This window comes from Mastigoproctus giganteus, unplaced genomic scaffold, assembly GCF_048544385.1.
Source record: "Mastigoproctus giganteus isolate SK-2022 unplaced genomic scaffold, ASM4854438v1 scaffold_15, whole genome shotgun sequence".
NCBI classification, from domain to species: Eukaryota; Metazoa; Arthropoda; class Arachnida; order Uropygi; family Thelyphonidae; genus Mastigoproctus; species Mastigoproctus giganteus.
The window spans coordinates 5,456,056-5,593,165 of NW_028328292.1; the positions used below are offsets into that span (position 1 = coordinate 5,456,056).

General features: G+C 34.9%; 1 protein-coding gene across 1 annotated transcript; it reads right to left on the reverse strand.

Moving 5' to 3' along the window:
- Positions 1 to 25,229: 25,229 nt before the first annotated feature.
- LOC150074917 (TBC1 domain family member 10A-like) lies at positions 25,230 to 115,344 on the reverse strand. Its single transcript, XM_090389334.1, has 9 exons — positions 115,179 to 115,344; positions 111,080 to 111,179; positions 105,779 to 105,886; positions 102,527 to 102,633; positions 87,004 to 87,184; positions 71,655 to 71,729; positions 67,663 to 67,777; positions 54,576 to 54,730; positions 25,230 to 25,429 (listed from the first exon to the last, which is right to left on the reverse strand). The coding sequence occupies exons 1-9, from the start codon at positions 115,319 to 115,321 to the stop codon at positions 25,289 to 25,291; spliced, it is 1,125 nt and encodes a 374-aa protein (XP_090245460.1). The 5' UTR covers positions 115,322 to 115,344; the 3' UTR covers positions 25,230 to 25,288.
- Between the last annotated feature and the right edge of the window lie 21,766 nt (positions 115,345 to 137,110).

The following is a 137,110-nucleotide window of genomic DNA, read 5'->3' on the forward strand; positions in this document are numbered from 1 at the left end:
TAAGTATCAGTGGCAGCTCGCGACTCTGATGTATGGGGGTGCTTCTTCTTCAAGTTACATTGCCTTGGTTATAAGACATGTAGACATACCCTTCACGGTCAGATCAAATCAGCATTGCTCGCTCCAGTTTCTTTAACTCATTCTGTCACCTCTAAAAAATGCATATTAACAAGTTGCCAATGGCAACCCACTGACCAGGCATTGACTCAACCACTGGGAGAAAAATGTGGAACTGTCTAGCACACAGTTCCATCTACGGTTAAACTTCAAAGTTGAAACCGATTTCATGTTTTTATTCGTTTATTATTGAATTAATTATTTAAAATAGTTGTTTTCCCATGAACCAAAGGCCTTAGGCCATGTTGGGTCTGGGCTCTGTTTAATACTTGTATTAAATAAAACAATTATTGTTTTATTTTATTTTATTTATTTTTTGATTATTGGAAATAGAGGATGAGTATACTATATGTGGAACCTCTTAATAAAAATATTCATTGCATTGTTCTTCACAAAATTTCATAACTTCATTGACTTATATATTCAGATTTAAAAGGCTGAGGGTGCTGCAGTTCTGCAGTGCCAACCAATGAGCTGCTCCCGCTAAGTATACTAGACTATTTAGTTTTTTGTTTGATTTGTCTATATATAATGCAATTACAATAAAAGGATCAAAATTTCCAAGCATCAAGCTCTACACACTTCTGAACTCTCCCCATCAAATTTCTGTTTACATACATACTAAACAGTATGTAAACAAAGAGGATAAAAATTTAAGATTATATTATGTATTACACATTGCACTGCTGAATAAGAATTCTACCCAGTTTAAACTAGTAAAGAGAAACCATTAGGGTGGGGGGGAGATCATTTCACATTCACACATCTTGTACATTAAACTTTTTTTTTAAGGGCTGGCAATTTAAAAAAGTCAAATATAAATTATAATGACTGTCACTCTGTATACCAATGGATAGCTGATAGTTATGGAGCAACCATCAGCTATCCATTGGTAGCAACCTCTCTCCTACCAGATATAACAGATTTCAATAATGATAATCGTGATGAACAACTGCATCAAAAATTGAAATAACTGACAAAAGTCAATATAAAAAAAATTAAAATAATTATAAGATACTTACTTTGATGTATGTAATAATTTCCTGTTCCTTAATTCTCTCTATCTACCAGATGTGTGATGGAATTAAATAATAAAGATTATGGCTATATTCCTTGCTTGTTTCTGAGCACTTGTAGAAGATGAACAGGTTTAAATAAACTTCATTTCAAAAACCTAACAGTTTAACCCCATTTATTCTTATCAATCTTAATCACTAACTTTTGTTCTAGGTCGTTTTCTAGGTAAGATAATGCATTGCAGTAAAATATATATAAATATTTATTTGTTTTTGCTTTGATAAAAAAAAATCAAATTATGGTTAATTACTAGAGTTTCTATAACACTAAACATGATAAATATAAAAACATGTATAACCAGATTCAATCCTGACAAAAATTTTATTTCAAATTTGTATTAAACATGTCCTGGAATCCTAAATTGCCCTGGAATCCTAAATTGCCCTCGTTTCCACTTTGACTAATAAATTAAAGAGTTATCAGAAATAACGATCTATTATTACTGTAATCCTTAAAAGTAAAATAAGTGTTAATGATAATAGTATTTAATATGTTCATTTCATTTTAAAAAGAATAATGTTGATTTTAGACATTGAAAAAAAAAAGAAAAAAGTCTATAAATATAATTCAGCAAACAAAGTAACAGTGATTTATTAAAAGAAAAAAAATATATATCTTCAGTGTTTCAACTACTGGAGAGTGAAGAAGTCAAAAATATGGCACAAATGATTACTCATTACATTTTTAATACAAGATATATAAGAGTTCCAGTCAGCTTTATGCATATTTTGAAATAAATTATATACACAGTAAAATCATTTTAACCTATCAATTTTTTTTTTTATCATTAAAGTCTAGTTGTTTACATAAAAGACATTTTACACACTATTTGTAAATTTTGTCAGTCCCACAACCACTGAAATCTGATTGTAACAGTCTGCTACAACGGAAGCTGCAAAAAAAAAAAAAAAATAAATAAATCTAAGTACCACAGTACAATAGATGTGAACTTGCCAACAAATGCAATAACAGGGGAGTATATTTACTCCTATTATATTCAGTCAAGGTAAAACAGAATTTTCATAAGTTGCACCTGATGTGGAAATGTTTTTGATTAATCTTCATCATTGCTGTAGATTATAATATTAATCTTTACACTCAGGTCATTTGATTATTTTATCCGCTGCAGACAAGGCGATTTTGTTTTCCACAAATTGCAACCATATAACTTTATTAACGTGTGAGGTAATGAAGAATATAAGCACACCGAAACATCACACTAAAATTGTACAATACATAATTGTAGAGTACTGATTCAAAAAAAAAAAAAAAAAAAAAACTATCCTACTTTCCTTTACATAAGTTGTAGATACAGAAAAAGCCCACTTTCTTAATCCCCTGATATCTTTTGCTAGCTAAAAGTATAACACTGACATTAAACTTTAATATGATCAATACTATTACAAGAACAGCACACATATTGAAAAACTAAAGATAAAATTAACTGGTCCAAGAATAGCACACACATTCATTTCACCCCCTATGTTCATTGAATTCCTGAGATTCCTTAAAACTTTATGATTGACATATTAAACAAAAGTAAAAGTTAGCACCATTTCTTTATTATACTTACGATAAGAGAAAATAAATAATAAGACCACACTTGTAGGATGCATAGAAAAAATTAATGGCAAGTAATAGAAGTTGATGCACTTAAATTATTTATTCTAAAATGGTCCATACAAAAATACATAAAAAAAAAAAAAATTCTGGTGGTCCTTCAAGCCATTATACAATGAACAAAGCAGATATAATGATACGTTAATATATTTATTTGCATATATGTACAGTGAAGACGATGAAATATAAAATGCTAATTACATTCTTATAAAAACAAATTAAATCTTTTCTTGCTGTTAGCATAAAAGATTTTGACCACTTTTTTATTTTATTTATTTTTTATAGGTTAAACCCTAGCAAATACATTTTGTATTCAATGAATAATGAAATAGCTCATTGAATTCTTCATTATTCACATAATGCAAAGTGTATATTATTTTCTATAGTGTTAATGTTTTTTATAATTACAGCATACAGAAGGTTCTTTCCAACTAGCAAATCACAACTAGTTGCATAACAGCTAGCATTCTGTGAATTATGCTCATGGTCTGTTCACTTTTTTTTTTTTTTTTTTAATCAGTTCAATATTTTTCATTTATGTACTTGGTTCATAATTCATCTGATTTTCATATGTAATCAAATACAGACGAGTACTACATATCTAAGTAATTATCTTTACTTATTAAATTAACTTTACACAATGCAAAATGAAGCTTTTAATTTCCATTATACAAATAGGCAGTACTTAGATATAACTCAGTATATTAGTTTCCCAGACTATGTTTGGACAAATGAGAAGGTGTAATATTTTATGTCCCAATCAAGCATATTAGAATTTTATAGTAATGATAATCCATTGAATAGCTGTAGCTCTACAAGGGTAACTTTACTGCTTAAAAAAGTAAAGTAAGCAGCAGCCATTATCAATCCACTGCAGGATGGAAGCCTCTTCAACAATTCATGTTGAGAATGGACCATAATCTACCACGCTGGTCCAATGCAGGTTGCCAGATTGACCGTATTTAGCAATCAGGGGCTTGAACCCCAATCTACTCAAACAGTGTATGCTACTGCACTCCTGACCACTTGGCTGTAAAAAAATGTACTGCTTACTACACCCTAATGGCAGTAATAATCTGTAATCAGCTGCAAGATGTGAATGAAAAGTTTATGAACTGGCTGCCAGATAACACTACCACAGTACAAAATGTATCTGCTAGTTAGCAATAGAATGCAATCTATATGCATGGCATTCAGATTTACAAAATGATAATTAAAGTTTAATGCTTTTAAATTTTGGTTATGCACTTGGGGAAGAGAAATCCTGGAGTCATGTATAAGCTGGGGGGAGAGATTGAGCTAAGTCATTCAGGACAAAAGAGACTTAGGGGTTATGATTCAGTCTGACACGAAATTTTCCATGTGGTGTAAAAAGGGAACTAGGAAGGCACATGATGTAGTGTCCAAATTTTTTTTGGACCTTTTCTAGAGGCAGTGAATTTGGCTAAATTGAAAGTGGGATTGGATCATTACCTAGTGGGATGAGATACTCCAAAAAAAATTTTTTTTTTTTTTTTTCCTGATGAAGAAAAAGTCCTTGTATCATTTGGCTTCAGTGATATTAATCTGCTAAATCATTTGCCATTGGATGAGTCACTCAGAACTGATCTATCATAAATAAGGTCACATGTTGTACTCTCTTGTGTTTTTCAGAGCTTATATTAAACAATGTTATAACTTTTCTTGTTTAATGTAAGTTCTGACAAGACCTGTGAATGGGCGTCCACAGGGGGGAGGGAAAACAGGGACTTGCCCTCCCTGGAATCAAGTAAAAAATTCCACAAATTATAATTGTAAAAGTGATTGAGAAATTTATATACATTATGTATGTGTTCTTGTATTGATGTAATACTGTATTCTATAATCTACTGGTGAAAAAAAAAAAACCCAAAAAAAAAAAAAAAAATTAAATTAATTTATTAATGTAATTATTTGTCTCCAAGTTTTGCCCCCACCCCCCCAGAAAATTTTCTGTGGACACCCATGGACCTGTGTGTTGAGTACTTTCAAGAAACGTTTCAGAGAAACTTATAAATCCTTTCTAAGGTCAACACCCTATCTTCATTGAATTCCTGAAAATAAAGATTTCATAATTCACTGGCAACAAAACAGATTGGTTGGTATAATTCTTAATTAAAATGATAGTTTTCATAATGGAAGAGTCCAAAATAACTATGCTAAGTTTGTTTTTTTACAATGTTAAATAACTAAGCTGACACATGGGATTGGTCATGTTCCTGCCAGTGTCATATGGTTAACACAGCATCATTCTCATTACCATAATCTGACAACATCTGATTTGTTCATTTTCTTCTCTTTCTCCTTTTACTTTTCATTGGACATTTTCACAAATAGCATTAGAGACTCAAAGACAGTGGTATCTGTATACTCAATGCAGCATTGTGACAATGTCCGATTGAAAGTAGTAAGAGGGAAGGGATGAAAAAATCAAGATGGCACCAGATTATGGTAATGAGAGTAATGCTGCATCAGTCATATAACAACAGTGAACACATGACCAACCCTATGTGTCATTTTAGTTATTTAAGCACAATGCCCAGTTGGCTGAAGAAGACTTTAATTGCCAAAGCTTCCACATTGTATTATAGTCTTTTTAAACCATTTCTTCAAACACATTCTGTAGAGTCAATGGGATATGTAACAAAAATGTCTCAAGGAACAGTGCACTATAAATTGGTTTCTCTATTACAAGACTTCTGCTTGCTCTGCTTTCACCTTGCTGAAATTTCTTGCCTAAAACCACATAACTGTAGCCTTTCACCTTCCATATACTTCATATCTAGAACTGTGTGACCTTTTTATTTTTTTGAAACTGAAGTTTACAGTGACATTTGACAGTATTGTTGTAGTCTAAGAACAACTTGTTCCCTTGTATTAAGATCACAAGGTAACATCTCTGAAGGTCACAGTATAGAATATCCAGTAAATGTGGCACATATGAAGAAAACCAAATAAACTTTTTGATAACATCTCATATATGTAAAATCTGATGAATTATGATTCACATAAACTACATAAGACTGCAATTACCTAATTCTTTAACAAGAAAAAGCCATATGTTGTTTTGTTGTAAATCTTATGCAGTATAATGATAGAATGGAATACTTGAGTTGGCAGAATTACAATTAATCCTGCATCTTTCTTTCAATGTAAGGTAGTTAGCAATTCTTCAAACTATTCTGACAGCAAAATATAAAAATTATACTTCCAAAAAAAGTATTACAGAAACACTATAAAAGGAATTTAAAAGAAAAACCCAAAATCAAATTTACATTAGTAATTAAGCAATTTTTAAGTAGAACTGCTAAACAAAAAGTATTATGTTCTTAAATAATATTTCCATACAACAAGCTATTTCAATGAATCAAGAGAGAAGAATACAATTATTTTTAGATTTCAACTGTTTCTGGACGGAATGATTTAAAATTTTTCTATAACCAATTTATATTTAAATCAAAGTTCCATTCCACTTTCTGCAATTTTACTCACATTACTTAATAAAAGACTAACATATATACAAATACACATTTGGAATTTTGATAATAATCTTATAAAATTAAGTTTACACTGAAAGAGATGCCGAACATAGTTTAGAATAAATGGTACTGTTATAACCAGAACTGTGCACCTTCACACAGTTCTATTTATGTGGACTATCACCCACCCACAGTTTTTTATCCAATTTTCATCATACTACTGGTTGATGAAATTAATTTGAAAAAAAATACATGGAAACTCAAAGGCACCTATGGATCATTTTGATCCTATTCAATGCAATTTCTTTACTTTTTCACAGAAAAATTCATGAACTGCTGCTGGACAAAAGCCTGACACAACCATGGTTAATGCAAGTGCAGTGGTACATGCATTTGAATCCTCTGACAACAAAATATGGTTGATAATATTCTCATCAAATAATGAACTGCAAAAGAGTTTACAATTGTTTTAAATGGCTGTGTTTAAAACAGAACAGTGCAAATGCCAGTGGGGAAACATAGTGGATATAAGCATAAAAGATTTAAAATTTGGTGATGGAGGTCAGAATAACTCCCTATATGCCTAGCAACAGGTTAATTAATTTACATCAATCAATTCTAATAACTGTACAAACTTAAAAACACTTATAAGACAAATAAACCCTTTCTATTCTAAAAATCAACATAGAGATAAAAAATATATATATATATGATGAAACAAGAGCATGGTTTAATTAAACTATTTGGAGAGGATTAACAGTTACTAATTATCTTAGCCTGTCTGCTGTCTTCATTTTCTATTAAATTATCTTGATTATGGCTTGAAAATTAAGAAAATTTCTTCCATTATTAATTCTGAATTGTAATGTATGACTCCCTAGCACCATATTTTACTTCCTGCTAAAGGAATGGTCAGATTAAAAAAAAAAAAAAAAAAAAAAGTAAAGCATTTCAAAAGGATTCTATCTTAATGATTACCAAAAAAAAATTACTCCCCTTTGATACATGACCATATCAAGCAACGGCACGACCTCAGATAGCATCAGTACATAACATGGAGAAGAAGGAGAAGGAAAAAAAAACCCGTTCTCTTTTTATAATATTGGATTATTATTTCTAGTTATTCCATGTCACTGAAGGTTAGTTTTATCTCAGATTATTTGGAAATACTGAAATGTTTATTACACAGCCCAAATAAAAGTGCATATATACTACTGAGGGAAGTGAAGGATATTAAGGTACTGTAATCTCAGATTAACATACCAACTGTGTGGTACTACACTCTGGGTAGTGGAAAATGAAAAAGGCCTGGGAGTAATTATGCAGTTAGACATGAAGTTCCCTGAGCAATGCAGACAGGCTGGCAAGGCAGCTCATGGGGTTTTGTCAATGATATACAGGAACTTTTCAGGGATAAGGAGATGATTATCCCATGATCAAGACAATGGTTAAGTGGCATGAACATTGTACACAGATCTAGAGGCCTCATTTTGTTCCCTTCACCTCGTTTCTCTTCTCTTCTCTGCAACTGTGAAGGTACAGGGAAGAGAAACAAGGTTGAAAAGGGTGGTCTTACCAAGAAAGACTTCAGTTCTTCAATTTGCAGCATGTGGGGAGATCTGAGTGAGGTGTGTGAGGCTTTAAATGGATTGAGCAAGCTCAGTGCTAATGGTAGTCTTCCTCTTGCTCAGACTATACATGAGGGAGCATAAATTCAAAGTGAGGAAGGATGGTTGCAGGATAGATGTGCAATGTGCAGAGGTTTGATTTTTGGAACAAACTTTCATTCTGTTGTTGTGGAAGGGTAGAATAAATTCAAGGAAGAACCAGAAAAATTATTGGATGGAATGGACAAGTGACATGGGAAGGTTTTTTTGACTGATGCTTCATAAGCTTGCTTTTTTACATCATTTGCCACTACTAATGCTTAATGAAAAAAAAAAAAATGCACATCAGGTGCTCATTTTTTGCAGAATCATAATTCAATTAATCTGTAACAGAAAATGTCAGAAAAATTAAACCAAGTTTTATGACTTCTAACATACACTAATTACAGTGCAATAAACAGACTGCTTCAAAAAATGAAAGCATATAGCAAAATAACACAACATAAGAACAGATACATGGTTCTCAACTTGATATAAATTTTCTAATCAAAGTGTGTGTTTATCATAAAACTTTGCAATGAATTAATTAATGTAATGTACTCAGGGCTACAAGCTAATTATGCTGCCAAGTAACAGAGGAGAGAGAGAAAAAATATATATATTGACAAAATACCATTGATGTGTGCAAATATTTTAGTAAATTTCGGATGAGTTTCAGGAAGCCATGTATCAGTAATTTGAATTGCAACATGTTATTACTACTTATTTTCATATATCTTAAAGATGCCTGAGAAGGGTTCATTGTTTCAACCTGAACAATACTTCATGGTGTGCAAAGAACTAATCAGGCAGGACATAAACCTCGAGGGTTTCACATTTTTCCACCCTTAAATTGGATCACTAACCAAAAATAAGAGTCAGTCACTGACACTGCTTATCAAAGGCTGAAAGTACTGCATATTTGTTGCATAACAAGGACTTGACCTTAATATATTAGCTCTCTTTTCTTGTATTCTGAAACTAGGTCATGAGTAGTCCCCATCAGTAAAGTACCTAATATGAACAGATACAGTCATGTACATTTGTTCTTAAGATGAATTGTTCCATTTACTGAAAAAAATATGTATAAAATTCAACAGCATTTGTTTTACAAATAAAGAAGGATCAAATCCTAAATATAATTTTTATTATCCTGTTTTGCTCAGGCAGATAGTGCCAGTATATTGTCTGTAAATTACATACATTTTAGTAAGTTTGCTGTTTTATTGGTTGAAATGTCTACTTTCCTAGAGAGAGAAACCATGCAACCCTTGTCAGAAATTAACTTGGCCACAGCATGAAACAAAGCTCATAAAAATTCACCCAGTCTTGAAAGGATTTAAATGCAGGTCTTTCCAACAGGTGTGGAAGAACAGCAATCAAAATCACTGTGCTAGTCATGAGGGCCTATGCTAGTCTCAGCAAGCTTTGCATACTTTAAAAAGGGCTTCCCAAAATAGTCCAAATTCAATGGAATGTAGTGCATAATGCACCCAATTGTATTTGTTTGTCACTGCAATTTTTAAAAGAAAAAAAAAGTAATTTTTTGAAGAAAGGAGTGAATACTTTGACAAACAAAAGTTTTTTACACTATATGAAAATTTTATGCAAAAAAAAAGAAACAAGTTTTAGAAGATTCATTTTTTGGTAATTATTAAAATACATTTATCTATTACATGAAGATTGTAAATTCAGCACAATTTTTAGTACAATGTGTTTTTTTTTTTTTTTTTTTTTCACAAATTCAAAATTAGTATAATTTCCAGCAATTAATAAAGAATACTGTTTAGAAAACAAGCTACTAACCAAATTAGTTTATTAATTGTAAGATGAGTAAACAAAAAAAAAATTACACGTGTATATTATTAATCTGGAATGAAAATGGAATAAAATGCGAGAAAATACTAAGGAAAGACTTAAAATGTCTATAAGCCTCACATAAAGCAGCAACAAAAAAGGAGGGAGAATATAAATTGAGAATAATGGTGTTCTAAAGGGAATACACACTCCTAAAATAATTTAGAAGTTGACTGCCAATTAGAAGTAATTTACCGGCATTCCCTTTGGTGGTGCCTAGGACTGAATTGCATGAAATATCACTTTAAAGGCTGGTTGTGGTCTTCAGATATTGTGTGCAGATGTAAATTAACATATTGCAAGTTCAAGCCCAAACTCTGCCTCAAAAAGTGCACAACCCATTGTTAGCTGCTGTGCTGTTATATTAGCTGCTGTAAACCTAATACAACAACGTGACCAATAATATTAAGCAAAAATAATACGAATAATGTGGGGCTCAATGATTGGCCTTTATTATAACTTATTTTTGCTTCATATTATTGGTAGGTTTCTAATTTCTTTTTATAGTAATATCTTATGCAATTTTTCCATGGGGGGTTGCTAAATTTGTTTTAACTGGCAATCAACTTCTACATTATTTTTGGGGCATATTTCCTCTGCACTCTTATTTTCAATTTATTCTCCCCCACTTTACTTTTGTGATAGCTGGTTTTCTTTGTATTGACTTTTTACATAGTTCTACACCATTCTGTGAATATATTCTTAATTAATAAATTTTAACTGTTACTTGCATATATCTCACCGGTTCACAAACTTTTAAACTTTATGGCCCCCTTAAAATATTTCATAAATTTTACACTCCACTTCCAAAACAAAGTCAAATAAACAAATCTGACATAAAATTTAGCTATGGTTATACACACTTTTATAAATTAATAAAATTCGATACATTTAATCTCAAAGATTTAAATAAAATATGCTTCATACCTTGGTGGGATGGATGTAGCTACCTCTTGAAATATAACTTATCACATGGAGGCTGGAATTTAGAAATGGCCACTAAGGCCAACTTTGAATTTGTTGGTACATCAACAAGCAAAGAATTTAACACAAAATTTTTCTCTGCTCCGCATTTTGTTAAAGAAGTGCTTCATACAAACAACATGGACCCCCCACAGGGGCTTACCCCATACTTGGGCAAACCCCAATATATATATAGAGGCAATATGAAGGGGGGAAAGCAAAAAATGAGCAAAGAAACAAATAAGGACAGAAGTAGGAATGGAAGAAGAGTGGAAGGAATATGTATCTAAAAATTTTGATTAAGTATGGGGCAAATACAGCCAAAGTTATAAGCCAATTAAATAATAAATTTAGACCGGTGCCACCTGACCATGCCGAGGCCAAAAAAGTGTGAAATATCACTAAGATATGATAAACCAACCACAAAGGGAGATATTCACTAAAATGCCAGCCCACTGAAGCAATAAAATCACATCACGGAGGCCCTAGTGCAGTTACTGTAAAAACACAAAATCTTAAGCACCCACTACTAAAAACCAAACTGCTGCTAAAAGGAAAGAAATGAAGTTAATAACAGAAAATAAACAGATTATAGAGGGCAATCATCTCTTTCTTTTTACTATTAAACATTATTTTTAGAGTTTTATATATTTTTATTTTTTTTATATCTTCTAAGACTATCATAGAAGTAGTGAAAACACATTTTTATGCATTACTATAATGGAAAACCAAAGTTTTCTCAGAAAAGCATATCTCATATGGTGAAGCAAATCACAATGAGTTGTTTTGCTCTATAATGGAAACTTATCATATGTTGTTGGTTCCTAAGCTAGGGGTGCAAAGTTACATATCAATGAAGACAAGATAATCCCAGAAATTGTCCATCTGCATAACAATGCTCATTGTATCATTATGCAGATGGACAAACAATAATATAATTTTATCTGTTTAAGAAAGAAGAAAAACTCCAACAGTTTTGCACTGTTACATATGATATGACAGAGTGTCAAAGGTTCTGTAACAATAATACTCACTGAAATTAAGTAACAGTAAATGAACCTATAATCAATTACTCTCTAGTTGAATCTTAATTTACAACCACCTTTATTCAATTCATATCTCTCACAGTGTGTATAATCTGAGAAATCATAAAGATTCCATCGCCTATAGAAAGCACTTATAAGTGCTTACTACCACATCAGCTTTATCTGGATATTAAAATAAATACTTGATTATTCTAACATTCAAACCTTTCATGTCAGATGGATTAAATTCATCTAAATTCGAAAAATAATTTCAATAATTTGAGTGACCAAAGTGGAATAAAGTGGGTAATAATTTATTACTTTTAAAATTAATAAGCTTAAATACCAAAATTCCTAAGGCATTACTTTGTCCTTTCTTTTAGCTAAGTTGCTCATACGGTTCTCAGTATATGTATTTTTAAAAATACACACACACACACAGGGGGAGGGGATATATTATTTGAATTTAAAAATGTGAGAGAAAAGCACCTGGAAAATAGTCTAAGTCTATGATTTAAAGTTTCAAGAAACAGGTGGTTGTGTGCACCAGAAAGGAACAGGCGGATCTGTTGAGGCTGGAACAGTTGAAAGGATTTGTGAAACCTTTCTGTGCAATCCAAGGGAAGTTGATTCATTGTGCTAGCAGAAGTTTCCCCTCCCCCCACACATGTGCATTTGGAGCTGTAAAGCATATGAAATTCAGACTGTGGATGTGTTGAAACTGGACAATAAACCACATCAAAAGTTATTGTGGACACTGTTAGATAGATTGAAAATGACAGTGGACACTTGGGGAGTGTGATTTTTACATCTTTCAGTTTCATATGAGTCATACATGGTAAATAGACACAACCGCAAAATTTTCCACACTGAAAACCCATGTTGTTCGAGAGGAATAAGTTTAATGTATGGAGAGTAATTTTCTATCATAAGGCAACTGGCTCTTTTTGTTTTTCACGAGAAGACTGGCAGTAGTGATAATTATCTGGATAGCTTTCAGCTATTTGCTACCACAGATGGAATATCTAAAACAAAATTACTTTTTTGACAGGATGGTACTGAAACCAGGAAATTTGAAAACTCCTGAACAATGCATTTCCAGGCTGATGGATTGGATAGGGAAGACAGATTTCTTGGCCTGTTCACTCTCCAGACATACGGTTACCTTACGGAACAAGCGTATTGTGCTAAAGTTCAAAGTGTGAATAAACTCTTAGATATCAAAAATGTAGTCGCCTCTCATACTATATATGCTGCACAACTGGCAAAAAAATGAACATCATTTCACTTTTATGCCAGTTCTCTTTTGACCCACAAATGGAGCCAACATGGAAACTGGACCATGTTTAGAGAATTTATGACCCAAATAAACTATTCTATGCTTTTATCTTCTTCAACACACTTTCTACTATCTAATCAGAAATTTTGACACCTATGGCTAAATATCAGAAATGCACCTGTTTTCATTAACATTTAATTATATTAATTAAATTATAATATAAAATATATAATATAATATAAAAGTCTTTTATAAAAAAAAGGCTTTTATAATAATTATATTTTTAAAATATAGTTATAAATATAGCTATTCTAAGTCTATAGCTCCATTTGGCATCTGTGGCCAGAACCACACACTTGTGATAGCCTAGTTATGCTTCTGTATCTAATTATTTTTTTATTACACATACTTAGTGTATACAGTAATACACAGTAATTACATAGTTGGCAAAAACATTTGGTAGCATGGATTGGTAGTTGGGGGGGGGGGTATCAAATCCAGAAGCCTAGGGGCATGTGATGCACTTTCCACATGATATGTGGCATGTTGCAGGAAAAGGTTGGCAATCCTTGTACCTCTTGGCATATCCAACTGAGGTCTTACACATCTCACCAAAACTCTTCCTTTATTTCCACAAAAAAAAAAAAAAAAACCTTCCTTGTAGAAACCTTCCTTTTGCTGAAAGAGGGGGATCTCTTTAGTGGGTCATATATTTCTGTGTTTTGTGCAGCATGGCAGTTTTAATTTGTTAAGATTTGCAGTCCTGAAGAAATGGGCTTCAAGGCAGAAGAGGTTTTCGTACACTACTGACTTCAAACTGAAGGTCTTAAACTAAGAAGAGAGTAAACTTAAACTAACAAGGCAACTAAAAGACATTTCAGTCCTCCTCCAAACTAAGAAAATAATACCTTTACTTGTGAATTTGTATTTCAAATACATGCAATAAAATATTTTTTACAAAAGTCTCTTAAAATCTGAATGTATCTTAATGGTCCAGTGCATCTTATTGCAAGCAAATATGGTACACTGAATATAGCAAATGGAGAACATTACACGAACTCTACTCCAAATCAGAATAATATGGAACACTAAACTAAGACTTTGACGTTAGAGATCGACGTAAAGGCTATTTCATAATTAAAATTTAAAACAGAGAACTTGAAATAACAGGTATAAGCAATTAATCTTATAAAACTAATGAACAAACAATTATGAAAACAAATCATTAATACAAGGGTACCACAAATGACGATTTCCCTTAAAAGCCCTTAATAGCAGGGCAAAGCAATATTCAATAAAATGCAATGAATGGAACTAGTGGACAAAACATCATTAATGGTAGCAAACAGGGTAGCAAACATGTAAAAAAACAAACATGGGAGGCAGCTGGAGAGAACAGAGGGAGCAAGACTAGGTACAGGTTCAAGAACAGTTGAGAGTTAATAGTGCCAGCCAAGAAACAGGCCCAATGAAGGGTAAATTCCACAGCACTACTAACTCCAACATAGAATGAATGCATGAATCCTGATCTCAGCAGTACAGTCCTGAGATCAGGACTTTTATCCATATTATTTTGTTTCAATAGAGTTTTATCCAGTACAGTCAGTGTTCACTGAATTTGGCAAATACTAATAAATAACTATGAAAATTTACTGTAACTAAAAATATTTATGCTGATTCTACACATAATACAAAATGTAGTATAGAGGAACCTTAAACTTAATTTAAGTCCCCTAAAAGTTTACAGTTTATTTCAGTATTGGTACTCCATATCTAACTTTGCTGATAAGTCAAAAGTGAGAAGAGTAGCTAACAAGAGAATATCCTTCTTCAACAAGGCATAATTAAATTATTTGTATGGATTGAAGTGGCACATTCAGTTCAATACTAGAAGATGTAATGTCTTCCATATAGGTCAGCAGTAATAGTAACCATGGTAACATACCAACTGGGTAGCATGAAACTCATGACAATAATGTAGACAGGAAGGTAGGATAGCTCATGGTGGGAAGCAAGCATTGTCAATGATTGCAGGACCTTTGCAAGCAGACAGGAGGTGATTATTCCATTATATAAACCAATGGTAAGACCACATCTTGAATATTGCATACAGGCTTGGCCACCCCCATTTTAGAAACGGTGTGGATCTGCCAAGAGAGTACAGATAACAGCGACAACACTGGTTAAGGGTAAAGGCATATGGTAAAGCTTCATTAAAACCAATACAAGGTTGGTTTATAAAAAATACATATCATTCCCCAGCTAAACAGTATTACAAAAGTTGGCTAATATATATTACAAAGTCCATTTTCATTCCATGAAAAATATTGGTAAATAAAGCTTGGTAAAATCCTAATTAATTGAAGTTTTAATTTATTTCCAAAAAAAAAAAAAATTGCTGTTCAAAATGCAATGGTTAAAAATTAGGAGTAGAGAGCATTATTTTTTGATTATGCTGCAATGCAGATGGCAATACAAAACCAAAAATTGGAAAATTTTCTAAGCCAAGATTTTGTAAAGTAGTTAAACAACTTCCATACAATTACAAAACTAAGAATTTTCTTGGCTTGCAGTCAATATTTTTCAGAGTGGGCAGAAGAATGGCTTCATAAAAAAAAAACACCACTATAGTGCTGAGACACTAAAGCTAAAGATGTTCTTCAGCTTTAGTGTCTCAGTCTACTTTCCAATACCACCAGTTTTATGCAGCAAACGAATCAAGGCACTATTTATATTCTCAAGAGAGCATGTATAGTCTGCCTGATAATGCACTTGATCCTTGACATAAGGGGGGGGGGGACAATTTGCAGCCAAAGCATGTGCTAGATGCTATTTATGATGTTATCTCTTGGAATGGTACTGTATCAAGGGCTTTGGTGACAGTATCATTAAAACACATGTTCCAGCAAACGAATGATAAGATGGAATGTAGAGGGATGAGACTTTGAAAGAACATATGGATTTTGTTAGAGAATTTAAGATGAAGGATGATGATTTTGCTACTACAGAAATGCTAACACCGAAAGAGCTGCTGACCACCAAGAAAAATGAAGTTTTTGTTACCAGTGAGAAAGTGATCTGTACTTAGAAATACATGTAAAATATAAGACACAAATTGTGAAAATGAAATTGGATTTGTTCTTTAAGTTAATTAGTTCATTCAAGAGTTAACTGGTTAATGTTTCTTTTAATATTTCATGTTTCCTTTAATGGTAATACCATAATTCTACTTTTACTAGTTTGTGTTACTAATTATATATTTTAATTTATTTACCCACCCCTTAATTTAAGAACCAATCACCTTAAAGCTAGTCACCTGTTGCCATTCAAACCATAACAATTGCAAATCGATCAAGATGAGTACGAGAAGGCCTCACATAACGCGAATTTCAGTTAACGCTATTTGAAAAATTATACCACTTTTCACTTTACACAATGCAAATTTCCAGTTAACGCGATCTTTTTTTTATGCGATAGTTGAAAAAGCTTTGAATCTCGCGTTAAGCTTACCACGAGTACTACAGTCAATAAACAAACGTTTGTCTGCTGCCTGCCTTGGCATGTTCCATCGGAAGAAGACGTGTTACTTGTTTGTCTCCTGCTAATAAAGTCAATGCACACTTGCATAAAAATTCAAATTTTTAAATGAGCCAGATGAAAATGTTACAGCGAAGGAGATAACAGTAAAAGAATTAGATGAAATCTTTCGTATCGCATAGAAACTCAAACAAAAGGTTTGAGGTTCTCTGCGATATTTATTTCGCCAGGGCCCAGAGAAGACTGTTGTCAGCTATCGGAAATTGATTGATGAAAAGAGAAAGTCAACACTGTTCAAATATTTCCGCAACAGTCATTTCTTCATTGCGTATTTTATGTCAGAGGTTCCCAAACTTTCTTGGTTCACGGCGCTCTAAGTGTCTCAGTAATTTTTTCAAGGCGTACTCAGACCAAAAGAAATACCTAACAGTTCCACTTAGTAGTTAGGTCCAAACAACTTAATAAGAAATGAAACTGTGAACTACCTCGAGCTAGTAGTTCGCACGGTGTCAGACAGATGTCGAGTATCGCTGTGTTTCACTCGAAAATTTAAAATATTCCGTGGCACGCAGTTTGGGAACCACTGTTTTATGCAATAAACATTTAATTCCATAATTATTTTCATTATCTTTTATACTGTATACAGTTAAAAAGTTATTTTTAAAATTCTTTATGGAAATTCCAGAAGGTCAAGGACCAATTATAATTTTTCCTATTGGTTATTATATTCGGTTAAAGTGTTTCCGTTTTGCAGGATGCGCTCGCGGGATGAATTAATCACGTTAATCAAGGCCCTCCTGTACTGAAAAATGAAGCCCTTGCTATTTTTTGAATTTAGTCCAATAAAACAGTACTTTAAGACATACTATAACTTCTTAGTGTCCAATATTTTAATTTATATTGTTTTTCTTTTCTAATGACTTCTCTTATAAATAAAGGAAAATCTAAATATTCTTATTATTGTTAGCCAAAGCTTAAATTAATATTAATAAGTATGTATTGAAAATGATCAAGTTTTGATATTTTTGGCAGACATTATTACAAAACCAGAAAATTTGGGTCCATTGAACTAGATTCTACCGTATTCTTATCAAGAGACTTGAATTTTGTATGTTACAGTATGGAACTCGGATATCTGTGTGGTGACCTAATTGAGGTGTTTAAAGCCTTAAACTGCTTGGAGGATTGAGAAAAGTAAATGCTGACAGCATCTTTACACAGACATGTGACATATACAGGGATAGGGGATTTAAACTGAAAGGGAATAACTGTACATGTCCAAAAATTTCTTTAGACAAAGAAACGATTGACTGACAACTTCAATTTCTTTCATTTGTCCAATGCTAAAATGAAATGAGTAAATAGGCTCCAATTCAGTGTCCGCTTAAACATTCGGGTTCAGAAAATATATCTCATCTCTTGATATTAATATGATGACCTCCATTCTACTGGAGGAAAAAAAAAAAAAAAAAAAGAGCCACAGAAATCTTTGAGCCATCCCACAAAAGGTCTAATAAATATAGTTCAATAATCTCTCAACCATTTAGCCTTAGCACAGGATCCAATCCCTGTAAATTGCATCAATTTTTAACCATAAAAAAAATTCCTTATAACATTGTTTATCAAAAAAGTGCCTGTTCCTGTGTAAGTTTTCCATAGTGTTTTTTTTTTTTTTTTTGCCCATTTTACTACCCTGAGATTTGGCAAATAAAGCAGCCAGAAATTTTTTTTTTTTTTGGATAACAAGGTTGTTGTTTCTAAGGATGCTTTTTGATCTTATAAAATATAATGTCAGAATTAATGATAAAATTTAAGTTTAGCATTTTAAACTGTTTCTAACCTCTATTCTCCAAAAAATCTGATTGTTATACAAAATTCACCAGTGCCTGCTATTAGAATAGCCGAGTGGTCAGGAGCGGGAGTGCAGTGGCACACGCTCTTTGAGTAGACCGGGGTTCAAGCCCCTGACTGCTAAATACGGTGGATCTGCCAACCCGCACTGGACCAGCGTGGCAGATTATGGTCCATTTCCCTCATCATGAATTGTTGAGGAGGCTTCCATCCTGCAGTGGGTTGATAATGGCTGCAATTTACTTTTTTTTTACTTTATGCTTGCTAATGGGTTAATAAATACATTCTGTATACAAATATGAATAGTATTTGCATGATATGTTCTACATTTTTATTAAATGTTTATAAAAGCAATATGATTTTTAAAAAATCTTAATATAATAATAAACGATGGATATCAGTGGAGCTCAAAAATGATAATCTTGTATAAGATTAGAATAACAAGAATACACTTCACTACACAGAGGCAAAATCTTTAATAGCTTTCCTGCACAATTCAGAAGAAATATTTGGAGCTATACATTAAGCACTCCTGTCTTGAGGACTTCAAGTGCAAAATGCACTTGGAAAATAGCAATCCCAAAATAACTTATACATTTGGTAGGGTTGAATTAAAAACAGTGGAGGAAGAGAGATCTGAGTTACAATATGGGCAGATATGAAGATCTCTGTGCAGTGTAAACATGCAGGAAAGCCCATGGTGTCCTATCAATGACTAATTGATATAGGGATATCAATCCTGCAGATATAGGAAGATCATAATCCCACTATATAAGGCAATTGTAATGCTGTGTCTAAGTGTGGAGACCTGACCTCATCTGAAAAGGGATATTGAGCTTCTTGATGGAGTCCACAGACAGGCAACTTACATGGTAAGAGTGGCAAAAGAGCAACCGTACAAGGAGAGACTTCAATTATGTGGGCTACACAACTTGGTAACCAGGTACCTAAATGAGATTTGTCAGCTCTGAGAGGGGTTAGAAAAATTAATGAAGGTGGAATTTTCACTGTTAAAAAGAATTCCAGAACTAGGGCCATAAATTTAAATTATGGGGAGGAGGTTTAGACTAGATTGTAGGAATTTGTTTTTGCAAGTGAGTTGTTGATTACTGGAACAAACTGCTTGTGCAGGTAGTTGAGGCTGACAGGTTGAAAAAAATTCAATGGTTAACAGGGCAGTTCCATAGATGAGGAGGGAAGTACATAATTTACATTTTCTTATATACTTTTTTGTTGGTTGGTGCAGCAAAGGCCTGTGGCTTCCCTGCACTACCAGGGCTAATACTCATACATCTTATTGCTCATTCAAAATAAACTTTTGAAGAGAAAGAAACTGTGTCGGCTTGAAATTCAGGATAGTTCCACTTAGTACATGTTCTAAAATAAAAGCACTGATAATTTCTCCGTCGTTAAATTCATTTTTGTCTCTACAAATAATAAAAAAAGTTTATCATTTTGGAATTGAGCACATATCAATTTCAGTTTATAAAAATAGTGGATGGCACTGGCAACTTTTTTACATTTGTGGCTAAATGATGTGCAAATGTGGAACCAATTTTCTTATTCATGTGGAGCCTTGTTAATGCAGTTATTTTACAAATAAGTTAAAAATACTAATAAGTCTGTATTTAAAATTCATTAAAGGCATGTTTAATTTGGTTTTATAGCATTAATATAAACAAATAAGTTTGTTTATAAAAATATAAACAAACAAGCTGCTTGTTTATATTTTTATTTACTTATATAAAATTTTTTCTTCCTTCACATCAACAATATCTGGTTATGGATGAAAACCAATAATATCACACTTGAAGAATGTAATATGGTAGGCTAATATTTTATGTGAAACACTACCATTTCAAAGGCATTTGACGTATGAGAATAGTCGAATTTTAGTAGTTGTGACAATAATTTTGATTGCTATCCTAAAATCCATTTTTCCCTTTTTCTTAAAAAAAAAATTGCGAAATTCTAGATTTATACAGTTGCAGTGTACCTATATAGTGTGGAATATTATATTAAAATATCTTATTGTAGCAAGCGTATAATATTTTTTACAGGCCAACAATCTCAAATTGATCCAAGATTAAATTTAAAATGTCATCTGTTTTTTCCCTAAAGTTTCTGAAATAATGTTTCTAAATATTTGTATGCCACAACAGTACTTCAATAGTTACTTCAGTTATCTTCGTTATATTTTGTGGAATATATATATATATGACATATAAAAACATTAGATACTCCATTCTACAATCTTGTAAAAATGTATACATTATTACAAAATAATGGATAAATAATGATATTTTAAAACTTATCTTAACACATTCTCTTCATGTTTAGTTATATTCTTATAAGTAATCACTTTTAAAAAAAAAATCAATATTGCAAATGGCATGAAATTTCTTAATTTATAAAAAAAATTCTCTAAATATTAAGGTGAAAATGGTCTGCATATCTTAAGTTATTTACAGCTGATCCTTCTATATGTTTTGGAAAAACATTTTGCAGTATAAATGCACACTATTTTCATGTAACTATCTCTAGTCAAGAGACAGGTTCCATAAGAGCTATAAATTGTCATTATTTATCCTATTTTAAAATTTTTATCAATACAGTACATATTAGTACATAAATATACTTTATAATTGGTAAAAATGACCATCTTCTTTCGATGTTTAGATCCATGTAGGGAAACCATTTGCGCCGAAATTTTAAAACTTCCATTTTTATTTCAATATTTATTTCACTGTTTATATTACAAAAAAATAAGTAAAAACTGTATAAAAAGTTTTATACAAAATATGCAACAGATCAAAACATGCAACACACACTCGTGGACAGCCATAAACTGAACTGATGCTAGTAAGGAAAAGTAACATGGCAACATGTGGGTTTTGTGTGCATAACTCTGAATTTTTGTGCATGTAATAGCAGACAAGTCATCAAATAAATATGAACGTAACTTGAAACAACATAAGATGGCACATTAAAGCAGAATGTGCTGCATTCTATAACTTCAGCACTATTTTAAGTCAAATTCTAAATGTAGGAGGTGTACTCTAACACAGGGCATTGTGACAATTTATTACACAACAGAGTAAACTGTTAAGAAAGCAGTAAGTGCATGCAAGTACAATACTACCTTATGTAAAAGGTCACAAAAACAAAACCAACATTGACATTGTTCTTAATGATGTACATGCAAGGTTTTGATTATGTGATCGAGCCATTCCTTATTATCTGTTTAGTACTATACTGCAAATTGGTTTCTCTGCAAACAGTGCCTCAAGTAAGAAGTGCCTTTGCTATAAGAAATTGATAATTTACTTTTAGACAACTCAAAAGTAAACAAACAACTCCTGACACATTCCATAACTGTTTTCATCCGATGAAGATGAACAAATTCTTGGGTGGCAACAAGTTATGTTTTTGTAAAAATATATGTGTAATAAATTGTAAACGTACTGGTATGAATTCATGTCTTTCAAAACATGTGCCCATACTTGGTATACGAGTTGGCCTTACAATTTGTTTTTTTTTAGTGATTCAAAGGTCGACTTATATACCAGAATATAAGAGTATTTTACCCAGAGCTATGCACAATTCTGTGATCAACTTGTCTGATATTTGTGAAACCAGTAAATTGCAAAATGCATGGAGGTTGGTTTTAAAATTTTCAGTTTAATAATCAATGACTAGTTTATGTAATTAGTAAATTTCCTTCCTGGTGGCATGCTCTTTTTTCCTACATTTATGAATTTACCTCATAGATGATTATACTGCAACTAACGAATACAATAGCTGGTTTCACTCTCCGCAGGTAGATGTTTACTTTTGCAAGTCTCCCATGTGAAATTCATCTCACTGATTTTTTTTTAATATCATATTATTTTATCATACTCTAGTCATAGCAATACAGTGGAAGAAACTGAGAATCTAAAGTAATTAGTCTGATAAGTCATGCTGCTTACAATAATTTCTGCTGTAACTGAATAACACTGCAGAGGGAATACACTACAGCAGCCAATTCTCCTTTCAGAGGTAAAGTAGGTATTTACTTTTGCCATTTTCCAATGTGAAAATAGTGGTTCTTTAGCATACACTATTTTTTTTTTTTATAATCCTAGGAAACAATCATGATATGGGTATGAACGGGTTCCCCATGGGGTACATCCAAGGCCATCCAAATCCGAGACACAATATATTAAAGTTGCGCTGTATTCTGCAAGATATCCTTCAAAAATGTGATTTCAATATATTCAAGTTAAAAGAATGACCAAAAGACTAATCAAAAGTATTTCCATAGCATACAAAATAGATATAAACATTTTTAGAAAGAAAGAATTGTAACACAAGTGCTCCAAAAGATAATAAAGAACCAAATGTAAAAAGAATATTTTTTTGTGAACAGTGATAAGTAATCACAATTCAAATTAACAGATATGAGTATACATTAAAAAAAAAAAAAAGTATTATTATAAAATGAAGACAGCAGTACTATTTTATGCATTATTTTTACTATTATCTTTTTAAAACTTAAGTTATGAACATTTAAGCCTAAGGGAAATTACGATTTTTTGTTGCATTCAAAAAGACATATAAATTCTTTGTTTTGTTCACACTAAAGAACATATATGCTTCAATAATCCCTTGAAACAGAGACATGTCTGTGGCCAGGAGTTGAATATAATCAGCTAACACAAAACTGGAATTTTGGCTGACATAAATATATTTTATCATTCTGTAGAAATAGCTTCCTAAAACTTAGTCACAATTCATGCAGCACACTGAAGCATGATTTGATCTAGACTTCAATTTGTGAAGTAAAGACAAATGATCTATTAATTAATTCTGATACAAAATTTGATATTTGCAACTTACAATTATAACTCATGCTTTCAAAAATTCAAGTCTGGATCTCATAATGTAACAACAATAATGACAGATTACCTGCACAGTCATATTTATTCAAGATACCTCCCACTACCTTCATAATTAATTAAGTCTGTTTTATAATAGTACCATGATTCAGTTTCATTTGTGAATAAAAATGATAATCTGACAAAATTTATACAACAGATCAAGACCTAACAATTAAATAAATCTTTCTGAACAAATATAAAATTAAATTCTCCAAATAATGACATTCAATGTGTGTTTACCTTTGTTATTCCAGAAAAACCTGTAATAAAAAAGAATGAATTGTATACTAAAGTATTTGGACCTTCTCATTTCACAAATCAAAAGAATTGTAAGGCATCAATTAATTTAATAAGATCAACATCAAAATAATATTAAAACAAATGTACAGGCATACATATAACCCACATGTGCGTACAAACTGGTCAAAGGTAGGAAAGAATAAGTGTTGCAGTATTCACCCAACAAAGATTTCCAAGTTAAAATTCAAAATTTTAAGAAACAGTTAAAGAAAATCATCACAAGCAAGAAAAAAATTTAAATATGGGCTTAGTTTTTAAATTTATATAGGAAGTCATTCTTTATGGTTACATAATCTATTTTATAGACTAGAGCAGTATCTTCAATAAAAAACAATTTCATGTTTTACATTCTAGAATAAAACTTTTGAGCACCATCTAAAAACAGATAAATATCAAGATGGATATATATTCAAGTCTTTAATACTTAATTAGATAATTAAGATGATGGTTTACTCAATTTTAAAGCTGGCACTTATCCTAGTCAACCATAAAATAATCTGAAAATTTTAGCTTGGACCGATTTTTGGTGTTACTAAACATAAAAAGTCAGTCTTAAATTCACTGTTTCATTTTAGTTGTGCCAGTATCGCATACCACAAGTGATATAACGAGATACCACACTTTTAAAGATACATACCTTAAGGTTTAAGCTTAAATGCAATAAGAATAAAATATTAAGTAATTAATGAAATGGTTTATATTACTGGGGGAGGGAGGGGAGAGAAAACTTAATTTTCAAAACTTAAATTCACTATTTCTTTATATCTCTAAAGCTGTAAATGAAAAGCTTAATTATTTTAATTAATATATATATATTTTTTTTATCATTTGGCAGCTTTCTTTATTCACTGGAAATGCAGCACAATCTATAAGCAAGAGAATATGTTCTGTTATAAAAACTGAGATCACAGCAAAAACTTATGTTAACTAAATCAGCTATTTAAAAAAAAAAAATTATAGACAAAAAAAAAATCTTTAAAAATTACTGAAAAATGCAGGACTAAATTTAGGAAATAATTTGCTAGCAGTTATCTCCAACATCAGCAAAATTTGTTGTTGAGGGTTCATATCTTTTTGTTAGCCTTAAACAAATTCATCAAATTGTCATACAACATTAACATATAAATGCAAACTTTTTGCAATAAAGTCTTTTTACGTTAGCATAAGCAAATTCAGTCACACAATTAAAATTGTGCACACCAGCTATGTCAGGTGAAAACTGCAACAACTGGTCCATTAAGAGGATTACTGACTGTACAAATCATCTATTTGATTAATTAAACATCTTTATACATTTTCCCCAAATGATTTCTTTGAAAAACTATATTTCCTTTCTCCTTCCCATATAATACTGATATTTTACACAAGTATTCATATAAATAACTCTGCAGCACACTTATCACTGCTATTTTTTTTTTCTTTTTTTTTATCAACTGCTGCATATCCAGCAATTCTATGAATTGTGTGCAAAAATAGAACAATATAAAAATTAAATTTTTAAAATTCTACATTTACAGAGAATAAATTCCCTTATAACAATACTGCTGACAATACTGGCATATAGACAAAGTTCAACACTGGGTGGTAGGCATTTCAGTCAAGATTTCCGTCCATGTTTCTTAGCTGAATCTTTTTGTTGCTCTTGAATCATTTGTTGTTCCCGCTGTGCTTTACGCTTGGACACTTGTTTCTGATGCTCTTTTTCCATATCATGCTCCGTAATATTTAATTGCAGGCACTAAAATTAGAAGGCAAGAAATATAATCCAATCAAATTGTAGCCATACTTATATCAGTAATCTGTACACAATGAAAATATCAGATTATTTAATAAAATGAGTATGGTTTACTACAAGACCTCAGTTCTAGCTAAATGAAAAAAGAATACAAAATTGATGTTATATCTAACAGAACAGCATGGTTAAGTGAAGACTGATTTCAATATATCTTCATTATAACAAGTAAATGACAACCATCTTTGAGCCATCCTGGAAATAAAGTTGTGTTTATTTGATAATACTCAGCTCATAAATGTGTTAACTGTTTTTTTTTTTTTTCCAGTTTTTTGAGATAGGCATAATGTCAGCAAGTTTTACCTTTTGAGCATCTTTGCCAGAATTAACTCTCCAGCTGATAAGTATGCTGCTGCAGAAGTTGAGGGCTGTGGAGATTTAGAAGGGGTTTATTCCAACACATCACAAAATTTCTCTGCAGCTGCAGAATCGGCACTGGCGACTTCACCACATACTTTAATGTTTTGGAAACTGGCGCGATGCTTGAACCTATTAAACCACCCATTGTTTGCCATGGACTTGGCTTGAGGTTCGCTGTACTTATCCTTAATATCTCTATAAATACTTCTTGCTTTTGCTTGAATTGCCATTGGACTCAGGGGCACTTGCTTCTGATTTTCCATACATATTATTAATAGCTTTTCCACCTTCGATATAGCACCTGAAACGCTGTTTTGTGATCACTGTTAATCTTAAATGCGTTGATCCTGTAACATGTTCTTTTATACATGGACTGTCCCTTAAAATAGTATACACTGTTGAAGCAGGACAAAGTTTGTCATCAACAGATGACAAACTTTGTCCTGCTTCATACTTCTTAATTAATCATCTTCATTTGCTACATACGCTTGCTTTCTTGCATCACATGCCTCTATTACTATTTCTAAATCAATTTTGTTTCGTTTCCTAGCACTTGCACTTTCCGTTGGTCCCTTTCCCTTCAACCATTGTAATGAGTAAACAGGAATGAAGAGAAGATTCTGAAAATTTATTGTTTTTATATGATTGAAGATTTCAGTGAAGGGGAACTCATTTCACCATAATACCATAACGTAAAAACCCACAGAATTCCAGTTATTGGTATTATCACAAATGCAATAAGATAGAGTTTACTATCCATTTATAATAGATTGCACTAACAGAAAAGCCCAATAAACCGGAAAGCGCAAATTGTTTTTGTTGTTTTATGGTCGTGACCTCCAGAAGTGTTTTAGAAAAATATCACAAAGGCATTCAAAATTGATTCTTATAGTGGAACATGTTAACGATGAAAGTGTAGTGCAATTTCCATTATAAAGATGACCTTTTAGAGAGATAAACAGCTTAGTTATATAGCGAAAATTTCAACTTCCAAGGTCTTGGAACAAATTACCAAAGAAAACAATGTGTTATTAGATTCACATTATGGTATATTCATGATAACTCCATTTATTCCTACGGTATGCAAAATACATTTCCACGATTTTTTTAAGTTTGCACTGGCCAGCAAAAACTTACGTAAAGTCAAATTTCCGTAAGTCGGGAAGTGGCTGTATTTCAAAATACTTGTACATTATCCCCTAGGAGATGCACTGGTTGACTCCATGCAACACAGAGAGAAATCGAAGTCAAAACAAAAAGTTTAAGGAAAAATAATACACAAGCAGGTGTGCAGCACTTTTCACACCAACAATGGAGAGACCTGTTTTGTTTTGTTTTTTTACAGCTATACTCTTCCAATTAATAAATAATCAGTAATGCAGATCAAAATTGAAGATCATATAGGAGGCATATTAAAATTCACACTGACAATCATAATAGATATTTTAACATTTAAATTAATTTTCTGTACTGAACTGGGTTCAACAGTGCATTTACTGCAGGTAAGGATAGTGAAAAGAATATGATGCAAGATCTGAACTCAATTCCAAAAATATGTTCAGTAATCACAGCATTTTTAATTAACTGTAACTTCCCAAGAGGATAAAATTTATTTGAATATAAGTTCCCATTATTTATTTACTTTTTTTATAAAATCAGTCTATTTGCTTTATAGTCATATCTCACACTTGCAAATACATTAGATACCACTTATTGTGATCACCTTTGGACTCAGCTAGAGTGATAACAAATAGCCAAAGAAACAAGAATGCTGCTGTTCAGTGTTGTTTATCGATGCAAAGCTTTCTGTCCCCTTCACCTTTTTATGTGTACATAAAAAGGTGAAAGGAAACATTAAAATCAAGCAATAAAATCATAAAACATTAAAATCAAGCAATATAAAATATGTAATTTGACTGTCTACTGTTTCTTCGAGGACATCATCAATAAAAATGAAATTGTCATAATATTTCTGGAAATTCATACAAACCATTAAAAACGAAGAAAATATTAATATCAATGCTCTACTGTAAAAAACCATATTGGTAGGAACACGAACACAGTATTTTCTTTTACAGAGTAATGACAAACATACATACAAGCAACCTATCGGAGTTCAAGAAAAAACAGGGGTGTACATAATCACTTCCATTGCAGATTCATAAACTGTGATACAAAAAAAAAAAAAAGTGATAAAAACTGAAGCATTGCTTACAATAAACAATTTTTTTCTATGCATTTTTATATGTCTGATTGAGACTTCATAGAAGTGATAACATTATCCGCAATCACAATAAGCAGCATGCATTGTATTCTGTAAATTTTTTTCCTCATTAATCCTGCAGAAGTTGAGGGCTGTGGAGATTTACAAGGGGTTTATTCCAACACATCACAAAATTTCTCTGCAGCTGCAGAATTGGCACTGGCTATTCTAGTAAAGATATATAAAATGAATAATAAAAATGGATAAATACATAAGCTCTATGGGTACAATATGTCATTTAGCAATAAAAATGGGGGAAAAAAGACCAAAAAGAATACATCAGTAGCAAGAAAATTCTATTTACCAGTAATGTCATTTGAATGAAATATACGAGAACAAGCAGCTCTTGCTTGCTGTATGCATGCATTTGTGTGAAAGAATCCCACTCACTGAAAGGCTGGCTACATCTCCCATTCTGCTAATGATAGGATATTAGGTTACAAATATATTCCCTATACCTACATGAACCAAAGGAAGCCTGCTGATGAGATAATAACCATAATGATAATAATCACTGAAACAGCTATAAGAGTGGCAAGCTCCTTTCTGTACCTGTGTGTGTGTGAGAAAGAGAGAAGTTCAATCTTCTCAAAAGTTTGACTGACCTTTGTAATCAAAATATGCTTCAAAAGATGAAAGTCAGGTGAATCAAAATTACTAACGTAAGACTGTAAAGAAAGTAGAAGACATATTGAAAGTGCAAACTTTTATTTGCATTTAGAAAATGGAACAGGATCCCTTAGACACTAACCTTTTTAAGCTCTGAACATTTTATATTATTACAATGAAATGCCAATGTAATGAAATTTTGCTGGCGAAATATATATATATTATATCATTATAACAAAATTTTGTTATAGTAAAATACAATTAAAACATGTCAGAATGGTAGTTACATATTTTACAATAATTATAACAAAAGAAACTTACTTATAAAATGAAAAATTCAAAATTTTTTATGCTTATTACATTTAACAAAACATGTTTATTAATTATGCTGAAAAAGTGGGGGGAGTACTACAGTCTCTTCATTTTCAAATGTACAAGACCATAATAAAGCACGATTATAAATGTCTATCAGCACATTTAACAAAATATTTAATATGTATAAATATATATAAATCAAAATTACTCAACTAAGACTAAAAAAGTAGACAGATTTTAAAGCCACTAGTTTTGAATAGGCATTAACCAACCAATTACCCAGTTGGTAATTTTTTTTCTGCTTTGTCTGTTCCTTAGGACTAAAGGTATGTGTTGTATTGTTTTTCTTTTACAAATTGTTAAAATCATATATATACTTTTTTCTTTTTTTTTTTTTTTTGTAGTGGGATGAATTTTATTGCATTTAACTGATAGTTTCATTAAAATGAAACATTTTTACATAATAAATTGGCAGGGAAGTAGTTTCATTTTATTGAATATTTCATTACTCTGGCATTTGTTATACAACCATTTTATTGTATATAGTAATACAGAATAGAGCATTTTATGCATGCATAAAAGATGTATAGAGATAAATCAGTTTTTTTTTTTTTTAAAGAAAAATTAGGTAACCTTGCTGTTGTTGTTGTTTGTTTATTTGGTTTTTAGGAGCATTAGCAACTAAGCCCATATTGCTCCGGGGATATGCAGTTGTTATTCCCTGACCTTTCCACATCCTCCGTATTCGGTGGTCACGGGCTCGAACCCCGGTCTAATCAAGAAGCATGTGCTACACGCTGCTGCTCCTGCCCACCTGGCTTCAGAGGCAGCCTAGGTAACGAGTTCAAGTCCCATCATTGACTAGAATTTCCAAAAACCTTTTTATTCAGGCTGTATTTGGTTTTTCTCAAGATTAAATCTGTGGAATTCCTCATAATACAAATAAGCATATCAGTCTGTACACACAATATTCACAGACATACTGCACACACAAATGGCAGAATGGGCTTCCACAGCAGGGAAACGAACACAGTTTCCTATCCCTGAGATGAACATCCCATAAGCTAAATAAAATTACTTAAATTTTGACTTACCATGCATACATGAGGTTAACTTACATACAGCAGACTCTAATTCTGCTGATTGGCCAACTTCCTTTGTATCTTAAATTCAGATGCTTCCCCACCAAAACATGCATAGAAATAATGCTTTAAAATTCTTGTTAAGTCAAGCTGCATTTAACCTTTTCTGGAAAAAGTTTCTGGGACATGTCTACTGCTAGCACAAAACTCTGAGCAGTGAGTTTCTTTATGAAATTTAGAAAATTTGTAAAAAATCAGTACATAACAGCTTTTAAATATTACTTTATTTAATTTGACTTGGTTGTCCAATATTAAAGAACTTATTTAATCAGAATTTTATTTTAAAAAAAAAAGTAAAAAATATATTTTTTTTTTTTTTTTTTTTTTTTATGTAAATTACCTTCTACATATATTTATATATCACTTGATTCAATTTCATCACCTTCTAGGTCTGAATTCCAGAAAATTGGAAAATGGCTGACAGGCACAATCTCTTCCAATTTTAAAATCTATTTTTGCACTGCCATCTATAATAGTATAAAATGTGTCAACAATTACTTAGAAACACAATAAAAGACAGCAGTATTACTGATTTGTAACATACTTGGAAATGTTATTTAAAAGAACTTTGAAAAACATGTAATCCTCAGGGCTTCCCCCCCCCCACCCAACACACACACATGAAAAAACATACAGGAAGTCCTCATCGTTCATTATACAGTAGTTACATTCCTGGAATCATGAAAAATGGGGCCTGTCAACCTCCATATGTACTGACTTGCAAATGACACATTGCATGAAAGATATGTTCCAAATGTAAAAATAACATGTGCCTTTTACAAACATAAATAAAAGAAAATAAATTATTTTATTTATGTCTGTAAAAGGCATAGGTGTTCTTTTAGATCCATTTATCACTTTTACTAAAGTATAAAAATATTACTAAATAAAAAAAGAATTGGCAGCTCAACTAAGTGATCAAAAATTCTTCTAAAAAATGAATAGCAAATGCTTTCTAAGCATTTGCTATTCATTTTTTAGTGATCAAACTCTCCATTAAAAATATCTTTATTCACACTTTTGCCAAATTCTTGCTTTACAAGCATATTGTAAGCTCAGTAATTATCCTCATACTAATGTATGTTGTCGATTCATATCCCCAATACAAATGTCTAAAGTTTTCAATAGCATTGCTCCTTGTTGTTATTACTTTGGTGGCAACCACAAAAGTATAATTTTCTAGAGCACTTCTATATACATACCGCTGCTGTTTTTTTTCCCCTTTTTTTTTTTTTTTTTTTGAAGCAGATCTGATCAAAGTTGGTGTCATGGGTAAATCTTGTACAATGTCCACTAGCTTTAAACCTGCAAACAAGTTCAACTTTTGCACCCAAGTCAGTTTAAGTCTCTCTCTTTTCTAACACAAAATTATCAGTTGATGTTGCAGGCAATTTGATGCCATAATTAAGCAGAGTATCGTTTCACACTTAATTAAACTTCATTAAAAAAATTTATATTAATTTTATTAATAATAGTAAGAAGTGTATCTAGAGATATTTTGAACTTTTTAAATTATTCTTGAAAATATTATAATAACTGAAAGTAACATTAAGATTGCAATGAAATTTCCAAGAAATTGAGAAATTCTCAATAAATACACAAAGCAATGATTTAATAGCAATATCACCTGATGTGAGCTATCACAGAATGAGTATGCACATGACAGACAAGTGGTGATGAATTAAGAAAATAATGAACAGGACAATGCATGAGACTTGCTGTGTGTACACACACACACACACACACACACAAGAAAGGGTTAATGCTGTTCTTTGTAACTCAAAAGATTTTGTAATTCAACCAGACAACTTTCTGTGCAGGGTAACCTAAGAAATCTAAGGAGATAACAGGCATTCCTGTGGCACATACATTTTATAAATTCATGGAACATTCACATACATGCACTCACTCACACTCTCTTTCTCTAACATGAAATGTAGTAGCAGTAGAGGCAAACGTTGCAAGCAAGCAGGTTATACAGCATCGGCAAAAAAAAAAAAATTTTTTTTAAATAAAAATAAATAATAATAAATAAATAAACTCTACACACTTCACTCATTCATACCATCTAAGAATTTGTCAAGTTTTTCCTTGAATTTATTCAAACCATCCACTTACCACCTGCTGGCTGAAGGCAAACTTCCGCACATCTATCCCGCAACCATACTTCAACTTGAATTTATGCCCCCTCGTATGTAGTCTCAGCAAGAGGAAGAATGCCACTAACATTTAGCTTACTCAACACATTCAATGCCTTAAACACCTCAATTAGATCTCCCCACTTGTGCCTAATCTCCAGATGTTGCAATTTGCAGAACTGAAGCCTTTCTAGGTAAGAGCACCCTTTTTGTTTCCTTCAGCAATCTGGTTGCCCTTCTATGTACCTATTCCAACAGATCTACATCCTTTCTAGAGCGAGGAGGCCCGAATACAATATTCAAGATGCAGCCTAACCATAACCTTGTACAAAGGGATAATCACCTCCTTATCCCCAATAGCAAAGTTTCTGGAAATCATTGACAAAACCCCCATGAGCTGTCAAGGCAGCATGCCTGAACTCCACAGACAATTTCATATCTGACTGCACAATTACCCCCAAGGCCTTTTTCATTTTCCACTAACCTAAATGTAGTACCATATAGTTGAATAGTTATTCTGGGATTACTGCTACTCGTATACAATACCTTGGAATGTTAAACCTTCAACTGCCATTTCTCAGCCCATAGACCTAATTTTCCTAGATCTTGTTGCAGTAGCTCACCCTGATTACTGTCATTAACCACTATACCAACCTTCATATCACCTGCAAACTTAGACATTAAGCCTGATATACCTCTCCTCACTATCATTAATAAACACTGAAAACAACCACGTGCCCAGCACTGAACTCTGGTAGCCTTCCACTTATAAAATTGGTCCATGAAAAGCAGTGCTCATTGATCACTGGGGAACCAATCTCTTGTCTTCTTCCACTTAACTATCCCTTTATCCATAACAGTAACTTGCCCTCAATGCCACATTGCTCCAGTTTGTACAGCAATCTTTTATTCACAACAGTACCAAAAGCCTTCCTGAAATCCAAGTATAGTAGAACCCGGATAAGAAATTCTGCATAAGAAGTTTTCCCCTATACTAGGTTTGGTTTCTTAAGTCCCAATTTCATCTCTATGTGTTGTAACATATTATTTTCCCACATAAGTTTCCCAGGTAAAAAGTTTTCCTGCATAAAAAGTTCGTGATAAAGAATACACACTGTATTATTATTATAAATGATGTTTTCCCACTTAATGTTTTACAAATATAGAAATTATTTATTTTTAGTATTAAAAAAAATTAAACAATATAAACATTTGGTAATTGAACAAGTTAGTGCCAAGCATCATTTTAGTTCATAGTAAACCAACGAAGTAGGTGAAATGGCACTGTTTTGTTATATCTCATAATGTGAATGCCTTCATCACAAGTTGCTCTGATATTGCACTACCTCCAATAAGCAATGCTTCACCAATAGAGAAGACTAATATTACTTATTCTGGGTGGATACCACCACCCAGGGGTGGTAGCATTTGCTGAAAATCCATTGGCGAAGTGTTGCATATTCAAGAATCCATTGTCGAAGCGTTGCTTATTCAAGGCAGTTCAATACTGGGGCAACTTGTTGCGAAGGCATTCACAATATGAGATGTAACAGAAACAATGCCATTTCATCTACTTCGGTGGTTTACTATAAACTAAAATGATGCTTGGCACTAACTTGTTCGATTAGTGAATTTTCCGTAATCTGAGGCTTTCAGCGTTAAAACCTTTTTAGTATAAACATTTTGATATAATGGATGGTTGGTTGGTTATTGGAAGTTTAATGGCGCATCAGCATCTAAGGCTATCGTGCACCAATGATATAATGGAAGTGACATATTGCAACTGTTTTCATCAATATCCATAATTGGATACGTAGACCACGCCAAGCATTAAGTTCTGATGATTGTGAAGAGTTCTGAATTACTTAGTGGATTGTTGCCCTGTCTTATTGTAATTGTGACCTTTTAAGGTACATTTAAACTCCAAAGGAGCTCATTCTTCCAACTTGGTAATGGGTTTACCAATAACAGAATGTTAAGCAATTAGAAATCTTCAGTTTAAACATGTTTCCTATAAAGGTAAAGTGCAGCCATTATCAACCCACTGCAGGATGGCAGCCTCCTCAACAATTCATGTTGAGGGAATGGACCATAATCTGCCACGCTGGTCCAGTGCGGGTTGGCAGATCGACCGTATTCAACAGTCAGAGGCTTGAACCCCAGTCTACTCAAAGAGCGTGTGCTACTGCACTCCCGACCACTCGGCTACGGAGGCCATAGGCAGCGTAAAATATTTATAAATTCTAAAATAGTACTTAAAAACCATCTTTAACTTATGTATATTTTCATTTTTATTTGTGTAGTTAATATTTCATACCCTTAAGTCACTTTCCCTTTTAAGAAGTTCTAAACAACCTCCAGTCCCTTGGAAAACTTCTTATTTGGGCTCTACTGTATACAATACCAAAATTATTTTTTGCATTCATTTTTTTATGATGCAATGACCAGTTCCATAGTCATTGCATCACAATAACCAATCAAACTGGTTAAGGACAAGACAAGACTTAACAAATCCATGCTGTGACTGCAGTATAATTGCATTCCTGTCTAGATGGTCCTGCATTACTTCTTTAACCAGTAACTCCATTTTCCCTGGAACAGACATTAGGCTAACATGTCTGTTAATACTCATGTCACTTTTTGATCCCCCTTTATGAATTGGGGATACATTTGCACATCTTCAGTCATAAAGATGCTCTCATAATTATGGATAAGGGTTTGCTTACTTCCTTTGCTGCCTCCCTTATTTTTAATTGGATAGATTCCATCCACCCCTGGTGCCTTTTTTTTTTTTTGATGTTCAGCTTAAAAATTTCTCTTTCACTTTCCTTTCAGTTATCACAAAGTCATTTAGCTCCTTGTTAGAATTTGATAAACTTCTGGTATCTCTTTCCCTAAAGAATTCTTCATGTGTAAATGTAGATACAAAATACCTATTCAAATTGTCAGCAGCCTGAGGAGTATCAGCAACAGTTAAGCCATTGACATCAAGTGGACCAATGTGATTCAACTGCTTGTCTACTGCTAATATAAGCATTGAAGTCTTTGCTACTTTCCTTTACACTCTTTACTAGAGACTTCTCATAATCTGCCTTAGCTTGACTAACGTCCTTTGTGACTTGATTAGACTAATTTATATATAGAGTGCTACTGTATCACCTGATAACACTAGCCAACATGAGTTTTACCTCCAAGAACTTAAATACTGTTTTTAACCAATTTTTAGCATTAGCATTAGTAGAGGCATTTGATGCAAGAAAGCAAGCTTATGCAGCATCAGCCAAAAAAAAAAAAATAAATAAATAAAAAAATAATAAATAAATAAATAAATAAAAAATAACCACTTCCACTTCACCCCTCTGTTCGTTCGAAATACCTGTCCAGCTGAGCCTTAAACTTATTTAGGCTATCAACTTCCACGACAAGGGATGGAAGTTTATTCCACCAACCAACCACCCGCTGGCTAAAGGCAAATTTCCTCACGTCTATCCTATATCTGTCTTTTCTCAATTTGAATTTATGCCCTCTCAGGTGATTATTCTGAGCAAGAGGGAGAATCCCATTAGCATTGAGCATGCTCAAACTATTCAAGGCTTTATACACCTCTATCAGATCACCTCGCCGGTGCCTAGTCTCCAGACACTGTAATTTGCAAAACTTAAGCCTTTCTTCGTAAGAGTACCCCTTTGTTCCATTCACTAATCTTGTTGCCCTTCTCTGTACTCGTTCCAGCATCTCTACATCCTTCTTGAAATGAGGCCTCCAGACCTGTATACAGTACTCTAGGTGTGGTCTGACCATTGCCTTATACAATGGAATAATCACCTCCTTATCCCTGCTATAAAAATTCCTATGTATCATTGACAATACACCATGAGCTACTCTTGCAGCCCGTCTGCACTGCTCAGAAAACTTCATATCTGCCTGCACAACCACCCCCAGGTCCCTTTCATTCTCTACCACTGTCAGTGTAGTACCACAGAGTTGATACGTTGCTCTGGGGTTGCTGTTTCCCATATGCAGTACTTTACATTTGTCAATGTTAAACTTCATTTGCTACCTCGAAGCCCATCTGCTCAACCTTTCCAGATCCTGTTGCAGTAGCATAGTGTCAGTAGTGTCCTTGCCAACCCTGCCAACCTTCATATCGTCGGCAAACTTGGACATTAAGCTTGATATACCATCATCGATATCATTTATAAATACAGAAAACAATAATGGACCCAATACTGAACCCTGAGGGACTCCACTAATAACATTAGTCCACGATGAGCAGTGTCCATTGATTACCACTCTCTGTCTTCTCCCCCTCAACTACCCCTTTATCCACAGCAGCAATTTGCCTCCAATGCCACACTGCTCCAATTTGTGCAGCAGTCTTCCATGTGCAACAGTATCAAAAGCCTTTCTAAGATCCAAGTATATAATATCAAAGTTATTCCCTGCATCCAGTTCTTTTGTGACTGCATCATAGTAACCAATCAAATTGGTCAGGCAAGACTTCCCCTTAACTTTTATGCATAGATTTCGAAAATCACCATGGCAGTGTCATCATGTCACAGTTATTAAATATAGAGGGAGTTACATTTTACTAAAATATGCCAATTTTGCATAATCTAGCTAGTAATATGTGATGACATTAATTTATTTTAACAGATAAGTAATTCTCTTAATTTTAGCAATTGATTCTGGCTTTGGTTTTCTTGTGATAAATACAATCAGACTTCTACTTATGGTTCTTGGGTTAAAATTCCAATGCAACAATTTACAATTTGAAGAGAGCACACTTAGCGTTTTTGGTGAGGATTTTTGTAGGCTGTGCCAAGGTTTTCCAAGTATTAATTGATTGTAACATGTTCTCAGGGTTGTAAATCTATCCTCCAAACACAAACAGCATACTTGAGAAGTGTTTCCTATTTGAATATATGCCAAACTTAAGGAAGAAATTTTCATAGGATCCCAAATTAGAAAACTCCTGAAAGACGATGTGTTTGAAACCCAACACAGGAGGTTGAATTGGCAGCTTAGCGATCATTTAAGATGGTAGTATATGGTTTTTTGGGTAATAGGAAAGAAGAAAACTATGGAATTTTGGTATCTAATTTACTCGAGTGCTACAAATACATGGGCTGTCGAATGTCGCTGAAATTTCATTTTCTTCATTCCCACTTTGAATTTTTCCCCAAAAATCTGAGAGATGAACAAGAGGAACAGTTTCATCAAGATATTTCCACAATGGAAAAGCGGTACCAAGGTCGCTGGGATCCTGTAATGATGGGGATTAGTGCTGGTTCCTTGTGAGGGAAAGTAAGCAGGAATACAAGAGAAAATCCCTTGGTAGCACACATTTTTAAGGACAATTACAGGTATGCTGATTATATATTATTGAAATACAACTATTTCATTATTATTTATGATATTTTTTTCTGAAGTTAAATGAGTTATAGAGAACAAATGTAAAAATATAATATATTTTGTATTACAAACTTGAATTATATGTATATATCCCTTTATTTTAAGGTAAAATGTTGGTACATCTTTTGATGTAGATGTAATAGACTTTTTATGGTGATTTTCGGAATCAGCGTGTTTGTATCCTCCAGAATCACATATTTTCATTGTGGAGGTATGACAAAAAATATTTTTTGTTGGCCAGTATAACTTATATGCATCCCATGTACTGTTCTTCTCTGCCATGTGTCTCAATAGTTCATCTGACATCCATTTAGGTCTAAGCCTTGAACAGCATTTCCTTGTTGGTATGAAAAGTCTAGTAGCTTCTATAATTACTCTCCTGAATGCTTCCCATTTAGAACTTGCGGCTGGTAACATCATCAGTTGATCCTACTGCACAGAATTTAAAAACTGTCCAAGGCCACTATAGTCATCCTTATGGAAGCAAAAGCCTTTCCTTTTACCCTTGACAGTAGTTACAGTTTTAATTAAATTCCACAACATTAGTACACCGTGGTTGCTGCCATCTAGTGGATCTTTTACCTGCAGATTCTTAATGTATGGAGAATTGCTGCTGATAACTAGATCAAGAATACTGCTTCCTCTTTCTGCTGCAGAAGTCATGCTAGTGTGCAAGTGACCACCCCACAAATCCCAGTCTCACCTGGAAAGTTAAAATCCCCAATTATAAGATATTCTGATTTACTGGCCCACTATTTCTCTGTACAGCTGTTTGATATACTCATCACTGTCTTATAACACACTCTTACTCTACATTTTGATTTTCCACTGGTTATATCGCACCAAACAGACTCAACACCAAGACCAAACAGGTCACCCATGTCAACTGGATGCACTGCCTTAGTTTTAATATGCTTCTTAACTATGAGCACAATTGTCTCATGTCTGAGACAATGTCTCTGCTATCCCTACAATGTCTGCATTTGATGACTTAATCGGTACTTCAAATTCATCAAATTTATTTACAATGCTCCTAGCACTAGCATACATGCAAGTATACATTCACATGTTCTTAGTCTTAGTTACTCTAATACGGCCCATGTATTTATTTGTTCCATTTTGACCCACGGCAGGGCCTGAAATCCCTGACAATTTGCACTTTCCAGGCTGCTGCAAGCTTCAATAGAAGCAGTGCAAGAATCACTTTCACCTGTGTCCGAGGGTACTGTTAATCTATTAGTCTGTGTATTCCCCAAAGCTAGCAGTTTTCCAACCCACCTATCACTGTCTCAATAGCATCAGCAAATATTCTTGCACTCCTGTTTAAGTGTATCCTATCCTCATATAGTCTCTTCTGCTAACAAGCATAGACCACGCTGAGAAAAATTCTACCCCATCAGCCTGGCACATTCCAGGGTTAATTGACAAGACTGTCAACATGTACTCTCTCCTATCATGTCTGGGGAAAATTGCAGACACTTTCAAATTCCATCATAACTAGTGACTTTTTCCCAACATTGCCCTGTACTTGTTAAGTAAGTGCTCAGCTCTCCTACTCTTAATATCATTAGTAAAAATGTGTACAACAGTATCACCTTTTGTGCTCTTAAAGATGATGTGCTCTACAATGCCATCTACTTTTGCCCCTGAGAGACATACCCTGATCCAATTCCACCTATCCTTCTTGTGCAACATATTTTCCATTTCCCTGACAATAGTCGCCAACAATAACTACATCCTGTGGGACCAGCACATTCTGTCTTGGAGATTGCCACTGCATTGCCTGATGCATGAGTGTGAGCTCTGGCATTGAGTTGAGCAACTGAAAGCTTGTCAGGCCTCCATTTTAATTCCTTGAAAGGCATCTAACTACTCTTCAAACTCTCACGTACTTACAGCTTCAGTAATTCTACTTGTTTATAATACACTGTTTTAGCCATTATGAAGTGTTACACACAGATCAAAGTTACAGAAGAAGGACAGAATTTTGTCATATGAATTGGCTCAATGAGCATTGGCCAACACATTCTGTTTAGTTGCTTTTGGTTTAATTTTTTTTTTCGGAGTAGATGTACATACACTTTAGTGTATGTACATCTACTCCGAAAAAAAAAAAAGAAAAATGAAAAGTGCAGGTTATCCAGATAACCACCAATGTGTATTAAGATGGTTTCTTGGTGCCGAGAAAGTAAAATTTCTGAAAATACTGAACAATTTGCTAAAATTTACTAGTGATCCATCAATTGTCTTAGATCTTTCGTGATCTAAGAAAAGTAGAAAAAAAAAAGAAGATATTAAATTGTCCTTTGGGCATAACTGAACCAGTTTCATTTGGCAATATTGTGTCTAACCGACACTGAGGATAGTTCTCCCAGATATAAACACAAGAACAAGGGGGTGAACAGAAGTTGGTTGGTTGTTGTTGGGATCAAACCTCTATATACAAGTGATATAACCACTATACTGTCACAGAGGACATAAGTCTTCTGTGACAGTATAGAAGATGATGTCAATATAGAAGTAAGAATTAATGTGCCCACCTGCCAGAAAGCTCGAAAGGCAGCAGATGTATGCAGATCTACCGAAAGTGTTCTAGCAGAAAATAATTTTCTCTGCAATAAATTATATGTAGGACACTATGGAATGGGATTATTATGGGCGACTTCAATGCTAAGGTTGGAAAAAGGCAAAACAGCGCAGAAAGAGGAACTATAGGAAATTTTGGAATTGGTGAAAGAAATAAAAGAGGTGAAAGACTTGTGGAATTTGCAGAATCTCAAGGAATGTCAGTAATGAACACTTTTTTCAAGAAAAGGGTGAACAGAAAGTGGACATGGAAGAGTCCAAATGGATTAACAACTAATGAAATAGACTTCATCCTCACTAACAGAAGATATATTGTGAATGATGTTACCGTCCTGAATAAGGTAAATGTTGGAAGTGATCACAGAATGGTAAGATGTACACTTGATATAGATGTAGGAAAGGAAAGGAAAAAACTGACTCGAGTAAATAATACAAAGGTCTTTGAAATAACAGAGGAGGAGAAAAAGCAGTATGTACTGGAACTTAAGAACAAGTTTGAGCTTCTGCAGACTGCTCAGAACCAAGATATCAACGAGGAATATTACAACTTTCTGGAAGTGATAAAGCCCAAGAAACCTATAGGGAAACAGAAATCCAAAGAAGAAAAAATTAGTCAAGAAACACTTGTCATGATGAACCAAAGACGACAAATGAAGAGCAAGAAAAACACTGCCAGGGAGAAAATTGAGTATACTGAGTTATGCAAAGCCATTAGAAAGAGACTCAGAGAGGACATAAGAAGATTTAACACAAGAAAAGTAGAACAAGCATTAAGGGAAAACAAAGGATTTAAATCAGCAGCCATGAGCAGTAATACAGAAAGACAAATGATACTGAAACTGAAGAATAGCGATGGTGTACTTATAAACAGCAGAGAAGGCATAATTCAAATAGCAGAAGACTACTATAGAGAATTATACAAGGAGCGAGGGAATGATACCAGCAGTGAGGAAGATGGATTGCAAAGTAGCAACACACACGACATACCCGATATTCTTCCTGATGAGGTAGAACATGCATTGAAGAAAATGAAGAATCGGAAAGCCCCGGGGGAAGATGAAGTTACTGTAGAGTTGTTAAAATTGGGAGGAAGAGACATAACACAAAAACTGGCAAGGCTCTTCACAAAGTGCATTAGAAAAGGTGTGATGCCTAAGCAGTGGAATAATGCAATCATAGTTTTGCTGCATAAGAAAGGAGATAAATCAGAAATTGGAAATTATAGACCAATTAGCTTGTTATCCCATATCTACAAGTTGTTCACAAGGGTCATTACTAACAGATTAGAAAGAATACTTGATGAGAATCAACCGAAAGAGCAAGCTGGCTTTAGGACAGGATTCTCAACTATGGATCACCTTCACGTAATATCACAGCTAATGGAGAAAGCAAATGAATATAAAACACCATTATGCCTAGCATTTGTGGATTATGAAAAGGCATTTGACTCCATACAGCATAAGGCAATGTTTCGGGCACTGGAAAGACAAGGCATAGATACTCCATATATTATGATTTTGAAGAAAATATATGAGAGTGCTACATCCTTTATTAGACTAGACAAAGACAGTAGCAAATTTAAAATCGAGAAAGGAGTTCGACAAGGAGACACAATATCTCCGAAGCTGTTTACTGCTGCCCTTGAGGAAGCTTTCAGAAGATTAGACTGGTCGCAGAAAGGAGTCAATGTGAACGGAGAGTACCTAAACCATTTACGATTTGCAGATGACATTGTGGTCATAAGCCACAATCCCAAAGAATTAGAGGAAAATCTTAATCAGTTATGCACAGTTAGTAAGGATTTTGGACTAAAGATGAATATGGCTAAAACAAAAGTAATGATGAACAAGTATGCCACGGAAAGGGAAATAATGATTGAAGGAGCAGTAATTGAAAAGGTGGAGTCATATACTTATCTGGGACAAGTTATTAGCTGTAATAATGATAAATGGCTGGAAGTCAAGAGAAGAATAAATTTTGGATGGATAGCATTCAGGAAATATAGTCACATACTGAAGAGCAATATCCCAGTTTGTCTGAAACGTAAAATAATGAATCAATGTATACTCCCCACCATGACTTATGGAAGTGAAACTTGGGCACTCACCAAAAGAATGGAAGAGAAGCTAAGAACTACACAGCGAAGAATGGAACGAATTATATTGGGAATCAGACTGTTAGATAAGAAGAGAAACACATGGATTAGGCAGCAAACTCAAGTAAAGGACATTCTTATCAAAACTAAAGAACTAAAATGGTCTTGGGCAGGACACATAGCTCGAAGACATGATGACAGATGGACTAAGAAAATAACAGAATGGTACCCAAGAGGAGCTAGAAGAAAACCTGGAAGACAAAGGCGGAGGTGGATAGATGAAATTCATGAGTTTTTGAGTAGTAAATGGATGGCCAGTACTCAAAACAGAAGGAACTGGAAAGTTGCTGGAGAGGCCTTCATCCTGCAGTGGATTGAAAATGGCTGATGATGATGATGATGGAATGGGAATTGATAAAGAAAAACTTAGGACTCTCTTGCATCTTATGACTAATAGGCAAGTAAGAAATAGGCAAGTGACTAATAGAAAAAGCAAGTAAAGATGCTTCAGATGCTTCTTGCTTACTTTTCTGAATATTTTATGAAGATTATGCACAAATAAAGTACAAGTTTGCATTTTAAAGCAGCATAATACAGTTCTGGAGTTATAAAACTATTCTTTTTAAAATTTTGATTAAAATTTCAGTGGTGCAATGTATCAATAATATCTGCCATATTTTTGCCATTTTCCTTATACAGTGACTTCTTACTTTACGCGTGTTTAAGTTACACAAATTTAAAATAATGAACGGCAACCATATTTACGGAAAGAGCCACAAGAAGGGCAGTACATAATCAAACAAATATTCAACCTCAACTAAACCTCATCACACTTATATTTCCATTGCTGAAAAGACTGCGCCTGCCTTTAAGGTGGTGAAAGATCTGCTAATACTTCTGTCTGGTGCTAATATAGAGGGTCATAAACCAAAACCTGTGTGCATTTACCACTATAAAAACCCTCCTGATCTTAAAGGTTACAACAGGTCATACATGCCCATGTACTGGTACTCAAACCCTAAAAGGTGTATGACTGCTGTTATTTTCAGAAATTATCTTGGATCTCAGTTACGACCAGAAGTGGAAGTATATTGCAAGGCAGAAGGAATTCCATTCAACATCTTACTTATTTTTGATAATTCCACAAGCCATCCACCCAGTATTGTTGATGTCTGTTCCAATATCAAGATTGTTTTTTTTCCCGGCAAATAGAACCTCAATACTCCAGCCTATGGACCAACATGTGATTAAATCCTTTAAAGCTCAGTTTTTAAAGTGCATTCTGGTTGATCTAATTGACAAGACTGACCACAAATAGATGAGTATGCAGCAATATTGGCGAGCCTTCAACATAAAAGATGCTTCAACATATTCAAAATTCGTGGCATAAGTTATGTCCATATCTTAGCAACTCCTTCAAAGGCTCTGATACTGATGAAGATTATGCAAACTAAAGACAAATGTATGAAACTTGCTAAAAAGATAGGGTTCACTGAAGTGGAGGCAACTGATGTCGATGATTTAATGATTTGCATCACCAAGAATTGTCAAACGAAGATCTGTTTGCACTGGAGCAGTATTGCATTCAAGAGGAGGAAACAGCAGCGAGCAAAAGCCCAGAGGTTAAAGAAGAAGGGAGCCTGACAGTGAAGACACATCGAAAGCATTAAATCTTATAGATGAAGGCCTAAATCTGTTAGCTGATGAAGACCCTAATCTTGAACGAAGCTCTAAAGTGCAATATAAAAAGTTACACTAAAGCTTGGTAGCTATGAGTTGCGTGAGAAGAGGCGATATGCAAAGCAACTAACTCTGGATTCTTTTCTCAGGGGCACAAGCAGTCAAGTGAACCCTCCACCTCCCGGGTTAGCGTAACATCTCACCTATATGGTCCGAATCTGAGGGAATGGAATCTGACCATGACAATCCCTCTCATCAACCTGCCTGCATCAACCATCAACAAGACCTCCAATATCTCTCTCTCTCTCTCTCATAGTGAGAGTTACTCTCATAGGCCTATTATCGCATTTTTTGGCGATTGTTTGCATTGTGTGAACTTAAATTGTGCGAGACGTTCTGGAACATAACCCTCACGTATATTAAGAAGTCACTGTATAGTAACTTACTTTAATAGAAAATCACTAAAATTTGATAAGCCATATTTTCGACAAACTGTTTTTTTATTTCCTTCAACTCTGGGTTATTGAGACTACTGTATTTAAAAAATTGCAATCCCAAACGTGGCCTATAAATCCTCAAGTACCATATGAAATGTATGCACATAAACTGAGTTTCTATACAAAATGTATTCATATCTTTTAAGGTAAAAGAGTCTTCTTCTTCTTCGTCCTTGCCTTCTTCCCACGTTCATATGGGGTCGGCACACCGAGCTCTTTTGCTTTATTTCCCCTCCACCTAGTCTCTTGTAGGCATAAGATCTTCACTCTTCTTCTCTGCATCAAATCCACAATCTCTCTGCTCTTTCCATTCATCGTCCCAATGTTCAATGTTCCTATTCTAACACTTTTCAACTCCTTCAATCTCTAGCTGAACTAACTTCTTTAACCGGACCAGTCCTTTGTTCGGTAGCCCTGACACATCTACTTTCCATCAATCACCTTTTGTTTTGGCATAGTTTTTACGACCAGATGCCCTTCCTGACGTCAACCCTCACCATTTATCCGGGCTAGGGATTTAAGCTGCCGTTCTGCCAAGCCTTATGCAGCTATACAGAAGTGGTAGCTCTTATACAATGGTGATGTCGCAATTTAATAATTTTACACAATTTATGTCGAATTTCTAATCCCACTGAACATTAGGCTAAAAGCGAAATAATTTCAGAACCTCTAATTTAAAATGCAATTACTATTAATGAAATCCATATCTGCAATCAAATGTTTAAGTGAAGGCAGCAGTAATTGTAAGAAAAATATCCTGAACAAAATTAAAAACCTACAATGTTAAAGACAAGTTGTACCAAAAAATTGTTTACCAAATACAAATCACCTAGAGAATTTATCCAAAGTTTTCCTGCAAAGTTCATTTGCTGTTCAAAATACAATAAATTAAATATTGTATTTAATTTATTGTTGTAATAATAATATTAATAATAATAATAATAATAATAACACTCAAACTTTTTTGAAGCATTAATTTAAATTCTAGAAATATTATCTGCACATTTAAGCCTTAACTATTATGGGATCAAAGTTGGTTTCAAGTGGTATACTGGGGGGGGGGGGGGGGGAGAGGTCAGTATTGTCCTTGTTTTAAAAATTTTAATTTACCATTCACAAATTTCATTTGTGTATATTTGAATATACTCATAAATCTACCAAACACCTATGACATTAGTAATTTAATGGGTATTTGGTACACTTATTTTAATAATATTTTACTTTATTATTAAAAAAAAAAAAAAATATCCCAGTCATTAAGGCAAAAAAAGTAACCATCGAATTCCACTTTGAAATCCTTGGTCACACTGGAAAGTAATTTATTCTAATTTTCTATAGCATGCAGTCCACAGGTAAATTTCATCTGATCTGGTCTTTGCTGAAAGAAGCTTGAATTGCTCAATTGAATTGCAATGCAAAAACAAGACACTGCAGAGAAGAAAACACATCATGATACATTTTTATTCAGAATGCAGAGTCTAGTCATAACCTTCTGGGATATAATAAGTATCAAACAATTCATTCAGCAAACTTAAAATATGAGACAAGCTAGTTTTCAGAGTTTTCCCTGGTTTTCTGAATAATACATACACTATGTACTGTTTGTTTGTTATTTGGTTTTTAGGAGCATTAGCAACTAAGGCCATATTGCTCCGGGATATGCAGTGGTCATTCCCTGACTTTTCCGCGTCCTCCGTATTTGGTGGTGACAGGCTCGAACCCCGGTCTAATCAAGAAACGTGTGCTTCGCACTACTGCTCCTTCCCACCTGGCTATGGAGGCGCCACTATGTACTGTATCATCAGCTCATTATACTCTCAAACATCAGACGAAGATGAAAATAATTGTGAACGCTATGTTTGGGTTAGTGATGGATATGGCACAATTGAATAAATTATAATCAATTTATTGCAAATTAGTTGATTATGAAATCTATAACAACAATCTACAATAATCAATTATGGCATTTTCATAAATCGATTATATGCAAAATAGTTGGTTATGAAATTAACAACAATAGGGGATTTAAAAAAATGCATGTATATATAAATAGACACCATTCGAGTAATAAGTCTGTTCAGTCACTATTGTTGCCAATTAAAACATATTGCCCAATGGTGTCTATATATATATATATATACAGTCAATTCTGGTTATTTGGGACACATCGGGACTAGTGCATTTTGGCCCGATTAAGCGGCTGCCCTAATTATCCGAAGTTTCACATAAATAGTTAAAAATACAATGGATCCCCGCTTTACATTTGATTCACTGTACAATCAAATCACGTTACGACGGACTCACCATAGTAAAGTACCGTTCACTATACGATGTGTAGTAAGCATCATCATTGTGATCACGTTTGTGAATTGAATTTTAAATTCTCTTAAACAGCGATTCTAATTAGCAAAAATAGGAGGAAATTTATCCACAGGCTATAAAAGTAGATATATTAAGCACAAATTTACCTTTTATTACCTTACCAATTAAAAAATTAAATGATACGTGAAAATCAGAAGAATATAAGTGATAATCAGAATAATTAATACGTACTGTAATATGTACATGCTAACTAGCGGATATTTCTGTTCACTGACATTTGTGGAAGGGGGTTAAAATTTAAAACAGTAAAAAGATAAGCAATCAATAACAAAGAACACGGCACACACAAATTGCAAGTAACACGATATGTGCAAGTGAGAATGGAGTAATGAGTTACGAAACTTTAAAAATAGGAATGAAGAGAAGATTCTGAAAATTCTTTTATATGATTGAAGATTCTGAAAATTCTTTTATATGATTGAAGATTCCATGGAAGTGAGAACACATTTCACCATAATAACCCGCAGAATTCCAGCTGTCGGTATTATCACAAATTCAATAAGATCGACTTTGCTTTTCATTTATGATTGATTGCACTAACAGAAAAGCCCAATAAACAGATGAATGCTAATTGTTTTATGGTTGTGACTTCCAGAAATCTGACCGAACCACATGTACGGCTGGAGACAATCGTAGGGTAATCTCCAGTGCCGTGGTCTCCTGCCCCTATTAAACGGCATGTTGTCCCAATTAAGCGAAGTAAACCCTGGCTATTTTCTCAATTGGGTTCTGTTCTTTAAGATTTTCCCCAAATAAATGGCTGCCCCGATTAACCGGTGGCCCAAATAACCGGAATCCACTGCATATATATATACACACATACAAACTTCTGTTCATTCACTATTGTTGTCAATTTCATAATCAATTATGAAAATGCCATAATTATTGTATCTTGTTGTTATAGATTTCATGATTGATTTTTTATATATGTAAAACCATCTGCAGACCACAGGTGTGCAGCTGCTGATGGTTTTTGCACTTTCTTCAATATCTCCTGTGCAGAAAGATTGCACACAAGTGCTCTTGACAAGGATTAAGTGTCATTTTAGCCCATACTATTGACCTGTGTCATTCCTACAACTCCCTAAATTATAAATTTTTCCTCAATGATATTAGCAAAAACCCTTGCATTAGGGGAAAACCAGGCTAAGAAAAACTATCTCACCATAAGCTTTTCAGAGTCATTCCAGCCGATTAAAAACACAGACAAGGGAAACCTTGATAGGCCAACCAATTTAACAATATGCAGTAAAAACAAGCAAAAAGATTATATCATGCCAGTTTGTGGATTATCTTCAAGTGGACCACTTATCTGTGGCAGGGACAAGAACCAAGGATCAGCTTTCCATGTGATTACTGCTTCCTAGTTGCTAAGTGGCCAGTCAAACAACACTTCAACAAAACAATGTTATAAGCACCACAAATGTGACTGGCTTGGCAGTGTTACTTCAATGCAAAGATACAAGATGGCTATGAGGTGATGATCTGGAACAGCCACAACACAGGTACATACAAATATTATGCCTGGTAAAATTAATGACACAAAAATATTTTTCACATATGACCTGGTATTTCTTGACTAGTAGTAGTAGTGGAATGTGACGCAAGAAAGCAAGTGTATGAGCTTATGCAGCATCAGCTAAAAAAAAAAAAAATATATATATATATATATATATATATATATATATATATATATATATATATGTATATATATATCGCGCCATTCCCTCCAAATGCCTGTCCAGTTCCTCCTTAAATTTATTTAACCTATCAACTTCCACAATGACAGATGTAAGTCTGTTCCAGCAATTAACCACCTGCTGGCTAAAGGCAAATTTCTGCACATCTATTCTACATCTGTCTTTTCTTAATTTGAATTTATGCCCCCTTAGGTTCATAATCTGAACAAGTGGAAGGATCCCATCAGAATTCAGCGTGCTCAATCCATTTAAGGCCTTATACACCTCAATCAGATCACAGTGCAGGTGCCTAGTCTCCAGCCACTGCAATTTGCAGAACTTAAGCCTCTCTTGGTAAGAGGACCCCTTCATTCCCCTCACCAATCTTGTTGCCCTTCTCTGTACACACTCAAGCAAATCTACATCCTTCCTAAAATGAGGCCTCCAGACCTGTACGCAGTACTCAAGGCACGGCCTGACCATTGCCTAATACAGAGGGACAATCACCTCCTTTTCCCTGCTAGCAAAATTCCTATATATCATTGACAAAGCCCCATGACCTGCCCTGGCAGCCTGTCTGCATTGCTCAGAAAACTTCACACCTGACTGCACAATTACTCCCAGTCTTTTTCATTTTCTACCACCTTAAGTGTAGTATGACACAGTTGGTACGTTTCTCTGGGGTTACTTCTACCCACATGCAGTACTTTGCATTTGTCAAGGTTAAACTTCAGTTGCCACTTCTTATCCCATCTGCCAAAATTATCTAGATCCTGTTGCAGTAGCACACTGCCATTACTGTCATTAACAACCATGCCAACCTTTGTATCATCTGCAAACTTCGACACTAAGCCTGATATACCTTCATCAATATCACTGATAAATATACAAAACAACAGAGAACCCTTTGGGACTCCACTAATAACATTAGTCCATGAAGAGCAGCACCCATTAATTACCACCCTCTGTCTTCTCTCACTCAACCATCCTTTTATCCATTGTAGCAACTTACCCTTAATACCATTTTGCTCCAATTTGTACAATAGTCTTCCATGCACAACAGTGTCAAAAGCTTTCCTGAAATCCAAATATATAATATCAAAATTATTTTTTTACTTCCAGTTCCTTTGTAACCACATCATAATATCCTATCAAATTTGTCAGACAAGACTTTCCCTTAACAAACCCATGCTGTGTCTGAATTATTGCTGCAGTCTTGTCTAGATGATCTTGCAATGTATCTTTAACCAGTGACTCCATAATTTTACCCGGAACAGAAGTTAAACTAACTGGTCTGTAATTACTCGTGTCACCCTTCAATCCCCCTTTGTGAATTGGGGATACATTTGCACATCTCCAGTCCGTGGGAACCTCCCCTGAGTCCAAGGATGCTCTCATAATTATGGCTAAGGGTTTGCTTAGTTGCTTTGCCGCCTCCTTTAATATAACTGGACAGATCCCATCCACCCCAGGTGCCTTTCTTAAGTTTAACTTCAACAATTTCTCCTCCACTTTGCTCTCAGTTATTACAAAATCATTACCCACCCTGCTACAATTTGATAACCTTCTGCCATTTTCAAACCTTAACTCCTCATGTGTGAATGTAGATGCAAAATACTCATTCAGTGTGTTTGCTATCTGAGCAGGATCATCAACAGCTGAACCATCGATATCCAGGGGACCAATCAGATTCATCCCCTTCCTTTTAGAGTTTATATAAGTAAAGAAATCCTTGCTGTTTTTCTTAGCATCATTTGCCAAAAATTTCTCATAATCTGCCTTCGCCTGCCTAACCTCCTTTGTGACCTGATTACAGACTAGCTTTTATCTGCCATAGGCTTCTGAGTCGCTTGATAATTTATATGCATCCCATGCATTTTTCTTCTCTGTCACGAGTCTCATTAGTTCATTTGATAACCATTTAAGCCTAAACCTTGAACAATATTTCTTAATTATGTATGAAACTTTTAGTAGCTTCCACGATTAATTCCTTGAATGCTTCCCACTTAGAATTTACTGTTGGTAACATCGTCAGTTGATCGCACTGTACAGAATTTAAAAACTATCTTAACTGAACTGGACTAAGTCCAGTTCAGTTACGTTATAAGTTATTAGCTGCTACATGGTAATCACACTCCCTTTAGTACCCTTAAAAATTTATATCTAGTTTGTTATATACATTTTTTTGCACAGCATTCTGCACTGTATGGATTTATGAGTGTTTAAAGCACCATATACTATTTCAGCGAGAGTTAAAACTTGAAAATAAATCTGGACTTTATAGCATTGTTAATCTTGGACTATACTTCTAGTCAGCAGACATGATTAGATTATTTGAACTCTAAAGTAAGAGTGATTTTTTTGCCATAAAATACAATATCCTTACTTCAACACATGGATCAGGTTGTTACTGGTACTCTCAAGAAATGTTATTTGAAGATGAATATAGATCAGGACATAAGAACCATTGATGATGAAAATGTGTTATCGCTAACCAGTTTTTGAATGGATTACAATTATGCTTCATATGGTATGCAGTAATGGCACAGTTGCCATATTGTAGGACCAAACTTAAGGAATTCATTAAAAGGCACTTACTATTGGAAAAAGAATACCTTCAATTTGTTTTTCAAAGACACTCCAGAGCAGATTACATAAGTCCTACAGGAAGAAACCTGACTTGGAGGTGAATGTTGCTAATGTGATAAGTCAATGCAATGAAAAACAAAATTATGACAATGAAACATCTAAAAAATCCCTCTAACTTTATTTTAAGTGTCTCTTAAAAAAGACAGTTAGTTAGACAGAGGGTTCTGATTCTTGACAGGTCTTCTGTAATATGCAGTCCCCTGTAATTATGTTTGTTAAAAGATGCTGTATGATGAAAGAATGCTCCTTTTAACTTTATCGAGCTTCCTTACAAAAGTCCTGCAACATCTACTAAAACTTTTTAAAAAATTAACTAGTTCAGGAATATATATTCCATTTTAACAAGGATTTCTATAGAAAAATGGGCATCTGTTAATGTACAGTTTTTAACAGCATAACTTGCTTATGTTAAGTAGGTGTTACCAACATTAGTAAAAAAGACTTGGAATTACCGTACAGGCAACCCCTACATGGTACAACACTGTATTTCTACAAGATGGTTTCGCTTTAACACGACTGATAAATTGCAGCAATACTTGCCCAACAATACTTATATAACACAGTTTTGCTCTAACACAGAGAATTGCCGAAAACTTCATATAACATGGTATTTTTGAGCTTTTGTGTAGAAAAAAATCCTGCTATTATGTTGGATGAAAATTTTCAACATTTCCATTCTTTTTTGTGAATCCTTGCTGTTGACTCGCTAGTTACTATGCAAAAGAATTATTGGGAAATCTCTGTTAGGTTCTGAGCTATTGAACTTGTGCTTGTTTGAGACCATAAAAATTGTGACTTTGAAGTGTGCAGTTCGTGACTTTTAAAGTTTTTGTAAGATTATTTTGGTTTTTATTTGATTGTTTATAAATTTTTCCAGGTATGTATTATTAAACTTTGTTCTTAAGAACCACATTAGAATAATTTCTTTGTTGTGAATTAAATTCCAGCCCTAAATTATGCCTAAGGCAGTGGTTCTGTGTGGTGCAATGCCCCAAGGCACCAGAGCAAACTCACAGGGGTGCCACAGGATAATTTAAATTTTAGGGGTAACACAGTGATACTCAACATCTGTTGGACACCATGCAAACTACTAGCTCAAGGTAGTTCACAGTTTCAACATTACTTATTGAGTGGTTTGGACCCAACTACTCAATAAATGGAACTGTTAGGTATTTCTTTTGGTCTAGGGGCGGCGTGAAAAATTACTGTGACACTAAGGCGGCATGAAAAAATTCTGAGACATTAAGGGTGCCGTGAACCAAGAAAGCCTGGGAACCTCAGGCCTAAGGAAAGTAAAAAAACACTGCTCAAAAGAAACCTCATTTCTCTAGAATCAAAGATACAAATTTTGGACTGTCATAAAAAAAGGGGAAGGTATCATACATTGCAAAAAGTTTAAATTTAAAATGAAGCAACAATCTGGACCATAAAGAAAAACTAACAGAAATTTAGAACTGCTGTTGCTGCAGGAGCTTTCATTTCCACAAATATGACAGCTCATCCTTGGGTGGCAATAATTGAGAAAAATGAAAAAAGCACTCAGTATTTCGATTGATGATAGCAGTAAAAAATGGATCCCATAAACGGCAATGTAATTAAACAAAAGGCAATAAAATTTTATAACCATTTAAAAGAAAATGGAGAATCTTCTGTTAATCCGGAGTTGTTGCCAGTAAAGGTTGGTTGGAGCGATTTAAAAACCACTTCGCATTAGATAACATAAGAATTCAAGGAGAAAGTGCATCAACTGATAATGAGGCTGCCAAGAAGTATGCAGAGGAATTTCAAAAAAATTATTGAAGAGCATGGATACACACCACATCAAGTTTTCAATGCCGATGAGACAGGTCTTTGATGGGAAAAAAAATGCCCAACAGAATGTTTATTTCAAAAAAAGAGAAAACTGCACCGAGTTTTAAGACATCAAAAGATTGTGTAACATTACTTATGTGCAGTAACGCACTAGGAGAATACATGATAAAACCTATGCTAGTCTATAGATCCTCTAATCCTCGTGCAATGAAAGGTGTAAATAAAAACACATTACTGATATACTGGAAAGCAAATAAAAAAGCTTGGATAACTGCTGATTTATTTAAAGAATGGTTTCTAAATTGTTTTGTGCCAGCTATGGCAAACTATTTAAAGCAGAAAAATCTAGAATTCAAAGTTGTATTACTATTGGATAATGCGCCAGGCAATACAAAAGATTTAAGTCATCCAAACATTGAAGTAATATTCCTACTACAACAGTTGTATTAGGTTAATATAACTTCTTCAATTAAGCCATTAGATCAAGGCATTATATCAACCTTTAAAACTCATTACATCAGAAAACCGTTACAATGGATTTTGGAAAAAAATTGATTCCAAATAAATTTGGTGTGATAGTAGAACTGCTAAGTCGGTAGGAGGAGAAGGTTTTGATGATATGACGACCGAAGACATTCAAGACTTACTGGTAGAAAAAGAGGCTGCGAAGCAGATTTGGTGGAAATGGCATCAGAGGTAAATCAAATGAATTCAGAGGATGATAGCTCAGATGAAAATTCAGAAGTTCCAAATTTTAAACTAAAAAGCATACAGGAAGGCATAAACATAGCTGAGCAATTAGAATTTTAATTTTTGAATGCAGATCCTTCAACTGAAAGGAGCACAAAGTTCAAAAGGGCACTTTAAAAATGCTTAGCTCTATACCACAAAATTTACAAAAATCTATCAAGCAAAATCAAACAAACCCAGATTATTGATTTTTTAAAGAGAGCAGAAGATACATGAAATCTAGATACTGCAGAAGAAAACTCAGAATGTGATGATACTCTGAAACAGAGAAAATATTCTTGTTTGATTGTGCTTAGCAGTGATGAAGAGGAAGAAAATTAAATGAACGTATATTATCCAGCATATATATATATATATATATATATCACAGTCTTATCAAAGATCTGTTCACAGTTATTACTATTTTTAATAAAAATTAAGTTTCTGATAGTTATAAAAAAATGGCGTATTTTTGTTAGCTTTTGGAATATAACCCCCTTTTTTGTACTGGTTCTTAGTCCCATATAACACGGTTCCACACCACAAGATTTTATAGGAACCTAACTATCGTGTTATACGTGGGTTACTTGTACTATAATTTTATCTAAATACCATGCTTAAACAACTATTTAAGCAATAAAATGAAAACAAATTTTTTATTATTATTGCACTAGATAGTATACAACATAAATCAGATTACACAGTTCTGATATTTTTCAAATGGGAAATTTTTATACCTACCTGGGTAATAAGAAAATCTTCCTGCAAAATTTCTAATGGGATAGCCCTTAGCTGCTCTAGTGTTTCATACATTGTGGGGCACTTTTTCTGTACTTCTGTCCTTCCCAGAACATGTTTTAGAATCACTAAAGCCACTCGAAACAATACTTTAACTCCTAATCAAAATAAATAAAAAAAGTCAATGTCTTAAATGCCATCAGTTTATCTCTCCCATTCTACCACCACTACTACATAACAATCACCTACAGAATACATAACTGCTGATTTTTTTATTCTGAGATTTATTTATGTGCAAGATTATGCAATGTGGGGTAGTAACTACTCATTTCCCCATGTTGTAGTTTTTGGAAGGTAGCCACAGCATACTGAGGAACAATTAATGGATATTGTCAAGTAACAAAATGAAAAAATCAGTCAAACACCTAGGTCTTGTTTATAATAGCATGCCACATATCAGCCTTGAGAATTCATGTGTAATTTTGAGTTGACAATTTCACTTCTACAAATAAAATGGCACAGCAGCAGCAATCCCTTTGAATCAAAGAACAACATGAACATAATCTTCCCAATGCTTTCACAAGTCTTGATTTTCTTCTGCTCTGATAATGACTAATGGATACAGCATTATTTGTTCTCTGGTTTAAAGTGTCTACACCTTATCCGCAGTCACCATGCAATCCAAGGAGTTTTTTCATTCCTCTTCATATCACATTAGACGCTGCAGACAATCCCAGTTCCACATATTTCTGTTTGCCATTGAAACAATTGGGAATCCACTTCATGAAAATCTTTAGTGTAATCTGTCATGGACAATAAAGTAGGCAGACATATGACTAATATCCAGCTCCCTAGCCACATCAACTACCATACACTGATTTGTCATGATAACATTTTCTTCTGTGGTCCTAGTTGCATGTCCTAGAATTCATGGGCATGACATATAGTTACTGATGTATACTTTTTTCCATATCCTGGTGAATTTCAGTTGGGGAGAGAGGGGGAAGACAGACAGAGAGAGAGAGACCTTCCACTGTGAGAAAGTAATTAACAATGTCTTGGGCTGGCTCAAATGCACCTCACCTTGTGAATGCCATATTGCCTCTGTTGTGGTTCATTGCCCTTCATGCACATAGGACAGCCAACATGACCACTGTTTAGAAGCAGCATTAATACTAATCAAGATGAATATCAACTGGCGATACAATAAATTTAAAGAAACTGAAGTGGCAGACTTACAAATAATACCTAATCACGACACTGAGAAATATAAATCTACAGAACAACCAGGAACCTCTGAGAAAACTGCTAACCATATTCATGAGAAATTTTTATGCAGTCTTAAGTTATTTGCTCATGTAAATTCATAGTTGGGTATTCCTTAATCCACTGTCCATAAGATACTTCTAAAAAATATATGATATCAGCCCCATTAGCTGAAAATGGCATAACACATTGCTGAAACTGATAAAACAACTTTAGTAAAGTATTAGAAAAGTTGCATTTTCTTTAAAAAAAAAAAACAATATTACAAACAATGGGGATTGAAGACAGGCATAACTGTTGAATTTTGGATCCAATAAACACCTATGGGATAGCCATATGAATGTATGGCATGCCTTCATCAAAGTTTTTACCATGCTTCAACCACACACGAAAATTTCCTGAAAGAGATCATGGGATCGTCTACTGCTATTCATAAATAAGATTTGTGACTCATTGATAATTAGAAAGGGTTTCACAATTTGTGCATAAAGCATTAGGCTAACATAATTCATTCAATGAACACTAAATTGTCATTTTATGTCAAGTTTGTAAACAGCATTAATACAGCAACTCTCAACCATTTGCATTTATCATTTAATATACGCTACATAAAAAAATGCAGTTCCACTAGATATCACAGATTATCTACTGTAGAAAGCTTTTGATATTGGTCTGTCAATTGTATATTTTGGAAAGGGAAATAATTATTATATTTTACAGTACAGTACAGTACAGTAATACTTTTCTGTATACAGTAAAGTCCCATTACAACACACTCCACAGAGAGTTGCATGAATCATTTTGTTTTAGAAATTTCATTATAATGGATATTGAAATTTATATCAAAAGAACCATTAATAATGTTAAAATAAATTCTGCTGCACTTTTCATATGTAGAAATAGTAATTTTTGCTTCATTTTACCTAAATATTGACTTCAAAATAAATATTACATAAATGATATTAAATAAAATGGTGAAAGACATTTACTAGAAAATGTAAAAATATTTTGTTCAGAGAGAGTATCTATGGAAGCATATTTTATTTATATGCTTACTGTACTATATTCAGAAATATAGTACAGTAGATACAACTTATTTTTACTTTCACAATGGTACACTGATTTTTGTTTTTAATGCTTTAAAGTTTTTTTTCCATCATTAATGAGAATTCATCTTCAGTGCAATCGAAAATATGTGGGTTCACTTTCACCAAGTAGAATTCAATTGATTACTGATTTTGACACTTTTTTGTTCAGATCAAGTTAAATGCTTACATGAATTCAAGCAGAAAAACTTACGATCATGAAAATGTGAGGTCTATCTCGTTACTGATCTCAATCTGCTTTTTGACTTTTTTTTTAATGAGTATTATGATGCTGTGTGTTGGTGAGAGGTAAGCATACAATTCATTTATAAATGCACAAAATGTAGTAGAGTGTAATATTAATATTTATTTCTCCAAATATTTCAAAACCTCAATATTTTCTTCAAGTGAATGTTTCAATAACCATATTTAGAATACAGGCTGCACACAGCATTGTCCTAATTTTCAAAAATATTTTTGTATTTTAAACCAATACATTTTAGGCACAGGTGGACTTTGAAAATAATTTGTTGTACTGAATTTTTCACCAAAACTACTTTGTTCAAATGAAATTTTCAAAGTACTAATAATAAAGAAAGTTGGCCAAGACTTAGAAATATTTTTGTCATAATGAAAATTTTGTTATTTGCTGTAACATGATTTTATTGTACTATAATCACTTCTCTCTCTATGTAGGATGCATTTATACAATACTAATGAAATAAGTTGTGGTATCATTAAGTTTTTTTTTTTAATGACTATATGACTACTCAAAATCTGTTAAATTCCAAGGTCCCAAGATTGTTGGAATGAATTTTGCATATTGTTATAGTTTTGCTGGAAAGCAACTTTCCATCAAAACTATTCTTTTCCAGTTCTTTGTTATTTCATTTTAAAATGTTCTACATTTGTTAAGTTACAGTTTATTGCAAATGATATTTGACATTTACAAACACTAAATACTAATCTAATCTAATCTTAACACAAAACTAAATGAAACACTAAATGCATAATTACTTACGGTTTTTTTTCCCAATAACTTCTTAAATAGTAAGTAAGCCCAAATTTTTATATTCTTTTTTAAAAATTTAATGTTGCTAATATGGATAAGATATCACAAGTTAATACAGTAGAACTTTGATTGTCAGTCACCCTATTTACCTTCAGTCTCTGTTAACTGTCACTTAACCCTACTATGCCGTAATGAATTGTGATATTGGCACCATATGTCACTCAGCCTTTCTTTACAATTCACTGTATATGGTTGTACTTTAACCTCTTGTTTCATATTTTAATAATTTTTATTTAGTAAACTCGTTGAAATGACAGAGAAACATAAGCGAGTGGGGCTGGGATTATCACAAAAAATTGAAATAATCAATCGTCTAAGAAAAGGTGAAAGTGCTACAAGTATAGCATCAGTTTATGGAATAGGAAGAACAACAGTAAATGATATAAAACATGATGCAGACAAAATTGAAAACCATGTGTCAAAAATGGAAACCATTGACGGTAATCTTAAAAGTTGTAAAACAATGAAGCTTGCTAAAAATGAACAATTGGATACCGCAATGTTTCAATGGCTTGTTCAAAAATGTAGCCAAGGAATTCCATTTTTGGGACGTATAATAATCAAAAAAGCCATTGGAATCAATAAAAAACTAGACAGAGATCCTTCATTCAAGGCAAGCATCAGATGGTTGGACAAATTTAAGTTTCGGCATGGTATTCGACAGTTGTCGATCCATGGTGAGAAGCTAAGTGCAGACAGTGCAACAATTTGTGTTTATCGTGAAAAACTACAGAAGGAAATAGCTGATCGAAGTTTGGTTAAAGACCAAATATACAAATGCAATGAGACTGGCCTTAACTGGAAGGCACTACCTCAAAAGACACTGGCCTCAATGACTGAGCATATGGCACCGGGATATAAGATGCAAAAAGATCACATCACTATAATGGTATGTGCTAGTGCCAGCAGTAGTCATAAATTGCCTTTGACTGTTATAGGAAAACCAAAAAAGCCTAGATCATTTTAAAATATTAGTTTAAATGCTTTGCCAGTTAAATATTTCTCACAAAACAACATGCAGATGCTCATCCAGATCAGTTTATAAGATCACATTTGGCATCAAAAGGTTTACCACAATATGCAACGTTACTGATGGACAATGCACCTACTCATCCCATACATGTATATGATTTAAAAAGCGATGATGGCAAAATATCATGCCACTTTCTGCTAGTAAACATGACATCTCTCATTCAACCAATGGACCAAGGCATGATTGAGAGTATAAAACATTGTTATTGCAAAATGTTCATTCAAAAACTTGTTTCGGAATAAAATAAATTAGATGTGATAGAGTTTTGGAAAAGTTACACTATAAAAGACACAATTTTCAATGTCACTGATGCCTGGAATGATGTTCCAGTTCAAGCAATACAGAGAAGCTGGAATAAGTTGTGGCCAGAAATATATTCAAGTGATACAGAAACCATTCCAAAGGAAACTGAAATTTTGCAGTTATGTTCGAATCTTCCTGGTTTTAAAAATATTTCGATGGAGGAAGTAAATAATTGGCTGGATGTGGACAAAATAGACATCGGATGCGAAATTTTAGATGACAATGAAATTGTGCAAAGAGTGACAACAATTTCGGATGATTCTGAAACTGAAGAAGAAAAAGCTGCTGCTGATGGAACAACAAACATAATTAGCCATTGTGAAGCTGAAACTGTTATGAAAGTGCATTGAGTGGTTCAAGGTACAAGAAGCAGATGCTATGCCAGTGTTACTTTTGCATAAAATTTGTAACACTGCCTCTCAAAAGGCTCGAGGGATAATGAAACAAAAGAAATTGACTGACTTTTTTTAGAAAAGAAATTTAATTATGTAATATTGTTTTCTTTTAAATTTCTTTAATGACATTAGAACAATGTTGCATGTACTGTATGTAATATTGTTTTCTTTTAACTTTTTTTATGACATTACTGGACAAAATAACAAGTCAAAATATTAAAAATAGGTATGTATGTAGATATCTGTACTATGATTTTTTGATGACCCGGTAAAAAATAAATAAAGTTTAATTAAATTTCATTAGGTTATGTATTATGTAATAAAATAAACATGTCAGAGGACCCGGTCTCTTGTACGTATGATGTTTTTACTGTACATATTCTATTATCCATCATGGTCTCAGTCCCATACCTTATGGACAACTGAAGTTCTACTGTATAAGGAAATGAATAAAATCTAAAAATAATTTGCATTGTTGAATTTCTCTCCCTTTTTTTTTTTTTTTCTTTTTTTGACTGAAATCTGAAAAAATAATTTTTTTTTTTTTTTCCATTATTCCAGAGCAAAGGTTGCAGATTCTAAAGGAAACTAATCTGCTCATTCTAAAGATATATGTCTCTATTATGCTTCCACTGAAAGATATATTGAAATTTTAATAACTTAATGAATGAATGAGCACTTTCAAATATTGTAGAATAATAATATGCTATCTTAAAAATTAGTCATTCATTTTAAAATACTATAATCAAACATATAATGTACTACATATACTCTATTTCCTTAGAAATAGTTGCCACTCAGAGTTTTCTCAGAGTACATTTTGCTTTCCCCTGTTTAAGAAACAATCAGTAATTTTCTATAATAGCAACATCCTAGCAAAAATGGTACACTGCTTTTCCACCATGGATATGTTCTAATGAAAGCATTTCCCCTTGTGCTCATCTCCTGAATTTGAAGAAAACTGAGATGAGAAAGAAAATGAATTTTCAAAGACATTCAACAGCACACATCATTATAATATTGTAAAGTTGTCACCAGAAATTCATAATTATCTTCTTTCCTTTTTCCAAGGAATCGATGCACAACTGCTTTAAATTATCACCAAGCTGCTAGTTCAGTATCCTGTAGCTATGTTTCAAATATATCATCTTTGAGGCCAATGAAGTTTGGTCTCAAAGCACTTCAGTTTTACATCTGTAAAATTGGTAAACACTTCCTTCTTTATCCAGAGCCTTAATAAAAATCCTTCATTAATCCAAGCGCTATATGCAGAAGTGGAAGAACCATTTGTTGGCTTATCTAGTGGAACATTTTATATTACTTCTCCCCAGTAAAAATTCCTCCCTCAGTGCTGCAAAATATAATGTTTTTCTTTTGTACAATCATCCCATAAAGATTCATTCAACAGTATTTAGTGAATCACAAACATTCCAAGCAAAATTTGTGGTACTTTATTGCACTCAAGCACCAAGTAGAGGAACTGATGGGAATGCATTTACACTATGCAGAAAAACTGCTTTTAAATTAATTTTGAGGCATCAATAAATACACATTCATTAGGATTGTGATCAATGCCCAGTTAATTCAGAAGAGCACTAATATCTTTACAGAAATGCATGCTGTCTTCTGCAATGAAATGTTTAAGGGTAAGCAGAACCAAAGGGTTCTGCTTACCCTTAATCTATTGAAGTGGATGTTCCAGCAAAGTGTACAACACAAGAATCTTTGCTATATTCATCACGCTTCCGTTGTCCTGTGATTTTGAGGGATCTTGTATCAACAGGTCTTCAATATGTAGAATAGCCTTACTGCAGATATATTTTAGGATATTTGATGCTGTGCTTGCTTTTTCTGGACAACTCTGGTATTTTTGTCATGCAGAATAGCAATCATCAGTGTGATTGTGTAAAAATATGCCTTCTGTTCCTCACCAGAGGACCAAAACGCATACTTTTAATTTTCTCAGTTAGTCACATCCTCATATTTGTTTTGCAGGTAATACACATATATGTGGAGCCCATGTTTTGTCTTTATTACCATCTTGCAACCAAAATACAAAGAATATGCATGTTTAGTAATAATATTAGTAATACTGAAGATTATCTGTAGATATAGCAATACTGTAAATTTTCTTCCTCTGAGTTTGTTCTAAACCATCCACACATGTAGCAGAAACTGTCAGGGTGAGTCAGGTCCTTCCTTTGCTTCGACTTAAATGTTTTAACAATACAATGCCAAGCAAAAAAACAAGAAACAAAGAATATGCAATAGACATGCAGATAAACTTTAGACATACTTACACTACAACTGTCTTTCCATTACTGAAAGAGAGAGGTGGGAGGCAGACACGGTTGGACATGTTACCTCTACCCAACATTATTGTAATCTATGAGCATATGCTAACGTTATTTTCAAGTAATACAACTGATCAGTGTCGTATCTACTTCCTTAAACTGTAGTAAGATATATGCACTATGTGTAAACATCTGTATACACAGAAATTATGATGTGATGTGAAATTGTAAGAATTATTTTCAAAATCTATGCATAAAAAGAGACTTCAAACAGCTGATATATTAGTATATTTAAAACTCACATTGGCCAGTGATTAATTATTATTATCAAATTATGTTTTTTTTTTCTAAGTTCTCCAGACATAAACAAATAGGGTACTAAACATGCTCTCATATGCTTTAAACATGAATGTCTACTTTTAAATTTATTTTATTAAGGGTTAACTACTGATTATTAAATCATGATAACTACTTAATTAGCATAGCAATAAGTATAGTAATAAAGCAATTGATAAGAGTTTCAAACAACTGGCTCTATACACACATAGAACTTCCTTCCTTATATGCACAGAACTATTTTTGTAGCGTAGGAAAATCTTTATGCCAACATTGTGATTATTAGACACTGGATAATATGAACTAAAAAAAACAGGTAAAATATGCAATAATTACAAAAAATGCATCAAAATGATAAAACATGTAATAATACTTTGTTTACATATTTTACTCTTTTTTTAACACTTAACTGAACTACAACTGTTCATGAAAAGTTTTAGAGTACGGATCATTTTGAACTCACTTGTGGAATAAGTTTTGGTATAATAAACAGCAATTTATTTTCAAATAATCCATTGTAAATCTATGGCATTTATCATTCAAACTCATTTTAAAAGCAGAGCACAATCTTTTCACATCAATGCAAGTGATTAGATTAAATTTAAAAATGCGAATCTTCATAGCCTCTTCCTGAAATGGAAGGTTTCTGTTCATTTCCATTAACAAAGTCATTATTTTCCTTAAAATATGAAATCCTAAGTTCTTTTTTAAAACACTAATTTATTCTTATTTTCTCTCTTGCGTTTTTTCAGGTATGGTTGAAATAATGCAGGACTATGAAAAGTCACTGATTAAGAGAGCAAAGAGCAGGAACAAGGAGGTTTTTCACATGTGTATACAAAAAGGAGACTATATAATATCGGTGTAAATACACCATAGTTAACCCATAGATTTGAGCTACGGTTGTAGCGTAGAAGGCATCATTTTAATTGCGAAGTTATATCCACATTATGGATATAACTTCGCAACTGAGATGGCTTGTTGCATTACCTGGGTACCTGCCCGCCCACTGATGACGAAGCCAAACAGCTTCGAAACGATCGTCTGGGTGGTGGTACCGCTGAAAATAAATAACAGTAGTCTTCTCTACTAGAGAAGCATTATTTATTTGAAGTAATTCAATAGTAGCTATCTTGTTGTGAAGGCAACCACATTATGAGATACAATTAAAATGCCTTCTACGCTACAACCGTAGCTCAAATCTATGGGTTAACTATGGTGTATTTACACCGATATTATATAGTTAATTATCAAAACCCATAAGGATTATGCCTAGTGCATTTAATTTTCCAAATAAAAAAAGGAGAAGAAAGAATCAGATCAGACCCATGTGTAATGAGTGCAGGAAATTCTTAAATAACCCAGCTGATGTTGCAGATAAATGAACAATTACTTTGCATTGATATTTCCAGAGGAAGGCCCTTTGTGGTCTGGGGAAACTGTGCAAGTGAAGCTGGAAAGAATGAAATTAGCAATACTGAAATTGCAGAACATTATTTATTAGAAAAACTTTTTAAGGAGTTGATGGTATATACCCAGTCATTTTGAGGGGAGATGGCAAGAGTGCATTTAACCATTAAAGTTAATTATGAGGGTGTGTCACTAGAACAAGGAGAGATTCCCTTGGATTGGAGAAATACAATTGTATTGCCAATACATAAAGGCAGTTCTAAGAGTGAATTGGGTAAGTACTAACCAGTCAGTCTGACTACAGTGGTAGGGAAAATCATGGAGGCAATGATCAAGAACTCATTACAGGATCATTTAGATAGAAATGGTGTTCTAAAAGCAACACAACATAGTTTTAAAAAGAGAAAATCTTATTTAACAAACCTGGTTAGCTATTCTGACAGTCGCTCATGAGCAGGATGCAGGAAATAATTTCAACATTGTTATAAGCCGAAACACATTGTAATTGCAAGAAAAATCCTTAGATTGACTGCAGGATGGCTGCAGGGGAAGGAGGCAGGGGATTCTGATTAATAGTTATTCTTCAGATTGGGCTAATGTAAGAAGAGGTATTCCCAAGGATCAGTATTGAGACTACTACTGTTCTTAATTTCCTTAAATGGCACTGACAAAGGAATAGGAGACAGGATGTCAAGGATGTAGAGTAAATTGTAATAGTTATGAAGTAGTTAATGATCAGCGGAAGTAAAGCTTATTCAGAACGACTCAGATAGACTTCAGGGATGGTTAGAAAATTGGCAGCTATGTTTTTAAGCCTCAAAGTAACTGCAAAGTACTTTGAGGATACTTGGAAAATAGCAACCCAAAAATAACTTACACACTTGGTGGGGTGAACTAAAAACAATAGAGGAAAAAAGGGATTTGGAAGTTACAATACAGTTGCCGTTGTTGTGGGGGTTTGATGCGATACAGTTGCATGTGAAGTTCACTGAACAGTGTAGACAGGCAGTAAGGAAGTCCCATGGTATCCTATTGATTTCTTGGCCATTTGCTTATAGATATAGATCATAATCCCACTGTATAAAAGCAATTGTAAGACCACAGTTGGAATACTGTGTTCAAGTATGGAGACCAAACCTAAACAAAAAAAAAAACATCAAGCTCATTTTTTTTTTTTTTTTTTTTTTAGTTAGTTGTTGGCGCATCGGCTTCTGTGGCCATAATGCACCTTCCAAGGTTTTTGCAGTACTGTGATCCAAGCCCGAGGCGGGATTCGAACCCGCGACCTTTGGGTTGCCAGGCAGGCACTTTACACACCCGGCTAGCCCGGTCGGCATCAAGCTCATTGAAAGGGATCCAAAGACAGACAACACACAACTGGTGAGATTAGTAAAAGGGTGTCCATATGAGGAAAGGATTTGAACATGTGGGCTACAGAGCTTGGAAACTAGAAACTTTAGGGAGACTTCATCAAGGTATATAAAGGCTCAAAGATGAAGGTAAAATGAATGAGGACAAAATTTTCACTGTTATAAATGATCCTAGAACTAAAAGGCATAATTTCAAATTACAGGAGAAGTTTATACTACAATGCAAGAAGTTTTCTTTCAGCCTGCAAGTTATTAACTACTGGAATAATCTGCCTGCATGGGTGGTTGAGGTCAACAGCTCTGGGCTAATTCAAAGGTCAGTGGACAGATACTCTTGGCATAAGGTAATTCCTCCTCAAGGTAGATTCATCTGGAATGCTTTTATTTATACAAATTTTTTTCAAAAATCATTTGAAAGATGATTTTTGAAAAAAATTTGCTTAACTTATTGAAAGAGTTACCAAGGCAAGACAGAGCCTTTGAAAGTTACTTTTTTTCTTTCCTTGAGGTCTTGGTTAAGAGTAACTAATCTGGTAATTTTAAAATTTTTTTTTCTTTTTTTTTGCTGTTTTCACATATTGAACTAGAATATTTTTCTCTGTGGTACATTCTAAATGAATACATGCTTCATCACTGAAACAGACTGAAAGAGTGGCTTTTTTTTTTTTTTTTTTAATCTGCATTGGCAATATCCACTCAAAAAATTTATTTATCGTTGTAATCTTGGTGTAATTCCTGAAACATGCATAACTTTAAGTGAAATTTATGCCTTTTTCAGCACTCTGTGCACAATTTGTAACTAATTCCTGCTTTTTCAGTGAGTTTATGAATAAACTGATACAGAACACATCCTTAGTTAAAACAGCCAATACATCAAATACATAAACCAGTCAATACATCAAAATTCAAGGATATCCAGAGTGAGGCTTATCTGTAATACTTCTTCCAATATGTACAAAGTATAGTAAATTCCCATTGAATGTTTTTGCTTTTGGGAACAGAGTTGACAAAGCACAGTTCCCTAACTAATCTCTAGAAGCAACATGTACCAATACTAAGTGAGATTTCTCTTGCACTAGAATGACATTCTTAATACTGGAAGAGTAACAATAAACTAACCAAATCGTGATAGCCATAACAAAATTATAAAAGGGGTCTCTCTCTCTCTCTCTCTCTCTCTGCTAATGTCAGAGTCTGCTACAGTCACTGCTACCTCCTACTGGATTCTAAATAAGTAGACTGTAAAATATGTAAAATATGAAAACTTTACAATCTGGAGTTATTTAAGATCCGACAAATTTTATTTAAAAAAAAAAAAAAAAAAAAAAACACCCCAACATTTTACAATCCAGAAACATTACGAAAGTAATCTGGCCCTTGCATCAATAGCAATGATCCTGTCTTTAAGAATCCATGCAAAATAGGGTGATATTTCTCCCTTTATAAGCTACTTGCAAGACTCAAGTTTGGATAGCAAAGCTTAACAAAAGCTTCATTAATAGCAAAGCTTAATAAAAGTCCAATCATATCGGTACTTTAAGAAATTCTATAACTTATCTAATTGTCAAGCTATTTGCAAGACTATTTTCCTTTCATCTGTTGTTGCAGCCAGCAGGATTTGAACTGCATAGATAACACAATGGTGTTAATTCTTACAGCAGAAAACACTTGTTTCTGCACAAGTTTCCCTGGTATTGAAACTACTTTCAAACATATCAGCTCTCCAAAAAGGTTAACTAACCATTCGTTTAAAATGATAAGATAACTTATCATTTTAAACGAATGGTTTAAAATGATAAGTTATTTTCAGGATCACCTGGTTCCTCATTAAACAGTAAGTTCTCTAGTGACAACACACAAATTAATCAGTTGTAAAGATGTATGGACACTCATGTTGTTCAACATGAATGTCCATACAGTATACAAAATCAGTTTTACAAGTTGTAATATATTTAAAGTTATCTGTTGAAAGAAGTGCAATATCATGGTAACTTGTTGCAAAAGGCATGTTTGTTCTGCTGTGAGAATGAAGGTTATTACATTATTCATGCAATGCAACAGCAGATGAAAGGGCAAGATAATTATGATAAATGTTTATTGCTGTAAATAACAAGTTCAGTTGTTTGTGCTTAATATTTATTGAAATGTGCTCCATTAAAGCTGCAACCCACTAGTCATACCTCTCTAAAATCTGAAAAATTTTTAAGTCCAGCACCTATCAAATCCCCTTAAAATCTAGCAACCCAAGGATGCTGAATTTTAAGGGGATTATTGTAATAAGATCACTTAATTTCTTATGGCAATGAAACTTTGTAACACCTATATACAATTCAATGTAAATTTTTGATAAATGTAGTTTAAGTAATAAACAGAAAACAATTTTTTTCTCTTTTAATATTCTTTTGTTAAAAAATAAACCAAAAATTCCATACAAAAGGAGAAAAACTAAATATGCAAAATATAGTAAATATAAAAAGTTTCATACTTTCTCCAATTATAATATATATAAGAACAAATATGGCTTACCTTCACAAAGGAACATATCCCACACCCTGAGGACTGAGGCCCATGGCAGGGTACGGGAAAAGACGCACATAAACCATTCTGTCATGTAAAGCACTGGCTCCACTCGTTGTTTTTTCTAACAGGTAACAAAAGGAAAGTCAGCTCTTTTAATACATCTCATATTCTTTACAATTCTTAATTAAGAGACATTTAATTCTATACCAAGGGCATAATTTGTTGTAAAACTGTTTTTTGTTTTCCATGGGAGGGGGACGACGACATGGGTTTGTTCTGGTAAGAAATCAGAAGTACATTTAGTAAAACATGTCCAACTTGTGCATTTTTAGAACTTTTACAGAAATCAAATTGGCTGAAATTCTACATATTAAAAATAACACAAGGTCTTCTCGATTTATCGGGTAGATTAGCTCCTCAAAAGTTTGATTTAATCATAAATTAAGTTCTAATTTCCCATAACAAATAGTGCAGGAGGAGGAGGATAGTAGATGAAAAAGTCAAACTGATGCAAAGTTTAACCCCCAAACAATATACAATTATAGATGTCCAACATGTAAAATGTGTCAAGTAGCAACAAAAACTGATTTTATAAAATGCCTTAAAATGCATATCAATCATAAAGAAAACAAGTGGGCAAGGAATATATCAGTTTCCTCCAGAACTGTGATTGTGAAACATTTTCAGGTGGGATGTCAAAAATGAGTGAACAGTAAATTAAGGGAAAATAAGTAAACTGCAAAGTTCAACAAAAACAAAATGCTAAGCATCAGTATTTTTTTTGGTTTTTAGGATTGGCATTGGCAACTAAGGCCATATTGCTCCGGGATATGTGGTGGTCATTCCCTAACCTTTCCACATCCTCCGTATTTGGTGGTGACGGGCTCGAACCCCGGTCTAATCAAGAAGCATGTGCTACGCACTGTTGCTCCTTCCCACCTGGCTACGGAGGCGCCTCTAAGCATCAGTAGCAGTGAGATCTTATTTCATGTTTTCATTTTTGGTTCTTGGATTCTATAGCATAAGTTTTTATTTCCTACTATCTTTTGTTCTTTTATATCATATTTTCATTAAAAATTTTTTGTAATCAAAAGGAAGCCTAAGTCAATAACTTATATTTTATTGTTATGATACAGAAAAATAGAATTACAATTTAATATCAAGAAAGCATACAATACACAATAGAATAGTTTACATATTTAAAACTGTATATAAATAACTAAACAGTAAATACAATTGTCTTAAAGTAGCTTGCCATTTTTACTTGGCATTCTCCTGTGCAGCATGCTAACGTAGATAATCTTTAGCTATTTTATAGTAAAACTTATAAAAATCAGTAAAATACCTCAAATAACATTAATAACACAATCAATAAATACATCCATTATCATTAACCTGCTATGTGCCTTCTTTGCTAGCTAGATTAAAGCATGAATTAACTATCCTAAATCGAGAAAGAAAAAAAAAAGTTCAAAACTATGCTAAACTTCAAAAGACTTAGGGCTATACTAGATGGGCACTTAGAGTGCACCATTGGCAATGCCTTCCAAAGCCCAGTTTTACAGGAAGCAGAGGGTAAAGACATGCAAACTAGATGGACACTTCCAACACCACGATGGACGACATTAGCTGGCATTGAATGCCTGCCAAAGCCAATGCCTTGGCATTCGTGTTGCCCGAGGGGAAATTCTCCCCATGCACGGGGTGGTTGGCCTTAATCCTTCATTCGTTTGTTTATTATACTTTGGGGAAGACTATGTTTGACACAGAGAAGTTTATTTGTGACATGGAAAGGAGGCCTCCCTTGACCAACATGTCATTAAAAGACTACTCCAACAAAGAAATAAAGCCAAAGCATTGTACTGATATTGGAAAAGAATTGTTTCTGAACTAGGATGAACTAAGTAATGATGAGAAGAATCAGAAAGCTCAGTTCTGAACCTTATATTTTTGTAAATATTACTTCTATTTTAGTACTGTTTCATTAGTTAACAAAATACAATTTTGTTCACTTGTATAGACAATTTATTGTTAGACTCCTCTGGTTATCTGTGTATGGAATCACGAATGTATATAATTTAAGTTAATAAAAAACCTTATTATTATTAAATAAGATGAAAACAGCAATCTAAGAACTGCTGAGGAATATCCACTGAAACAGGAGAACTAACGTTGGCGTTAACAAAAAAGAATCACATGCGGTCTCTTTCTTCTTCCAAAACGAATTTGGAACTTTTCGTTTCAAACAAACTTTGGTAATTTTCTGTATCAGAAATAATTTTATAACCTCTCTCTCTTTTTTTGAAAGTATTGTGAAAGCAATGAAAGGAAGCAGTAAGCAGCAAAGTAAAGCGTGATACAGTAAAAAAAAAATTGCACACAACTGTTTCTTAGCATAAAAAACATGACCAAAGGATTGTTTTTGAAAAACGAAAAGATCGTACTTCCTTTCTTCAATGTGTATTGCAGCTACCAACACAGAATCAAGGAAATTCATCTGTTGGAAGCTGCATTGGAAATGGCATAAACTAGTGTAAAACTGATAACACTACAATGAGCATTTGATTAAAAAAAAGTTGTTTTATTGTAATTGTTTTTAGGGAACAATATCAGTACAGCAAGTTTTCTGGATGTATATTTGATCTTCTAATATTTCAGGAAAATATTTCTATTGATAGCTGTGTTACAAACTTCGAAAACTGTCTTCACATGAACATTTATAAAATCTGTTGTCTTTGCATGAAAAATACATCCGTTACAGTGTGGGTAGTGGAGAATGTTTTCTGCTTCATATGGATGGAAAGTACTTGTCAATATTCCATCTGGAAATAATGTCAAGTGGTGGGAAGACAGTAACATACATGTTTTATCCTGAGTAGACCCATGCAGTACAATCAAATAGGCCGACCGGGTTAGCCAGGTGGGTAAAGTTGCCAGGCAGGTAAAGTGCCTGCCTGGCAACCCAAAGGTCGTGGGTTCAAATCCCGCCTCGGGCTTGGATCAAAGTACTGCAAAAACCTTGGGTGGTGCATTATGGCCACAGAAGCGATACGCCAACAACTACTAAAAAAAAAAACAATCAAATAGGAAGTTACCCTTTATGTTACTGAAAGTAATCCTGTAAGTCACCAAATCTTACAAATACCTTAATCTCTGAATAAGAATAGTGGATAGAAATAAAGTAATTTTACAAACGAAGAAAACATTTCAGAAATATTTCAATTAGTGGAAGTTGGCCTCTCGGTATTGTGAAAGCACATAAAGCATAGATGTAAACGTTGATACTGATGTATTGATTTCGACATCATGAAATCAAACCTTGTGATTTTTTTCACTAATTAACATTAGAAGTTCATCAAAACTGTATCAACATTCTGTAAAATAAAATAAAAAAAAACTTCTCGGGAGACTTCCTGTGTGTTTCAAACATAATATAAAACTGTTCTGTTTTTAACCGATTTGAATTTGCTGGATGAAGCCACTAACATCAATTTCTCTTTCTACTCATAATGAACTGTATACAGAAATGGGCAATACATCCAACTTGAACAATATCCATCTTGAAACTGAGAATAGAAAAAGTGAGTTGCTAGTGGTACCCAATGCAATGTTAGAAGTGCCCCTAACGATCTAACGTTAGGAGTTCTAGATGTTTTGTTTTGGAGCTTTTTTTGTTTGCTGTTTTGGAGGCACCAGTTGACACTGGTGCTTTAAGTGCCAGTCTAGTATAGCCCTTAGGCTGACATGTCACCAATAATTAACATATAAACATTGTAACATTATAATACTATCAAAGAACAATATCATAATTAACAACACTGATGTAAACACACATCAGTTATATTATTAAAAATAATAACAAGTTAACTGGAGTGGGGGGGGGAATTATTGTAATAGAAAAGTGACATCCTCCTCCCTTTACTTTGGAATACAAAACTTTCACATTTATAAATATCTTATTATAAAAGTAAAATAATAATATATAAATAATTGCTTACCATATGTTTATGAGTAAAAGGCGAAGCCTTTTTTAGTAATCCAAATAAAATTTCTCCATCCAATTGCACAGCTTCCTAAAAATTAAAGGAAACTTAGCAAAGAGCATATAAAATATAATAAAAGATTTACTATTAGTAGTAGCAAATAATGCAAGAAAGCAAGCTGATACAGCATCAGGCAAAAAAAAAAAAAAAAAACCCACATCACCTGTCCACTAGACAACCAATAGGTTGTCTAGTTATTCCTTGAATTTATTCAAACTAGGAACTTCCAAAACAACAGATAGAATTTTTTTCCTAAAAAAAAGTATAAAAAATCATGTAAAAAATATCCCACATGTCATTTGGCTTTTGTTTATTTTATTATTTATTTTTTTTAAATGGAATATTGCCAAAGCAATAACTTACAAAATCACTTTGGTAACTCCAAATTTTGATCAGTGGCCCAAGGAATAAAAAATATATATATATTAATAAAAATAAAACAAAGCAGTTAATAAAAATAAATTACTCACACAGAATTTTTTTAACATTTCACATTTGGTTTCATTTATTATTAAAAAAAGTGAAAAATCCAGATTCCAAGGCTGCCGAATTTCAGACACTACACCTGTATTACAAAAGTAAACACCTTCCAATACAGTCTTGAAGAAATTTTGCTTTATTGTTCTTCAACCAAAGCAATTAAAACTATGAGGTATAAGTGTAATGTGTCTGTAAATTGAGTGTATTCTATGATCAGTTTTAAGCTCATAAAATTACTCTGCCATGACAGGATTTTAACTTGGACCACTTCCATTGCAGAAGAAACAACAAATGCAACCACTATGTGCTACCCAAGTGTGTGTATGAGAGAGAGAGAGAGAGAGAGAGAGAGAGAGAGAGAGAGAGAGCGCGAGCACCACTATCTTTTTCTCTTTAGGCTAATATTAATTATCACAACATCACTGAATACTAGTCTGTAAACATAAAGAAAACTATGGAACTCACTTTATCAGAGAAGTTTACAAGTGTAAGTACAGTAGGACGTCGGTTATCAGGAATAATTTGAAAGGCTGATCGTTCTTCTTTTCTCTTTTTTTATTAAGTTAGTACAGTAAGCTCCCTCCAATTATAGTGATCATGTTTGCAAATTGAATTTTGATTATAACAAGAGAAAGATCGAGTTTACTACCTGTTTATAACAGATTGTACAAAAAAAAAAAGTCCAATAAACTGAAAACTGCAAGTTGTTTTTATTGTTTTGTGGTTGCGACCTCTAGAATTCTATGTGACCTTCAGAAATGTGCTTTAGAAAAATATCACAGACTACTGGGTTTTCACGGAAACCATGAGTGAATTGCAGATTAGTTTAGCTCCAGATTCGATAAGAATAATATAAACCCAAAACTGTGAGATTTATTATTTTTCTCAATTTTTTACGATAAAATGTGAACGAAAAGAAAATGAGTAGTTTTAACATAGCAACAAAAAACGGAAATTACTAATAAAATTAGAAAAGGTGAAAATTTAGGAAATCTCTCTAAAGAGTTTAATGTGGGGACTTCAACAATTTACGAAATAAGAAAAATTCCAATGCTATAACAAAATTTGTGTTGATTATGGATAGTGAAGGAGGATCTAGCAGGAAAAAGAAGATGTCGAAACCTGAAAATGCAGCTTTAGAGAGTGCACTCACTTTATTTTTTTTTTGTTTTCTTCAGAGTGAAGTTTAGGTGAACCAGTATCTGGCCAACGTTGTGTGAAAAAGCATTGGATTTTAATTGAAAATTAATAGGTAATGAAGATTTTAAGCAAACACAGGTTGGCTGAAAAACTTTAAACTGAGACATGGTATATGTGAACTAGATATTCAAGGTGAGAAACTTTCTGCAGACGAATCGGCAGTGGTGTCCTTTGAAAAGGAAGTTTGTTTCAGCTATAGCAAATTATGAGAAAGAAAGCGTTTATAATATTGATGAGACAGGCTTATTACGAAAAGCATTACCAAGCAAAACCCTAGCCACTAAAAGAGAAATGCCTGCACCAGCTTTTAAGATGAGAAAAGAGCGAGTTACAATTGCTATGTGTGCAAATGCCACTGGGATGCACAGATTGTCTGCACTTGTTATCAGTAAGTTGAAAAAACTGAGAGCTTCAAAAATCTTTCTAATTTTCCTGTTTTTTATAAAAATCATAAATATGCCTGGATGGATGTTTCTGTTTTCCCGAGATTGGTTTATAATTTATTTATTTAATTAATCTTATTTAATTTAATCGTGAGGCAAGATTAAATTTATTTAATCTTACCTTATGATTAAAGTAATTACCTTACGATTACGGTAATAACAAATAATCCGAAAATATATTATTACGATTAGGGTAATAATATATTTTCCAGAAAATTTGTCGGTTTGATTATCCGGAAAATTTGGCTATCCGGAACAGGTCTGACATCGATTATTCCAGATAACTGATGCTCTACTGTAGTTCAAAATTCCCTCACAGTTACAGATGTATACTTCTTTCAAAATTTGACAAAATACATAAATAATGAAATCCATTATATCGTGACAAAATCCATGTTATATTTTTATTTAGCAGTATTAAAATAACAATTAATACAAATGTTGTAGGCTTGTAATAATCGATTTTATTATTCAGCTAATAAATATTTTTCTCTCACTTTTATCCTATTAACATTTTCCAGAGTATGTATGCACATAAGTTTTGTGTATGCATGCATGCGCACATGCAGTGTACACAAACTTTTTCAAGATGTATTAAAATGCATTTTAAATAATTCGTGAAGGAACTGTCTTAAAATCCTCCAGTAAATGCCACTATCTCATATCTGTTTCCAAGTAATTGTAGACATAGTTTACAGTGCAGCAGCACAAAAATAGATTTAAAAATTGGAAGAAGAGATATTAATATTAGTACAGCTGAAACCTATTAAAACGAGATTCGATTCGTTGGAATTGCGATGCAAGCGTGGCTTCCATTTTTCATCAGTTGAAACATGTTTTTAGTCACCGAAGATCAACATTTTGGATTCCTTGTGAACAAGTGGCGATATTTTCAGTTTAACACGAATCTGCGATATGCACTATCCTTTGATTTAAGTAAGAACAATAATAAATGACTTGTAACTTTAGTTATACAGTAAACCCCCGCTATTCGCAGGGGGTTACGTTCCTGAGAAATGCCGCGAATACCGAAAACGCGAATACTGAGTTATGGCTCCCACAGTAATAAAGGGGTTCCGTTTCAAAGTATGAGAAATTACGTTCCAATATATAAGAAAAACTAGTCTAAAATTTTGTCTATGTATGTATTATATGTACCTTCATAATGACTATGTACATAGACAGTAACATAGTGAAATGCAAGCATAATGCATCGAAATGAAAATAAGAAACAATTTAATATTAAATGTAATATTTATTAGAAATTTCAAACAAATCTTTCAAACCAGTGCCTTTGGCTAGCTAAAAAACTTATCCCGCCAGTGCTATCACCAGTTTTGCTAAAGTGTTGATAAAGGAGTTTTGCCTTTTCACGAATGATGAGTGAACTTAACGGAATTTTATTTTGAGTTCGGTCTTCTATCCACAGATTTAAAGCTTTTCCCATTTTTTCTAATTTAACATCACGAGTTACAGAGCAAATTTTTGAAGCAATTAGCACGTTTTCACGGACACTACAGCGGATTTTTTCTTCCAATTTCTTGATTGATCGTACCGTTGACTCATTGATTTTATAATGTTTTGCCACCGAGAAGACACTTTCACCATTATAAATTTTATCTAATAACTCTATTTTATCCTCTAATGTCATCACCTTCTTTGATCTTTTCCCTTGTTATTCGTAGCCATATTTTTGTACGGGTTAGAAAGAACTTGTCCATAATAAAGTCACTTTCTTCTGTTAACACACTTGAAAAAGTCTGTTTTACACTAAAAAACGGTAGGTTTATCACATTTGTAAGCATATCAATTTATAAATTGATAAATTTATTCAATTTATAAGCATATAAATTAAAAGCAAACAACGAAACCTTCCACGACAAGCGCATAACACATACTGAACAAGGATTAGCGAGAAACACCCACGCTCGCGATTTTGCCACCTCTCTCCCCCCCACCCACTAAGTGCTGTTTTGACCGGGAAAGATAATTTTAGCCACGCCCATGTTTTTTATGGCGGAAAATGTTCACAGCGATTTAAAATTCACATTTTTTAGGTTTTATTTTATATTAAATCAGCGACCGCGAATACAGATACCACGAATAGCGGGGGTTTACTGTATATATAAAACATTTTATACATTATAATATAAATACAGTAAACCCCCGCTATTCGCGATCGCTGATTTAATATAAAATGAAACCTAAAAAAATGTGAATTTTAAAGTGCTGTGAATATTATCCGCCATAAAAAAACATGGGTGTGGCTAAAATTATCTTTCCCGGTCAAAACAGTGCTCAGTGGGTGGGGGGAGAGGGGTGACAAAATCGCAAGCGTGGATGTTTCTCGCTAATCCTTGTTCAGTATGTGTTATGCGCTTGTAATGGAAGTTTTCGTCGTTTGCTTTTAATTTATATGCTTATAAATTGAATAAATTTATCAATTTATATGCTTACAAAAGTGATAAATCTACCGTTTTGTAGTGTAAAACAGACTTTTTCGAGTGTGTTAACGGACGAAAGTGTGGACAAATTCTTTCTAACCCGTACAAAAATATGGCTAGAATAACAAGGGAAATGTGAAAATATCAAAGAAGATGATGACATTAGCGAATAAAATTGAGTTATTAGATAAAATTTCTAATGGTGAAAGTGTCTTCTCAGTGGCAAAACATTATAAAATCAATGAGTCAACGGTACGATCAATCAAAAAATCGGAAGAAAAAATTCGCCGTAGTGTCCGTGAAAACGCGCTAATTGTTTCAAAAATTTGCTCTGTAACTCGTGATGTTAAATTAGGAAAAATGGAAAACGCTTTAAATCTGTGGATAGAAGACCGAACTCAAAATAAAATTCCGTTAAGTTCACTCACCATTCGTGAAAAGGCAAAACTCCTTTATCAACACTTTAGCGAAACTGGTGATAGCTCTGGCGGGATAAGTTTTTTAGCTAGCAAAGGTGCTGGTTTGAAAGATTTGTTTGAAATTTCTAATAAATATTACATTTAATATTAAATTGTTTCTTATTTTCATTTCGATGCCATATGCTTGCATTTCACTATGTACTGTCTATGTACATAGTCATATTATGAAGGTACATATAACACATACATAGACAAAATTTTAGACTAGTTTTTCTTATATATTTCATACTTTGGAACGGAACCCGTTTATTACTATAGGAGCCATAACTCAGTATTCGCGTTTTCGGTATTCGCAACATTTCTCAGGAACGTAACCCCCGCGAATAGCGGGGGTTTACTGTATATATATAATAATTTATATTATCAGTATATATTTTTTTAAAAAGTTTGTAAGAAAAAGTCTTACAAATACCTATTTCTCTGGACAAGAATAGTACGTGAAAATAAAACAATTTTACCAACAAAGAAAACAACATTTCAGTTAGTGGGATTGGGCCTGCCGGAACAATAGACAAAGTAAAGTAGAAAGACCATGGATTTAAAGAGTGCTCAGAGAGGTAATCAATGTCAATTTAATCCCTCTATCACACTGCCACTTAAGATGCAACATTTAGTCATTTTAGGTAAAGGTGGCTCGGTGTAGTTCAAAAGTATAGTCAGGCAGGAGATCTAACATCAAGAGATGACAGGGTTCAGTGGTAAGGGAAAGTTGTGTTAGTACCGTATGAGAAGAATAAGTTTAAGAAATAACATAATGATTGGGTCTGTAGAAATTAATTAGGAGGAGATATGGAAATAAGAGGGAAATAAAAGTAGGGTTTTTATGCAGGAAAAACAACCCTCCCACAAGTTCAATCACTAACTGTCAATTTTCTGTGTTTCTTAAATTGTAAGTTGCTATTTTTAAACTATAAATTTAAAGAAATGTCTGAAACTCCAAAAAAAACCAGAAGAAGTTTACTATGGAAGAAAAAGTTGCTGCTCAATAGAATCAAGTCAGGAATCAAGAATCGAGTCCAGCAAACTCAAGTGGCTAGAGACCTTGGAGTGAATGAAACTACAGTGGATGGAAGAAAGAAGAGGAAAAAAACTTTGTGATGCAGACAAGGCTATGGAAACAAGTAATGGACCACAAACGAAAATGCTTGAGGCAACCTCAAGATAAACGATTGCATAAAATTGCATTTCAGTAATTTGTTCAAGAAGGATCTGAAGGTGCATCTCTATCTGGACTCCATCTGTAAACCAAATCTAAAAAAATTCCACAACAATCATGGAAATGAAGTCCACAGCATTCACTGCAAGATGGATGGCTAACACGTTTTAGAAAGCGGCATGGAATAACCAAAACAGCTAAAGCAGGTGAGATATGATCAGCTGATGATGAAGCTGCATGCTCTTACACTGCCCAGCTTCAGAAAATAATTGAAGATGGTGGCTATACCGCAGAACAGATATATAACTGTGATGAGACTGGACTTTGTTATAAAATGTTACCCAATCCAATTCATGTGAACATTGCTTCTATGCCATTTGCATATGACTTTAGCAAAAGTGCATGGATGACTTCCAGTATTTTTGAAAACTGGTTTGATGAGCAATTTGTACCTGATGTACGTAAACACTTACAGCAACAAGGGCTGGATACCAAAGCTCTCTTGCTGCTGGATAACTGCCCTATCCATCCTCCTGCTGATAACTTAATAAGCAGAGATGGTAAAATTCAAGTGAGCTACTTACCAAAAAACACCACATCTAAGATCAAGTGATTATATCAATGTTTAAAAGGAACTTCCGCAAGACTCTGATACAGTGAATAATCACTAGTGAGGATTCTGTTACCTCATTTTTAAAGAAGCTGAACTTAAAGGAAGTTTTTTACATTGGTGGCAAAGCCTGGGAAACCATAATGAAAAGATGTATTTCAAAATGTTGGAGAAACATATTGGGTGCAAGTCTGATCCGGATAAATTCCAAGTAGCCAGTAACTGTGATGAAGAGAATGACTTTGAAGGCTTTATAGAGGAAGATGTCGCTTCTGCTGACAAGTTCTTGGAAAGGTACACTAATAAAGGCCTGACAGAAGATGACATGGCCAATGCCAAGCGAGTACTGGCACAGTTTGTTGATAGAGAAAGAGGGCCACATTTTTTTTTTTTTTTTTGGTAGTTGTTGGCGCATAGGCTTCTGTGGCCATAATGCACCTCCCAAGGTTTTTGCAGTACTTTGATCCGAGCCCGAGGCAGGAATTGAACCCGCAACCTTTGGGTTGCCAGGCAGGCACTTTACCCACCCGGCTAGCCCGGTCGGCAGGGGCCACAATAGAATGTTGGGTGGATGGGGACAACAACTGTCCTACATATGAGCACATGACTGACTAAAAAATAATCGAAAACATGACTGAAGAAAGTCATGATCCAGATGCAACAGAAGATGGTGAAGATCAGGAGCCAGAGTCTCCACCTAAGATCGCAGAGGCACTCACTTATTTGGAAACTCGACTTAAATTTCTTGAAACATAAAAGGTAGATCGCTTTTAATTTTACAACTAAAAGACCTTATTGAAATTGTTAAAAAGGAATTAAGAGATGAAATTAAACAGCCAATCCTTGATCGGGTTTCTTTTTTTTTTTAATGAAAGACTTGAAAGTAACAACTAAAATGTGCAAAAGTTTGTTCGCTGATGTCTACTTAGTAGTTGAAAGAACATGGAGTGCATTATGTTTACCTTTTTCTCCAGAATTTGACAGTCTGTTAATTTCAAAACATGAACATAATGCTTTTCCATGTGTTAATTCAACCACATGGAAAAGCAGTTTTTTTGTGAGTATTGATTTGTTTTTGTGACAAGAGGTGTGTGTTTATCGTGTTTATGTATATTTATAACATGAATATTGGTTTTTTTAAATACAGTAGAGCATCGAAAATCCAAACATCGATAATCCAAATGAGCCAGCATTTATTTTTTAATGCTGGTGCCATAAAATAATTACAGCTGTTATTGTGATCACATTTGTGAATTGAGTTTTTGATTCTATTAAATGGCAATTCTAATAAGCGAAAATCAGAGAAATATTATACACAGGCTATAAAAATGAAGACATAAATCACAAAATTTAGACTTTTATTACCTTGCCAATTAACGAAATTAAATGATATGTGAAAATCGATAAACTGAATCGACAAACAATCAAAAAACCGAATGCTCACAAAACTTTCTAGCGATGATCAAACTGAATTAACATAAATTCATTAAACTAAATAATATCTGCATAAAATACTAAAATGGATATAAAATAAAAGCTTTAAAATACAATAAAATATACACAAAACTAATAAAATATACGATAGCTTTCGAGATGAAGTGTCTCTTCATCAGCTGATGAAGAAGCACTTCGTCTCGGAAGTATTTTATATCCATTTTAGTATTTTATATAGATATTGTTTATTTAGTTTAATGAATTTATGTAAATTCAGTTTGTCAGTTGTTGCTAGAAAGTTCTGTGATATGCAACCCAAAGCTCAAGGCTGTTTCCAAAACCGAATGCTATCTAACTCTCATCTACCGAAAAGAGAGATCTGGCTAAAATGAAACAAAAAATTCGAAAATGGTAAAGCAAAAAATAATTATTTTTGTTAAAGGCTCATAGATATGTTATTGTGGCTGAAAGTTCCATTTGTTTTGTTACCTATGAATAAAAATATGTAAGTACAACTTAGCATTTTTATTTCTAAACATTACTAAATCTTTTTTTTTTTTTTGTCTCCAGAACAGTATTTTTGATAAGTTCAAAAATCCGAACTATCCCCAGTTCAGCATTACAAATTTGAGTCTTAGGTATAGTAATAGTAATGATGACAGTAATGGTATTTGCCATATAGTGTGCAAGGAAGCCAAAGGCTTTACTGCAATGGCAAAAAAAAAAAAAAAAAAAAAATCAAGTAGATAAGAAAATACAAATTATATGCTTTCCTCCTCACACAGGTAACTATCCAGTTGACCTTTGAATTTAACCAAACTGTCAGCCTCAACTACCTGCAAGGGAAATTTATTTTGTTCCAGCAATCAACAACTCGCTGGCTAAAAGAAAATTTCCTACAATCTAATCTAAACCTCAAACCTGTAATTAAGAACTAGGGGCTTATGGCTCCTAGTTCTTAATTACAGGTTTGAGGTTTAGATTATTCTTATTCTTTATAACAGTGAGGATTCCACCTTCATCATTTTACTAATCCCTCTCAGAGTCTTATAAACCTCAATCAGGTCACCTCTAAGATGCCTGGCTGCCAAGCTCTGTAGCCCACATAATCAGTCTTTCCTCATATGGCAGTCCTGCTGATCTCACCAATCGAGCTGCCCATCTTTGGACCCTTTCAAGAAATGATTGTTATTTGTATGACTATTATAGTTATAAAAATTGTCAAAAAAAAAAAAGTGCTTATTTTCATTATTGGGTAGCAATATATGGCACATAGGTCCAAAACTAATGTCAGCCCTAGCACAAGTCCAAAATTGACTCTAGTGATACTGTTGTCAATCCAAACTTATGTAGTTGTATTTTGTACTTTCACTTCATGTGAAAGCTTCTGTTGCTACCTTTCAAGGAATACTGCATTATAGTAAATTATTCTAAACAGCTTATATATGATATAAAGAATAATAAATCTATAATAGTGGGTAAATGCAAAGAGAACAATGTTCAAATAAATACAAGTAATGGATTAGTGATTAACATGGCAAGCCATGAGCCAAATAAATGTAAATTCACTTATCAAACAGTTCAAGGGTGAATCAATCATTCTGACTTCAACATTCTTATAGAATACAATTCCTGCTAAGTAACGAAACATCACTTATCACTAAGAAACTTTTGCACCCAGTATGTTTTGTTTCTTTGACTTTTGAAGCCATATTTAGTCTGTAGAACTGAGTGAGAAATAAAGAAATTGATCAAAAATGGGAAGCTGTGACAAGACCATGTTACAAATGAGGATATCAGAAAAAATCTAAATCCAATCAAAAGTAAGTGAAACAAATTTAAAGATGGTGGTATGAGATATACAGAAATTATAACACAAAAAAAAAAATAATAAAAGATTAGCCAAAGAGATATTTGAAGCAAAAATAGATAGTAACAGGTCCAGAGGCAGTCTAAGTGGAAGATGGATCAATGGTTTCAAGCAAGCTTTATGAAAAAAGAGGGATTCCTCTAGCTAGGACCAAAGATCTAAGAGAAAATAGAATAGCAAAGAATAAAATTGTGAATGGGAGGCTGATAGGTAGGCCAGAAGTGATTTGTAATATCAGAGTGACCTGTGTCATCAATCATCCAAATCTTTTATACTTGGTAGGCATAAAAGATTTGGATGATCATGATTTCTGTTAAAATTGATTTTCTTTGTAAATGCTTAATAGAACTTTTGAGATCAATTTTAGAATGTTATCATGATTATAATTTTATCAAAAGTACAGCAGTATTCTTTGCGCAACTTACCTCACTCCTAAATTGATGCACCCACCAATAAGTTAGTGTTGATTACTCTGTTAAATAAAAGGAATCATAAAACTTAAAAACAGACTATGGAAAAAGGCAGGGGTGGAGGTAAGAAAGGGATCATAAGTATTATTTTCCAGATGATAAAATGCACTCACATTTTAGAAGGCAAATTTTGGAAAAAAATATTTTATTACAGATATATGAAACAAATTCACATGTGCTTACTAAACAAAATGGCAGTGTAAAACTAAGCTTTTACTCATTGTATAATGCCAATAAAGCATCATTTCTACCGTCACCCTTGTCATTACTGATTGCTGAATTTTCACTTTCTTCAAGGCCATCATGGACACCAGCTGATTCCACATTTTTTAAAGACCACTTAGACATTTAGATATCTCAAACTGGATTGAAAATTCATTGTGCTTTGCATATTACTCCAGGTTCCTTCACACTTTGCATTTTCTAATGATTAGATTATTATATTCCATATATTAGACTGAAAAATCTTACAGAATATACACTTCTGATTATTCATAATGTATTAAACAAAACCTGGTTGCTTTGCCCATAAGAAATTTTCCATATCATCTGTCAATCCCTCTAATAAATTTAAGGAAAGATTATAGAAATTATCAGACAGATGATACAGGCACTTTTTTTTTTTTTTTTTTTTTTTGGCAGATGCTGTATAAGTTGTTCCCTTGCACAATTTTTCATAATGCAAGGAAGATTACAAGACAATACTAATATGGAATTGTGGATCGCCAAACACAAAAATAATTTTACTATGGATGAGTACGTACAATACTGCCTTTTATGTTATCTGTGAAAAGAACATTCCATGCAGAAAAAAAGTTCTAGCTTTCCAATCATGTGAAAACAACATCACAAATTATGGCAAAAAAAAAAAAAAAAAAAAAAAAAATACGATGCCATATATGTGCAAAGGAAAAATTGTCACATCAATCATTTTTAACCAAGCCATGTAACTTCAAGAAAAGAGAAAATGCTTGTAATTTGACATTTGCTAGGTAGTAAGATTCATTCAACAGCTGCAACATTTGTGAATGATCTTTGCAGTCATTTTGTCCAGACTGAAAATCAACAAATGGCAAAAATGTCTGCATTTCTGCTAGTGAATCTGCTCTATATATCTGAATATGATAAAAGCAGATATGTACTTCAGGTTTTATCTAAACCTGGTATCCATATTACTTGCTTATCCCACAGCTTACAGAAACAATTCACAAGAATTTTGGCAAAGTTAATAGTTATTTTTTGTATAAAAAAGATTGTCATAAAAAATCCCCTATTTGCTATTGCTTATGTATTTACAGAGATTTGCAACCTGATCTTTCTCTTCTGCCAGAGCCTATTCTAACAAGGTAGAGAACATGGAAATATGTAGCATTATTGTATGCCAAATATTGATTCTAACAAAAAAATAAATATATTTGGATACTGCAGCTATTAGAGCAATTATTTCTGATCCTCTTAAAAAAAAAAAAAATAGATGACTTGCTGTTAATGGAAACAAATTTCCATTTCAAGTAGAAGCTCTCTAGGTTCAGCTTTTTAAATTTAGCCCCGGCCACTTCATTGATGTAGAAAGCGTATTTTCTGCCTTTAATTTAATTTTGGATGACAAATGCCACAAATTTATACGGAACACACAAAAAAATACATTGAGTAGCCACAAGTTAGTACATCTACCCTTTTCAAGAAATGGAGTGCTCCCTTAATAACAGCATCATCTGTGTGTAGCATTTGATATTAAGCAAGTGACACATATATATGATGCCGTATATGTGCAATTCAGAGAAAGAATAGGCAAGACGAAAGAACTTTCAATCTGGAATGGTAGTCAGCTCTAGACACACCAATGTGAGTATCTCGGAAACTGCACTCTTGTTGGGATTTTCACATATGATTGTATCTTGTGTGTATAGAAATTGGTCCAATCACCAAGTAACATCTAGCCATTGACAATCCAGTTGTCAAAAACAATTCATCGATGCAACAGGCCAATGAAGGCCGATAAGACTTGTGCAGAGTAACAGAAGGCTATAGTAATATAACAATCTGGTACAAAGAGTGTTAACCAAAGATTCATTTCAAGACACACAACTCCTTGTTACAAACAGTGTTGCAGCTGATGACTAAACTGAGTTCTGCTCCTATCATCAAAAAATAAGAAGGTATGGTTACAATGAACTCAGAAACACCAATACTGTTGGATTTGTCAGACCAACACTGGTCTGAAATCCCAGTTCTTGCTTTTTCACTGTGATGGGAGGACCATGATATGGTAAAAATAACATGAGTTCATGGATCCATCCCACCAGGTTTCAACAAAGCAGGCTAGTGGTGCCACAGGTTAGCTGGAAAGGGATGCACCTAGTTTCTTTATCTATCTTGATTCAGTACCTATTTTCTGACTAGGTGCATCCCTTTATGACTTCAGTGTATCCATCAATGAATGGGTTTTTCCAACAGGCTAATGCACATGTCACAAGGCCAGAATTGTACAGAACTGGTTCCAGGAACATAGGGGTGAATCCAGTCCACTGCAGTAGTTTGTCCAGCCATTAGATCTCAATCCAACTAAGCACCTGCGGAATGAGGAGGAACAAGTTCTTTGGAGTAGAAAACTGCAGCCATCCAATCTGCATCAACTGTGGGAAGCAGCTGAGCTGGCGTGGGCCAGCATTTATTGCAACCAAGTTATTCCACATAATTATAAGTTGTAAAAAAAATCCTATTCTAAACTTTAGAAGTTTTGTTATTTTTATATTGAGTATACAAAGAACCTGCAATTCAGTTAATTGTGAAAAAGTGATATAAATATAAAAATGTTACTGCATATAATAGTGTTTTGGTATATATTTTGCTTGTTTTTTAGTGTATATTATCCAACTGATAATAATATAATGAAACTACTCAAAAGTTACTAATTATGGGGTTTTATTAATAATATTTTTAAAATAAATGCTACCACAAAAAAAAAATGTGGTATACTTTTAAAATAATGGATATTAACCAAGTTAGTTAATGTATGCAGTGCATTACATATCAGACATAAGCAAATAGTAATGATTCGTGATTTAAAAAAAAAAAAAAAAAAAAGCAGTAAAGGCAATAACTTTTATACACAAATTGAGAATATTTTGTTTCTGCCATACCATCCATTCATTCTTCCAATCATCACATGGCAACACATAATATTCAGTGCGCTACAATAGAGGCAGTTCTCGCTTTACGAGTTTTTTCCTCCCAAGTATCAACAAAATCGAAAATATGAACATTAATTGCAAAAAATGAATGTTAGACATTCATAAATACCGCATTCCAAATCACGTGCATAGCTAAACAATACAGTGTACCCCACTTTACGATATTAATCAGTTCCAGAGACACTATCGTATCGTTAAAGTATTGTAATGTGAACCCAATAACACACTGTATTTTGGTAATTGGTTTCAAGATCTCAGAAGTTGAAATTTGCTGTATAACTAAGCTATTTATCTCTCTAAAATGTCATTTTTAAGGTCACGAGCTGACTATAAGGCCATATAAATGGTCGTGAGCATGGTTTATAAATTGTATTAGTTACCAATTGAAATCATTAAAATGCACTACACCTTCATCGTTATCATATGTTCCCTTATAAGAATCAATTTTAAATGCCTTTGTGATATTTTTCTAAAGCACTTTTCTGGAGGTCACAACCATAAAACAATAAAAACAATTTGCACTTTCCAGTTTATTGGGCTTTTCTGTTACTGCACGCAATTATAAATGGGTAGTAAACTCTATCTTCTTGCATTTCCGAAAATATAGATAGCTGGAATTGCGTGGTTTTTTACATTATTATGGTGAAATGTGTTTCCCCTTTACCTCTTCAATCGTATAAAAAACATGAATAAATTTTCAGAATCTTCTCTTCATTCCTTTTTTAAAAGCTTCATAAACTTGTTACTCCGTGCGAATCATGTTAATTGCAATTTGTGTATGACGTTAAAAAATGCTTATGCATGCAATCGTGAAATTTATAATTAAAAAGATAAAATTATCTTGGAAACAAATGCCTCTTGAAACATTTCTGAAGAAGACGACTCCTTGTGCAACAAACCAACGAGTGCTGAGCCAATAATGAGTGATCAACAAGTGTGCATTTAGTCGATGATGATGAAGAATAAGAATAAACATTCTTTAACATTTGTAAGTCGCAAATAATTTCTCTATTATTATAATTTGCTTGATTTTACACACTATGTTTTCATTTCTTTCAATAAATTAATCATTGTTTAAACAAACTAATTAGTTAACTAATTTCATTGTTGAGAACATGACCCCTGTTTTTAACCTTATGTCTATGGGAAATAAATTCCTGCTTTACGAGCAACACTAGGACCAAATTGTTTATGGACAGCTTATGTGATATGTATTCAAAAAATAAAATAAAAATTGCAAGATTTCTACTTGTCCAATTTAAATGAAATTTGGGGTGGCTCCACAAATCTTTCTAAAAGAAAAAAAAATTTACAATTTTATGAAAATCCATTTATTAGGAGTTGAGTTATTACAGACAGATGGACATGGTGAAGAAGTACATAAATTATTACATATACTAAAGTAAACATGTTGTACTGAGAGAGAGAGAGAGAGAGAGAGAGAGAGAGAGAGAGAGAGAAAATGTAATAAAAGTATCAAATCAAAAATAATACAAAAACGAGCAAAATCTATATCTAACTTACCAATCCAGGACTGTAGTATCCTGGCAAATACCTTTCACAGATGGCCACTAGACACCAGAAAGCTTGTTCAGCAGGCATATGCATGAGAAGAGTAGCAGCAATAGGTGCCTGAGCCTGGCAGTACCCCACCGCAGGGTTAAATATAGAGTAGGACTTTAAGATTCTAAACAAATCTGCCTGACTAAAAAAATAAAGTTATGTTTAGCAGGAAATAAATTCTAGTTTAATATTTGGCTATTTTAAATAATTAAAGCTTTGATTTTTTTATACGACATGACAACACAGAGAGAAACTACTTCATTATGCATAAGTCAGAGTTCAACAAATGAGCCCATCTGATAAGAGACCAACAAGTCTCAAAAGAAACTGCCATGGTGGCATCTCATTTAAATACAAATAGCCTTTGGGTGATGTTATTTGTTTATAAGTAGTGAATAATAGATACTGCATCGTGTAAAGAAAAAAAATAGGTACTTCAAGGCAACTCATGGTTAAGGAAATTTTGCCTATCTTAAGTATTAAGACCATGGCATAGAACTACAGCTAGGTCTTGCATAACAAGAGTTTGATTAACGTGTTTTTCAGTTTTTTTTTTTTTTTTTTATGAGAACCCCAAACACGAGAGGTATTAGAACCTATAGTACTTAGTACCGTGCTTGGGTTGGAGGTTGAGAAGACGAAAGAAGATATTTGTTGATATTGGACTTAAACTTCTGTAGATTGTAATTTTCAGGAAATACGTATGAAGGAAGGTTGTTCCAGAAAACGGCAGTTGAATGAATAAATGAGGAAGATGAAAAGTTGGTTCTGTGGGTTTGAAGTTGGACAGTAAATGGATGTTGGCTGGTGGCGGCACGTGTTCGGACTGTTTTGAAAGAGAGAGCGGGAATTATAGAAGCCAATTCAGAAGAACAGTGCCCATGGAAGTATCTGTAGAAGAGGCATGCAGCAGAAACAGTGCGTCTATGAGAAAGCGAGTGGAGAGACTCTGTTAGAGATGAATCATTAATTAACCTAACTGCCCTCTTCTGAATGGAATCAAGAAGCCTGAGAGAGGTTTTGGGGGCACCACCCCAGATGTGGGAACAATATTCCATGGCAGGGCGGATTTGCGATTTATACAGAGTGAGCAGATGTTTGGAAGAAAAGTAACGCCGAGAGCGAAAGAGAAAATCAAGTTTTTTAGATGCAGAGGAAGCAATATTTGTAATGTGCTTGTGCCAAGAGAGATTAAAAGTCAGGGTAATCCCCAAAAGAGATATATCATTTTGCCTAGAAATCGGAGTGTCACTAAAGATAAGCATAGGAGCAGAAGAATCCTTTTTGCGAGATATAAGACAAGACTGAGTTTTAGAAGGGTTGAAATCAACTAAGTTGTCTTTGCCCCACTGGAGAATTACCTGAAGATCGGCATTTAAGGAATTGGCAGCAGATTTTCGAGAACTTGAAGCTGATTGAGCTGGACAAGGTTTCTCAAAATGGAAAGTTGAATGCAATGTGCTATCATCGGCAAAACTATGGAGAGGATTTCCAGTCAATGGAAGAAGGTCATTGATATTCAAGAGGAAAAGAGTGGGGGAAAGAACTGAACCTTGGGGGACACCGGCATTAGTGAAGTTAGAAGACAGAAAGCCATCTACCATCACCCTCAGTGAGCGATCAGAGAGAAAACTGGATAACCAATTACTAAAAACAGTTGGCAAACCATAAGATGGAAGCTTGTTTAGAAGACCTTTATGCCAAACACGATCAAAAGCCTTTGAGATGTCAAGAGCAACTACTTGTGTTTCACCGAACCTTTCCATTGAATTAGTCCATAAATGGGTAACATAAGCCAGAATATCACCAGTGGATCGACACTGACGGAATCCATACTGCCGATCGTTGATCAGTTGGCGGTTAATTGATTTCTTCATTACTTTAGAAAGAGTAGAAGTAATTGCAATGGGAGGGATTTGTCACCCTTTTTAGGAACTGGCTGGATATGAGCAAATTTCCAAGCAGAAGGAAAAACACCTTTGGAATAAGAAAGTGAAAAAAGGCGGCAAAGAATAGGAGTAAGTTCAGGAGCACAGGTTTTGAGAACAAGTGGAGAAATACCATCAGGACCTGGAGCTTTCTTAGCATCAAGATTCATCAAAATCCTTCTATCCTTTTGACGGAAGACCACAGGAGGCATTGAATGGAGCGTGTTAGGAATGGTGGGAGGTGTTTTACCAAGATCATTAATACATGAGCTCGAAGAAAAATGGGATGCTAGCAGGTCAGCTTTATCCTTGGCTAAAGTGACAACAGAACCATCTGGTTTGGACAGAGGTGGGAGCAGAGATGGGCAAAAGTTGCGGCCAATAGCTTTGGCAAGAGACCAGAATGCTCGGCTACCATTAGGACAAGAAGCAAGTTTTCTACTCTTAGCCTGTTCAAACTCTAGTTTGGACTGATTAATAACTGCTTTACAATTGTTGCGAGCTTTGGTGTAGGCAGAAAATGAAACTGAAGAATTAGAAACAAGCCAATTACGATATGCAACATTCTTCTCTTGGACAGCCTTAGCACATTTATTCGAAAACCAAGGTTTAGATAAAGGACGAGATTTTAAAGTGGAGTGTGGGATAAAGGATTCCATTCCTGCAAGAATAATTTCACTGACACGATCTGAGCAAACGTTGACATCAGAAGTTTTGAAACAGTAATCCAACCAAGGAAAAGAAGAAAAGAAGTCTCGCAGGTCATCCCATTTTGCATTCTTGTAATGCCAAACAATACGAGGTTGGGAATAGCCATGAGATAAAGGTTCCATTGGAGAAGAGACAATCACCAAGTTGTGATCTGAAGTGCCTAAAGGACCTCTCACTTCAACCTTGTACTTAGAAGGGTTGTTTGTGAGAAAAAGATCAAGCGTATTGGCTGTATGATTAGGATTGTCCGGTATTCTTGTAGGTAAATGAACAATCTGTGCTAGGTCATTAGTAATCGCAAAAGCCTCAGCATCTCGACCTGCTGGGTCGGTGTAACTAGAAAACAGAAGCCAGCTGGAGTTGTGAACGTTAAAATCACCAAGGAAAATTACCTCACTGTTAGGAAAGCTGGACTGGAGAAAGTCAAGTTGCAAAGAGAGGAAGTCAAAGAGCTCCAAGTGATTAGTGGAGTTGGGAGAAGGGTAGAGACAACAGATGAATTTTACACAATGAGGTAGAGAGATTTTAAGCCAGAGAAGATCAAAGAGAGGAGATTCCAAATTGCCAAGTCTCTGACAGGGAATATCAGAATGGACATATGCACAAGTACCACCTTTGAGGCGAAAGGAATCATACAGCAAATAATTTGGACATCTGAGATGAGCAGTAGTCGAATCAACTGATAACTGAGATTCAGTCAGAAAAAGTACATGGGGTTTGGAAGACTGCAAGTGGAAATGGACATCGTTGAGATTGGAATTGAGACCACGTATATTTGTGAAATGAATTAGGAAGTCCTTGGGAGGTTTAGATCTTTTCGCAGATAAGCTTGCTCTATTATTTTTTGGCAATTCATGGTGTTCTGCGACAATTCATGGTGACAATTCAGTTACTGCGATTTGAAAAAAATTATACCACTTTTTATTTTACACGATGCAAATGTCCAGTTAACACAATCTTTTTTTATGTGATAGTTGAAAAAGATTTGAATCGCGCTCTAAGCATCTGATGGCCAATAAACAAGCGTTTGCCCACTGCCCACCTCCGTGTGTTCCAAACAAGTAACACGTCTTCTTCCAATGTTTGTCAGGATGACAAACATCAGAAGAAGATGTGTTACTTGTTTGTCTCCTGCTAATAGTCACGTGCAGATGCATTTAAACATTCTGATTTTCTATCCCTAAAATTACGGATAAAAGAGAGTAAAAAATGTGATTGCAATAAAAAAAATTTGAAAAAAAAAAAGTTATTACTTTAGCTGAAAAACCTGAAGTTATTACAAAAACACGAAAGTGGTGCAAACCATGTGAATACCGTAAGGATGAACATAAAAAGAAATGTAAAGTTTCATCAACTTCTTTTGTTTTACAAAATACCAGAAACAGAACTCCAATAATGATTGAAATGGAAGGTCTTTTAATCAATTTGGATAAAAGATTGCAATCAAAAAAGAATTCCATTATCTAAGAAAAATTCGGAGCAAAGCTATAAACATTTTTACTAAGCTCAAAGAAACAAAATATCAAAGGGAGACAAACGTTTGCTGCTAGTTCAGGGTGGTTTGAACATTTAAAAATCGAGCAGGACTGCATAATGTTAAAGTAACAGGGGAAGATGCTAGTGCTGATGAAGATGCTGCAGCCAAATTTCCTGTAGAATTGCAAAAATTTATTCAGGATGGTGAATAAAATGATCAGCAAATATTTAATGTAGACAAAACGGGCCTATTTTTAAACGGATGCCAACTGAAACTTATATGGCTGCAAATGAAGCATCAACCTGGGTATAAAGACTCAAAAGATCGACTAATGCTTTTATTAGGAGGTAACGCTTAAGGCGATTTTAAATTGAAGCCTATACTTGTATACCATACACAACATCCTAGGGCTTTAAAATGATACAGCCATAGAACTGTTCCAGTCATTTTGCATTCAAATAAAAAAGCATGGATGACCAAAGCTCTATTTGAAGACTAGTTTACTGTAATTTCTGTCCAACAGTTGAAGCCTATTGCAAGAAAAATAAGCTTACCTTTAAAGCTCTGTTGCTTTTAGATAATGCACCTGGACATCCTTCTGCACTTGGTGACTTAAATGAAAATGTGAAAGCTGTTTTTTTACCAGTGAATATGACTTTGTTATCGACCCATGGACCAAGGGACGATTGCAACTTTCAAGGCTTACTATCTCCGCAGAATATTTGCACGGGCACTTGAAGCTACAATGCAATTTCTGTACCAGAATTTTGTAAAAAATATAACATATGAGTGGCCACTGAAAACATTCATGCAGCATGGGAAGTGACAGCCAGAAATATGGGAGCAGTTTGGAAGCATCTTTTACCACATTGCGCAAACAATTTTACTGGCTTCAAAAATGCAATTCAAAAAGCTATTGAAGACATAACTAATATTGGTAATGATCTTGGTTTCAGAGGCTTGGATACAGCTAACGTTTGAGAATCACTGAATTCGCATTCAGAACAGATAAGTGACATCGATCTCCTTCAAAAAGAGGAACAGCATGCGTACGAAGAAGCTGAAGAAAAAGAGTGTGAGCCACATGAAAATGTTACAGCAAAGGAGATAACGGTAAAAGAACTAGGTGAAATCTTTCTTATCGCAGCGAACCTTAAACAAAAAGGTAATGAACACTGATCCTAACATCGAAAGAAGCATGTTATTTCGCCAGGACCTAGAGAAGCTTGTCCTGGCTTCAAAGGCGGATATTGTTGGGATAGCAGAGATGTGGTGTCACACAGATATAAGGAATGCAAAAATGGAATTTGAGGATTACAATGTGTAGAGAAAGGATAGGAAGGGAGAAGGTGTTATGCTGTTAATTAAGAAAAACATAAAATCAAAAGGAGTGCATCCAGTTGATATAGATGAACAGTGCACTGTTGAGTCAGTTTGGTGTGACACTGCGAAAGCAAAAATAAGAGTAGGAGTGTGTTAGAGGCCTAATGACTTGAATGAGTACAATGAACAATTGTACAGAGAAATAGAGTGGGCTAGTAAATCAGAATGTCTTATAATGGAAGATTTTAACTTCCCAGATATTGACTGGAACTTGTGAGTTGGTCACTCACACACTAGTAAGACTTCTGTGGATTTATTGAACGATTGTTTTCAGCAGCAGCATGTTCGAGAGGCAACCAGAGAAGGTAATACTCTTGATCTGGTTATCAGCAGTGATCATTTAGTGTATTAAGAATTTGCAGATAAAGGAACCACTAGGTGGCAGTGATCACAGCGTACTGATGTGGGATTTACTTAACGATATAATTACCATCAGGGGTAAAGGAAAGGGTTTTTGCTTTCGTAAAGGTGAGTACAGTGGTCTCAGACAGTTTTTAAATTCTGTACAGTGGGATCAACTGACGATGTTACCAACAGTAAATTCTAAGTGGGAAGCATTCAAGGAATTAATCGTGGATGCTACTAAAAGTTTCATACCTATTAAGAAATATTGTTCAAGGTTTAGGCCTAAATGGTTATCAAATGAACTAATGAGACTCGTGACAGAGAAGAAAAATGCATGGGATGCATATAAATTATCAAGCGACTCAGAAGCCTATGGCAGATAAAAGCTAGTCTGTAATCAGGTCACAAAGGAGGTTAGGCAGGCGAAGACAGATTATGAGAAATTTGTGGCAAAGGATGCTAAGAAAAACAGCAAGGATTTCTTTACTTATATAAACTCTAAAAGGAAGGGGATGAATCTGATTGGTCCACTGGATATCGATGGTTCAGCTGTTGATGATCCTGCTCAGATAGCAAACAAACTGAATGAGTATTTTGCATCTACATTCACACATGAGGAGTTATTAAGGTTTGAAAATGGCAGAAGGTTATCAAATTGTAGCAGGGTGCGTAATGATTTTGTAATAACTGAGAGCAAAGTGGAGGAGAAATTGTTGAAGTTAAACATAAGAAAGGCACCTGGGGTAGATGGGATCTATCCAGTTATATTAAAGGAGGTGGCAAAGCAACTAAGCAAACCCTTAGCCATAATTATGAGAGCATCCTTGGACTCAGGGGAGGTCCCCATGGACTGGAGATGTGCAAATGTATCCCCAATTCACAAAGGGGGATCGAAGGGTAACACGAGTAATTACAGACCAGTTAGTTTAACTTCTGTTCCAGGTAAAATAATGGAGTCACTGGTTAAAGATGCATTGCAGGATCATCTAGACAAGACTGCAGCAATAATATAGACACAGCATGGGTTTGTTAAGGGAAAGTCTTGTCTGACAAATTTGATAGGATATTATGATGTGGTTACAAAGGAACTGGATGCAAAAAATAATTTTGATATTATATATTTGGATTTCAGGAAAACTTGTGACACTGTTGCACATGGGAGACTATTGTACAAATTGTAGCAGAATGGTATTAATGGTAAGTTGCTACAATGGATAAAAGGATGGTTGAGTGGGAGAAGACAGAGGGTGGTAATTAATGGGTGCTGCTCTTCGTGGACTAATGTTATTAGTGGAGTCCCACAGGGTTCGGTTTTGGGTCCACTGTTGTTTTGTATATTTATCAGTGATATTGATGAAGGTATATCAGGCTTAGTATCAAAGTTTGCAGATGATACAAAGGTTGGCATGGTTCTTAATGACAGTAATGGCAGTGTGCTACTGCAACAGGATCTAGATAATTTTGGCAGATTGGATAAGAAGTGGCAACTGAAGTTTAACCTTGACAAATGCAAAGTACTGCATATGGGTAGAAGTAACCCCAGAGAAACATACCAACTGTGTCATACTACACTTAAGGGGGTAGAAAATGATGTGGTTACAAAGGAACTGGATGCAAAAAATAATTTTGATATTATATATTTGGATTTCAGGAAAACTTGTGACACTGTTGCACATGGGAGACTATTGTACAAATTGTAGCAGAATGGTATTAATGGTAAGTTGCTACAATGGATAAAAGGATGGTTGAGTGGGAGAAGACAGAGGGTGGTAATTAATGGGTGCTGCTCTTCGTGGACTAATGTTATTAGTGGAGTCCCACAGGGTTCGGTTTTGGGTCCACTGTTGTTTTGTATATTTATCAGTGATATTGATGAAGGTATATCAGGCTTAGTATCAAAGTTTGCAGATGATACAAAGGTTGGCATGGTTCTTAATGACAGTAATGGCAGTGTGCTACTGCAACAGGATCTAGATAATTTTGGCAGATTGGATAAGAAGTGGCAACTGAAGTTTAACCTTGACAAATGCAAAGTACTGCATATGGGTAGAAGTAACCCCAGAGAAACATACCAACTGTGTCATACTACACTTAAGGGGGTAGAAAATGAAAAAGACCTGGGAGTAATTGTGCAGTCAGCTATGAAGTTTTCTGAGCAATGCAGACAGGCTGCCAGGGTAGGCCATGGGGTTTTGTCAATGATATATAGGAATTTTGCTAGCAGGGAAAAGGAGGTGATTGTCCCTCTGTATAAGGCAACGGATAAGCCACACCTTGAGTACTGCGTACAGGTCTGGAGGCCTCATTTTAGGAAGGATGTAGATTTGCTCGAGTGTGTACAGAGAAGGGCAACAAGATTGGTGAGGGGAGTGAAGAGATCCTCTTACCAAGAGAGGCTTAATTTCTGCAAATTGCAGTGGCTGGAGACTAGGCACCTGCATGGTGATCTGATTGAGGTGTATAAGGCCTTGAATGGGTTGAGCACGCTGAATTCTGATGGGATCCTTCCACTTGTTCAGATTACAAACCTAAGGGGGCATAAATTCAAATTAAGAAAAGACAGATGCAGAATAGATGTGCGGAAATTTGCCTTTAACCAGCAGGTGGTTAATTGCTGGAACAAACTTCCATCTGTTGTTGTGGAAGTTGATAGGTTAAATAAATTTAAGGAGGAACTGGACAGGCATTTGTAGGGAATGGTGTGATTTTTTTTTTTTTTTGGCTGATGCTGCATAGGCTCATACACTTGCTTTCTTGCATCACATGCCACTACTACTACTACTAGATTCAAGGTAGAACTTGACAAACATTTGGAGCGAGTGGATGGGTGAAATAAGGGTTTTTTTTTTTTTGTTTTTTTTTTGGCTGATGCTATATAAGCTTCTTTCTTGCATCATGTGCCTTTGCTAATGCTAAAACAGAACCCAATCAAGAAAATAGCCAGGGTTTACTTTGCTTAAATGGGACAACATGCCGTTTAATCGGAGCAGGGGACTGCAGCACTGGAGATTACCCTACGATTGTCTCCGACCATACCACATGGTTCGGTTGGATTTCTAGAGATCACAACCATAAAATAATTAGCAGTCACCTGTTTATTGGGCTTTTCTGTTAGTGCAATCTAACATAATGGATAGTAACACTAGTCTTATTGAATTTGTGATAAAACCGACAGCTGGAATTCTGTGGGTTTTTGTGGTGAAATGTGTTTAAACTTCCATGGAATCTTCAATCATGTAAAAAAATTAATTTTCAGAATCTTCTCTTCGTTCCTATTTTTAAAGCTTCATAACTTGTTACTCCGTTCTCATTTGCGCATATCATGTTACTTACAATGTGTGTGCGCTATGTTCTTTGTTATTAATTGCTTATCTTTTTACTGTTTTAAATTTTAACCCCCACCCACAAATGTTGGTAAACAGAATGTCAACTAGTTAGTACGGTATGTACATATTACAGTACGTATTAATTATTCTGATTATCACGTATTATTCTTCTGATTTTCACGTATCATTTAATTTTTAATTGGTAAGGTAATAAAGGGTAAATTTGTGCTTAACATATATCTTTACTTTTATAGCCTGTGGATAATATTTCTCCTATTTTTGCTAATTAGAATCGCTGTTTAATAGAATTAAAATTCAATTCACAAACGTGATCACAATGACCAGCGCTTACTACACATCGTATAGTCAATGGTACTTTACTATGGTGACTCCATCGTAATGTGATTTAATTGTATAGTGAACCAATCATAAAGCGGGGGTCCATTGTATTTTTAACTTTTTTTACATGAAACTTCGGATAATTGGGGCAGCCACTTAATCAGGCCAAAATGGACTAGTCCCGATGTGCCCCAAATAACTGGAACTGACTGTATTTCATTAATTTCCGAATCAAGTTCATCTTTTAAAATCTCATTGGAGTCAGTCAATTTCTTATTTTGGAATGAATTTGCAGAACACTGATGTTTTGTTCCATGTTGGTCTTCCATGGTTGAATTATGTTCATCATTTTCTGAAGGTGAAAGATTTTTTATTCAGCAAAGTATAATAATTTTCACTATATTATCTTTATTATTATTATTAATATTATTATCTGGGAGAGAGCAAAGAGTGCAGTTAAGGAATTCTTCACATATATAAATGCAAAGAAGAGAAGGACAAATCAGATCGGATGCATATGTAATTGCGTGGGTAGTATTAGATACCCTAACTGATGTTGCAGATGAACTCTACAATTACTTTGCATCGATACTTAAAGAAGAAAAACCCTTCATGTCAATGAGAAATTATGGGAGTGAAGTTGAAAAAAAATGTAATTAATGATGTTGAAATTTCACATGTTGATTTAATGAGAAAACTTTCATGCCCACAGGGGAGTAAAGCTCCTATGGTTGATGGCATATCAAGTGAGTGCATTGAACCATTAAGGCTAGTTATGAGAGCATCACTGGACTTAGGAGAGATTCCACTGGACTGGTGTAAATTGGAACATAAAGGCGGTTCTAGGAGTATAATGGGAAATTATCGACTGACCGGCCAGTCTAACTTCAGTAGTACGGAAAAATCATGGAGGCAATGATCAAGGGTGGAATTCAGGATTATTTAGAGAAATGGAATTCTGTAGGATACACAGCATGGTTTTGTAAAGGGAAAATAATGTTTAACGAATCTGGTTAGCCATTTTGACAGGTCACTTGTATGCTGGATTAGAAAATAATTTCGACATTGTTTATTTAGATATCAGTAAAGCATTTGACTCAGTCCCACATGAGCGGTTACTTTATATGTTGGAGCAGGCTGGAATCATAGGGAAAATCCTTAGATGGATAGCACAATGGCTTGAGGTCACCAGGCAGGGGGTTGTGATAAATGATTATTCCTCAGATTGGGTTGATGTAAGAAGCAGGGTTCCCCAAGGATCAGTATTGGGACTGTTGTTTTTGATTATCTTAAATGACATCTATGAAGGGATACAGGGTGTGATGTCTAAACTTGCAGATGATGTAAAGATCAGTAGAGTAGTTAATGATCACCGCCAAGCAGAGCTTCTTCAGAGTGACCTAGATAGACTTCTGAGATGGTCAGAAAAGTGGCAGCTATATGCTTTAATTCAACAAAATGCAAGATCTTACATCTGGGGAACAGCAAACCCAAAATAACTTATACACTTGGTGGAGTTGAACTAAAGTCAGTAGTGGAAGAACGGGACTTGGGAGTTACGATACGGTCAGACATGAAGTTGTCCGAGAATTGTGGACAGGTTGCAATGTTGCATGGTGTCCTATCGATGATTTATCGAACATTTCAGGCGCCTCCGTAGTCAGGTGGGCAGGAGCAGCAGTGCATAGCACACACTTCTTGATTAGACCGGGGTTCGAGCCCGTGACCACCAAATACAGAGGATGCGGAAAGGTCAGGGAATGACCACTGCATATCTCCGGAGCAATATGGCCTTAGTTGCTAATGCTCCTAAAAAACAAACAAACATAACATCGAACATTTGCTAGTAGAGATAAGGACGTCATAATCATATAAAGGTGATTTTATAACCTTTATGTGATTAAATTATAAACTTTTTTTTTTTTTTTTTAATAAGTACCGAAAAACGGTTATTTTTATATCAATACCAGTATTTGAATACCAGAAAAAAATTACCGGCATCCCGGTATTGTAAGCCCCATATATAGGTACACAGCATTCACATAAATGGTAATTTGATGTTAGTATGGATAAACCTCATGAGTTAACAGACTTTGAAAGAGGGATGATAGTGGGTACCCGACACATGGGTCATTCCATCGTGGAGGTCGTACAGAAATTGCACTATCCCCATTCAACAGTATCAAGAGCATATCAGGAATATTCCATTTCCGGAATAAAATCTCATTGTGGAAAGTGCTGTGGGCAAAGAAACATGGTGGATGAATGTGGCCGTCAATGTCTGTCTAGTATTATTTCAGCCAACCGGAGAGCAACAGTAGCACAAATTACTACCAACTTCAATGAGGGAGGTGCCAGAAACATCTCCAACAAGACCATCAGGCAATCATTAGCCGCAATAGATTATGGGATCTGCCAACTCACCAGTCCCACTGCTAACACCATGACACAGGACTCTATGCCTCAACTAGGTGAAAGAACATCAGCACTGTACCTGAGATGATTGGAGACTGGTCTCCTTGTCCGATAAGTCCCATTTCCAGTTATTTCGAGCGGACGGGAGGGTACGTATCTGGCAGAAACCGCACAAAGCTATGCACCTACCATGTGAACAAGGAACTGTTCGGGCAGGGGGGACGGTCAGTAATGGTCTGGGGCATATCCAACTGACACACATTGGGACCTCTGGTACATCTAAACAATTCTCTGAATGGTTCAGGTTATGTGTCCATCCTCACAGACCATCTGCATCCCTTCATAATCATCGTGCACCCACTGAGCAATGGACTCTTCCAGCAGAACAATGCGCTTCCCCACAGAGCCTTGGTGACTAGAACATGGTTTGAAGAGCATTCTGCAGATTTTAACAACATGGAATTGCCTCTCTGTTCATTGGACATGAACCCTGTGGGGCATCTTTGGGATGCTGTGGAAAGGTCCATTCAAGCTTTCGATCCTCCACCCAAGAATGCGATGGAATTATGGACAGCGGTGCAGCAAGCATGGATGTAAATACCCGTGGAACGCTTTCGTGAACTAGTGGACTTGATGCCTCGCTGTGTGACTGCCCTTATCTGGGCAAAAGGTGGGCCTACCCATTACTAGGTAGGTATCCCATGATTATGTCCACTCAGTGTACAATTGTGATATTTTGCCTATTAGAAAAATTTTTAAATAAGATATTGAAAAAGAATATTTCTTAGGTGAGGTTTTAGAATCCACTGTTGAAACTCAAGCAAGCACTGCCAGGAACAACTTCTCAAAGCTTTTGCCTTCAACTCATCTTATGCTCTGAATTTTGTCACCTTCAGTTTGATTGATATCAGCATGTGCTCAAATTTAAAATGTGTTTTTTAAGCACTACTTTAATAATATTACTGTTCATTTTACACAATGTGCTGAATTTCTATATCTGAAAATATTTTTGGAAAACATCAATGAAATTTCCTCCTTTTCAGGACAATTAAAGGTGAAAGTTTCAAATTTTGCAAGTGCAAAGTCTGTAAATAAGGCATATGTATGAGGATATCTTATGCTGAAAATGTCTTTTCTTTTTCTCAGGTCACACAAACTATGGAATACTATTTCACTTAAGAAAGTAATAGTTGTTGACCTACATATAAGATCTTTTAGCAAAAGAATAGGCAGCTATTAAAATCAACTTTCATCTAACCTTGTGGAACTGGTAATTTAAAGTAAATTTATAAGATTGGATAAATATAAGAAAGAAAATAGATGAACAATGGATGTATTTCCTGCACCAACATATAAAAGTTTTATTACACTCGTTAAAACAAAGTCATAATGCCCATAGACATACCAATAGGAGTGCACAATTAAAAATATATTCCAGCAATTTAACAATATGCCCTTTAACAATATGCAACATCACAGGCTGAAAACAGGTGCTATTTCTGTTTGGTCAACCCACAAAAAATCTTATATAATCTAATGTTTTCTACAATAGGAAGGATGGTTGGGGAAAAGATTAAACAATTTTTATATAGATATATATACACACACACACACACACACACACATATATATATATACACACACTCGACTGTAACAATATCTAAAATGTACTGCTAAAAACAGGTAACTAATAAAATTATCATATTACAAAAAGCATTAAAAATTTGAAAAATTATTAGTGAATACTTTTGGAAAACAAAAAACAAAATATTTGTATGTCCATTCTTTTTTAAAAATGATCAACTTTAAGGAACTATTTCAAACTCCAATGATGAAATAAAAATAAATACAGTCAACTGGTAGAAACAGCCTTGATTCTGCTACTAATTCATTCAATTGATGATTGAATGGGAACATATTAAAATGTAAAGCAGCTTTACATTTTAATATTATTATAGCAAATTGTTTCATTTGATTTAAAATTTTTAGACATCAGAGTTTAAGGCAAAGAATCAAAATGTGGTACAGCTGTGGAACTGTACCTTTAGCTTTATTATTATGCCAGTAATGTTTTGTCATTGGCAGCAGCATGTATTCTGTAATCTCAGGTCCATTTTTGTGACTTATGGCAGGTCACCTTTCAACCTGATGTTATTATCAAGTAATGTGAGGTAATACATTTAATCGAATTGACTAAACCTAAATTAACCATGCCTCACATCAGATTCCATTATATTGTATTTCAGCAGCACAGAAAGGGAAATATTCAAATTTTCACTGAGAACTTATTTCATAAAGTGCTCTGCACCTACCTAGAACAAAAGCAACATTATTCCTCATTGTACAGCAGAAAATATACACATTATACAATTCTGTCACAGCAAGAAGAAAGCCACAGGTTATTTTGCACAATATAAATCATGTTTATACAATTTCCCTAGAAGCATTTGCTTCTAGGGATTACTAGTAATATCCACAAGTTAACTGGTTCATCATATGCAGGTAGTTTAAGACTATTATTCACAGCTACTTGTGTCTGATTTTGTTCATGAAGCAATTTAAGAATTTTAAAGAGTTTATATAAATTATATTATTATTCTGAATATTAATAGCATGTATTATTTTCAGAATAATATTATTTATACTTTATTAATAATATTCTGAATGTTAATAATAAATATGTATTTACTTATTAAGTGCTGGATGCCAACAAGAAAATTCTATCCCCTACCAACTCCCAACAAATATTGTATATTTTCCCACTACACAAAAAATGATTCCACTGATACTATTCATTTTTCTTTCATGAGAGTTGGCACCTGGATGAGCTTATAATAGACTTGCATCTTAACAAGGTCCTATTCAAATGTCATGATGAAGTACAGATGAACTCAGTCATAAATGGCAATGACCCTCAATGTTTTTTGGGATGGAATGCTTTGAACTTGATTTTAAAACAAACTTATCAATTGGAATGGTGTTCCAGGGCAAATTCAAGCAATGATCCTCATCAATAAAAAAACATTAGAGCTGCTACTAGTTACTAACAAGTTCAGGGGCTTTTGCCAAGTTTATCTGCACTTTACTTACATGGAAATGCAATTTTTGAAAACAGCAACAGATCTCTCTCTCTCTCTCTCTCTCTCTCTCTCTCTCTCTCTCTCTCTCTCTCTCTCTCTCTCTCTCTCTCTCTCTCTCTCTCTCTCTCTCTCTCTCTCTCTCTCTCTCTCTCTCTCTCTCTCTCTCTCTCTCTCTCTCTCTCTCTCTCTCTCTCTCTCTCTCTCTCTCTCTCTCTCTCTCTCTCTCTCTCTCTCTCTCTCTCTCTCTCTACTAAATTAATGTAAATTAAATAGTAAAGAAGGAATGAACCATTTACTTTTATGTGCTAATTTAAAGATCTAAAAAAAAAAAAAAGGACATAACCTGTCATGAACAATGATTACTATGTTGTGCATACTTTTTTTCAAGGAAGTTTAAGTGAATACTGAAAGTTCATATTTTTCACCTTTGTATATCTCTGCATAAAACATTCACAATTAAATTCTCCATATGCAACTTACCCATGGCCTTGACTATGTGCAAATATCTCATGAGAAGGAAACTGCCTGTGCAAGTCCTTCTTAATGTCATCTACGCAACGAGGATCTCCAGGCTGTGAATCAAACTCCTATTAATTAACAAAAGCAGTCAATGTAACCAACAGGAACCATACAGGAGATTTAAAAAAAAATAATAATACAATTCTTAATATCCCATCACCTTTATTTATCATGACTACTCAGTGTTCAATGGCTATATAAAACCATTTAGTAGACATCAGACAGAGTTTTTATTTTATGTTATCTGGAATTGTATTATTATAAAGAGTTTGATATACTGAATAGCAACCTGTCAGAAATCAGACACATTCAAACTACAGCCTTAGAAGTAAAAATTTTGTTTCAAGGAAGTTTAAGTGAATACTGAAAGCCTATCTATCTCTATGCACATAATTACTCATCCAATTTTTGCTCATCCATCCTGCACATGTTAGAAACACACTTGTTTTGGTTAATTAAAAGATACAGAATAATAATACACTGCTTTAAATTTACTGCACAGAAGTGGTAAATTAAAAGAACAGGCAGTAGTAATTATCTGGCCTCATGAAAGAGCAAGTAAGAAAACATAAACAAAGTATGATTTTGGATAAGCAAAGGCCTTCAAATCACCAACATGCTAATTGTTAGTCAGAGACAATTTGGAGAGAACACTTTGCAGGCCATCACATTTATCTGAGATTCAAGATGCTCTTATCTCTAAAGGTGATATGACATCTATATTGAATGGCCAATTTATTAGGAACACGTACCTAATACCGAGTTGGTTCCCCCATTAGTCCCCAGAACAGCCTAGATTCACAGCAGCATACACTAAACAAGTTATCAAAAATGTGCCAAAAGAATGCTACTCCACATTGACTAAAATACTTCCCATAATTGTTGCAAACTGGATAGTTTCAGATCTCTCCTTGAAAAAGCTTGTTCACCTCATCACAGGTGCCCAGTTGGATTGAGATCTGGAAAATGGCGAGGTCACCACAACAGGCTGAATTCACTCTCCTATTTTTATAACTGGTTCTGTACAATTCTGGCATTATGACACACCACATTATCCTACTGGAAGAATCTCATCTGTAGATGGATACACTGTAGCCATTAAGGGATGTGCCAAGTGAGAAACAATTTACAGATAGCCTGGGAATCTAAACATTGCTAGCATCAAAGACCCAATGTGCACCGCAAAAACACTTGCTGCACCATTACACAGCCACCAGCCTGCATTGTTGACAACTATCAGGATGGGTTTATGCTCTTTTGCTACATTCTGGTCCTTCCATTAGTAGGAACCATGATTTGTGAAACCAGACAATGTTTTTCCAATCCTCCACTATCCAGCATTAGTGAACTAAACTGAGCCCACTGCAACTGCACCCTTTTTGTTTTTTGCTGACAGGAGTAGAACCTGGTTCAGTTGTCATTTGCAATATCCCGTTCATGACAAGTTATAACAAGCTGTGTATTCCAAAATGGTTCTTTGGTTACCACTGTTGTATTATTGGATTGTTATTTGACTGATTCTAGCCTTTCTGTTATCCTGCACAAGTGTTATAAGCCTCTGTTGGCTTTGCATGTCAATGAGCTACTTCCAACCACATGATTGCTGTTGGATGGATATTATTTGGTTACTGGATAGATCTTGATACACCTGAAACACAATCATACGTGAAAACCCCAGGAGATGCAATTTCCAAGATATTCATACTAGCACATCTGACACTGACTACCATGCCATGTTTAAAATCAAATTTTTCACCTTGCACATTCTCACAGTAAATTGCACACATACAGCACATCACTTAATCTGCCCACCTTCTTTAATATCACATGGCATGAGCATATTAAGATGTTATTGAAGGGGTGCTCGTGCTCCATTTCACAAGGAAGGCCTAATAACAGGAACATATAACAAGTAAAAGCTGGTAGAATAAGCTGATTTATCAATGTAAACTAAAGGGAACTGGCCAGGACTGTACAGTGCAACACATGTTAAAGCATGCTACTTCTAACTTGCTTCCCACCATGCAGAAGGAACCGCTGTTTGCCACTTATTAACCCCTATCCAAAACCATCTTACCACTGCAATAAACAAATGACTAGAGTAATGTAAAGTTCACTAACAGGGTACTGTGGGCAAATGGAAAAGTTGTCACAATGAATCCTGCTTCACACTTTTCCGTACTAATAGTAGAAAACACATCCTGCAAGAGTAACCTAATAAGTGCAAGCCTGTGCGAAAGGAATCATGATGTGTGGGACATTTTCTCATAGGATGGGTTAACACATTGATCATTCTTCATTGGCAAACAAAGTAACAGACGTACTTTTCCTTTGGTCTGGGCATCAGTATATACTTTCAGGACAAAAATGCCGCTATCCAATGCACTGGATGCGTGTGAGAAATGATTTCAGGAAAATTCAATGGGTAAAGGCTATCTTTACCCATTGAATTTTTACCCATTGTCAGTTTGTTCCAGCAATCAAATACCTACTGGCTAAAAGCAAATTTCCACACATCTATTCAACAATTGTCTTTCCTCAATTTGAATTTATGTCACCTCAGGTTTGTAATCTGAGCAAGAGAAAGAATCCCATCAGAATTGAGCCTGCTCAACCCATTCGAGGCCGTATACACTTCAATCAGATGCCTAGTATCCAGACACTGCAGTTTGCAGAACTTAAGCCTTCCTTGGTAAGAGGACTCCTTCGTTCCACTCACCAATCTTGTTGCCCTTCTCCATACTCACTCAAGCAACTCTACATCCTTCCTAAAATAAGGCCTCCAGACCTCTACACAGCACTCAAGGCATAGATTCCCCAAAGAGGCAAGGGTCCTAATATTTTGGCCTAGTATGTGCTGAACAATTAAATTTGTTACTTACTTAATATTTCAATTTAAACTATGAGTAATTCACAGAATAATTAGTTTGCAAGTCGGATGATTAGTCAGGCCATAAATTTGACAGCAAACTTGCAAAGTGATTATTAAAATGAACACTCTTAAAAAGAGAAGATAAAAAAAAAAAATTATCTATCTAGTAAGAATGACCCAGTCTTATTGGGCTGTTATGTTGCACAATTCTGTGCTACTACATCCCATTTTGCCACCTAACAAAAATTTTAAAATTACCATAAAATTGCAAATCATTGCACAAGGTGTTTTATAATATTGGATCACAGAATTATAAAATTGAAAATTAAAGAAACAATTACCTGAAATTTATGCTTGTAGTTATCCATGAAATATTTTGCACCACTAAGATACTGCCATGCTCTTGCTCTAAGAGATGGGGGTATACCTTTACGGCAACGGTCACGAACCTTTGTTAAATAAATTTTAAACTATTATATCATGACAAGTTTCTTTATTTTGTTAAATAATTTCTAATTTAAAATTTATCAGAGTTCCTTAAAACTAATAATTGGCAAAAGAAACAAAATTAATAATTGGTGGACAATCAGTTCCTGTCACAGAAAGCTAAATTTAATAGTCAACAATCAGAATATAAGGGCATATCCTAACAATCATTAACTTGATATTCAATGTTAATAACTTACACACTTAAGTCTCCTTGTTTGTTTCCATTTCATCTAACTGCCTTTTTAACCAGCATTAAATAAAGATAAAATGGCAAAAAATAGGAAGAGATTAATTACAAAAAGGCTTTACTAGAAATTAAGAACTTATTTTCGTCTGCACAAAATGTATTTCTTGTACACCTGTTATTTGACTGCCTGGCACTGTATGGTCCAGAGCCGTGCCTCACCCTTGGCACAGCTTTGGACCATACATTAAAAGCTGAAATGGGTGCCAAAAGAAAGATTAAATAATTTTCAACATTTTCATGATTAACAATAGGGCGCAATTTTTCATTCTTGCCTCAGGTACTGAAATGGCTCAGCACGGCCCTGGTATGGTCTTACACTATATATACTTCATTGCTTATTATTTGTTTCAATCTGCTTGTCCTGGAATGATTTTTTTTATGATTGTGTTTTGTTGCAATAGCAAATTTTCAGTAATTTTATCCATTTAGCTTGCAATGGTTAAAAGTGAACTTGCATATAACAAGGCTTCTATAAATGAACAATAAAACTAGGAAGCAAAATGAGGCTACAGAAGTTTTAAACATAGTAAGCATGCCACTTAATATCACTAAACATTATGGAATTTCTCCAAATGTAAGGTGCATAATAAATGTACATGATATAAAGGACATCTAGTGTACATAATTAAGTTACCAGGAATGTAATTGCTAGGAACAGACCCTCATTATTAGTTATGTTATGTTATTCATGTTTCCAAGGAACAGATTAGAAACAAATTAAGAGCTTTGTCTATATTTAACCTTAAAAACAGGAAAATTAAAAAAAAAATTCCTAGTCATCATTCTGCAAAATCTCAAAATGAAATCTGCCAGGCATATTTAGTTCATCAATTGCACTATAAAACTGTTCACCATGCAATTTACATATACTTAAAGATCCCAAAATTTATGATGAAAGGAAGAAAATACACATGAGATGTCAATTAAAATAATGCAAACCTAACAAAATTTTGTAAATTTTTTAAAAATATTTTCAAAGCAATACTTCTAATACAATATTTGACATCAAAATATTGGATGTCAATTATAAGTAACATATAGTGTGCAGCAGTCCTTCACAAAAGCCTGTCTATAATATTATATTTTTAACTGAATGATTTACATCTTAAAACAAAAACTTTGCAAACTTAATGGTTTAGAAAATGACCATTAAAATACAAGAAATATATGAGATACATGATTCAAATGGCTGCATGTGCATTTCAAGCTGCAAAACAACAGCAATTTTGGATAAAATATGAATATGTTACAACCATTTTTCATTACACCCTATAATGACCTGTGTTTATGCCTTGAACCACCAAAATCCTCTGGTTTGCTAGACATATACAGTTATCTCATGCAGTCAATTGTGAAAATAACTTGTAAAAAACCTCTCTCTCCAATTAATTCTTGTACAGGAACTCTGTCCCAAAATAAAATGTCCAAATAAACTAGACATTAAGTGAAAATTGATGTGTATGTGTGTGTGTGCTCCACATACATGTTTTTAAAGTGAAACCTGTTTAGGCATGCTCCAGGCAGTTTTCAGATGGGAGTAACTTGTGTTTGTGGACTGGCAATAAACGCAGCAAAAATGTGACTGTTGCCATAAGTAAATGCATTACAGGCACTCTGAACAGCCAACTATTGTACAAGGTTAAATACCCCAGTTCTCGTTAAGCAGCATTAGGCAGGTTAGTAATTGGGAGGGTGACCACCTGAGAATACTCTATGTAATTGACTTTCTGCCTTCTTTTCTTTTGTTAACCTTTGGAAGATATTCTTCTGATTTTCACATATCATTTAATTTTGTTAATTGGTAAAGTAATAAAGTGTAAATCTGTGCTTTGTACCTTTACTTTTATAGGCTGTGGATAATATACCTTCTATTTTCGCTTATTAGAATTAAAATTCAATTCATAAATGTGATCACAATGACCGGCGCTTACTACATATCATATAGTGAACAGTATTTTCTTATGGAGTGTCCATCGTAAAGTGATTTGATCATACAGTGAATCAATCGTAAAGCGGAGGTTCACAGTAGCGAGCTTTGTAAGGCATGTAGCACATGTACACATGCAATGTGTCCATGGATTGACAAAAATTGCCAAGAAATGATTCATCCCCCCACCATTGTACCACGGTGTACCAGGCACGAGCGGCACATGACCCAATCAGTACTCCTTCTGATTGAGTCATGTCATGCTATTTCTTTCATCATTCTCCGCCATATTTAATAAAACATTTCGACAGAAAAGAATTTGTAATTCAACATGCCAAAGACTAATAGTGAGCATTGTAAGGAACATTTACATGAAATGTGACCACCAAAACCACCTCCATTGAGTATAAAGGAGAGATCTAAACTATTTAAATATCGGAAGAAATTACAGCATGCAATGGAGTTGAACAAAGAAGCCGGAGAAGGTCCATCCACATCTTCAAAACCTTACATCTCCCCTGAAATGTTAGAAGTTAATTTGGAAGGAGTCATAGAAGTCGATACTGCAAGTGAAAACAATGAAGTCCTCGAAGCCCAGTCGTAAATGAAATATGAAGAAGCGAAAACCGACTGCCAGAAGTACTCCAAATTGTTTAACACGTAATACACAGCCGGAGCAGCAACAGGATTTTAAGAACATCGAAGCACCCACGCACAGTTTAAATGTACATTCTTGGATAATGATTTCGGTTCAGTCTGTTCCGTGTGTGATCGGCTTTGGTTCAAGAACGAGGTGAAGATTGTAGCAGCACGAGATCACGCTCTTCTTCAAACAGCATTTCCAAATGAGGATGTAAGTCAAATGTCGGCCTGTAACAGCTGTTGTTAGTTAGTTATTTGGTTTTTAGGAGCATTAGCAACTAAGGCCATATTGCTCCGGGATATGCGGAGGTCATTCCCTGACCTTTCCGCATCCTTCGTATTTGGTGGTGACGGGCTCGAACCCCGGTCTAATCAAGAAACGTGTGCTATGCACTGCTGCTCTTTCCCACCTGGCTACGGAGGCGCCAACAGCTGTTGTGGCTCTCTCAAGAAAAAAGTGATTCCAGCTCTATCGAAGTCAAATGTTTTAAATATCATCTGATGCCACAGCACTTGCCAAAACTAGATTTGGTAACAGAACGTCTCATATCTCCGAGGCTTCCATTTGTCCAGATTCGTCGCCTGCGGCATTCATACTATCAATACAGGATCCTCAGTCAAGTGATAAATGTTCACCTAAAGAAGTTTGACTTAACTTACACTATGCGTGCTCAGCACACATACAATTTTTTATACAGTAATCTTTTCCCTTTCTGATCTAGACAGATAGTATTCAATTCAAAAATATTCTTGGGTTCTCACGTCAGAAAATTCAATTAAAAAGTAAAATAATTCATACAATATGATTTATAATAATGATATAAAATCACCACATGCTTTACCATTAGGCATTTCTATTTTCCCATTTAGGCCCAATGCATAAGAATCTTGAAATACTGCTGTATTATATGTTTTAAGTACTAATTATGTTAAATAACTGTGGTGGTTACATTATATTCCCCTCATAACAATTTTGGCAAAAATGTATATAACATTAATATATGGCTTACTGGCATTTCTTTAAATAAATTCATTCACATTCAACTAATATTATTACTGAAATGTGGGGTTTCTAGTTAGGGAAGGGTATATTGGTGAGAGTTGAGAATTTCCCAAATTCTATCTGAAAATGTACTGCCTTTCGTACTGACAATTGATTAGTTAATTTTTTGCAGAAAACTGTTGAGATAAAAGGTGGACTCAAGAAGTTTCTCTGACAAGATTAGCAAATATTTCAGCAAAGGAGTATATGCCTATGTCTTTAAACATTTGCTAATAAAGAGTATAGTCAAGTTTTAACACAATTTTTATTCTCCTTTTCCCATTAACCAATTAGCTGTCAATATCCAATATATTCTGTACATCTAAAATAGACACTTAAATATTAAAAATCTATTAGAATTACATGAATAAGAATTTTAGTATTCCACCAGAGTCATTCATTTTGATCTCTATCATTAATTATTTTTAATAGAAAACGTTCAGTTTAGTTGTAAAATGCTTCACGTACATCAGAAAGAACCATTAATATGGAAGCTTAACTTGTAGTTTTGATTTTTCTTCTCCCCTTTTTCCACCCAGTTGCTCACAACCTTGAATTTTGACTGTTACAGTTTGTTAGAATTTTTTTTTTTTTTTTTTTAAAAGACTGTTGTTCCTAATAATGTTTTATTACACAATATACTGTAACAATTAAGAATAAAATTTCAGAGAATCTCATTTTTGAACTATTTCTGGCCTTTCCCCCAAAACGAACTGAACAGTGTACAAAATACACCAACACTACACTTGCTGAGGTTTTTGAATTTGACATACCCACTAGAGAGATAAGCACTTTACTTGTTGAGTTTAAGACAAATCTTTTAATCTTCTTGGTCCTCATCTACTTTGTTGGCTTATGGGATTCCAGTTCTTTAATATTTTTATCCACTTCTTATTCTCCATTCTATCTATATATCTTTCTCATTTTTTTCCCACATACACTATCCTCCAAAATATAACTAGATCCTCATCTTCAGAGTCCACTGGACCTTCCTGAATCTTATTGGCACTCATCTTATCTTTGTATAAATTAATAAATTTAATTTCATTACAAAAATACTTTTCATTTCCATGAATTGTAATTATCCTTTTATGTCTATAGATTTTATTTAAAGGGTGCTGCTGTGCTAGTATATATAAATCAAGTTTTTCAATTTTCACAATTCATTTTAATCATATCAAATGTTGTTAGATTAAATGGTGTAAGCAACTTAATGTAGCCATGCATTCTTCTGACCAAATTAAAAAATTATGTTTTAATATATTTTATAAATTTCACATTTATTTATTTATTACCTTTTTATATTTTTTTGTCATAAATCGTTCCCAGTTTTCCAGCATTTCTAACCATTTTAGCTCTCTCTGTCTTAAAACTTCCACTGGAACTACTGAATCTCTGAAACAAAATGGCAAATTCAATTTCTATTTATTCCTTCTATTCAAAAGTAAATATTAAACATACTGTGTTTATAAAAAATTTCAAAAAGTCAAGTTTAATATATATATATATATATATATCGTTTTCCAACACATTTGTGTATCTCTGAAAAGTGCAGAACAATGTTTCTGACACATGCACACTAAACCACTCACATAAATCAACTGATGAGCACCTCTGAATTACTAGACATCTTATGATACAGAATTGCTTACAGGTTGGGTGATCTCACAAAACTTTCTAGTGAGTGAAATTGAAAAATGCATTTGAAAATTGCCTCTAATGTCTTTTCAACTTCTGATGACTGGAAATGTTTTTTTTATGGAAATGTTTAAATTTATTAAAACCACCTACTTCCACAACACCAGATGGAAGTTTGTTCCAACACTCAATCATTCTCTTGCTAAAAGCATAAGTTTATGTCCTCTCATGTGTTGTCCGAAAAAGCGTAAGGATGCCATCAGCATTCAGTTTACTTAATCCATTTAATGCTTAAAACACTTCAATCAAGTCTCTTTGCAAGTGCCTAGTTTCCAAGCATTGCAATTTGCTGAAATTAAGTATGCTTTCATAAGAGTACCCTTTTGTATCCTTGACTAATCTTATTGCTATTCCCTGCACCCATTCCAACAGACCCAGATCATTCCTAAAATGAGGCTTCCAAGACCCTTATGTAGTACTCAAGATATGATCAAAGTTCAGGGCTCTGCTTTGGCTCAGCATTTATGGAATACAGGATGTGCAGTTGATCCCAATTATGTTTATATAGCTGATCATGCCTGTTAGATGCATCACTGACTGGGATCAGTTTATGTTACTAATGCCCCACTTGATTCTAAATAAAACTAACACCTTAGAATCAATCCCATTTTTCAGCAAGTTATTACACAGCAAGACAGCATAATAGGGCAGGCACAAACAGTAACTGCTTTACATACCTTCCCATCTGCATTGGTTCTGTTCTGTTGTTGGGATTAGGGCATATCAGCAACTTAGGTTTATATATTTTGCCACTGTGGATTACATCTATACAAGCATGTATTCATAGGCCAATCTGCATGTTGTGCAGGCTGAAAAATCCAGAATAAGTCACAGGGGAGCCCTACTCCCCATTTGAAAAAAAATGTCCAAAAACATAAATGACAGTCAAAAACACAAAATTTACAGAGAAGCAGCGACATATCCACATGGGTGCATAATTGAGAGGGTAACAGCAGGGATTCCAAACTATGTCCTCACACCATGGAATGCCATGTCTTCAAGTGTTCCACAAGGTTAGGAAAACTCCACTGAGTTCAACGGCAATTACTCTTTAGATGTGCTATGAATATAGTGTCTTAATTCCAAGTGGGACTCAAGTGCAGAAGTTTAGGAGCCACTCAGGTGGTGAATAAATAAAAAAATCTGATAAACACAAAGCAAAACAAGTATAGTGGGTAATGCAGAGTTCCCTCTACACTACCAGCTAGACTGAAGGGCACTGGCCAGGACTGTACAGTGCAACACATGTTAAAGCATGCTACTACTAACTTGCTTCCCACCATGCAGAAGGAACCGCTGTTTGCCACTTATTAACCCCTATCCATAAACATCTTACCACTGCAATAAACAAATGACTAGAGTAATGTAAAGTCCATGTCCTCGTGGCCTACAGGGAATAGGAGAAATAATTTTCATGTTCTTTTGTTTAAAAAGAATGTATTAAAGCACATATATATATAAAAAAGCACAGAATGCAAAATTTTGCTATACAAATATAAACCTGAGTTTTGGGAAGGATAACCTTGCTATCTTCACCTGAAACAGACTGAGTTAGCCAGTTTCAAGTGAGGATAGCAAGATTTCTCAGTGACGTGAGAGTATGAAAGCTCCCCAATGAACTGAGGAACTTTCATATCCTCAGGTTATAACTATACATCCTGATATGAAAAATTTTCTAAACAGTGTATACACTATATATCGTAAGGACTGCAGTTCCAGCACATCTGACAACATATCATTGTCACATTTGCTGTGTATAATTAACAGAACCACAAAGTTCTGTTATTGATATATAGGAACTTTTCCAAGAGAGTTAAACAGATTATTCCATTATAGAAAGGAATAGGTTAGACTGCATCTTGAATAAGCATATAAGTTTGGAGACAGCAATATAACCTTGAACAGTTTGCCTTTCAGCATGGGTGCAGAGGATACTTGGGAACATCCACATTATTCTATATAATTTCCCGGGGAATTAAGGAAGTTAACATAGCCGAGTGGTCAAAAGCACGAGTGCAGTAGCATATGCTCTTTGAGTGGACCGGGGTTCAAGTTCGTGACTGCTAAATACGATTAACATTTGTATCGATTGATTTATTGTAAACTCCACTAACCTGGTGGTCATGATGGAGTATAAACAAGAACAATTTAGGAAAGGTGTCAACATTTTGGAAGAGTAAAGAAAAGAACAATAAGACTGGTTATAAGCACGAAGTATTGTTGTCAACAGAGACTTTAATTTTGCAAGTTACACTGTTTGGAAACTAGGTACCTAAAAGATGACCAGATCAAAGTGTTTAAGGCCTTTAAGCATTTAAGTACACTACATTATGAGGAAAAAATGTTTGCTTATTAATACTAATTAATTAGTATTAATAAGCAAGGAAGTATGCTTATACAGAATCAGCCAAAAAAAATAATAAAAAGTAAACATTTCTAACACTTTCTGTCTGGTTCCTCCTTGAATTTATTCAAACTATCCACTCTAGAACACCAGATAAGAGTGTGTGCCAATAATCGATCACCCCACTGACTGAAGTCAAATTTCTGTACATCTATCCTGCAGCCATACTGTGTAGTCTGAGCAGGAGGAAATATTTCAGCACTGAACTTAGTCAATGCATTCAAAGCCTTAAACACCTCAATCAGATCACGCAGGTGCCTAGTCTCCAGGGGCTGTAGTTTGCAGAACTAAAACCTTTCCCAGAAAGAGTACCTTTTTGTTCCTTTCACTAATCTTGTTGCTCTTCTCTGCACCCACCCCAACAGATCCACGTCCTTCCAAAAATGAGGCCTCCAGACCTGTATGCGGCCTGACCATTACCTTACACAATGGGATAATACTTTGTTATCCATGCTGACAAAATTCCTATATATTATCATTGACAAACTCCATGAGCTATCCTGACAACCTGTCTGCACTGCTCAGAGAACTTTGTATCTGACTGCACAATTACCACCAGTTCTTTTTCATTCTCCACTTCTCTAAGAGTGGTACCACACAGTTGGTATATGTTAATGAAATTGTTTGCAGCAGGACTGTGTGCAAAAATTTAGTAATGGGTTTAATCCATTAAAGGGAGGGGGGGTGGAAGAATCTTATTACATTAAAAAATTCTATAAGCAAAAATGATATGGACTAAAATTAGTAAGTGATCTAATTATCCATAATGAAAATGAAATGTTCTAAACAAAGGCACCGGTATGCATAATTAACTTTTTACTAAAATGTAACTGTTTTTACTTAAAATTGTTATTTATTAAACACTAATTAATTGAAACACATACATACAATGATATTCAATAAAAAAAATTCTGAGTAAGCAATCAGTTACAGTGAATTTCATTTTTTCAAATTACCAAAACTGCTTGCGGTGACCTCTGCAAAGTGGACAACTCCCCCCCGATGGCAGACACTTTCTTCTGGCCCAACTGTATTCATGTGGGAGAGGTTTCACTATATTACTGTTTTTAGCTTTTATGATTTCAAGGTTTAAATTCTGTCTGATCAATTGCTTTTGTCTCCAAGAGAAAGTCATTCCCTTAAATGTTTTCTCAAGTTACACATTATTTCTGAAAATATTTACTATTACATACTATTCTGGTTAGGTGATAACATCTCCTTTTTTCATACATCTTTATACTAGACTTTATTAATGAAACTTATTATATATTTGCAAAAATCAAAATACTCACAGTTTTGGATCTGACCTTCCAATAAAACCATAGCGGTCAATGGTCAGCCCTGATTCCATAGAGCCATTGTGAACTGTCATCATACTGCTGCCTGTTGTATCCCCATCACTTTCGTCTATAGAGTCATTTAGAGAACTTGCCATAGCTTCACTCTACAAAGCACGACTTAAGGCACCAGTAATAAGAATTCTAATAAATGACTTAGGAAGCATTTAAAGACTGCAAGGCACACAAGTATAAGAAAACTAAAACTGCATAAAACTATTCTGGTTTGCCTATAACAAGACAAAAAAAAAAAAAAAATCAGATGTAACACAATGTAGTAAAGCAGATATTAATACACCATATAAAAATTTTTAAACAACTCTTCTATTCCTTATAGAATAATTGTTAACTTTTCACATGATTGCATAGATTGCTTTATAACAAAAAAAAATAATAATAAAATAAATAAATAAAAGATTATATTTAATAAACCGCTCCCCAACCAAGGAATGCAAATATGTGGAATGGTAACAAAAATCGAAAACTGTACTTGGCAATGCTATATTTAAGCTACTTTTCTCTTGACCTTTATCATATATGTAATTGTTTGCAAAAATATGTGAGTACCTGGTACAACACTGAACCCTCAGGGTTTCAGTGTTGGCTCCATTGTTGTTTTCTATATTTATAAATGATATTGATGATGGTATATCAGGCTTAATGTCCAAGTTTGCAGATGATACGAAGGTTGGAAGGGTTGTTAATGACAGTACACTGCTGCAACAGGATCTAGAAAAGTTGAGCAGATGGGCTGAGAGGTGGAAAACTAAGTTTAACATTGACAACTGTAAAGTACAACATATGGGAAGCAGTAATCCCAGAGTAACGTATCAACTCTGTGGTACCACACTGACAGTGGCAGAGAATGAAAAGGACCTGGAGGTAATTGTGCAGACAGATATAAAGTTTTCTGAGAAGTGCAGACAGTCTGCAATAGTAGCTCATGGTGTCTTGTCAATGATATACAAGAATTTTTCTAGCAGGGATAAGGAGGTGATTATCCCCATAAGGCAATGGTCAGGTCACACCTTGAGTACTGTATACAGGTCTGGAGGCCTCATAAGAAGGATGTAGAGCTGTTGGAACAAGTACAGAGAAGGGCAACAAGATTAGTGAACAGAACAAAGGGCTGCTCTTACGAAGAAAGGCTTAAGTATTGCAAATTACAGTGTCTGGAGACTAGGCACCTGTGAGGTGATCTGATTGAGGTGTATAAAGCCGTTAATGGTTTGAGCATGCTCAGTGCTGATGGAATTCTTCCTCTTGCTCAGAATAATCTGCCTGAGAGGGAATAAATTCAAATTGAGGAAAGACGGTTGTAGGATAGATGTGCGGAAGTTTGCCTTTAGCCAGCGGGTGGTTGATTGTTGGAACAAACTTCCATCTGTCGTTGTAGAAGTTGATAGCTTAAATAGATTCAAGGCAGAACTTGACAAACATTTGGAGCGAGGGGTGGGGTGAAATAAGGATTTTTTTTTTTTTTTTTGGCTGATGCTATATAAGCTTGCTTTCTTGCATCATGTGCCCTTGCTAATGCTAATTTCAGTTTTATGCTGCAGCAAAATATAATAAAAATGAATTAATGAAATAATTTTATACTTAAATATTTGTTTACAGTTTATTATTTGTTTGTAGTTCATGACTAATATCAAGGTCTTACTTATGCAGTTTATGAATAATATTAGCATAATTTACAAATGCACAATATTATTGTGAGCAAAGGTTATAGAACTATTTACAAAAAAACATCAATAACTGACTACAACTTCTAACTCTAACACTGATGACACCACATATTCTCTTTGGCAAAGAATTGGCTAAAGTTTTATGGAAAGATCAGTTTTCTCTATAAAAATTTAAAATCTCTTCTTGTAATTGTTAAACCAAGATTTTTATGGCTCAGAGTTGGGCTCCAGGCACTCCAGTGATACAGCTGGCCAATCCAGACACTATTTTATGATTTTTAAGCAAATAACTTTTTTTGCTTCGTGACACATAGTGCATTAATCAGAATCAACTATAATCTTTACTTGGAATAAAAATACTATATATTTAAAATTTATGCAATTTTTTTTCTTATTACTATATGTTAGAGAGTTAATACACTACATAATTAAGCTGCAAACAGATGGGTATTTAAATATATAATTATCGTTGCATTAATTTTTAATAAACTGTTTTTTCTACAGTGTGAAGCTGAAAGGTACCAGGTGCTCCATATTTTTAAACACTGCATGTGTTGTAGTTGTACAAATTTTGGTACATCAACAATTCAGACCATACTGGATCATATATATTATGTCCATAAATTGGATGTGTTCTATGGTTGATTTGTCCATTTGATGGATAAAAAACCCTAGTATCTGGAGGAAGGAGAGGCCATGCAACCCTTGCTAAGACTGACTAATCAGCCATGTGAAAATAACCCATAAAAATTCCTCACATTATTGACAAGATTCAGACCATGATTTTTTTACTCAGAGTAGGGAAGAAGTGTTTACATACACCATGCTACCTACAAAAGCATGTGTATACATATCTGTATACAATACAATTTAATCTATAGTAGTAGTGGTGGCAAATGATGCAAGAAAACAAGTTTATATAGCATCAGCAAAAAAAAAAAAAAAACACAGTTCACCCATCTGTACCTTCCAAGAATTTGTCTAATTCTTGGTTGAATAAATTCTCCCTTGAATTTATTCAACCCATCCATTTCCACAACAGGTGGAAGCCTTGTCCAACAATCAACCACCCGCTAGCTGAAGGCAAACTTCCACACATCTATCCTGCAACCATCCTTCCTCAACTTGAATTTCTTCCTCCTCATGTGTGTAGTCTCAAGAAGTGGAAGAATACCATTAACAATCAGCTACTCAATCCATTCAAGGCTTTAAACACCTCAATCAGATCTCCCCCACAAGTGCCTGGTCTCGAGACACTGCAATTTGCAGAACTGAAGCCTTTCTAGGTAAGAGCACTCTTGTTCCCTTCACCAGTCTGGTTGCCCTTCTCTGCACCCATTCCAGCAGATGTAAATCCTTCCTAAAGTGAGGCCTCTAGACCTGTATAAAGTACTCAAGATGCGACCTAACTATGGCCTTATAAAGGAATAATACCTCCTTATCCCTGCTAGCAAAGTTTCTGTATATCATTGACAAAAACCCGTGAGCTGTCCTGACAGCATGTCAGCACTAATCACAGAATTTCATGTCTGACTGCACAATTACCCCAGCTCTTTTTCATTCTCCAATACCCTGAGTGTAATACCACACATTTGATAAGTTACTCTGGGGTTACTGCTACCCATGTGCAGTACCTTGCAATTTTAAAGGTTAAACTTCAACTGGATGCCAATTAACTGCTGCACTTACAAAAGGAAAAATATATTCACATGTTAGCTAGAGAATAATAATTGGCCAAATAGCCCATTCCGAGCATTAATACTAGTATCAGTCATTTGGCACAAGGAAGTCTAGGCATTTGCTACACCAGCAAAAAAATAATTCATTAAAAATAATAATGTGTTTATTTAACAGTTAACAGAGCAGCAAAGGCGCAATACAATCTATGTTATAAGTAAATTAGTTTAGGTCTTGTAGAACATCTTCAGTGCTGATACTCTCCATAGTTGAATAATTATACAAATAGATTACATGTATTCCACTCCCTCAAAGACAAGAACAGCGATCCAATGCACCCTGAAATTGGAGAACCGCGGACCCCAAAATACATCGAATTACCACCCTAATCCTGAGGGAGTGGAATACACGTAATCTATTTGTATAATTATTCAACTACGGAGAATATCTGCACTTAAGTGTTATACAAGACATCACAGAGGTAAATCTTACATTTCTAAACTAATTAAAAATAATAAAAAACCAAATGTACCTCCTAGACGGGGGGGGGGGGCAAATTTTGGTTTTTAGAAGGTGCATGTTGTTTGTATGAAGCACTTTTTTTTTAAATGAAAAATGGGCAAACCAACCTACTAATCCAGATATGAAGCATTTTTGAAATATTTTAAAGGGGGGCAACATTATATATGTAAGACATTTACCTTGTTTTACATTATATATGTAAAACAAGGTAAATAGGTTCTGCATTTTTTTTTTTTTAAATCAGTTTTGTACTACAATTGGATGATTGCAAATGGTTGTACATATTAGGCATTGCCTCTATGTACATAGCTATGATTAAACTGTGTTTTCTACTTAGTGCATTGATCTCATATTGTAAAGGCATTTCATGAGTTGCCTCGGTATTATATTACTCTAAATAAAAGGCACTGCTCCAATGGGGGGTATATTGCTATGCCACTACCCAGACCCAAGTTTCGACTCTGACTGGAGTCTCATCAGTGAGCAGGTAGACATTGTGAAGGTCCAAGCAACCAGTGACAAGATGCAGTGGCAGACAAAAAAACTGTATCACCTTAAAAAAAGGTAACATTTGTAGTGCAATAAACACGATATTGTTTGATTACAGTCATGTTTGTCGCAAAGCAAAGGTATTGCATCAGATCCCACTTCTATTGCATTAGACACTAATTGCAAGGTATTGCATCAGCAGTTTCTATAAATACAGCATTGGAAGGGTATACACACTCATTAGTATCCTTTTTTTGCAGAGGTGTAAGCATGGTTCCATATGTACAGTTGACACCAAGGAGAAAAAAAAAAAAAAAAAAAAAAAAAAAAAAGAGTGTAGCTGTTGCTCTGTCCCAGGAAAGGCTTTCTACGTGTGCTACTGCTGATAAAATAGGCTGCCACCAGTATCCTGGGTGCTGAAATTAAAGAGTGAAACCGGTGATGTGAAGAGAAGACCTGGATCAGGTCGTAAGAAAGTGACTACGCCTTCCCAAGATCGATATTTGAAACAGCTATGCCTTTGTAATTGCCATGCTAGTGCTCCTGATCTAAAACTGGACTTTTAGATGGCCTCTGCTGTTGAAACAAGTGCACGAAATATCCAAAGACTGCTTTTGGAATATGGTCTGCATGCTTATTGGCCCAAGAAGAAGGCTGTGTTGACCCAACAAATAAGGAAGAAGCAACTTGCTTGGGCTAAAACGCATGTGTCACAGACAAGAGCAATGGGACACCGTCATCTTTTCTAACAAATCGAAATTCAACCTGCATGGCTTGGATCAGAAGTGATATGTCAGAAGATGAAAATCGGAGGAATACCATCCTGACTGCAAAGTTCCCTGCCGGTCAGATGGTCAGGAGATGTATAACAAGCAAAGGGGTGGGGCGAATTAAGTTTATTAATGGAACGGTGAATGCAGAAACTTACACTGTTATCTTGGAGGAGTGCCTGAAACGCGTTATTAGGGATCACCACACAGATGTCCAAAATTGCATTTTTCAACAGGACTCAGCACCTTTCCACACAGCAAAATTGGCAAGTTTTATGCTATTTAGATTTAATGAGTTTGTCTTCTTGTCTCACAAGGCTTAAAACATACTTACACCAATGTTTTCCCCCTTAAGGTGCAGTCATACCTCAGAAATGCTGGCATTACTGTGTTGGACTGGCCCTGCAACAGTCCACATTTGAACCCTATTGAAAATTGCTGGTACATAATGTCATCTAAAATTGCTCAGAAGAAGTCAACAAGTAAGATTCCACTGCAGGAGAGCATTGTAAGGGTGTGGTACCACAAAATTGGGCAACTGTATATCCAGAAGTTGATTAACTCCATGCCAGATTGTTGCAAGGCTGTAATTGCAGCTCGAGGAACAACAACAAAATATTGAGGACTTATTTTGCTGATTTACAGTTGTTAATTTGGTTTTTAGGAGCATTAGCAACTAAGGCCATATTGCTACGTGAGGATATGCGGTGGTCATTCCCTGACCTTTCCACATCCTCCGTATTTGGTGGTCACGGGCTCGAACCCCGGTCTAATCAAGAAGCGCTAATCAAGTAGAATATGTCTACTTTACTTAATTTTAATTTTTCCATCTCACATAATTGTGGATATATCTTATCATTGGGATGCTCAGACCTTCACAGTGCCCCTCTGTCCACTAATGAAATTAATTAGAGCCAAAACCCAAACTTGAGTAGTGGCATACACTTTAAATAAAAAGCAAAATACTTCTCCATTGGAGCCCTGTTATTTAGAGTAGTGCAATACTAAGGAAATTTGTGGAAAAGTGCCTCCACAATATGAAACAGAAGCTAAATAGCAAACCCAGTTTACTCGCAGATATGCCAGCCATGCACAATGACTCTATATAGCTTTCACAGCTTGAGGCTTTTGTCCTAGACTTAACTATTGCAATTTATCTAACTGGTCCTTAAATCTCACAGTCAGTTATAACTGTACGCAGCACAATTCCTTTTCAATAAGTTTGTTTTCAGGACATGGTGACAAACTTAAATCTCAAGATATGAATTAGATTATGTATTGCAGTTTTAATATCAATAATTAAAAGTTTTTTCCCCCCATTTCAGTCAATTAAATACAACTGAAACTAAAGCTTGCACTAAAGGTTTTCAAATAGAAATATTGCTAAATACTGATAAAAATGTAACATTTTTAATGGAAGTTGAATGAAACAGATACATAAAAATGTACTTAATACAAAACAAGATTTCTCAAATTTCTGAATTCGTCAACCTCTTGAGAACTAGGTACATTATAGCCATAGCTACTGATGCATCAAAAGCATTCTAAACAGCCAACATACCTTGATGAGCTTATAAAGTTTCATTAATCCATCATTAAAATTTCATTAATGAATTTTAATGTAAGGAATTCACGACTTTCTGAATTTAAAGTAATTTTATTAAATTCATTATAGAATTACCATTAAAACCACTATAATAGGGAACATTATTAGGTTCATACAAATGTAAAAGTAAAAATAAAAATAGTGAAAATTAATAACATTAAAATACTTTTAATCTATCCTAATAGAATTGCCTTAACAAGTAGAGGACAGCGAGCTGTAACTTAGCAAGTTTCAGTATTAAGCATTCATATTAGTTAATGTTAAGACTGTTTGTGTTTGCTCACAAGAGAATTAACATTACCAAACTGAGCTTCAAGCGTGTACAAACTCGGAAATCCCAGGTTTGTACAATAAAAAGTTTAAATTCGTTTCAGAATGTATACTGAATGGAATGTAAACTGTGAAATCAGTCCTCATCCATTTCATTAGTATATCGATGATGGAGAAAAATTTTCAAAATATTATTTAGATTTTACAATTTCTAAATTTATAAGTCCAATTTTAACTACAAAAACATAACAAAAAAAAAAAAAATTCCATACAACAAATAGCCTAAACCTAAAAATAACACAGATCCAAGCATCTTTTAACTAAAACTCTGTATACGTTAAGAACTTTTTCCTTCAGTAAAGCCAAAAAATCCATTGCATATCTGCCAATCATTGCTGGTGCACCACTGAAAGTAGTTGACTTTAATATTATGTGGCAAAATATATTTGCAGAAATATTCCATCAAGCACAGGAAAATCTGAAACATCTGGGGTTCTATAAACTGAAGCCACTGGAAACTATGCATCCATATTGATCTAACTGATGTCATCATTATCAGCCATTGTTGATCCGCTACAGAAAGAAGGCCTCCTCAACACATTTCAAGCAACTACTGTCTTGTGCTTTCTGTTGTCATTGTACATGTAAAATTAGATAGCATAATATGTATCACTGCATTTAGGAATCTAATAGCTTACTATAGTGTAGTATTGTCAATTTAATTTATTAATCAATCGTTTCAATGTTAATCGATTAAATTGTATTTACACGGAAATCAAGCCCCAGACTAAAAAAGCAAAGTAACAGGCACAAAGCAGCAGGGGTACAGTGGCGCGGGGAACAACTGAAAGGGGGAGATTCTCCAATGCATCACAGCCTAAAAAATTGTTCAACTTGTGAAGTGCTTGCAGACTTTCAGGAACAGGACCAAAGAGGATGTCTTTGTGTGTGTGCTAGGTGCAGCGAGTGTGTGGAGACAGATGCCAACTCAGCATTCTGATTGGTGTTTATGAGAGTTTTTTAGGGTAGATGCCCTCAAAGGAATTAAAACGGGGAGCGCATCAAGCTCTCAGATGCACAACTCAACACCAGAGCCCACTCTGGTACATCAGACAACATAGCGGCAAACTTCAAGGCAGAATGTTCTGGTCCCTCAGGAGCTAGTTTTTGTCAGTGACTATTGTCAGGAAAATATGTTGTGCAAGGAGCATAGGTGAAATAGGACCAGGGCAGATCTGTAAGGGAGAAAAGTATGATGCAAATATCTTTTAAGGACACAAAAGGTGATATTGTTGTACACATTGCACTAATGATATTAAGAGTAAGATCCAAGAACTTACTTGACAAGTCCGTAGCAACGTTGGAAAAAAGTCGTGAGTTAGGATTGAATTTGAATGTGTCTGCAATTCTGCCCAGACATAACAGGATGGAGTATATATTGAGAGCCTTGTTAATCAATTCGACTCTGTAGAGAACGTGCCAGGCTAATGGGATAGAATTTTTCTCAGCTTGGTCTGTGCTTGTTAACAGGATAGACTGTTTTTACAGGGATGGGATACATTTGAATAGAAGGGGTGCAAGAATATTGGCTGATGCCATCAAGGCAGTGATATATGGGTCGGAAAACTGCTAGCTTGGGGGGGGGGGAGGAAGGATACACAGATTAATAGCTTAACTAGAGCTGCAGGAAGAGACAAAAGTGATTCTTGCACTGCTACTATTGGAACATTCAGCAGCCTGGAAAGCAAGGTGTCAGAGATTTCAGGCCTTGCTGGGTCATCATGGAACAAATAAATATATGGGCTGTGCTAGGGTAACTAAGAACATGTGCATGTAGTATACTTGCATGTACACTAATGCAAGGAGCATTGTATATAAATTTGATGAATTTGAAGTACTGATTAAATCAAATGCAGACATTGTAGGAATAGCAGAGACGTGGTGTCACTCAGACATAAGTGATGCTGAATTTGAATATGAGTACAATGTATACAGGAAGGACAGGAGAGTAAAGTGGTTATGCTCTTAGTTAAGAAGAATATTAAATCTAGGGCAGTGCACCCTAGATTTAATATAACCCAGTTATATTAAATAAACTTATATAACCCCATTGACTTGGGTGATGAGTGCAATGTTGAGTGAATTTAGTGTGATATAAGCACTGAGGAAAACAAAATTGAGAGTAGGAGTGTGTTATAGGCCTAATGACTGTGATGAGTATACCAAACAGCTATACGGACAAGTGGAGTGGTCCAGCAAATCAATGTCTTATAACAGGGGATTTTAACTTTCCACATGTTGACTGGAATTTGTGGATTGGTCACTCACACACTAGCAAGACTTTTGTGGATTTCTTGGATGACTGTTTTCTACAGAAACATTTTAGAGAGGCAACAAGAGAAAGCAATACTCTTGATCTGGTTGTCAGAAGCGATTCTTTATGCATTAAGAATCTACAGGCAAAAGACCCACTGGGTGGCAACGATAACAGTGTACTAATGTGTAATTTAATTAAAGACATAATTACAGTCAGTGGTAAAGGGAAAGGCTTTTGCAAGGTTGACTACAGAGGTCTCAGCCAATTTTTAAATTGTGTGCAGTGGAACCAATTTATGACATTAACAGCAGCAAATTCTAAATGGGAAGTAATCAAAGAAGCTACTAAGCTTTTCATACCAAAAACAAAATACTGTTCAAGACTCAGAACTAAATGGATGTCAGATGAACTACTGAAACACGTAGCAGAGAAGAAAATGGGTGGGATGCATATCTCACATGTTATCAGGTTATACAGAAACCTATGGTAGATATTAGTCCATAATCAAGTCAAACGAATTTAATCAAGTTAAAGCAGATTATGAAAAGTCTCTGGCAAAGAATGCAAAGAAAAATAAACTTGTTATTTGGTTTTTAGGAGCATTAGCAATTAAAGCCATATTGCTCCGGGGATATGCGGTGGTCATTCCCTGACCTTTCTGTATCCTCCATATTTGGTGGTCACGGGCTCGAACCCCAGTTTAATCAAGTGTGTGCTATGCACTGCTGCTCCTGCCCACCTGGCTACGGAGGTGCCACAAAGAAAAATAACAAAGACTGCTATGCTTATATTAACAGTAGAAGGGGTTAAATCACATTGGGCCACTTGATGTCTATGGGTTAACTGTTGATGGTCCTGCTCAGATTGTGGACAAACTGAATGGGTATTTTGCATCTACATTCATACATGAGGAATTCTTTAGGGAACGGGATGCCAGAAGTTTATCAAACTCTAAAAATAACGTTGTGATAAATGAAAGGAAAGTGGAGGAGAAATTGTTGCATATGGACATTACAAAGGTACCTGGGATGGATGAAATCTATCCAATTATATTAAGGGAAGCAGCAAAGGAGGTAAGCAAACCCTTAGCCATAATTATGAGAGCATCCTTGGATTCAGGAGATAGTTATGAACTAGAGATGTGTAAATATATTCCTAATTCAAAAAGGGGGATTAAAAGGCAACATCAGTAATTACAGACCTGTTAGCTTAACGTCTGTTCCAGGGAAAATAATCGAATCACTGGTTAAAGAAGTAAATGTGGTACCTTCTGGACACACGTGCAATTATACTGCCTGAATGACACCATAGGTTGGTTAAGGAGGGGTCTTGTCTAACCAATCTGATAGGTCACTATGATGAAGTGACCAAACAACTGGATGCAAAATATAATTTTGACATTACAGGCAACCCAGTATAACATGGAACACGATTGATAAATTGCGGCAATCCTGGCACAACACGGTACTTATATAACACGGTTTGAGAATTGCTGGAAATCTCGCAAAACAGTATTTCTGAAAATCCTGCTATTATGGTTAGATGTAATTTTCAACGTTTCCATTCCTTTTTGTGAATCCCTGCTGTTGACTTGCTAGTCGTCATTGCCTTCATGATATTTTTCTAAAGCACATTTCCGGAGGTCACTATCACAAAACAAAAACAATTTGCAGTTTTCAGTTTACTGGTCTTTTCTGTTAGTGTAACCAATTATAAACGGGTAGTAAACTTGATCTTCTTGCATTTGCTATAGTACCAATAGCTGGAATTCTGTGGGTTTTCACATTATTATGGTGAAATGTGTTTCCCCTTCCATGAAATATTCAATCAAATACAAAACATAAATAAAATGTTCAGAAAGTCATTACTCTGTATCTCACTTGTGCATGTCGTGTTCTTTGTTATTAATTGCTTATCAGTTTTACTGTTTTAAATTTTACAACAAAAAAAAAGTCAATGAACAGAAATATCAGTTAGTTAGTATGTACATATTACAGTAAGTATTAATTAAGCTAGGTACGTAAGCATAAATTTATTTTTATTTTGCTAACTGGAAAATATTCTTCCGATTTTCAAGTATCATTTAACTTTGTTAATTGGTAAGGTAATAAAGTTAAATTTGTGCTTTATATCTTTAAAGCGGGGGGTCCACTGTATTTTGTTGGGAGATCCCTGGGTTAGATTCTGTGTTATTGAACTTGTGCTTGTTTGAGACCATAAAAAATTGTGACTTCAAAGCATGCAGTTTGTGACTTTTAAAGAGAGCAGAAGGTACACAAAATCTAGATGCTGCAAAAGAGATTGTACTTGGCAGCGATGAAGAGGAAGAAAATTAAATGAATGCACATTATCTCACATATAAGTATCACAGTTTGTAAGGGAAGGCGTTTGTTCAGTTATTACTATTTAAGTTACTACTATTATAAAAATAAAGTTAATATTTTAAGTTATTACTACTATAAAAATTAAGTTTCCGATAGTTATAAAAAAAAAAAAAAAATGGTGTATTTTTGTTAGCTTTTTGGAACATAACCCCCCTTTTTGTGCTGGTTCTTAGTCCCATATAACACGGTTTTGCATTACATGAGATTTTGTAGGAACCAAATTACTGTGTTAGATGAGGGTTACCTGTATATACAGTGGTACCTCTGTATACGTCCTCAATCCGTTCCAGATCCTTGGACTTATACCGAACGAATTTTTCCCATAAGAAATAAAGGGAAAATGATTAATCCATGAAAAAAAAAATCCTATTGTTATTGGCATATTATACACTGATGGGGTTGTATAAAATAATTTAAACACTGCTTAATACTAAAATACATAAGCAATTAAATGAAAATTTAACAAACTTTAATTTTCTCTTTTCTGTCTCTTTTCCCTACTTGGACCTGGTTGAGGATCACCAGGTTTGACGTTTACTAAATATCTGTCCAAAGAACTTTGCTTCTGCCTTCTCCTCAGGAAGTTTCGGAAATGTGACATTGTCTGGTCATTCCAGACAATGCTATTACGGCTTGTTTGGGCTTTGTTGGGGTGGTACTTCTCTGCAAAGTTTTTGACATCCATCCATTTGGCAAAGATTTCCTTAATTAATGAAGTAGGGGCTTCCTCTATCTCCTCCTCCTCCAAGCCTGAACAGAGTGTATCCATCTTAGTCTTGTGCTCCTCCTCCTCAAGTTCCTGCAGCTCCTCAGTGGTCAGCTCTTCCCTGTGCCCCTCCACATCACCATCACTCATATCCAGACCCACAGACCTGCCCAGAGAGACAATATCCTCCACTATAGGCACAGCCTCAAAGTCCCTTTCAGTCACTGCTTCTGGCCACAAATTCCTCCAAGCAGATTTCATTGTTCTGTAGGAAACTTCCTGCCAGGCTTTATCAATGAGAGATATGCAATGGACGATAGTAAAGTGATCTTTCCAAAACTCTCTCAGGGTTAATTCTGTGTCAGAGGTCACTTCAAAGCACCTCTGGAATAGTGCTTTAGTGTAGAGTTTCTTGAAATTACTGATGACCTGCTGGTCCATAGGCTGAATAAGAGGAGTTGTGTTGGGGGGGGGGGGGGGAACTTTACAGTGATGAAGTCAAACTCCAGCAGCACATAGTCCTGCAAGCTTGGAGCATTGTCCATTATGAGGAGGGCCTTCAGAGGCAGGTTTTCTCCTCTAAATAACTTTTTACACTTGGCCCAAACATAACATTTAACCACTCGCTGAAATATTCTTTGGTTACCCAAGCCTTGCTGTTTGACCTCCACATCACAGGTAACTGAGTTTTCTGCACGTTATGTTTCTTAAAGGCCCTTGGGTTTTCAGAGTGGTAGATCAGTAGAGGCTTCAGTTTGCAATCCCCACTTGCATTGCCACAGAACAAGAGAGTTAGCCTGTCCTTTATTGGCTTGTGCCCTGGCAATGCCTTCTCCTCTTGTGTAATATAGGTCCTGTTACGCATTTTCTTCAAAAACAGGCCTGTTTTGTCACAATTAAAAACTTGTTGGGAAACAAAACCCTCAGCCTCCACAAATTCCCAAAACTCTGTAACAAAATCATTGGCGGCATCTTTATCAGCACTGGTTCCCTCTCCATGCCTCACAACACTGTGAATGCCAGTCCTCTTCTTAAAATTTCAAACCAGCCATAGCTGGCTTTAAACACTTCACTTTCTTGGCTCGTTCCTGCCTTGTTTTTCAAAAGATCGGCATGCATCAGTTTTGCCTTTTCGCAAATCATTGTCTCTGATACGCTTTCGCCAGCACACTTTTTCTGTTATCCAGATCAAAAGCAATTTCTCAACACGCTCTAATGTCCCTGATCTTTGTTTGGTAATCGATTTCACCCCCTTCGCAACGTTAGCAGATTTAATAATGTCTTTATTTTTCACAATCGTAGATACCGTCATTCTCGGCATACAGCAGCCAAGTCCCGGATACGCATGCCACCTTCATACTTTTCAATAATCTCTTTTTTCACCTCCATGGTGATCCTAACCATTTTCTTCGTTCATTGGCTCTTCTCATTAACTTTCTGAGAACTCGTGGTTAATGAAATTACAAAAAATTTACGTGTAAAAACACAAAATCACGTGAAAATTCACAGAGAGTTATAGCACGGGTTGTTCACTGAATGGTAGAAACTGTCATACTGACGCTCGTGGCAGAGATGCCAGATCTTACCCCCTCTCCAAAAACCGAATTCAGTCGATCAAGGACGTAAGCGTGCACACGTCCTCGGTCGGTTTTATTCGGAAAGCCGAGTGAGGATGGGCGCGTGTACTTTGATAGCGTCCATCCTTGGTCGGCTTTTGGAGAGGGGGTAAGATCTGGCATCTCTGAGTCGTGGCTTTGTCTCGAGAGAGGTAAACAAGGGTAGTGCGCGGTGTCGTGACTCATTTTGACGCATGCGAGTCTTATTCAAAACAAAGGTCATATACCAAACAAAATGTTTTGCGTCCAAACAGGATGTATATCAAGTTGGTCTTATTGCAAAGCGGACGTATACTGAGGTACCACTGTACTTGGATTTCAGGAAGGCTTTTGATACTGTTGCACATAAAAGACTGCTGTACAAATTGGAGTAATGTGATATTAAGGGCAAGTTACTGATATGTATAAAGGGATGGTTAAGTGGAAGAACAGGGTGGTTATCAATGGGCACTGTTTTTTGTGAATAATGTTATTAGTGGAATTTCCAAGGGTTCAGTGCTGGGTCCACTGTTCTTTTCAATATTTATCAATAATACTGATGAAGGTACATCAGGCCTAATGTCTAAGTTTGCAGATGATACAAAGTTGGCAGGGCAGTTAAAGACATTCAGAGTGAACTACTGCAACAAGATCTAGGAAAATTGGGTTGATGGGCTGAGAAATGGCAGTTGAAGTTTAACATAGAAAAATGCACGGTACTGCACATGGGTAGCAGTAACCCAGAATAACTTATTAACTGTGTGGTAATACACTCAAGGTAGTGAAGAATAAAAAAGACATGGGGTAATTCTGCAGTCAGACATGAAATTCTCTCAGGGCTGACATGCTGCCAGGACACTCATGGGGTTTTGTCAATGATATATAGAAACATTGCTAGCAAGGATAAGTATACTGGGTGGGCAGAAATCATGGGATACCAACCTAGTAACAAGTAGGCCCACCTTTTGTCCGTATAAGGACAATCACACAGTGAGGCACTGAGTCCACTAGTTCCGAAAGCGTTCCATGGGTATTTCCATCCATGCTTGCTGCACCACTGTCCATAATTCCATCGCATTCCTGGGTGGAGGATCCAAAGCTCAAACAGACCTTTCCACAGCATCCCAAAGATGCTCCACAGGGAGGCCATTCCATGGTGGTAAAATCTGCGGAATGCTCTTAGAACCATGTTCTAGTCACCACAGCTCTGTGGGGAAGCACATTGTCCTGCTGGAAGAATCCATTGCCCTGTGGGTGCACAACAACCATGAAGGGATGCAGATGGTCTGAAATTCTGCCCAGACACGATAGGAGGGAGTATATGATGAGAGCCCTGTCAATCAATTCGGCCCTGGAAAGATTGTGCAGGGCTCAAGGGGTAGAATTTTTTTCAGCCTGGTCTGTACTTGTTAACAGGAGAGACTGCTTCTACAGGGATGGGATACACTTAAATAGAAAGAGTGCAAGAATGTTTGCTGATGCTATCGAGGCAATGTTAGGTGGGTCGGAAACTGCTAGATTGGGGGGATACAAGGACTAATAGATTAACAGTAGCCACTGGCAGAGGTGAAAGTGATTCTTGCACTGCTTCTATTGGAATGAGCCGCAGCCTGGAAAATAAGATGCAGGATATTTCAGAGACTGCTGGGAATCATTGGGGTACAAGTAAACACATGGGTTGTGTTAGGGTAGCTAAGAAAAAGAACAGGTGCATGTATACTTGTGTGTACACCAATGCTAGGAGTTTAGTAAATAAATTTGATGAATTTGAGGTATTGCTCAAAACATCAAAGGCAGATATTGTGGGGATTTCAGAGACGTGGTGTCACACAGATATAAGGAATGCAGAACTGGAATTTGGGGAGTACAATGTCTACAGAAAGGATAGACAGGATAGGAAGGGAGGAGGGGTTATGCTATTAGTTAAAAAACACATAAAATCCAAGGAAGTGAAGCCAGTCGACATCGCTGGACAGTGCAGTGTCGAGTCAGTTTGGTGTGACATAAGCATTGGGAGATCAAAATTGAGAGTAGGAGTGTGCTATAGGCCTAATGACTCTGATGAGTATAATAAGAAACAGTTCGGAGAAATAGAGTGGGCCAGTAAATCAGAGAGTCTTATAATGGGGGATTTTAATTTCCCAGATATTGACTGGAATTTGGGGACTGGTCACTCACACAGAAGCAAGGCTTTTGTGGATTTATTGGATGATTGTTTTCTACATCAGCATGTTCGGGAGGCAACTAGAGGGAGTAGTACTCTTGATTTGATTATCAGTAGTGATTCTTCATGCATTAAGAATCTGCAGATAAATGAACCACTTGGTGGCAGTGATCACAGTGTGCTGAAGTGGGAGTTACTCAAAGAGGTAACTACCATTAGGGGTAAAGGGAAGGGGTATTGCTTTCGTAAAGGCGACTACAATGGACTGAGACAGTATTTAAATTCTATACAGTGGGATCAACTGATGATATTGCCAACAGCAAATTCAAAATGGGAAGCATTCAAAGAACTTATCGTGGAAGCTACTAGGCTTTACATACCAACTAAGAAATATTGTTCAAGGTTTAGGCCTAAATGGTTGTCAGATGAACTAATGAGGCATATGGCAGAGAGGAAAAATGCATGGGATACATACAAATTAACACGTGACACGGACGCCTATGATAGATACAAGTTGATCTGTAACCAAGTTACAAAGGAGGTTAGGCAGGCGAAGGCAGATTACGAGAGATCCTTGGCAAGGGATGCGAAGAAAAACAGCAAAGAGTTCTTTACTTATGTAAACTCTAGAAGGAAGGGGATGAATCAGATTGGTCCACTTGAGATCGATGGGTCAACTGTTGATGACCCTGCTCGGGTAGCTAACAAACTAAATGAATATTTTGCATCGACATTCACACATGAGGAGTTATTCAGCGAGGGGAATGCCAGAGGTGTATTCAACTCTAGCAGTAAGCTAGAGAATCTTGTAATAACTGAGAGCAAAGTGGAGGAGAAATTGTTGAAGATAAACACAAGAAAGGCACCTGGGGTGGATGGGATCTATCCAGTTATATTAAAGGAGGCAGCAAAGGAGGTAAGCAAACCCTTAGCCATAATTATGAGAGCTTCCTTGGACTCAGGGGAGGTACCCATTGACTGGAGATGTGCAAATGTGACCCCAATTCACAAAGGGGGATCAAAGGCTGACACAAGTAATTATAGACCTGTGAGTTTAACTTCTGTTCCCGGAAAATTAATGGAGGCACTGGTGAAAGAAGCACTGCAGGATCATCTAGACAAGACTTCAGTTATAGCTAGGACACAGCATGGTTTTGTTAAGGGGAAGTCTTGCCTGACCAATTTGATTGGATACTATGATGCAGTCACAAAAGAACTGGATGCAGGGAATAACTTTGATATTATATACTTGGATCTTAGAAAGGCTTTTGATACTGTTGCACATGGAAGACTGCTGCACAAATTGGAGCAGTGTGGCATTGGAGGCAAGTTGCTGCTATGGATAAAGGGGTGGTTGAGGGGGAGAAGACAGAGAGTGGTAATCAATGGACACTGCTCATCGTGGACTAATGTTATTAGTGGAGTCCCTCAGGGTTCAGTATTGGGGCCTTTATTGTTTTCTGTATTTATAAATGATATTGATGATGGTATATCAGGCTTAATGTCCAAGTTTGCAGACGATACGAAGGTTGGCAGGGTTGTCAAGGACACTACTGACACTATGCTGCTGCAACAGGATTTGGAAAGGTTGAGCAGATGGGCTTCGAGGTGGCAAATGAAGTTTAACATTGACAAATGTAAAGTACTACATATGGGAAACAGCAACCCCAGAGCAACGTATCAACTCTGTGGTACTACACTGACAGTGGTAGAGAATGAAAGGGACCTGGGGGTGGTGTGCAGGCAGATATGAAGTTCTCTGAGCAGTGCAGACGAGCTGCAAGAGTAGCTCATGGTGTATTGTCAATGATATATAGGAATTTTTCTAGCAGGGATAAGGAGGTGATTATTCCCTTGTATAAGGCAATGGTCAGGCCACACCTAGAGTACTGTATACAGGCCTGGAGGCCTCATTTCAGGAAGGATGTAGAGCTGCTGGAACGAGTACAGAGAAGGGCAACTAGATTGGTGAATGGGACAAAGGGGTTCTCTTACGAAGAAAGGCTTAAGTTTTGCAAATTACAGTGTCTGGAAACTAGGCACCAGCGGGGTGATCTGATAGAGGTGTACAAAGCCTTGAATGGTTTGAGCATGCTCAATGCTGATGGGATTCTTCCTCTAGCTCAGAAAAATCACCTGAGAGGGCATAAATTCAAATTGAGGAAAGACAGATGTAGGATAGATGTGCGGAAATTTGCCTTTAGCCAGCGGGTGGTTGGTGGGTGGAACAGACTTCCATCCCTTGTCGTGGAAGTTGATAGCCTAAATAAGTTTAAGGCTCAGCTGGACAGGTATTTCGAACGAACAGAGGGGTGAAGTGGAAGTGGTTATTTTTATTTATTTATGTTACTTTTTTTTTTTTTTTTTGGCTGATGCTGCATAAGCTTGCTTTCTTGCATCAAATGCCTCTACTAATGCTAATGCTAATGCTAATGCAATGCTAAAGGATGGACACATAACCTGGACCGTTCAGAGATGCATCTAGACATACCAGAGGTTCCAGACCATCAACCTGCCTGAACAGTTCCTTGTTGACATGACAAGTGCATAGCATTGTGCGGTTTCTGCCAGATATGCACCCTCCCGTCCACTCAAAATAACTGGAAACAGGATTCATCGGACAAGGAAACCAATCTCCAATCATCCAAGGTCCAGTGCCAATGTTCTTTTGCCCAGTTGAGAGTAGTCCTGTACCATGGTGTTAGCAATGGGACTCTGGTGGGCCAGAGGATCCCATAACCTGTTGCGGCTAATGATTGCCTGATGGTCTTGGTGGAGACATTTCTGGCATCTCTCTTGTTGAAGTCGGCGGTCATTTGTGCCACTGTCGCTCTCCGGTTGGCTGAAACAATGCGAGACAGACATCGATGGCCACATTCATCCACCACCTTTCTCCTCCCACAGCACTGTCCACAATGAGATGTTATTCTAGAAATGCCGTATTCCCGAAACACTCTTGATACTGTTGAATGGGGATAGTGCAATTTCTGTACTACCTCCGCGACAGTGACCCATGCATCGGGCACCCACTATCATCCCTCTTTCAAAGTCTGTTAACTCACAACGTTTATCCATACTGACGTCAAATTACCATCTACATGAATGCAGTGTACCTATATACCTGCCAAGAAGTGGGTTCGTTCACTAGTGAGAGGGGTGACAACATTGTGTGACATGCCAGGAACCAGACATCCCATGAATTCTGTCCTTTCAGTGTAGGTGATTACCTCTTTCTCTAAGGCCATGGTTAGGCTGCATCTTGAGTACTGTATACAGGTCTGGAGGCCTCGCTTTAAGAAGGATTTAGATCTGCTGTAATGGTCACAGAGAAGGGCAACCAGACTGGTGAAGGGAACAAAAGAGTGCTCTTACCTAGAAAGGCTTCAGTTCTGCAAATTGCATCGTCTCGAGACCAGTGTAAAGTATCTGATTGTTAATGATATTCTTCCACACTTCTTGAGACTACACACATGAGGCAGAAATTCAAGTTGAGGAAGGATGGCTGCAGGATAGATGTAAGGAAGTCTTCCCTCAGCCAGTGGGTGGTTGATTGTTGGAACAGGCTTCCACCTGTTTTTGTGGAAGTGGATGGGTTGAATAAATTCAAGCGAGAACTAGATGAATTCTTGGAGGATAAGAATGGCTGAACTGTTTTTTTGGCTGATGCTATATAAGCTTGCTTTCTTCCATAATTTGCCATTACTACTACACTACACCAGCAAATTTCACTGATCAACCTCATCTTTGGCCTTTTTTTTGGGCATTTAGAGTCAAATGGTATCTATTTCAAAATTCACTTTGTCCATCTACTATTGGTTCTTCTAATATGTGACCTGCCCATTTTCATTTTAACCACTTGGTTCTTTCAATAATGTCACAGACCTTGTTTGTTGGTGAATTCATACAAATATTTTTCTATCTCTTTTGGTTATGTTCAAAAAACACTTCATACTTCTTTGTGTCACCCTCAGTCTTTGTAAAGCTTTGGCATTCAATGTCCATGTTTCACAACCATATGTTAGGGCAGGGAGTAAACATTGTTCAAACTTTCATTTCAGACAGTATCAAGTTTGTCTTGACTATATTAAGCTTTCCATATGCTTGCCATAAAAATTGTATGCACCATTCAATTTCTATGATCTTTCCATCTGATGAAATTTTTTGTCCAAGGTAAACATACCTTTCCACTTCTTCTAGTTCTTGTCCATCAGCCATGATTTTCTTTGGTCTGGTGAATTTGTTGAACATAACCCATGTTTTCTTGATATTAATCTTCAAACCGAACTTCTTGCTTTCATTCTGTAATTCTTCTGCATCATTGGTAAGGAGAATGATATCATCTGCAAATCATAATCAAGTAATCTATCTTTTATCCTTTATTATCCCAAATTAGCTTGCAAAACATTTTTTCTAAATAGGCAGAAAATAGTTTTGGGGAGATTGTGGCTCCTTGTCAGATGCCTTTTTCTATGTTGATCTGAACTTTACCACTGTTGACCCATATTTATGCAGTCACCTCTTCATATATTTATTGGAAAATATTGATGTAAGCTCTGTCTACAACTTGGTTGATCAGTGCATTGATTATTGCTTGTTTTGTGACCGAGTCAAATGCTTTTTCACAGTCGATGAAGGCTATACATAACAGAAGGCTGTATTTATTATGCCTCTCTATAACTTGCTGCACTGTCTCGATGTGATTCACTGTACTAAAGCCACTTCTGAAACCTGCTTGTTCTTCGAGTTGTGCTGCATCATGTTGTGCCTATTCTTCTTGAAAGTATCTTTATGAAAACCCTTGTAGACAACTGTCAATAGGCTTATTGGTCAGTAGTTTTTTTAAATATGACTTGTCACCTTTTTTGTGCAGTTGGATGGCTTCTATATTTTTCCATGCTACAGGTACTTTGTTAAGTAGAAGGCATTTTGAAAATAGTTTGGCTAGAGCTTTACATACTGCCTGGCCTCCAGCTTAACATTTCAACAGTGATTTTATCAGGTGCTGCTGCTTTGCCATTTTTCATTAATTTTATAGCATCGTCTACCAAAATTTCTGGTACAGCTTCTGCATCTGGTGTTGGATCCAGCTGTCCTTTATTCTTATCATCATCAAACTATAAAGGCTTTGCCTTGTCGCTGCAACCATACATCTCTGTCTACTGCTGAACATTTCATTTCCCAATATCACCTAAAGTTCATTTTCCTCATTAGGTTTTCCAAAATTTTCTTCCTTGGTCATCCCCTTCCTTTCTTTCCCAATATTTTTCCTTCTGAGATATTCACTAAAAATTTGTTATGTCTTAGGATGTGTCCTAAAAATTTAGATTGTCTTTTTGCTACCGTCATGAGTAGCTGCCGCTTTTCTTGCATCTTGTTCAAGACAGATTCGTTGGATCGTCGCTCGGTCCAGCTAATCCTCAAAATCCTCCTCCAGACCCACATCTCCAATGCCTCCAGCCTCTTGATATCTTGCTTGCATAATGTCCAGGTTTCACTTCCATACAGCAGCACACTCCAAACAAATGACTTAACAAAAACTTTTTCCCGGTCTCCCTGTCGATGTGTCTGCTAGTTAGAATGTTTTGTTTGTTACTGAAAGCTTGCTTGGCAAGGGTGATTCTTCTTCTGATCTCTGTAGTGCACTGGTTGTCCTGGGTAATGAAATTCCCCAAATAACAAAACTGTTTCACTTGTTCCACTTT

What these genes read in the sequence shown, in the direction of transcription:
- LOC150074917 (XM_090389334.1), bottom strand. Translation starts at nt 115,321, where the DNA reads ATGGCAAGTTCTCTAAATGACTCTATAGACGAAAGTGATGGGGATACA. An exon ending in TGACAAAAAAATATAAAAAG is followed by an intron (nt 105,887 to 111,079) that starts GTAATAAATAAA and finishes TATTTAACAAAG; the next exon opens with GTTCGTGACCGTTGCCGTAA. An exon ending in GGATATGTTCCTTTGTGAAG is followed by an intron (nt 54,731 to 67,662) that starts GTAAGCCATATT and finishes TATTTTGATTAG; the next exon opens with GAGTTAAAGTATTGTTTCGA.